This window comes from Oncorhynchus gorbuscha, linkage group LG05 (genome assembly GCF_021184085.1).
Source record: "Oncorhynchus gorbuscha isolate QuinsamMale2020 ecotype Even-year linkage group LG05, OgorEven_v1.0, whole genome shotgun sequence".
Classification (NCBI taxonomy): Eukaryota; Metazoa; Chordata; class Actinopteri; order Salmoniformes; family Salmonidae; genus Oncorhynchus; species Oncorhynchus gorbuscha.
The window spans coordinates 93,031,418-93,175,596 of record NC_060177.1 but is presented as its reverse complement, the minus strand read 5'-3'; the positions used below and the strand labels follow the sequence as shown (position 1 = coordinate 93,175,596).

Sequence of the window (144,179 nt, the reverse complement as noted above, 5' to 3'; positions counted from 1 at the left end):
AGATGTGCCTCGGAGGGAAATGTTTGAAATCCACTCAAACATACTCTGATAGATTATAGGACAAACGTGCCAACTGCCAACCATCTCTGCTCTGTCACCTAATACAGTATATAGAGGAGGCAAGGATGGACCAGCCAGCCAGCCAGTCAGCCAGTCAGTCATCCAGTCATCCAGTCGTCCAGTCAGCCAGTCATCCAGTCAGCCAGTCAGCCAGTCAGGCCAGTCAGCCAGTCAGTCATCCAGTCATCCAGTCATCTAGCCAATCAGTCAGCCAGTCAGCCAGCCAGTAAGCCATCCAGTCATCCAGTCATCCAGTCAGCCAGTCAGCCAGTCATCTAGCCAGCCAGTCAATCAGTCAGCCAGTCAGCCAGTCAGCCAGTCAATCAGCCAGTCATCCGGTCAACCAGTCAGCCAGTCAGCCAGTCAATCAGCCAGTCATCCGGTCAACCAGTCATTCATGCTGCTCTGTCACTTAACCCAGTACATACAGGAAATGAAGGCAGCAGGTAGCCTAGCGGTTAAGAGTGTTGGGTCAGTCACATAAATATTGCCGGTTCGAATCCCTGAACCGGCAAAGTGGAAAAATCTGCCGTTCTGCCCTTGAGCTAACCCCAAACAACAACTGTTCCCCGTGTGCTGATGATGTCAATTAAGGCAGACCCCTCTCTGATTGAGGGATTGGGTTAAATGCAGTCAGTTGTGCAACTGACTAGGTATCCCCTTTCCCCTAAAATGGACCAATAAACCAGCCGGTCACCAGGCAGGCATCTGCAATAGGACTCTAGTGACCCCTATTGGTTCGGGTGAGAACTGCACCCTCCACCCACCACCAACAGCCCACCCACATCTCTCGCAAAGGTGAGCAATTTGCTAATGAACAAACATGCAGACAAATTGCTATTCTCCTCTCTACGTGCCACACTTTATTTTCTTTAATTATACAGTTTATTAGTTTTCTCGGTTCAGTAGTTGTGAAAGCTTTCTGCCTGTCCATCCAGACGCAATGTGAAATGTCAAGAACATCCAAAATCTAATCAAGGAACTCAATTCCATTAAATAACAAGCAGAGGAGTATTTTGGTTCCTTTAATAAGGAAGTGTGTGTGTGTGTGTGTGTGTGTGTGTGTGTGTGTGTGTGTGTGTGTGTGTGTGTGTGTGTGTGTGTGTGTGTGTGTGTGTGTGTGTGTGTGTGTGTGTGTGTGTGTGTGTGTGTGTGTGTGTGTGTGTGTGTGTGTGTGTGTGTGTGTGTGTACTATGTGGGGGTCGTTGCTGTGTATGTTGTGTTTTTAATGGTATGAGGACGCACTCACTTTGTTGTAGCTAATTATGGATTAGTAACTTACTACCTCGGCCCGGTAGGACGCAGAGCTAATTGCATGCTACAGAATTATTGGAAATGTGACAAAAAACTATCTACAGGACTACAACATGCACACAAATGGAGAATGTTGGTGATTGTTTGTTTTTGTAATTATTATTATTGCTCCCTTTTTATTTATGCAGGTAAATCAATTACGAAAACCAATTCTTATTTACAATGACGACCTGTCTGTCACCTTGGATTAATCTAGATGGCATTATTTGTTTCAAACGGCTAAGTGGGAGATTTTGATATGCATTGTTATGTGGAAGTGGTAGATTGGGCTCATAGGTCTATTGGCTCATAATTTGATAGACTAGATTATTATGATCAATAACCTAACTAGATTACTCACTCACTTCCAATGCCGGTTTAGCTGACAGAGTCACTTTGTTAAATAACCCACACAGCTCACAGCGAACACAAAGGATATTGCAAATTGTTTTCAACGTGTGAACAGATCTGAACAGACCCTCCTCTATACAGACATTACAGATGATGGTGGTGATGGGGGTGGTGGTGGTGATAGTGGTGGTGGGGGTGGGGATGATAGTGATGGTGGTGATGGTGGTGGTGGTGATGGTGTAGGTGGTGGTGATGGTGGTGATAGTGGTGGTGGGGGTGGGGATGATAGTGATGGTGGTGATGGTGGTGGTGGTGATGGTGTAGGTGGTGGTGATGGTGGTGATGGGGCTGATGGTGATGATGGTGGTGGTGATGATGATTATGGTGGTGGGGATAATGATGGTGGTGGGGATGATGATGATGGTGGTGGTGATGGTGGTGGTGATGATGATGGTGGTGGTGGGGATGATGATGATGGTGATGGTGGGGATGATGGGGATGATGGTGATGATGGTGGTGGTGGGGATGATGGTGATGGTGATGGTGGGGATGATGGTGATGGTGGGGATGATGGTGGTGGTGGGGATGATGGTGGTGGTGGGGATGATGGTGATGGTGGTGGTGATGGGGATGATGATGATGGTGGTGGGGATGATGGTGATGATGATGGGGATGATGATGGTGGTGGGGATGATGGTGGTGGTGGGGATGATGATGATGATGGTGGTGGGGATGATGGTGATGGTGGTGGTGGGGATGATGGTGGTGATGGTGGTGGGGATGATGATGATGGTGGTGGGGATGATGATGATGGTGGTGGTGGTGGTGGTGGTGGTGGTGGTGGTGGTGGTGGTGGTGGTGGGGATGATGATGATGATGGTGGTGGGGATGATGTTGGGGATGATGATGATGATGATGGTGGTGGTGATGATGATGGTGGTGGGGATGATGATGATGATGGTGATGGTGATGATGATGATGGTGGTGGGGATGATGATGATGGTGTTGGTGATGATGATGATGGTGTTGGTGGTGATGGTGATGGTGGTGGTGATGATGATGATGGTGGTGGGGATGATGATGGTGGTGGTAATGATGATGGTGGTGAGGATGATGATGATGGTGTTGGTGATGATGATGATGGTCGTGGTGATGATGGTGATGGTGGTGGTGGGGATGATGATGATGATTGTGGTGGTGATGGTGGTGATGGTGGTGGTGATGATGATGATGATGTGATGGTGATGATGGTGATGGTGGTGGTGATGATGATGATGATGATGGTGATGGTGATGTTGGTGATGGTCATGGTGAGGATGATGGTGGTGGTGATGGTGGTGATGATGATGGTCATGGTGATGATGGTGACGGTGGTGGTGGGGATGATGATGATGATGGTGGTGGTGATGGTGGTGATGGTGGTGGTGATGATGATGATGATGGTGATGGTGGTGGTAGGGATGATGATGATGGTGATGGTGGTGATGATGATGGTTGTGGTGATGGTGGTGATGGTGGTGATGGTGGTGGTGGTGATGGTGATGATGATGATGGTCGTGGTGATGATGGTGATGATGATGGTCATGGTGATGGTGGTGATGGTGGTGGTGGTGATGGTGATGATGATGATGGTCGTGGTGATGGTGGTGATGGTGGTGATGATGGTGATGGTGGTGGTGGTGATGGTGGTGATGATGATGGTCGTGGTGATGATGGTGATGGTGGTGGTGGGGATGATGGTGATGATGGTGGCGGTGATGGTGGTGATGGTGGTGGTGGTGATGGTGATGATGATGATGGTCGTGGTGATGGTGGTGATGATGGTGATGGTGGTGGTGGGGATGATGATGATGATGATGATGATGATGATGATGATGATGATGATGATGATGATGATGATGATGATGATGATGATGATGATGATGATGACTTGTTGATAACATCCTTCCTCTGTCTTTGTTGTTGTTGTTTACCCATCCGTAAACAAAAATTAGAAGGTCAATGTATCGGCAGTCCATAGATCAATGTATACTGTGCTGTGTGACAAAACTCAGCCAGCCAGCCAGCCAGCCAGCCAGCCAACTGTATTAGATTGGACTTGATGTCCCATTAAATGATCGATGTAGGCTTTACAGAGTGAGGTGTGTGTGTGTGTGTGTGTGTGTGTGTGTGTGTGTGTGTGTGTGTGTGTGTGTGTGTGTGTGTGTGTGTGTGTGTGTGTGTGTGTGTGTGTGTGTGTGTGTGTGTGTGTGTGTGTGTGTGTGTGTGTGTGTGTGTGTGTGTGTGTGTGTGTGTGTGTGTGTGTGTGTGTGTGTGTGTGTGTGTGTGTGTGTGTGTGTGAGAGAGAGTGATCGATGCAGGCTACAGCCCAGCACACTACAGACCGGAGGGTTAAACGCTCCAGCACTTCAAAGGTCAGGATCTGTTAGTTTATTGGCAGAGTGATTAACCAATCAATAACCTAATAGGGAGGCACTGACAGGCACACACACAAGGGCTGGGTTGAAAACCATTTTTAAATAATGTTTACCATTATTTATTCACGGACCGGTTTGGATTTCCACTTAACCTTCTATAACGGTATTTTAATGTTTGATTTGTTACATATAATAATTCATTAATGAAAAGTTTGGAAATCAGGGCAAAACATGATGGCAAGCATCTGTAAGAAAAAACTGCTAACAGCAGTGAACTGCTAGCTAAGTGTCTAGCAGTGAGGTACAGTTCGCAAAATTATTCATTTTTCTAAGTGACTCGTTCATTTGAGTTGTTCGTTTGACCTGCTGGTCGCAATGAGTCCTACAAACAGATTGCTGCAGGGTCCTCCAGCTCCGGAGACATGCTCTACTACCCCTTTCAAAGACACATTGTTTTTTTCTTCCTTTTCTTCTTTTTCTTTTTCTTTTACACTCTGAATGGCACACAGACACAATCCATGTCTCAATTGTCTCAAAGGCTTAAAAATCCTTATTTTTAATAACCTGTCTCCTCCCCTTCATCTAAGCGTATTGAAGTGGATTTAACAAGTGACATCGATAAGGGATCCTAGCTTTTCACCTGGATTTACCTGGTCTATGTTGTGGATAGAGCAGGTGTTCTTAATTTTTTGTCAACTCAGTGTATATGCATGCAGGAAAATATACCATGCTGCAGGCGGCATAGAGAATAAAAATACATGTTTAAAACCTCTTTAAGGAAGTCTCAAAGTTATGCTCTTCATGATAAGTTGTAGACCATACTATTTATCAAGAGAGTTTTCATCTATATTTTTGATAGCTGTCAATTTACCACCACAAACCGATGCTGGCATTAAGGCTGAACTCAATGAGTTGTATAGGGCCATAAGCAAACAGGAAAATGCTCATTCAGAGGTGGCGCCCCTAGTGGCCGGTGATTTTAATGCAGGAAAACTGAAATCCGTTTTTACCTCATTTCTACCAATATGTCACGGGTGCAAGAAGAGGTGAAGAAACGCTAGATTACCTTTACTCCACATTCAGAAACGCATACAAAAGCTCTCCATTGGATAAATCTGAACTTAATAACTGTATCCTCCTAATTCCTGAGCCGCCACTTTCAAGGAGTGGGACACTAACCCGGGCGCTTACAATAAATCCTGCTACTACCTTCGACGAGCCATCAAACAGGCAAAGCGTCAATACAGGACTAAGATTGAATCCTACTACACCGGATCTGACGCTCGTCAGATGTGGCAGGGCTTGAAAACTATCACGGATTAAAGAGGGAAACCCAGCCGTGAGATGCCCAGTATCTAATATAATAATAATAATAATAATATATATGCCATTTAGCAGACGCTTTTATCCAAAGCGACTTACAGTCATGTGTGCATACATTCTACGTATGGGTGGTCCCGGGGATCGAACCCACTACTCTGGCGTTACAAGCGCCATGCTCTACCAACTGAGCTACAGAAGGACCAGTATCTAAATGACTATCGCCCCATAGAATTCACATCTGTAGCCATGAAGTGCTTTGAAAGGCTGGTCACATCAATACCATTATCCCCAACAAATCCACAGATGACGCAAGCTCTATTCCACTGCTCTTTCCCACCTGGACAAGAGGAACACCTACTGTATGTGAGAATGGTGTTCATTGACTACAGCTCAGCGTTCAACACCATAGTGTGGTGCCAGAACAACAACTTCTCCTTCAATGTCAGGAAGACAAAGGAGCTGATCATGGACCAAATCGACAGTGTCCACATCTCTAAGGATCTATCATGGTCCATACACACCAACACAGTCATAAAGAGGGCACGACAACTCCTCTTCCCCCTCCGGAGGCTGACAAGATTTGGAATTGAGCCCTCAGATCCTCAAAAGGTTTTGTAGCTGCACCATTGAAAGCATCTTGATTGGCTGCAACATCGCTTGGCATGGCAAGTGCTTGGCCTCCGACTGCAAGACGCTACAGAGGGAAATGCGTACAGCCTAGTACATCACTGGTGCCAAGCTCCCTGCCATCCAGGACCTCTATTCCAGGTGGTGTAAGATTTGTCAAAGACTCCAGCCTACTCATAGATTGTTCTCTCTGCTACCGTACGGCAGGTGGTACCAATGCACCATGCCTGGAACCAACAGGACCCTGAACAGCTTCTACCCCCAAACCATAGACTGTTCTCTCTGCTACCACACAGCAAGCATTACCGATGCACCAAGTCTGGAACCAACAGGACCCTGAACAGCTTCTACCCCAAACCATAGACTGTTCTCTCTGCTACCACACAGCAAGCATTACCGATGCACCAAGTCTGGAACCAACAGGACCCTGAACAGCTTCTAACCCCAAAACCATAGACTGTTCTCTCTGCTACCACACAGCAAGCAGTACCGATGCACCAAGTCTGGAACCAACAGGACCCTGAACAGCTTCTAACCCCAAGCCATAGACTGTTCTCTCTGCTACCACACAGCAAGCATTACCGATGCACCAAGTCTGGAACCAACAGGACCCTGAACAGCTTCTACCCCCAAACCATAGACTGTTCTCTCTGCTACCACACAGCAAGCATTACCGATGCACCAAGTCTGGAACCAACAGGACCCTGAACAGCTTCTAACCCCAAGCCATAGACTGTTCTCTCTGCTACCACACAGCAAGCATTACCGATGCACCAAGTCTGGAACCAACAGGACCCTGAACAGCTTCTAAAACCCCAAGCCATAGACTGTTCTCTCTGCTACCACAGAGCAAGCATTACCGATGCACCAAGTCTGGAACCAACAGGACCCTGAACAGCTTCTAAAACCCCAAGCCATAGACTGTTCTCTCTGCTACCACAGAGCAAGCATTACCGATGCACCAAGTCTGGAACCAACAGGACCCTGAACAGCTTCTAACCCCAAGCCATAGACTGTTCTCTCTGCTACCACACAGCAAGCATTACCGATGCACCAAGTCTGGAACCAACAGGACCCTGAACAGCTTCTAAAACCCCAAGCCATAGACTGTTCTCTCTGCTACCACACAGCAAGCATTACCGATGCACCAAGTCTGGAACCAACAGGACCCTGAACAGCTTCTAAAACCCCAAGCCATAGACTGTTCTCTCTGCTACCACACAGCAAGCATTACCGATGCACCAAGTCTGGAACCAACAGGACCCTGAACAGCTTCTACCCCCAAACCATAGACTGTTCTCTCTGCTACCACACAGCAAGCATTACCGATGCACCAAGTCTGGAACCAACAGGACCCTGAACAGCTTCTAACCCCAAGCCATAGACTGTTCTCTCTGCTACCACACAGCAAGCATTACCGATGCACCAAGTCTGGAACCAACAGGACCCTGAACAGCTTCTAAAACCCCAAGCCATAGACTGTTCTCTCTGCTACCACACAGCAAGCATTACCGATGCACCAAGTCTGGAACCAACAGGACCCTGAACAGCTTCTAAAACCCCAAGCCATAGACTGTTCTCTCTGCTACCACACAGCAAGCATTACCGATGCACCAAGTCTGGAACCAACAGGACCCTGAACAGCTTCTAAAACCCCAAGCCATAGACTGTTCTCTCTGCTACCACACAGCAAGCATTACCGATGCACCATGCCTGGAACCAACAGGACCCTGAACAGCTTCTACCCCCAAACCATAGACTGTTCTCTCTGCTACCACACAGCAAGCATTACCGATGCACCAAGTCTGGAACCAACAGGACCCTGAACAGCTTCTAAAACCCCAAGCCATAGACTGTTCTCTCTGCTACCACACAGCAAGCATTACCGATGCACCAAGTCTGGAACCAACAGGACCCTGAACAGCTTCTAACCCCAAACCATAGACTGTTCTCTCTGCTACCACACAGCAAGCATTACAGATGCACCAAGTCTGGAACCAACAGGACCCTGAACAGCTTCTAAAACCCCAAGCCATAGACTGTTCTCTCTGCTACCACACAGCAAGCATTACCGATGCACCATGCCTGGAACCAACAGGACCCTGAACAGCTTCTACCCCCAAACCATAGACTGTTCTCTCTGCTACCACACAGCAAGCATTACCGATGCACCAAGTCTGGAACCAACAGGACCCTGAACAGCTTCTAAAACCCCAAGCCATAGACTGTTCTCTCTGCTACCACACAGCAAGCATTACCGATGCACCATGCCTGGAACCAACAGGACCCTGAACAGCTTCTAACCCCAAGCCATAGACTGTTCTCTCTGCTACCACACAGCAAGCATTACCGATGCACCAAGTCTGGAACCAACAGGACCCTGAACAGCTTCTAAAACCCCAAGCCATAGACTGTTCTCTCTGCTACCACACAGCAAGCATTACCGATGCACCAAGTCTGGAACCAACAGGACCCTGAACAGCTTCTAAAACCCCAAGCCATAGACTGTTCTCTCTGCTACCACACAGCAAGCATTACCGATGCACCAAGTCTGGAACCAACAGGACCCTGAACAGCTTCTAAAACCCCAAGCCATAGACTGTTCTCTCTGCTACCACACAGCAAGCATTACCGATGCACCAAGTCTGGAACCAACAGGACCCTGAACAGCTTCTAAAACCCCAAGCCATAGACTGTTCTCTCTGCTACCACACAGCAAGCATTACCGATGCACCAAGTCTGGAACCAACAGGACCCTGAACAGCTTCTAAAACCCCAAGCCATAGACTGTTCTCTCTGCTACCACACAGCAAGCATTACCGATGCACCAAGTCTGGAACCAACAGGACCCTGAACAGCTTCTAACCCCAAGCCATAGACTGTTCTCTCTGCTACCACACAGCAAGCATTACCGATGCACCAAGTCTGGAACCAACAGGACCCTGAACAGCTTCTAAAACCCCAAGCCATAGACTGTTCTCTCTGCTACCACACAGCAAGCATTACCGATGCACCAAGTCTGGAACCAACAGGACCCTGAACAGCTTCTAAAACCCCAAGCCATAGACTGTTCTCTCTGCTAACACACAGCAAGCATTACCGATGCACCAAGTCTGGAACCAACAGGACCCTGAACAGCTTCTAAAACCCCAAGCCATAGACTGTTCTCTCTGCTACCACACAGCAAGCATTACCGATGCACCAAGTCTGGAACCAACAGGACCCTGAACAGCTTCTACCCCCAAACCATAGACTGTTCTCTCTGCTACCACACAGCAAGCAGTACCGATGCACCAAGTCTGGAACCAACAGGACCCTGAACAACTTCTACCCCCAAACCATCATTTTTATATTGTCTATTATCTATCCTTTACCCCTACCTACAGTATACTGCTGTTACTGTCTATTATCTATCCTTTACCCCTAGTTATATGTACGGATCTACCTCAATTACCTTACTGTCTATTATCTATCCTTTACCCCTAGTTATATGTATGTATCTACCTCAATTACCTTACTGTCTATTATCTATCCTTTACCCCTAGTTATATGTACGTATCTACCTCAATTACCTTACTGTCTATTATCTATCCTTTACCCCTAGTTATATGTACGTATCTACCTCAATTACCTCGTACCCCTACACATCAACTCAGTACTGGTACTCTGTGTATATAGCCAAGTTATTACCTCGTACCCCTGTACATTGACTCAGTACTGGTACTCTGTGTATATAGCCAAGTTATTACCTCGTACCCCTGTACATTGACTCAGTACTGGTACTCTGTGTATATAGCCAAGGTATTACCTCGTACCCCTGTACATTGACTCAGTACTGGTACTCTGTGTATATAGCCAAGGTATTACCTCGTACCCCTGTACATTGACTCAGTACTGGTACTCTGTGTATATAGCCAAGGTATTACCTCGTACCCCTGTACATTGACTCAGTACTGGTACTCTGTGTATATAGCCAGGACCCTAAACCCCAAGTTATTACCTCGTACCCCTGTACATTGACTCAGTACTGGTACTCTGTGTATATAGCCAAGTTATTACCTCGTACCCCTGTACATTGACTCAGTACTGGTACTCTGTGTATATAGCCAAGTTATTACCTCGTACCCCTGTACATTGACTCAGTACTGGTACTCTGTGTATATAGCCAAGTTATTACCTCGTACCCCTGTACATTGACTCAGTACTGGTACTCTGTGTATATAGCCAAGTTATTACCTCGTACCCCTGTACATTGACTCAGTACTGGTACTCTGTGTATATAGCCAAGTTATTACCTCGTACCCCTGTACATTGACTCAGTACTGGTACTCTGTGTATATAGCCAAGTTATTACCTCGTACCCCTGTACATTGACTCAGTACTGGTACTCTGTGTATATAGCCAAGTTATTACCTCGTACCCCTGTACATTGACTCAGTACTGGTACTCTGTGTATATAGCCAAGTTATTACCTCGTACCCCTGTACATTGACTCAGTACTGGTACTCTGTGTATATAGCCAAGTTATTACCTCGTACCCCTGTACATTGACTCAGTACTGGTACTCTGTGTATATAGCCAAGTTATTACCTCGTACCCCTGTACATTGACTCAGTACTGGTACTCTGTGTATATAGCCAAGTTATTACCTCGTACCCCTGTACATTGACTCAGTACTGGTACTCTGTGTATATAGCAAGTTATTACCTCGTACCCCTGTACATTGACTCAGTACTGGTACTCTGTGTATATAGCCAAGTTATTACCTCGTACCCCTGTACATTGACTCGGTACTGGTACTCTGTGTATATAGCCAAGTTATTACCTCGTACCCCTGTACATTGACTCAGTACTGGTACTCTGTGTATATAGCCAAGTTATTACCTCGTACCCCTGTACATTGACTCAGTACTGGTACTCTGTGTATATAGCCAAGTTATTACCTCGTACCCCTGTACATTGACTCAGTACTGGTACTCTGTGTATATAGCCAAGTTATTACCTCGTACCCCTGTACATTGACTCAGTACTGGTACTCTGTGTATATAGCCAAGTTATTACCTCGTACCCCTGTACATTGACTCAGTACTGGTACTCTGTGTATATAGCCAAGTTATTACCTCGTACCCCTGTACATTGACTCAGTACTGGTACTCTGTGTATATAGCCAAGTTATTACCTCGTACCCCTGTACATTGACTCAGTACTGGTACTCTGTGTATATAGCCAAGTTATTACCTCGTACCCCTGTACATTGACTCAGTACTGGTACTCTGTGTATATAGCCAAGTTATTACCTCGTACCCCTGTACATTGACTCAGTACTGGTACTCTGTGTATATAGCCAAGTTATTACCTCGTACCCCTGTACATTGACTCAGTACTGGTACTCTGTGTATATAGCCAAGTTATTACCTCGTACCCCTGTACATTGACTCAGTACTGGTACTCTGTGTATATAGCCAAGTTATTACCTCGTACCCCTGTACATTGACTCAGTACTGGTACTCTGTGTATATAGCCAAGTTATTACCTCGTACCCCTGTACATTGACTCAGTACTGGTACTCTGTGTATATATCCAAGTTATTACCTCGTACCCCTGTACATTGACTCAGTACTGGTACTCTGTGTATATAGCCAAGTTATTACCTCGTACCCCTGTACATTGACTCAGTACTGGTACTCTGTGTATATATCAAGTTATTACCTCGTACCCCTGTACATTGACTCAGTACTGGTACTCTGTGTATATATCCAAGTAATTACCTGGTACATTGACTCAGTACTGGTACTCTGTGTATATAGCCAAGTTATTACCTCGTACCCCTGTACATTGACTCAGTACTGGTACTCTGTGTATATAGCCAAGTTATTACCTCGTACCCCTGTACATTGACTCAGTACTGGTACTCTGTGTATATATCAAGTTATTACCTCGTACCCCTGTACATTGACTCAGTACTGGTACTCTGTGTATATATCCAAGTTATTACCTCGTACCCCTGTACATTGACTCAGTACTGGTACTCTGTGTATATAGCCAAGTTATTACCTCGTACCCCTGTACATTGACTCAGTACTGGTACTCTGTGTATATAGCCAAGTTATTACCTCGTACCCCTGTACATTGACTCAGTACTGGTACTCTGTGTATATAGCCAAGTTATTACCTCGTACCCCTGTACATTGACTCAGTACTGGTACTCTGTGTATATATCCAGGTTATTACCTCGTACCCCTGTACATTGACTCAGTACTGGTACTCTGTGTATATATCCAGGTTATTACCTCGTACCCCTGTACATTGACTCAGTACTGGTACTCTGTGTATATATCCAGGTTATTACCTCGTACCCCTGTACATTGACTCAGTACTGGTACTCTGTGTATATAGCCAAGTTATTACCTCGTACCCCTGTACATTGACTCAGTACTGGTACTCTGTGTATATAGCCAAGTTATTACCTCGTACCCTGTACATTGACTCAGTACTGGTACTCTGTGTATATAGCCAAGTTATTACCTCGTACCCCTGTACATTGACTCAGTACTGGTACTCTGTGTATATAGCCAGGTTATTACCTCGTACCCCTGTACATTGACTCAGTACTGGTACTCTGTGTATATAGCCAAGTTATTACCTCGTACCCTGTACATTGACTCAGTACTGGTACTCTGTGTATATAGCCAAGTTATTACCTCGTACCCCTGTACATTGACTCAGTACTGGTACTCTGTGTATATAGCCAAGTTATTACCTCGTACCCCTGTACATTGACTCAGTACTGGTACTCTGTGTATATAGCCAAGTTATTACCTCGTACCCCTGTACATTGACTCAGTACTGGTACTCTGTGTATATAGCCAAGTTATTACCTCGTACCCCTGTACATTGACTCAGTACTGGTACTCTGTGTATATAGCCAAGTTATTACCTCGTACCCCTGTACATTGACTCAGTACTGGTACTCTGTGTATATATCCAGGTTATTACCTCGTACCCCTGTACATTGACTCAGTACTGGTACTCTGTGTATATAGCCAAGTTATTACCTCGTACCCCTGTACATTGACTCAGTACTGGTACTCTGTGTATATAGCCAAGTTATTACCTCGTACCCCTGTACATTGACTCAGTACTGGTACTCTGTGTATATATCCAGGTTATTACCTCGTACCCCTGTACATTGACTCAGTACTGGTACTCTGTGTATATATCCAGGTTATTACCTCGTACCCTGTACATTGACTCAGTACTGGTACTCTGTGTATATATCCAGGTTATTACCTCGTACCCCTGTACATTGACTCAGTACTGGTACTCTGTGTATATAGCCAAGTTATTACCTCGTACCCCTGTACATTGACTCAGTACTGGTACTCTGTGTATATAGCCAAGTTATTACCTCGTACCCCTGTACATTGACTCAGTACTGGTACTCTGTGTATATAGCCAAGTTATTACCTCGTACCCCTGTACATTGACTCAGTACTGGTACTCTGTGTATATAGCCAGGTTATTACCTCGTACCCCTGTACATTGACTCAGTACTGGTACTCTGTGTATATAGCCAAGTTATTACCTCGTACCCCTGTACATTGACTCAGTACTGGTACTCTGTGTATATAGCCAAGTTATTACCTCGTACCCCTGTACATTGACTCAGTACTGGTACTCTGTGTATATAGCCAAGTTATTACCTCGTACCCCTGTACATTGACTCAGTACTGGTACTCTGTGTATATAGCCAAGTTATTACCTCGTACCCCTGTACATTGACTCAGTACTGGTACTCTGTGTATATAGCCAAGTTATTACCTCGTACCCCTGTACATTGACTCAGTACTGGTACTCTGTGTATATAGCCAAGTTATTACCTCGTACCCCTGTACATTGACTCAGTACTGGTACTCTGTGTATATATCCAGGTTATTACCTCGTACCCCTGTACATTGACTCAGTACTGGTACTCTGTGTATATATCCAAGTTATTACCTCGTACCCCTGTACATTGACTCAGTACTGGTACTCTGTGTATATATCCAAGTTATTACCTCGTACCCCTGTACATTGACTCAGTACTGGTACTCTGTGTATATAGCCAGGTTATTACCTCGTACCCCTGTACATTGACTCAGTACTGGTACTCTGTGTATATAGCCAAGTTATTACCTCGTACCCCTGTACATTGACTCAGTACTGGTACTCTGTGTATATAGCCAAGTTATTACCTCGTACCCCTGTACATTGACTCAGTACTGGTACTCTGTGTATATAGCCAAGTTATTACCTCGTACCCCTGTACATTGACTCAGTACTGGTACTCTGTGTATATAGCCAAGTTATTACCTCGTACCCCTGTACATTGACTCAGTACTGGTACTCTGTGTATATATCCAGGTTATTACCTCGTACCCCTGTACATTGACTCAGTACTGGTACTCTGTGTATATAGCCAAGTTATTACCTCGTACCCCTGTACATTGACTCAGTACTGGTACTCTGTGTATATAGCCAAGTTATTACCTCGTACCCCTGTACATTGACTCAGTACTGGTACTCTGTGTATATATCCAGGTTATTACCTCGACCCCTGTACATTGACTCAGTACTGGTACTCTGTGTATATATCCAGGTTATTACCTCGTACCCCTGTACATTGACTCAGTACTGGTACTCTGTGTATATATCCAGGTTATTACCTCGTACCCCTGTACATTGACTCAGTACTGGTACTCTGTGTATATAGCCAAGTTATTACCTCGTACCCCTGTACATTGACTCAGTACTGGTACTCTGTGTATATAGCCAAGTTATTACCTCGTACCCCTGTACATTGACTCAGTACTGGTACTCTGTGTATATAGCCAAGTTATTACCTCGTACCCCTGTACATTGACTCAGTACTGGTACTCTGTGTATATAGCCAGGTTATTACCTCGTACCCCTGTACATTGACTCAGTACTGGTACTCTGTGTATATAGCCAAGTTATTACCTCGTACCCCTGTACATTGACTCAGTACTGGTACTCTGTGTATATAGCCAAGTTATTACCTCGTACCCCTGTACATTGACTCAGTACTGGTACTCTGTGTATATAGCCAAGTTATTACCTCGTACCCCTGTACATTGACTCAGTACTGGTACTCTGTGTATATATCCAGGTTATTACCTCGTACCCCTGTACATTGACTCAGTACTGGTACTCTGTGTATATATCCAGGTTATCGTTAATCATTGTGTATTTATCATTACTTTAATATTATTTCTCTATTTTCGTTCTTACTGCGTTGTTGGGAAGATCCCAGTCAGCATTTCACTGTTAGTCTACACCTGTTGTTTACCAAGCATTTCACTGTTAGTCTACACCTGTTGTTTACCAAGCATTTCACTGTTAGTCTACACCTGTTGTTTACCAAGCATTTCACTGTTAGTCTACACCTGTTGTTTACCAAGCATTTCACTGTTAGTCTACACCTGTTGTTTACCAAGCATTTCACTGTTAGTCTACACCTGTTGTTTACCAAACATTTCCATGTTAGTCTACACCTGTTGTTTACCAAGCATTTCACTGTTAGTCTACACCTGTTGTTTACCAAACATTTCCATGTTAGTCTACACCTGTTGTTTACCAAGCATTTCACTGTTAGTCTACACCTGTTGTTTACCAAACATTTCCATGTTAGTCTACACCTGTTGTTTACCAAGCATTTCACTGTTAGTCTACACCTGTTGTTTACCAAGCATTTCACTGTTAGTCTACACCTGTTGTTTACCAAACATTTCCATGTTAGTCTACACCTGTTGTTTACCAAGCATTTCACTGTTAGTCTACACCTGTTGTTTACCAAACATTTCCATGTTAGTCTACACCTGTTGTTTACCAAGCATTTCACTGTTAGTCTACACCTGTTGTTTACCAAGCATTTCACTGTTAGTCTACACCTGTTGTTTACCAAACATTTCCATGTTAGTCTACACCTGTTGTTTACCAAGCATTTCACTGTTAGTCTACACCTGTTGTTTACCAAGCATTTCCCTGTTAGTCTACACCTGTTGTTTACCAAGCATTTCACTGTTAGTCTACACCTGTTGTTTACCAAGCATTTCCCTGTTAGTCTACACCTGTTGTTTACCAAGCATTTCCCTGTTAGTCAACACCTGTTGTTTACCAAGCATTTCCCTGTTAGTCTACACCTGTTGTTTACCAAGCATTTCCCTGTTAGTCTACACCTGTTGTTTACCAAGCATTTCACTGTTAGTCTACACCTGTTGTTTACCAAGCATTTCCCTGTTAGTCTACACCTGTTGTTTACCAAGCATTTCCCTGTTAGTCTACACCTGTTGTTTACCAAGCATTTCCCTGTTAGTCAACACCTGTTGTTTACCAAGCATTTCCCTGTTAGTCTACACCTGTTGTTTACCAAGCATTTCCCTGTTAGTCAACACCTGTTGTTCATGAAGCATGTGATGAATAATATTGGATTTGAATCTTTGGAGGTCTACAGTTCTCAAACGGTATTGTGCTTATCACCATCACAGCAGTCAAGCAATGCCTTCTGCCAAGAGTTGTTCACAATCTAGTCCGGTTGGGCCACAGCTAGACCTCGTTTCAAATGTATCAAGAAATATTTTCCTACTTTGACTGTTCCTGATTAAATGTTGACTCCCCGTACCTGTTTCACATCTCTGGCGTCGGTCCTTACAAATCTGTCACCTAGTGGAAAGATCTGTCACCTAGTGGACAGATCTGTCACCTAGTGGAAAGATCTGTCACCAAGTGGAAAGATCTGTCACCTAGTGGAAAGATCTGTCACCTAGTGGAAAGATCTGTCACCTAGTGGAAAGATCTGTCACCTAGTGTGTAAATAACAACAAATGAGTGCAATAAATGAAGAGGTTGATAAAAAAAATCTGGAATTAAACAAAGAACTATGCAAATGGCAAGCATTGGTTGAGTAGCAGGTACACCTTCTACTAGACCCTCAGGTAGACCCTCAGGTAGACCCTCAGGTAGACCCTCAGGTACACTCCCAGGTAGACCCCCAGGTAGACCCCCAGGTAGACCCTCAGGTAGACCCTCAGGTACACCCCCAGGTAGACCCCCAGGTAGACCCTCAGGTACACCCCCAGGTAGACCCTCAGGTACACCCCCAGGTAGACCCTCAGGTAGACCCTCAGGTACACCCCCAGGTAGACCCCCAGGTAGACCCCCAGGTAGAACCTCAGGTAGACCCTCAGGTACACCCCCAGGTAGACCCCCAGGTAGACCCTCAGGTAGACACTCAGGGTCTACTCAGGTAGACCCCCAGGTAGACCCTCTGGTAGACACTCTGGTAGACCCTCAGGTAGACACTAAGGGTCTACTCAGGTAGACCCTCTGTTAGACCCTCAGGTAGACCCTCAGGTACACCCCCAGGTAGACCCCCAGGTAGACCCCCAGATAGACCCTCAGGTAGACACTCAGGGTCTACTCAGGTAGACCCCCAGGTAGACCATCAGGTAGACCCTCAGGTAGACACTCAGGGTCTACTCAGGTAGACCCTCTGTTAGACCCTCAGGTAGACACTCTGTTAGACCCTCAGGTAGACCCTCAGGTAGACACTCTGTTAGACCCTCAGGTAGACCCTCAGGTAGACCCTCAGGTAGGCCCTCTGGTAGACCCTCAGATAGGCCCTCTGGTAGACCCTCTGGTACATCCTCAGGTAGACCCTCAGGTAGACACTCTGTTAGACCCTCAGGTACACCCTCTGTGAGGACCCTCAGGTAGACACTCAGGTAACCCTCAGGTAGACACTCAGGTACACCCTCAGGTAGACACTCAGGTAGGCCCTCTGTGAGGACCCTCTGTTAGACCCTCTGGTAGACACTCTGGTACATCCTCAGGTAGACCCTCAGGTAGACACTCTGTTAGACCCTCAGGTACACACTCTGTGAAGACCCTCAGGTAGACACTCAGGTTACCCTCAGGTAGACACTCAGGTACACCCTCAGGTAGACACTCAGGTACACCCTCACTCTGTGAAGACCCTCAGGTAGACACTCAGGTTACCCTCAGGTAGACACTCAGGTACACCCTCAGGTACACCCTCAGGTGGGGTCCTCTGTAGCTCAGTTGGTAGAGCATGGCGCTTGTAACGCCAGGGTAGTGGGTTCAATCCCCGGGACCACCCATACGTAGAATGTATGCACACATGACTGTAAGTCGCTTTGGATAAAAGCGTCTGCTAAATGGCATATATTATTATATATTATTATTATTATTCATATATTACCCTCAGGTACACCCTCAGGTAGACCCTGTGGTAGACACTCAGGTAGACACTCAGGTAGACCCTCTGTGAGGACCCTCTGTTAGACCCTCAGGTACACCCTCTGTGAGGACCCTCTGTGAGGACCCTCTGTTAGACCCTCAGGTACACCCTCTGTGAGGACCCTCAGGTAGACCCTCAGGTACACCCTCTGTGAGGACCCTCAGGTAGACCCCCTGGTAGACCCTCAGGTAGACCCTCTGTGAGGACCCTCAGGTAGACCCTCAGGTAGACCCTCTGTGAGGACCCTCAGGTAGACCCTCAGGTAGACCCTCTGGTAGACCCTCAGGTAGACCCTCTGTGAGGACCCTCTGTTAGACCCTCTGTTAGACCCTCAGGTACACCCTCTGTGAGGACCCTCTGTTAGACCCTCAGGTACACCCTCTGTGAGGACCCTCTGTTAGACCCTCAGGTAGACCCTCTGTGAGGACTCTCAGGTAGACCCTCAGGTAGACCCTCTGGTAGACCCTCAGGTAGACCCTCTGTGAGGACCCTCAGATAGACCCTCAGGTAAACCCTCATTACACACTCTGTTAGGACCCTCAGGTAGACCTTCTGGTAGACCTTCTGGTAGACCTTCTGGTAGACCCCTAAACTTCTATCCCCTTCCTGACAAAAGGTCCTCCTTCCTCCTCTCTCCTCTCTCCTCACTGACCCTAAACTCCTATCCCACTCCCAACACCATGTCTTCCTCCGTCCTCCCTCTTTCCTCCTCCCTCCTTCCTCCTCCCCTCTTCTCCCTCCTCCCTCCTCACTTGTTCCTCCCTCCGCCCTCCTTCCTCCTCCCTCCTCCCTAGCCCTAAACTATTTTCCCTCTCCTGACACCATGTCTTCCTCTCTCCTTCCTCCTCCCCTCTTCTCCCTCCTCCCTCCGCCCTCCTCTCTCCTTCCTCCTCCCCATTACATTATAAACAAACACAATGTGTCCTGTGTGTCCTAAAAAAAACGTTTTTCTGTAAAAGCCTCAGTGTATACATGCCAGCTGGGGCTTGAGTCAATACACTACAGTACACTACAAAAATATTGTCTGTCCCGTCCAGCCCCGTCTCAACACTGCTGGGCAGCAACTGGACTGGAAGCACAAGAGGAACAGAGCCCAAACAGCATAACAATGTAATGTGGCTGGCGGTCCGATCGTTACTCTCCTATCAGTGCCCCCAGACCATTTTTGTGTCCCAAATAACACCCTATTCCCTATGTAGTGCACTACTTTTTTTTGACCAGGGCCCTAACCCTTATATAGTGGCCTATGGGTGCTGGTCAAACGTAGTGCACTACATAGAGAATATGGTGCTAGTTTGGGACGCAAACCTACATGAAGGGAGTTGTGGAGCAGAAGTAGCTTTCTCAATGGACATCAGGCCTGGTCGGGCTAATAGGAGGTGACACGGAACATAATGCACCAACCACATCCCTCACTGCAACGCCTAATGGCTCATAAAGTCAGGCCCCGGAGCAGGAACTGTCCAAACTCAGCAGTGCACCAATGGCTAATGTTTTTCATCCATTTGAGGAGGAGGGCACCCCTCTCTCCCTCCCGCCCAAGCACTCGAGCTCGCAGGCATAAGAAAGCCACACACAGTCACCCCCCCCCCCTACCCTTCTCCCCCTCCTGCTCACTCTCCACCCTACGGTGAAAGGCTGTCACCCATGCTAAAAAAACGTTTTCTTTTTAATTAATCACGCCAATACAATGCCAGGCAGTCAGCCAGTCGCAAGAGGCAGTGCGGCTTAAGTCCAAATCAATGGCACAAGCCAGAGGCTCGGGCCGTCGATATTTTCCAAAGTGCAAAAAAGCCCTGCGAGTCCTGGGTTCCCTGTGACTGACCCAATACACACACAGACACTGTCCCAATAAAGGGACGCCCTGGGGTGTGAGTCAGCCCGGTCTGGTCTGGTCTGACCGCCCTCTCACTATACTCTAGCTGCCTACCCAGAAGGCCTCACTTCTCTTTTGTTCCTGCTCGTCGAGTAAAGACTAGAGGGCATTCAGCAGGACGGATCCAGCAGGCACCCAGCACATCACATAGCTAACAAAGGAGAAAGAGTGACTGTGTGAGTGACCCCCTGTAAGGTTACTGTAGCTGAGTCCGGTCTGGTCTGACATGACATTCAGTCAGCAAGCATGAAGCCTAGTGCACCTCATACGAACACAACAGAATAGAACAGAACAGAACACAACACAACACAACACAACACAACACAACAGAATAGAACAGAACAGAACAGAACAGAATAGAACAGAACAGAATAGAACAGAATAGAACAGAGCAGAACAGAATAGAACAGAATAGAACAGAGCAGAACAGAATATAACAGAATAGAACAGAACAGAACAGAACAGAATAGAACAGAACAGAACAGAATAGAACAGAACACAACACAACACAACACAACACAACAGAATAGAACAGAACAGAACAGAACAGAACAGAATAGAACAGAATAGAACAGAATAGAACAGAATAGAACAGAATAGAACAGAATAGAACAGAACAGAATAGAATAGAACAGAACAGAATAGAATAGAACAGAATAGAACAGAATAGAACAGAATAGAACAGAATAGAACAGAATAGAACAGAACAGAATAGAACAGAATAGAACAGAACAGAATAGAACAGAATAGAACAGAACAGAATAGAACAGAATATAATAGAACAGAACAGAATAGAATAGAACAGAATAGAACAGAACAGAACAGAATAGAACAGAATAGAACAGAATAGAACAGAATAGAACAGAATAGAATAGAACAGAACAGAACAGAACAGAACAGAATAGAATAGAACAGAATAGAACAGAACAGAACAGAATAGAACAGAATAGAACAGAATAGAACAGAACAGAATAGAATAGAACAGAATAGAACAGAACAGAATAGAACAGAATAGAATAGAACAGAACAGAATAGAATAGAACAGAATAGAACAGAACAGAACAGAATAGAACAGAATAGAACAGAATAGAACAGAATAGAACAGAATAGAATAGAACAGAACAGAACAGAACAGAATAGAATAGAACAGAATAGAACAGAACAGAACAGAATAGAACAGAATAGAACAGAATAGAACAGAATAGAACAGAATAGAACAGAATAGAATAGAACAGAATAGAACAGAACAGAACAGAATAGAACAGAATAGAACAGAATAGAACAGAATAGAACAGAATAGAACAGAATAGAATAGAACAGAACAGAACAGAACAGAATAGAATAGAACAGAACAGAACAGAATAGAACAGAATAGAACAGAATAGAACAGAATAGAATAGAATAGAATAGAATAGAACAGAACAGAATAGAATAGAACAGAATAGAATAGAACAGAATAGAACAGAACAGAACAGAATAGAACAGAATATAACAGAACAGAAAAGAACTGAACAGAACAGAAAAGAACTGAATAGAACAGAATAGAACAGAACAGAACAGAATAGAATAGAACAGAATAGAATAGAACAGAATAGAACAGAACAGAACAGAACGGAACAGAACAGAATAGAACAGAACAGAATAGAACAGAATAGAACAGAAAAGAACTGAATAGAACAGAATAGAATAGAACAGAACAGAATAGAACAGAATAGAACAGAAAAGAACTGAATAGAACAGAATAGAACAGAACAGAACAGAATAGAATAGAACAGAATAGAATAGAACAGAATAGAACAGAACAGAACAGAACAGAACAGAACAGAATAGAACAGAACAGAATAGAACAGAATAGAACAGAAAAGAACTGAATAGAACAGAATAGAATAGAACAGAACAGAATAGAACAGAATAGAACAGAAAAGAACTGAATAGAACAGAATAGAACAGAACAGAACAGAATAGAATAGAACAGAATAGAATAGAATAGAACAGAATAGAACAGAATAGAACAGAATAGAACAGAATAGCACAAAACAGACCAGAATAGAATAGAACAGAATAGAATAAAACAGAATAGAACAGAATAGAACAGAACAGAACAGAATAGAATAGAACAGAATAGAATAGAACAGAATAGAACAGAACAGAACAGAACGGAACAGAACAGAATAGAACAGAACAGAATAGAACCGAATAGAACAGAAAAGAACTGAATAGAACAGAATAGAATAGAACAGAACAGAATAGAACAGAATAGAACAGAAAAGAACTGAATAGAACAGAATAGAACAGAACAGAACAGAACAGAATAGAATAGAACAGAATAGAATAGAATAGAACAGAATAGAACAGAATAGAACAGAATAGAACAGAATAGCACAAAACAGACCAGAATAGAATAGAACAGAATAGAATAAAACAGAATAGAACAGAATATAACAGACCGGAGCAGAATAGAACAGAATAGAATATAACATAATAGAATAGAATAGAACATAATAGAATAGAACAGAATAGAATAGAACAGAACAGAATAGAATAGAACAGAATAGAATAGAATAGAACAGAATAGAATAGAACAGAATAGCACAAAACAGACCAGAATAGAATAGAACATAATAGAATAGAATAGAACAGAACAGAATAGAACAGAATAGAACATAATAGAATAGAATAGAACAGAATAGAACAGAATAAAATATAATAGAACATAATAGAACATAATAGAATAGAATAGAACAGAATAAAATATAATAGAACATAATAGAATAGAATAGAATAGAATAGAACATAATAGAATAGAATAGAACAGAATAGAACATAATAGAATATAATAGAACATAATAGAATAGAATAGAACAGAATAGAACAGAATAAAATATAATAGAACATAATAGAATATAATAGAAGTAGCTTATTAGTTTGTCCTTGGTTAAAATAAAGGACAAGGCAGACGGACAGGCAGATGGACAGGCGGGCAGACAGACAGGCAGGCAGACAGGCAGGCGGACAGGCAGGCAGACAGGCAGGCGGACAGGCAGGTGGACAGGCAGGCGGACAGGCAGGCGGACAGGCAGGCAGACAGGCAGACAGAGACCCTTGACACAGCTCTTCAAATCAAATTGCTCACATACACATATTTAGCAGATGTTATTGCAGGTGTAGCGAAATGCTTGTGTTCCTAGTTCTAACAGTGCAGTGGTATCTAACAATACACAACAATGCACACATCTAAATGTAAACGAATGGAATTAAGAAATATATAAATATTAGGATGAGCAATGTTGGAGTCCGGAGTGCATATGTCTCCACCATTCAAAGGTGTTGGGGTCACTTAGAAATGTCCGTGTTTTTGAAAGAAAAGCACATTTTTTTGTCCATTAAAATAACATCAAATTGATCAGAAATACAGTGTAGACATTGTTAATGTTGTAAATGACTATTGTAGCTGGAAACGGCAGATTTTTTATGGAATATCTACATAGGTGTACAGAGGCCCATTATCAGCAACCATCACTCCTGTGTTCCAGTGGCACGTTGTGTTAGCTAATCCAAGTTTATCATTTTAAAAGGCTAATTGATCATTAGAAAATACTTGTGCGATCATGTACTGTATTCTGAAACTCGTCAGTCTATTCTTGTTCTGAGAAATGAAGGCTATTCCATGCGATAAATTTCCAAGATACTGAAGATCTCATTCAACGCTGTGTACTACTCCCTTCACAGAACAGCACAAACTGTCTGTAACCAGAATGGAAAGAGGAGTGGGAGGCCCCGGTGCACAACTGATCAAGAGGACAAGTAAATTTGAGTGTCTAGTTTGAGAAACAGACGCCTCACAAGTTCTCAACTGTCAGCTTCATTAAATAATACCCGCAAAACACCAGTCTCAACGTCACCAGTGAAGAGGAAACTCCGGTATGCTGGCCTTCTAGGAAGAGTTGCAAAGAACTCTCCTCCCTTTCTGCATCATATGACTCGCACTGTCCCCTTTCCTCCTGGCTGGCTCGGCCCTCCTGCTCAATGTCTAACTGACTCATTGCGAGCTTACTGAAGAGGGCTGTGGGCAGCTGAGAGAAAGGTCCTCCTGAAGTTGAGTTATCATTCTTTCAATATCCTCCTCTTTACCTTCTCTTCCTCTGTATCTGCTGTTAAAGCTGCTTTCTATTACTCTAAATATCAGGCTTCTGCCTCTAAACCTAGGAAACTGCGGGCTACTTTGTCAACCACTTTGAAAATAACGTTGACAACATCCACTCTTCATTCACTCAACCTATTGAGTCCACTGGTCCTACTCACACATAACTACCCTAGGCATTGACCTCTTTCTCCCCCCTCTCTCTCCAGATCAAATCCTGTGACTACTGAGGTCTGGCTGCCCGACAACTTTCCCACTCGACGCCATCCCCTCCTCCCTTCTCCAGACCATCTCTGGAGACCTTCTCCCATTCCTCACTTCCCTCAACTCATCCCTGACCACTGGCTGCATCCCTTCTAACTCAAAAAATTTCCAGAGTCACTTCCATCAAGAAACTCGACTCATCTGATCTTTAGAAAATTAACGTGTGTCCCTTTCTTTTCTTTCCAGAACACTTGAGCTCTCGTTATATGTATGTGTGTTATTTCTATGCTTCCAAATCTTCGTTATCTCTCTCAGAACAATCTTCTTGACCCTAAACATTCAGGCTTCAAGACGGGTCACTCAACAGAGACTGCTCTTAGCAACTACCGAAGCTAACTCTCTCTCTCTCCTCTTTTCTCATCCTCCAAGATCTATCTGCTGTCTTTGACAGAATCCTCCTCTCCACCATTTCAGAGCTGGGCCCTCAGGCTCTGTACCCTCTTTGATTGTATCCTATCTGGCAGGACACTCCTACTAGATGATGTGGAGAGGATTTGTGTCTGCACCACATACTCTCACTTCTGGTATCTCCAAGTGGCTTGGTTTTAGGCCCTGTCCTCTTCTCTCTATACACCAAGTCACTGGGCTCCATCATATCCTCACATGGTCTCTCCTATTGTTGTTATACAGATGACATTCAATTACTTTTCTCCTTCCCGTCTTCTGACACCCAGGTGGCGACACAAATTTCTGGATGCATGGCAGATACATCAGCTTTGATGTTGGCCCACCCACAACCTCAACAAGACAGAGCTGCTTTTCCTCCTGGGTGAGGCCTGCCCACTCAAAGTCCTTTCCATCGCGGTTGAGAAGTCCAGTGTGGCCCTGCAGAGTGCAAAGAACCTTGGCGTGACCCTGGACAACACCCTGTTCTCTGAAAACATCAACTCTCTCCTGCAGGTTCCTGCTCTACAACATCTGTAGAGTACGACCCTACCTCACACAGGAAGCGGCGCAGGTCCTAATCCAGGCACTTGTCATTGCCTGTCTGGATTACTGCAACTCACTGTTGGCTGGGCTCCCTGCTTCTGCCATCAGACCCCTGCAACTTATCCAGAACACCGTACCTGGTGCTCAACCTTCCCAAGCTCTCCCATGTCACCCTGCTCCTCCCATGTCACCCTGCTCCTCAATTTCACCCGGGCTCCTCCCATATCACCCGGCCCCTCCCATGTCACCCTGCTCCTCCCATGTCACCCTTCTCCTCCCATGTCACCCTGCTCCTCCCATGTCACCCTGCTCCTCCCATGTCACCCTGCTCCTCCCATGTCACCTGGCTCCTACCATGTCACCCTGCTCCTCCTATGTCACCCTGCTCCTCCCATGTCACCCGGCTCCTCCCATGTCACCCGGCTCCTCCCATGTCACCCGGCCCCTCCCATGTCACCCTTCTCCTCCCATGTCACCCTGCTCCTCCCATGTCACCCTGCTCCTCCCATGTCACCCGGCTCCTCCCATGTCACCCGACTCCTCCCATGTCACCCTGCTCCTCCCCAAACCCTACACCCCAACCCCTACACCCCAACCCCTACACCCCAACCCCTACACTCCAACCCCTACACTCCAGACCCTACACTCCACTACAAAACCATGATACTTGTCTACGGAGCAGCAAGAGGAACTGCCCCTCCCTACCTTCAGGCTCAAACACTACACCGCAACCCGAGCACTCTGTTCTGCCACCTCTGGTCTCTTGGCCCTGAGAGGTGCTGATGGAGTGCAGCTGCCGCTCAGCCCAGTCCAAGCTCTTCTCTGTCCTGGCACCTCAATGGTGAAATCAGCTTCTCCCTGAAGCAAGGAGAGCAGAGTCCCTGCCCATCCTCCTGGAAGCACCTGAAACCCTACCTCTTCAAAGTATTTCTTAAATAATCCCCCTGCTCACCTCGAGCGTCTGGTAATTGACTAAACTGTAAATAAATGTATGAAATAGTATTTTAGTGATTTCAAACTCTGTTTATAAGGGAAGGGTTCAACCAAAACAGAGCCTATAGGCCTGCAGGTAGCCTACTGTACAACACCAGGCACCGGCTACGATCACTATGAACTGATCACCAACCTGGGAGGTGACGGGAAACAAAAAGTGAGCGTGAGACTGGGGTGACCTGGGGAGTTCTGCGGTATTACAAAACCACAACCTCATAATAAAGCATAGCATGACATCATCACGTTTGTGTAACGGTGTAGAGTAGAAGCACACATGGGGGAACAGGTTTTAGGAACCGAAGGGTCCTGGGAAAATGTTGACCTTTGTTTGTGCAAAGCTGTCATCAAGGCAAAGGCTGGCTACTTTGAGGAGTATCAAATATATTAAATATAAATATATTAAAACTACATGATTCCATACATGCTATTTCATAGTTTTTATGTCTTCACTATTATTCACCAATGTAGAAAATATAGTTTTAAAATAAAATAAAGTTTAAAAAAACATTGAATGAGAAGGTGTGTCCAACCTTTTGACTGGTACTGTACTGTACATACACCCAATGGGAACAGGCCCCAGTTCTCTGATCCATTTTGCTGGTCCCTGTGAAGTCCGAGACAATCAAGATAGCACCCTGTCCGTGTCCAAACACACACACACACAAGCTATTTTTTCCTCTCTCTCTCTCTGTGTGTGTGTGTGTGTGTGTGTGTGTGTGTGTGTGTGTGTGTGTGTGTGTGTGTGTGTGTGTGTGTGTGTGTGTGTGTGTGTGTGTGTGTGTGTGTGTGTGTGTGTGTGTGTGTGTGTGTGTGTGTGTGTGTGTGTGTGTGTGTGTGTGTGTGTGTGTGATCAGCACCCTCATCTCGTCTGTGAGAACCAAACCTAGACCAATACTGCCATCATATGGTAGCTTTAAGTACTTCGTATGGACACCCCCCTGCCAGGCCAATTTGAGTCATCTCTTCTTTGTAAAGGACAGGAAAACAGTCAGTAAACAGAACTGATCCAGGACATTGGACAATAACACAAGAGACATCTTCTTTTAAAATGGTGTCATAGCTTCTATAATAACTATATAAATATATTTTAAACATATGGTATATTATTTGTATAATACACCTGACCTTTACTTGTTTGGCTTGGGAGTGGCCCTATTTCCCTGTACTCTGTGTACACCTTTGACCAATCCAAAGGCCTGAATAGTTATAGTTATTGTTGATGACTGATTGGTCGGATGGTCAGTTCTAGAACATGAGCTTGTTCTAGAACAATTTGCCAGTCACGGTCTAGCCAACACTCCGTACCCGGCCTAGGCTAATCATTCTATATCAAAATAGATTATTTTTTTTTAAATGTATTTAAATTACATTTTATAACTGCAGTAATAACGTTTTTGTTATTTTCTTTTCAACGGTTGACGCACAGTTTCCTTGAAACAAAGCTGCCATCTCTATTGACGCCATATTGCTTGTGTTACCTCTATCAGCAAAGGCTGGAGTCATGTATTACTGGATCTTAGTTATGGTGGTAATACCACAATGGAATGCTTAAAGCCAGTTGGCTAATAAGCAGGAGTTCAAAGCAGTTCATTGTAGATATGCCAGCTAAGCCTGATGTGATTTGTGTGCAAGGAAACATGTCTCAAACTGACTATGGAGTTTATCACACAGGGATATGTAGTGGTTCTTAGTGAGAGATGCAGGGGGAGGTGGGGATGTGCCACCTTCATAAACCAAGGACTATCCTACAGGATGCTAGGCAGAGGTATTGAACAGGAATATGTGGTGGTGGAGGTGTGTTTGAGAGGAGGGGTAATAGTGGTAGTGAATTACTATAATCCCTGTCAGATATTGGACCTGGAAGTGCTGGGGTTGGTGGAAGGACCAGGATATAAGTAAGGTAATGTGGGGATTTGAAGGCCCATAACACACTCTAATGACAGTAGCAAGTATTCATTACCCCATAGTATGCATAGTAGGCCAGAGGGATGAGGAGGTGTCAGTGGATGGAGTAGGCAGGTGGGTGTTTGGAAAGGGAAAGTGTTTCAGGAGCTGAGTGAGCAGGTGATGTCTCGGGTGGATATGAGAGGGGATGTGGACAGTATGAATAACTGGGTGAGAACAGCATTAGTGGGGGCAGCTACTGAAGCGATGCCTAAGAGTTCAGGGAGGAGAAGGAGAAGGAGAAGGAGGAGGAGGAGGAGGAGGCAAGAAGTCCCATGGTGGACGCAGGAGTGTGGGACAGCGGCAAAGAGTAGGAACAGGGCATTTAGAGTACTGAAAAGGATGCAGAACTTCCCAAATCTGATTCAGTTTAAGTAGGCCCAGGCCCTGGTGAGGAGAACTATCCCTCAGTCTGATTCAGTTTTAGCAGGCCCAGGCCCTGGTGAGGAGAACTATCCCTCAGTCTGATTAAGTTTTAGCAGGCCCAGGCCCTGGTGAGGAGAACTATCCCTCAGTCTGATTCAGTTTTAGCAGGCCCAGGCCCTGGTGAGGAGAACTATCCCTCAGTCTGATTCAGTTTTAGCAGGCCCAGGCCCTGGTGAGGAGAACTATCCCTCAGTCTGATTCAGTTTTAGCAGGCCCAGGCCCTGGTGAGAAGAACTATCCCTCAGTCTGATTCAGTTTTAGCAGGCCCAGGCCCTGGTGAGAAGAACTATCCCTCAGTCTGATTCAGTTTTAGCAGGACCAGGCCTTGGTGAGAAGAACTATCCCTCAGTCTGATTCAGTTTTAGCAGGCCCAGGCCATGGTGAGAAGAACTATCCCTCAGTCTGATTCAGTTTTAGCAGGCCCATGCCCTGGTGAGGAGAACTATCCCTCAGTCTGATTCAGTATAAACAGGCCCAGGTCCTGGTCTCAGGATGGTAAGTTGGTGGTTGAAGATATTCCTCTAGTGGTGTGGGGGCTGTGCTTTGGCAAAGTGGGTGGGGTTATATCCTGCCTGTTTGGCCCTGTCCGGTGGCATCATCGGACGGGGCCACAGTGTCTCCTGACACTTCCTGTCTCAGCCTCCAGTATTTATGCTGCAGTAGTTTATGTGTCGGGGGGCTAGGGTCAGTTATATCTGGAGTATTTATCCTGTCTTATCCGGTGTCCTGTGTGAATTTAAGTATGCTCCCTCTAATTCTCTCTTCCTCTCTTTCTTTCTTTCTTTCTTTCTTTCTCTCTCTCGGAGGACCTGAGCCCTTGGACCATGCCTCAGGACTACCTGGCATGATGACTCCTTGCTGTCCCCAGTCCACCTGGCCGTGCTGCTGCTCGAGTTTCAACTGTTCTACCTGCGGCTATGGAACCCTGACCTGTTCAGCGGACGTGCTACCTGTCCCAGACCTGCTGTTTTCATCTCTCTAGAGACAGCAGGAGCGGTAGAGATACTCTCAATGATTGGCTATGAAAAGCCAACTGACATTTACTCCTGAGGTGCTGACTTGTTGCACCCTCGACAACTACTGTGATTATTATTATTTGACCATGCTGGTCATCTATAAACGTTTGAACATCTTGGCCATGTTCTGTTATAATCTCCACCCGGCACAGCCAGAAGAGGACTGGCCACCCCACATAGCCTGGTTCCTCTCTAGGTTTCTTCCTAGGTTTTGGCCTTTCTAGGGAGTTTTTCCTAGCCACCGTGCTTCTACACCTGCATTGTTTGCTGTTTGGGGTTTTAGGCTGGGTTTCTGTACAGCACTTTGAGATATCAGCTGATGTACGAAGGGCTATATAAATACATGTGATTTGATTTGAACTATCTGTCAGTCTGATTCAGTATAAACAGGCCCTGGTGAGCAGAACTATCAGTCAGTCTGATTCAGTATAAACAGGCCCTGGTGAGGAGAACTATCAGTCAGTCTGATTCAGTATAAACAGGCCCTGGTGAGGAGAACTATCAGTCAGTCTGATTCAGTATAAACAGGCCCTGGTGAGGAGAACTATCTCTCAGTCTGATTCAGTATAAACAGACCCAGGTCCTGATGAGGATAACTATCAGTCAGTCTGATTCAGTATAAACAGGCCCTGATGAGGACAACTATCAGTCAGTCTGATTCAGTATAAACAGACCCTGGTGAGGAGAACTATCAGTCAGTCTGATTCAGTATAAACAGACCCTGGTGAGGAGAACTATCAGTCAGTCTGATTCAGTATAAACAGACCCAGGCCCTGGTGAGGAGAACTATCGGTCAGTCTGATTCAGTATAAACAGGCCCTGATGAGGAGAACTATCAGTCAGTCTGATTCAGTATAAACAGGCCCTGGTGAGCAGAACTATCGGTCAGTCTGATTCAGTATAAACAGGCCCTGATGAGGAGAACTATCAGTCAGTCTGATTCAGTATAAACAGGCCCTGGTGAGGAGAACTATCAGTCAGTCTGATTCAGTATAAACAGGCCCTGATGAGGAGAACTATCAGTCAGGCAAAGAGGTCATGTTGGCGTCGGTTCTGTGACATACAAGAATGGCTCCTGCTATTTGTAACTTATTTTGTAGATGTCTGTTGTAACAGTCAGTAAGACATGGGAGACAGTACTGTAGATGTCTGTTGCAACAGTCAGTAAGCCAAGGAAAACAGCAGATGTCTGTTGTCTGTTGTAACAGTCAGTAAGACAGGGGAGACAGTACTGTAGATGTCTGTTGCAACAGTCAGTAAGCCAAGGAAAACAGCAGATGTCTGTTGTCTGTTGTAACAGTCAGTAAGACAGGGGAGACAGTACTGTAGATGTCTGTTGTAACAGTCAGTAAGCCAGGGGAGACATTAGATGCTCCTGTGTGAGTGATCGTGGACAGTGAGATCGGAGATCTGCTCCAACTGTCTCACATGCTGACCACACCGCTCACTTGCTCATGCTTTGCACAATACATGTTATTCAATCGTTGCATCCACACCGGTCGCGCGCGCCATCGAGCATCTGCGTTGCCGAGCAATAGAAGTCAGTTCTATTTGTGACGCTGAACGCGGTGCAAGTCCTGCCTCTCTCGTCGCCTCGTTGGTTTATAGAAGCAGGTACCCAACGTGCCATCTCCTCATTGGTTATACCCACGTGGGTGATTGAAAGATGAACTGAGGCCGGTCGGTTGGTCGGTCGGTTGGTCGGTCTGTCGGTCGTCGTGGTAACACTATGAACGTTAGATGCTAATCACCATATAAAGTCCAGAGAAGAAAAATCCTGGAAGGAGGAGAGACGACTAGAAACAATTCGTTGACCGTTTTATCTGTGGATTAATTGTCGGAGTAGAGGACCGTGTGCATTCCAGGTAAAATAACAACTCAACATTTATATCCCGTGACAAATTAGCTAACAACTGAAAGCTAAATTACCAGCCAGACGCCTCAGGAAAACAGGCCATGAGACGAACCAGCCAGGCACCTCAGGACAACAGGCCATGAGACGGACCAGCCAGGCACCTCAGGACAACAGGCCATGAGACGAACCAGCCAGGCACCTCAGGACAACAGGCCATGAGACGGACCAGCCAGGCACCTCAGGACAACAGGCCATGAGACGGACCAACCAGGCACCTCAGGACAACAGGCCATGAGACGAACCAGCCAGGCACCTCAGGACAACAGGCCATGAGACGAACAAGCCAGGCACCTCAGGACAACAGGCCATGAGACGAACCAGCCAGACGCCTCAGGTCAACAGGCCATGAGACGAACCAGCCAGGCACCTCAGGACAACAGGCCATGAGACGGACCAGCCAGGAACCTCAGGACAACAGGCCATGAGACGAACCAGCCAGGCACCTCAGGACAACAGGCCATGAGACGAACCAGCCAGGCACCTCAGGACAACAGGCCATGAGACGGACCAGCCAGGCACCTCAGGACAACAGGCCATGAGACGAACCAGCCAGGCACCTCAGGACAACAGGCCATGAGACGAACAAGCCAGGCACCTCAGGACAACAGGCCATGAGACGAACAAGCCAGGCACCTCAGGTCAACAGGCCATGAGACGAACCAGCCAGGCACCTCAGGACAACAGGCCATGAGACGAACCAGCCAGGCACCTCAGGACAACAGGCCATGAGACGGACCAGCCAGGCACCTCAGGACAACAGGCCATGAGACGAACAAGCCAGGCACCTCAGGACAACAGGCCATGAGATGGACAGACGAACAAAGACAGATGACACAGGGAACAGCTCGTCCTTGTCCATATCACACAAAATAAAATGACATTTATCACAATGAGATGTGGATGTGCCCATTTTGAAGGACGATTTGCTTCACCAGACAGAGATTAAGCCAATAGTCCTGGACTAAACTGCTGACAGCCAGTTGGGAGAATGTTTTGAAAGAGTTTGATATGTGCTCTCTGGGATTGTACAGCAGCAGTTAAGCACTGAATTGTAGTAAATGCAATGGGATTTATTTTATTAACCCATGAAATGCTGTAACACTCTTTTTTTATTTTTTTATTTTACCTTTATTTAACCAGGCAAGTCAGTTAAGAACAAATTCTTATTTTCAATGAGGGCCTAGGAACAGTGGGTTAACTGTCTGTTCAAGATTTGTACCTTGTCAGCTCGGGGGTTTGAACTTGCAACCTTCCGGTCACTAGTCCAACGCTCTAACCACTAGGCTACCTGCTGGTTACTAGTCCCAACGCTCTAACCACTAGGCTACCTGCTGGTTACTAGTCCAACGCTCTAACCACTAGGCTACCTGCTGGTTACTAGTCCAACGCTCTAACCACTAGGCTACCTGCTGGTTACTAGTCCAACGCTCTAACCACTAGGCTACCTGCTGGTCACTAGTCCAACGCTCTAACCACTAGGCTACCTGCTGGTTACTAGTCCAACGCTCTAACCACTAGGCTACCTGCTGGTCACTAGTCCAACGCTCTAACCACTAGGCTACCTGCTGGTTACTAGTCCAACGCTCTAACCACTAGGCTGCCTGCTGGTTACTAGTCCAACGCTCTAACCACTAGGCTACCTGCTGGTTACTAGTCCAACGCTCTAACCACTAGGCTACCTGCTGGTTACTAGTCCAACGCTCTAACCACTAGGCTACCTGCTGGTTACTAGTCCAACGCTCTAACCACTAGGCTACCTGCTGGTTACTAGTCCAACGCTCTAACCACTAGGCTACCTGCTGGTTACTAGTCCAACGCGCTAACCACTAGGCTACCTGCTGGTTACTAGTCCAACGCTCTAACCACTAGGCTACCTGCTGGTTACTAGTCCAACGCTCTAACCACTAGGCTACCTGCTGGTCACTAGTCCAACGCTCTAACCACTAGGCTGCCTGCTGGTTACTAGTCCAACGCTCTAACCACTAGGCTACCTGCTGGTTACTAGTCCAACGCTCTAACCACTAGGCTACCTGCTGGTTACTAGTCCAACGCTCTAACCACTAGGCTACCTGCTGGTTACTAGTCCAACGCTCTAACCACTAGGCTACCTGCTGGTTACTAGTCCAACGCTCTAACCACTAGGCTACCTGCTGGTTACTAGTCCAACGCTCTAACCACTAGGCTACCTGCTGGTTACTAGTCCAACGCTCTAACCACTAGGCTACCTGCTGGTTACTAGTCCAACGCTCTAACCACTAGGCTACCTGCTGGTTACTAGTCCAACGCTCTAACCACTAGGCTACCTGATGGTTACTAGTCCAACGCTCTAACCACTAGGCTACCTGCTGGTTACTAGTCCAACAATCTAACCACTAGGCTACCTGCTGGTCACTAGTCCAACGCTCTAACCACTAGGCTACCTGCTGGTCACTAGTCCAACACTCTAACCACTAGGCTACCTGCTGGTCACTAGTCCAACACTCTAACCACTAGGCTACCTGCTGGTCACTAGTCCAACACTCTAACCACTAGGCTACCTGCTGGTTACTAGTCCAACGCTCTGACGACGAGGCTACCTGCTGGTTACTAGTCCAACGTTCTAACCACTAGGCTACCTGCTGGTCACTAGTCCAACGCTCTAACCACTAGGCTACCTGCTGGTTACTAGTCCAACGCTCTAACCACTAGGCTACCTGCTGGTTACTAGTCCAACGCTCTAACCACTAGGCTACCTGCTGGTTACTAGTCCAACGCTCTAACCACTAGGCTACCCTGCCGCCTCTACACTCTAACCACTAGGCTACCATGCCGCCTCTACACTCTAACCACTAGGCTACCCTGCCACCTCTACACTCTAACCACTAGGCTACCCTGCCGCCTCTACACTCTAACCACTAGGCTACCCTGCCGCCTCTACACTCTAACCACTAGGCTACCTGCCGCCTCTCCACTCTAACCACTAGGCTACCTGCCGCCTCTACACTCTAACCACTAGGCTACCCTGCCACCTCTACACTCTAACCACTAGGCTACCCTGCCACCTCTACACTCTAACCACTAGGCTACCTGCCACCTCTACCCTCTAACCACTAGGCTACCCTGCCTCCCTACACTCTAACCACTAGGCTACCTGCCACCTCTACACTCTAACCACTAGGCTACCCTGCCACCTCTACACTCTAACCACTAGGCTACCTGCCTCCCCTACACTCTAACCACTAGGCTACCTGCCGCCTCTACACTCTAACCACTAGGCTACCCTGCCTCCTCTACACTCTAACCACTAGGCTACCCTGCCACCTCTACACTCTAACCACTAGGCTACCCTGCCGCCTCTACACTCTAACCACTAGGCTACCCTGCCTCCTCTACACTCTAACCACTAGGCTACCCTGCCGCCTCTACACTCTAACCACTAGGCTACCCTGCCACCTCTACACTCTAACCACTAGGCTACCCTGCCGCCTCTACACTCTAACCACTAGGCTACCCTGCCTCCTCTACACTCTAACCACTAGGCTACCCTGCCACCTCTACACTCTAACCACTAGGCTACCCTGCCGCCTCTACACTCTAACCACTAGGCTACCCTGCCTCCTCTACACTCTAACCACTAGGCTACCCTGCCACCTCTACACTCTAACCACTAGGCTACCCTGCCTCCTCTACACTCTAACCACTAGGCTACCCTGCCACCTCTACACTCTAACCACTAGGCTACCCTGCCGCCTCTACACTCTAACCACTAGGCTACCCTGCCACCTCTACACTCTAACCACTAGGCTACCCTGCCACCTCTACACTCTAACCACTAGGCTACCCTGCCGCCTCTACACTCTAACCACTAGGCTACCCTGCCTCCTCTACACTCTAACCACTAGGCTACCCTGCCGCCTCTACACTCTAACCACTAGGCTACCCTGCCTCCTCTACACTCTAACCACTAGGCTACCCTGCCGCCTCTACACTCTAACCACTAGGCTACCCTGCCACCTCTACACTCTAACCACTAGGCTACCCTGCCACCTCTACACTCTAACCACTAGGCTACCTGCCTCCTCTACACTCTAACCACTAGGCTACCCTGCCGCCTCTACACTCTAACCACTAGGCTACCCTGCCGCTCTTAGTTGGGAACAATAAACCGTTTCTGAACAGAAGAAGTCATGATTTATTCCACAGGGAAATTTTATCGTAAGATTTGTTTAATTTATTTTTATTTGTTTATTTCTTGAAATTAAAACATGACAGAGATCTCCTTATGAGATACTTAATTTCTATACAATAATTTCCTGCTGGCTGTTTGGGTTACATTTGTGTAGCGGCTCAAATTATAACACAAATCAACTCACAGTTGAAAATATACCTTTTAGTATAATTACAAAAAAATATTCTCAAAAAATATCATCATCAGAAATTCATGCAATACACAAGCACAATTTACATACAACTAGTCTGTAGGACTGACTTAAAAGGACTTTTAGTGCTTGATGGTGATGATGCTGTTTTAACACCAGATGTCAGCATCGCTGTTGGCAACATCATCGCTGTTGGCAACATCATCGCTGTTGGCAACATGTAACAAAACAATACCACACCATATGTTGCTACTGGATAGTCAAACCATCCCCATTACACAAACTCAATGTGTGCAGAAGGCTTCCTTTTTTGTTATGCTTCCTCAACGTGTATCTTAAGTAGTTTAGTGAACCCGGCTAATAAATTAAAAGATTTATTGTGAAAATAGGTTTCTGTTGTCAAAAGCACATTAGCCAAAAGTAGCTGATTTTGTGTTTTGAAAAGGATACGTGGATGTAATTTAACTCAAACCCTGGTCTTGTAGTCTACTTTATCTCAACAGATTTTAACATAATTTGATTCTGTTATTTTTGGTAAATTAATGCAATTCTGATTTCTTCACCAGCTTGAAAACATCCCACTGGGCACACATGTCAAGTTCACAAGTTACGATTTATTTGGTTGAGTTTTGTGAATGTGAATTCAACATCAAATTAACAAAACATTTCACCATGACATTGGATTTAGGTTCAAAGTTGGGTGAAAAAAAGACAACATCCCTACTGTCCAATCAGGTTTCCAACCTTCCAATCAGGTTTCCACGTTAATTCAACAGTCATCACTTTTTTTGGTTGAGATGACATGGTAACAATGATGACTTGCCCAGTGAGTTATGTTATTGAATACTTAAATGCAGGCCTACCTGAATCGAAAATATTTACTGCTTACTGTATAGGCAAAGTAAATATGATTTGCTGAAAAATGCCTTTCGATGAGTCAATGTCAATTATTCAAATAATGTAAATACCATAGATGTATTCAAATGATGAAATTAATACATTTTAAACCGTGTGCATAATGATTAAACATATTATTGTCCCTGAGTGAACTAGTCACGTTTTTCTAATGATTTATTTTATATTTTTATTAGTTTAAATGTAGGGGGTTTTATCTGTAAATTCGTGTTTTGCCTGACGGTCCTAATATTCGGGATCCATGTCAACGCTTGACGCGTGTTTGGAGACGAGGGATAATATGCTATATTTCAAGAGGGGGGGGTTGCTTTATTGCGTTATTTATCGGTGGTTTTCGGGGAAAAAAAGCGTAGTTATTCGGTAGTTTTCGGGAAAAATCGTTGTTTTGTCGGTGGTTTTCGGGAAAAAGCGTTGTTTTTGTCGGTGGTTTTCGGAAAAAGACTTACTGGCTACAACATAGAGTCGTTACATAATTAGCGTCGTTACAAACATCCCTCGGTGCACTTGTCTTGACAAGCCAGTTGTATAACCAACAGGCTGCAGAAGAGGTGTTCCGTGTTCCATGGACGATAGCTGATGTTCTAGTCTACATAGATATTATTTAAATGTAATACTCTCCGTCACACTGAAGACTATTCAGAAACAGGGTTGGTTATATTTATCAGCTTGACCTGACAGAGAAACTCAAAACAACTGCCTCATCCAATATTATCATCCCTTCCTGTATGTGCTCTGAAATGTATTATTGGTAGGCAGCATGGACAGGTCATTCCAATAGACTAGTTGAAAGATTAACACGTTTATCTGCAGTTGTCGGGAAAAACAATATCCATGGTAACCGAATCATCTGAAGTTGGATGACTTGCCGGCCCGTAGACTTGATTCATAGGTTACATATAGGTCATATTAATATTAGCGTGGCAATTCTTTAACATTATAATTACAGTAGGTGTTATTACTATTATAATTAAACCTGTTGGTGTTAGTAGTGCTAGTTTCAGTAGGCCTAGTATAAATAGTTTATGGTTGCCGTAATATATACTTTTATTTTGCCATCAAAGTAGGGATGAAATTGAATGTATTTAATTAATTGAGGTCACACTGAAATAAACCAGGTCATATACATTAACAGCTGGTAGATGCTGGTCCTGCTAGTCTTCTTATTATTGCCAAGTCGTGTTGCTCCTCTATTGGTTAAAAAATATATATATTATTGACTTAGAACACGACAAAAAGCATTAATCTGCCATCAAGTGTACTTTTATGACACTATTTTTGGTCAGACAGAGAAAATTGCGACTATAGATGTCACCTGATGAGGATTTAAGTATTTTTTTTTTTTTGGGGGGGGGGACATCCCTCTCTCCCTCTCCCCTCTCCCCCACGGACCAGAAGACCGCCTACCACAGATAGACGACCCGAGACCCCTTATAGATTTAAAAAGAGACGCTGCATTCTCAGACTGACATTCATTCAGCACTCACTGCCACCTTTTAAACAGATTTACTCTGTTCGCTTAGCTGCTAGTGTCAATTCCCGATACCTTGTTCACTTCACTTCGTCTCCAGCAGCACCATGCTCAGGATGCTACAGAAACTCCGTCTCCAGCCAGGGATCATTATATTATTGATATGGCTCTGTCATTTCATGGAAGATCAAAAAGTACAAGGTACATTATTATTATATTTTCCAAATCTTTTCGATTCCCCCCCCCCCTCCGACCCCCCTCAAAAAAAACTTTTACTGCAAAGTGTATCCTATTCTGTCTGCGTCTTGATGTGAATTGTAACCGTGTCAGAATTTCCAGTGTTGCGAACGTTTCAAAGAGAGTTCTACATTCTTTCCATTTGGTTTGAAATGGCTCACTATCAGATTGACTGTACTAAACAGGTGCCATTATGGGTCGTTTAAACGAGATGTTATTGAAAGTTTTTTTTTCTCTAGCCCACACGATCAAGGCACATGGAATGGCATTTTTAGATGGATTTCTTTCCCACTTGCTCTCCAAGTCTGTAATACTTGGACATTTTTGTTAGTTTCACGGGTTGCCATATCACCAGTCCGCTACGGTCAATATGATGGGACGCATCAGTGTGGTGTGGCTGTATACACAGTTAACTCCAAACTGAGATAGAGTTGGAGACGGTGCATGGCAGAGAAAAATGCTTGAAATTTGTGAGCACATATTATTGGACCCATAGAATGTTGTTTATGTGCGTTTGCAACCAACCCATTTCCGATCTATTTGTCATGTGGAGATCGTTACTACCTTCATTAGTGTTACATTGATCATGATTTGAATACAGTTTGCTGATAATAATGTTCATAAATTACATAATGACAAAATGTCCCTTAATTTTCTGCCGCTGAAATTAACATCAACAATATAAACCGTTTTAAATGCACCCTTTAAAAAAAAGTTACAAATTAGTCGTATTGGTTGGTGTCCATATGTGTCTTTGGGCAACGTGTTGTTTTGGTAGCTATTCGTAAAATGCTACTATGACAGGTCCCGGTGTGATCTGCGTCCACGAATGCGAATTGCTCAAATATATTTGGACCAGATTTTACACAACCATGCGTATAGTTCGAGCATCAAAATTCAAGAATGTCAAGAATGGGCTACAGTTGTTCTGGACTGTTATAATCGGACACAGAATGGATAGGCAATATAACTAGATTGCTCCGCTGTCTGCATTTTGAACATGAATAACTCAGTACTTTGTAAACAGCTTTATCATACCGGCTCTCAGTATTGAACGTTGGTGACGGGATAACCAAGTGTTAAAATATTTTCATTACGATGGAGAAAAAAAAAACCTGACCCAGACACGTGTTGTGTCTGGGTCAGTAACTCAGCGCCTTGGCTTCAGACTTTAATACGACTGGGACGTTTTCATGTTTATTTCCAGCTGGCAACTGCTGGTTACAGCAAGGGAAGAACGGGAGGTGTCAGGTGCTCTACGTGCCGGGGATGAGCCGAGAGGAGTGTTGTCGAAGCGGGAGGCTGGGCACGTCATGGACCGAGGAGGATGTACCCAACAGCACCTTGTTCCGGTGGATGATCTTTAACGGCGGAGCCCCTAACTGCATACCCTGCAAAGGTTCACGTTTTATTAGTCGTATGTATGGGATACACGTTATACAGTATACACAGTCTAACAAAATGTATGTATGGGATACACGTTATACAGTATAAACAGTCTAACAAAATGTATGTATGGGATACACATGTTATACAGTATACACAGTCTAACAAAATGTATGTATGGGATACACATGTTATACAGTATACACAGTCTAACAAAATGTATGTATGGGATACACATGTTATACAGTATACACAGTCTAACAAAATGTATGTATGGGATACACGTTATACAGTATACACAGTCTAACAAAATGTATGTATGGGATACACGTTATACAGTATACACAGTCTAACAAAATGTATGTATGGGATACACGTTATACAGTATACACAGTCTAACAAAATGTATGTATGGGATACATGTTATACAGTATACACAGTCTAACAAAATGTATGTATGGGATACATGTTATACAGTATACACAGTCTAACAAAATGTATGTATGGGATACATGTTATACAGTATACACAGTCTAACAAAATGTATGTATGGGATACACGTTATACAGTATACACAGTCTAACAAAATGTATGTATGGGATACACGTTATACAGTATACACAGTCTAACAAAATGTATGTATGGGATACACGTTATACAGTATACACAGTCTAACAAAATGTATGTATGGGATACATGTTATACAGTATACACAGTCTAACAAAATGTATGTATGGGATACATGTTATACAGTATACACAGTCTAACAAAATGTATGTATGGGATACACGTTATACAGTATACACAGTCTAACAAAATGTATGTATGGGATACACGTTATACAGTATACACAGTCTAACAAAATGTATGTATGGGATACATGTTATACAGTATACACAGTCTAACAAAATGTATGTATGGGATACATGTTATACAGTATACACAGTCTAACAAAATGTATGTATGGGATACATGTTATACAGTATACACAGTCTAACAAAATGTATGTATGGGATACACGTTATACAGTATACACAGTCTAACAAAATGTATGTATGGGATACACGTTATACAGTATACACAGTCTAACAAAATGTATGTATGGGATACACGTTATACAGTATACACAGTCTAACAAAATGTATGTATGGGATACACGTTATACAGTATACACAGTCTAACAAAATGTATGTATGGGATACATGTTATACAGTATACACAGTCTAACAAAATGTATGTATGGGATACACGTTATACAGTATACACAGTCTAACAAAATGTATGTATGGGATACATGTTATACAGTATACACAGTCTAACAAAATGTATGTATGGGATACATGTTATACAGTATACACAGTCTAACAAAATGTATGTATGGGATACATGTTATACAGTATACACAGTCTAACAAAATGTATGTATGGGATACACGTTATACAGTATACACAGTCTAACAAAATGTATGTATGGGATACATGTTATACAGTATACACAGTCTAACAAAATGTATGTATGGGATACATGTTATACAGTATACACAGTCTAACAAAATGTATGTATGGGATACATGTTATACAGTATACACAGTCTAACAAAATGTATGTATGGGATACATGTTATACAGTATACACAGTCTAACAAAATGTATGTATGGGATACATGTTATACAGTATACACAGTCTAACAAAATGTATGTATGGGATACATGTTATACAGTATACACAGTCTAACAAAATGTATGTATGGGATACATGTTATACAGTATACACAGTCTAACAAAATGTATGTATGGGATACATGTTATACAGTATACACAGTCTAACAAAATGCTTTCTTTCAGGTTCCTTTTCCACAATGCAACAACAATAAGAACTAATACAATTTAAGAATAGGGAACATGAAGTACATGTCTCTCTTTCTGTACAGCACTTTGAGATATCAGCTGATGTACGAAGGGCTATATAAATAAATTTGATTTGATTTGATTTGATGTCTCGTAAATTATAATACACATTTTAGCATTAGTATAATACATGCAGGCACAATTTATAGTCCAATATTTACAGGTGTTTTTGGGAAGGGGGATTGGCGGAAATGGTTTAAACGGAGGTGTATTTAGAAATCATAGAGTCTGGTAGCAACAGTTGTGACTTGTGTATAAAACAATGTTACAACTTCATGTATATTTAAGTGGAAACTCAATTAGACTAAATTTGTCGACACGTTTAAAGTTTATTGACCTCGTTGCGTCTAAACATGGTCTATTCTCCATAGTTGTGTTTCATATCATTTAATAAACTTGTTAAATTGATATCTCTTCTAACTCCAGAAACGTGTGACAACGTGGACTGTGGACCCGGAAAGAGCTGCAAGATGAACCGGAGGAGTAAGCCGCGCTGCGTCTGCGCTCCAGACTGCTCCGACGTCACCTGGAAAGGACCTGTCTGCGGATCGGATGGAAAGACATACAAAGACGAGTGCGCGTTGCTCAAGTCCAAATGTAAAGTCCGTCTGGACCTGGATGTGCAGTACCAGGGCAAATGCAAGAGTAAGTCCACCGGGCAGGCAGACCCAATGCATTAAAAAAACAAAAAAAACATCAGCTACTTATTCATATCCAATTCTTTGGAAACTTTTCCCATTATAATTATTCTTTTGACCAATCACATCAGATCTAATTGGTCAAAAGACCAATTAGTGAAACAAAGATCAGAATTGGGCAGCCTGTCTAAAGGCAGCCAATGGGGATGCCTGTCTAAAGGCAACCAATGGGATTCAGTCTGATTGCATTTTATTTGATCACAGTGACTAATGGTCGATTCACAGGTGTTTAATTAAGGGACATCTGGTTGGCTTGTTACTCTACTGATATAAATCACCGTATTAATTTGACTCCCTTTCGTTCTGACAGAGACCTGCCGTGACGTCTTGTGCCCAGGAAGCTCCACGTGCGTTGTGGACCAGACAAATAGCGCGTACTGTGTGACCTGTAATCGGATCTGCCCTGAACAGACGTCACCGCAGCAGTTCCTGTGTGGCAACGACGGCATGATCTATGCCAGCGCCTGCCATCTGAGGAGGGCGACATGTCTCCTGGGAACATCCATAGGAGTAGCATACCAGGGGAAATGCATCAGTAAGTAGTGTCTTCTGGGACATCCATAGGAGTAGCATACCAAGGGGAAATGCATAAGTAAGTAGTGTCTTCTGGAAACATCGATAGGAGTAGCATACCAGGGGAAATGCATCAGTAAGTAGTGTTTTCTGGGACATCCATAGGAGTAGCATACCAGGGGAAATGCATCAGTAAGTAGTGTCTTCTGGGACATCCATAGGAGTAGCATACCAGGGGAAATGCATCAGTAAGTAGTGTCTTCTGGGACATCCATAGGAGTAGCATACCAGGGGAAATGCATCAGTCAGTAGTGTCTTCTGGGACATCCATAGGAGTAGCATACCAAGGGAAATGCATCAGTCAGTAGGCCTAAGCTTTTGAAGCAACAGTATATAATTGGGTATATAATTATATAATTGTAACAATATGGTTTACACATGTCCATGTACCAACACTTACTTCTTATCATTTAAAAAACCCGTTGATGACTAAACTCAAGAAAAGTTGAGCTATTTGTATTTAAGCAATATGATTGGCTGTTCATCCACTACGGAACAACGAATCACAGCACACGCGAGCTGTCCAGAGCTGAGAGAAGCGTCCACCTATCTACTCACTGAGCTTATTCATTTTAGGGAAAGAGATTTACAAAAGTAAACCAATCAGTGAACAGACTAGCAATACGCTGGCTACTGTTGCTAGTCTGCTAATTGAAAGCTACAAAATACTCTTTATCATTAGTCTTGACTAACTTACTGTAGCCAGGTCCATATCGCTTTTGGAACGCAATTGTCTTAAAGGGGCAGGGTCCTATTTTACAACATTAAAATGAGTTACATTGTTAAATTATATGAATTATATGAAACTGCTTTTTTAATACACATCATAATAACCAAATGTAGCTTATAGCTGAATACATTTACATTTACATTTAAGTCATTTAGCAGACGCTCTTATCCAGAGCGACTTACAAATTGGATACAAGCCTCCTCCTGCACCCTCTCTCTCTATCTCCCAACCTGTTGTACCACCACTCCCCAGGGCCTCAAGCCTCCTCCTGCACCCTCTCTCTCTATCTCCCAACCTGTTATACCACCTCTCCTCAGGGTTCCAAGCCTCCTCCTGCACCCTCTCTCTCAATCTCCCAGCCTGTTGTACCACCACTCCCCAGGGCCTCAAGCCTCCTCCTGCACCCTCTCTCTCAATCTCCCAGCCTGTTGTACCACCACTCCCCAGGGCCTCAAGCCTCCTCCTGCACCCTCTCTCTCAATCTCCCAGCCTGTTGTACCACCACTGCCCAGGGCCTCAAGTCTCCTCCTGCATCCTCTCTCGCTATCTCCCAACCTGTTGTACCACCACTCCCCAGGGCTTCAAGCCTCCTCCTGCATCCTCTCTCGCTATCTCCCAACCTGTTGTACCACCACTGCCCAGGGCTTCAAGCCTCCTCCTGCATCCTCTCTCGCTATCTCCCAACCTGTTGTACCACCACTGCCCAGGGATTCAAGCCTCCTCCTGCATCCTCTCTCGCTATCTCCCAACCTGTTGTACCACCACTGCCCAGGGATTCAAGTCTCCTCCTGCATCCTCTCTCGCTATCTCCCAACCTGTTGTACCACCACTGCCCAGGGCTTCAAGCCTCCTCCTGCATCCTCTCTCGCTATCTCCCAACCTGTTGTACCACCACTGCCCAGGGCTTCAAGCCTCCTCCTGCATCCTCTCTCGCTATCTCCCAACCTGTTGTACCACCACTGCCCAGGGCTTCAAGCCTCCTCCTGCATCCTCTCTCGCTATCTCCCAACCTGTTGTACCACCACTGCCCAGGGCTTCAAGCCTCCTCCTGCATCCTCTCTCGCTATCTCCCAAACTTTAACATTTCTGTCGCATCTCGCGCCTTACACTTGTCCATCACACATGTCAACAACTAGCTTGCCCGCTCTGGAGCTAAATGTAAAATAAATATATATATATATATCACAGGTTAAAAAAAGGAACGATTTAATCCTGTACTTTTATTTTGTTCGAACCAGAATTGTATTATGCTGGTCGGAACAGTGGAACAGAATGGGAAGAAAACAGTGGTTCTGTTCCGAAGGAAATTAATTTAGGGTTTACCATAGAAATGTAATCTATAGAAGGGATTTAGAGCCCCTAACCCTGGCAATCTGACTGGTAAACTCATGGGTATTCGTTCTAAACATTCTAGTTCTATGGCCTGTACCTCGTAGGCTGATTCTCTTTGCCAACATTTGAGTTGTTTTTAGTCCACTCTGCCAACATTCCACATAAATGGAGGTTCTCCAAGCAGAGCCATTGAAGCTGTGGATGTTCAATGTACCTGGGACTACTTTGTACTTGTAACTGTTTAGAATATGATGGACGTCTGATTGTTTCCTGAAGTTGGCAACATTACCTACAACACAGCTGAGGACGTTTTTCCTCCCCACTACAATGATACTTGACCACACACGAACTAACATAGGACATGACTCAATACGACCCACTACGGTTACATGGTTATATGACTCAATACGACCCACTACGGTTACATGGTTATATGACCCACTACGGTTACATGGTTATATGACTCAATACGACCCACTACGGTTACATGGTTATATGACCCACTATGGCTACATGGTTATATGACTCAATACGGCCCACTATGGTTACATGGTGAAATGATTCACCACGACCCACTATGGTTACATGGTGATATGACTCAATACGACCCACTACGGTTACATGGTGATATGACTCAATACGACCCACTACGGTTACATGGTTATATGACCCACTATGGTTACATGGTGATATGACTCAATACGACCCACTACGGTTACATGGTTATATGACCCACTACGGTTACATGGTTATATGACTCAATACGACCCACTATGGTTACATGGTTATATGACCCACTACGGTTACATGGTTATATGACTCAATACGACCCACTATGGTTACATGGTGAAATGATTCACCACGACCCACTACGGTTACATTGTGATATGACTCACTGTGACCCACTATGGTTACATTGTGATATGACTCACCACGACCCACTACGGTTACATGGTTATATGACCCACTACGGTTACATGGTGATATGACTCAATACGACCCACTACGGTTACATGGTTATATGACCCACTACGGTTACATGGTTATATGACCCACTATGGTTACATGGTGAAATGATTCACCACGACCCACTACGGTTACATTGTGATATAACTAACTACGACCCACTACGGTTACATTGTGATATGACTCACCACGATCCACTACGGTTACATGGTTATATGACCCACTACGGTTACATGGTTATATGACTCAATACGACCCACTACGGTTACATGGTTATATGACCCACTACGGTTACATGGTTATATGACTCAATACGACCCACTATGGTTACATGGTGAAATGATTCACCACGACCCACTACGGTTACATGGTGATATGACTCAATACGACCCACTACGGTTACATGGTGATATGACTCAATACGACCCATGGTTATATGACCCACTACGGTTACATGGTTATATGACTCAATACGACCCACTATGGTTACATGGTGAAATGATTCATCACGACCCACTACGGTTACATTGTGATATGACTCACTGCGACCCACTACGGTTACATTGTGATATGACTCACCACGACCCACTACGGTTACATGGTTATATGACCCACTACGGTTACATGGTTATATGACTCAATACGACCCACTACGGTTACATGGTTATATGACCCACTACGGTTACATGGTTATATGACTCAATACGACCCACTACCGTTACATTGTGATATGACTCAATACGACCCACTACGGTTACATGGTTATATGACCCACTATGGTTACATGGTGAAATGATTCACCACAACCCACTACGGTTACATTGTGATATGACTCACTATGACCCACTACGGTTACATTGTGATATGACTCACCACGACCCACTACGGTTACATGGTGATGTGCCAAGCAGCACCATAGATGACCTAACATAGGACATGGCTCACTATGACCCACTACAGTTTCATGGTTATATGACCCACTACGGTTACATGGTTATATGACTCAATACGACCCACTATGGTTACATGGTGAAATGATTCACCACGACCCACTACGTTTACATGGTGATATGTCAAGCAGCACCAACGAGGCGTCGGTCTGATAAGTTCTGTCTTTCTTCTCCTCTCCTCTCTCTGGCTCCAGAGGCCAAGTCGTGCGAGGACATCCACTGCAGTGTGGGGAAGAAGTGTCTGTGGGATGCCAGGATGAGCCGAGGCCGTTGCGCCCTCTGTGAGGAGGCGTGTCCAGAGAGCCGGATTGACGAGGCGGTGTGTGCCAGCGACAATACCACCTACCCCTCGGAGTGTGTTATGAAGCAGACTGCCTGCTCTCTGGGAACGCTCCTGGAGGTTAAGCATTCAGGATCTTGCAACTGTAAGTAATCACCACAGCAAAAGACAATTCCATGATCTTTCCCAACAATAATACCTCCCTCGTCTCGTCTTGAGTCCCCGCCCCTGCAAACTCCTACACCGCCCCCCACCCACCCGGCACAGCTCAGCACAGCTTAACGCATCTGAAAGGACTTGAGAATGGGAGAACTTGCATGATGTTGTCTGTGTTGCTGGCTTCTCTAACAAAAACAACAAAAACGTCTGCAAAAACAAACGTAAAAGTTAAAAAATATATATATCTACAGTGGGGAGAACAAGTATTTGATACACTGCCGATTTTGCAGGTTTTCCTACTTACAAAGCATGTAGAGGTCCATAATTTTTTATCATAGGGTACATTATGGTACACATAGGTACACAAAAATCCAGAAAATCACATTGTATGATTTTTAAGTAATTAATTTGTATTTTATTGCATGACATAAGTATTTGATACATCAGAAAAGCAATAACTTAATATTTGGTACAGAAACCTTTGTTTGCAATTACAGAGATCATACGTTTCCTGTAGTTCTTGACCAGGTTTGCACACACTGCAGCAGGGATTTTGGCCCACTCCTCCAAACAGACCTTCTCCAGATCCTTCAGGTTTCGGGGCTGTCGCTGGGCAATACGAACTTTCAGCTCCCTCCAAAGATTTTCTATTGGGTTCAGGTCTGGAGACTGGCTAGGCCACTCCAGGACCTTGAGATGCTTCTTACGGAGCCACTCCTTTAGTTGCCCTGGCTGTGTGTTTCGGTCATTGTCATGCTGGAAGACACAGCCACGACCCATCTTCAATGCTCTCACTGAGGGAAGAAGGTTGTTGGCCAAGATCTCGCGATACATGGCCCCATCCATCCTCCCCTCAATACGGTCTTGGCCATTGTGGAGAGGTTAAGAGTCTGTTTGATTGAGTGTGTGGACAGGTGTCTTTTATACAGGTAACAAGTTCAAACAGGTGCAGTTAATACAGGTAATGAGTGGAGAACAGGAGGGCTTCTTAAAGAAAAACTAACAGGTCTGTGAGAGGTGGAATTCTTACTGGTTGGTAGGTGATCAAATACTTATGTCATGCAATAAAATGCAAATTAATTACTTAAAAATCATACAATGTGATTTTCCAGATTTTTGTTTTAGATTCCGTCTCTCACAGTTGAAGTGTACCTATGATAAAAATTACAGACCTCTACATGCTTTGTAAGTAGGAAAACTTGCAAAATCGGCAGTGTATCAAATACTTGTTCTCCCCACTGTATATATCAACAGGTTAAGGACAGTTCAAAAGAGAAGTACTCTTTTTTTGGGGGGGGGAGAAGTCGAGATGCTAACTCCATGAAAATAACAAGAGACTAACTTTTACAATTAGAACAGTGAAATGTTCAGTATTCAACATCTAGTTTGTGGTCATAATCTCACTTCCGTGCAGTTTTTTTTTTTTTTTTTGTCATAGTTTTAATTGTATTTTTCATCTAGACAGACAGATAATGATAATATCTTTACGGATTCGACGTTCCATGGTCACATTGCTAATTTTATGTTAATAATGCATTATGTTTTTTATTTTGGGGTGTAATCAATGAATTCAAAATAGACTAGATCTGTAATGGATGTGGTCCTTCTGTAGCTCAGTTGGTAGAGCATGGCGCTTGTAACGCCAGGGTAGTGGGTTCGATCCCCGGGACCACCCATACGTAGAATGTATGCACACATGACTGTAAGTCGCTTTGGATAAAAGCGTCTGCTAAATGGCATATATTATATTATTAATGGTACACACCGATCTGCTATAACATGTCATATAGAGTCAGAATGAAAACACACACACCACTCTGCTATAACATGTCATATAGAGTCAGAATGACAACACACACCGATCTGCTATAACATGTAATATAGAGTCAGAATGACAACACACACCGATCTGCTATAACATGAATGAAAACACACACCAGTTGCATACATTCATATAAGTGCATAAGGTGATTGTAAAATTGGTGCCGATTTATCTAAAATGATTTAAATTGAACCTCAACACATAGACTACCTATTTCTACCAAGATTCTACCTGCTCACTAAACTGGGGCTATACATGCCTTCAAATGGTCCCAAAATAGCCTCAAAGAAATGATAGAAGTTAAATTCTAAGTCGCTATATGTCAAAGAATGTCTGATGAAATAATTTTATTTTCATCCTGATGAATAAATCTGGATATCTTCCACTACACTACATGATTATATATGATGTTCGACTGACTACATTTCTTCCACTAAACTACATGATTATATGATGTTCGACTGACTACATTTCCTCCACTAAACTACATGATTATATGATGTTCGACTGACTACTTTAATGTAAATGTGCCTTATTAAGGTACATGTAGATTACAACTTCTTTTAAAGGACCTTTGACATCATCACCTCATGAAAGAAGCATTTACCCTATAAGCAGAAGTAGCAGCTTGCAGAAAAACGTTATCTTATTTCTCCTCAGTCACTTTCTACTTTTCTAAAATTAACATGTGTTCTATCCATCTATCTGTACTTACTGCTGTGTGTGCTGAATGTAATGAATGTTGTCTATCAGAATATATGTATATATAAAAACAAATCCCTTTTTGGATTTGATGAGGTACTGCTCGTTTTGTATTGTTGTCCCTCATGCCTTTTTACATTTCCAAAAATCAAAGCTGTGTGGTTGGCCTGGCTCATGTCCTGCTCGATAGGTCATAGGTCAAACTGCTGTGCCCCCAGAGAAACACTCCACCCAATGGCAGCCACTGTACTGTGTCTGAGACAAAAGGAGACTGTTTTTTTTAAATAAAGAAGAGAAAGGCATTGAATACCTCACCCCCCCCCACACACACACACGCCAAGTCCCGTCTCGTCCCTGAAACATGCCAACACCACCACACTTTCCTGTGGCTTTGTGCAGGGAGTGGTGGGGGGGTGGGGGGCGGGGCTTTTGAGAACCTTCACTGAATATTGTTCTGCTGCGTTGCTGTCGTGCTCTTTATTCATACACCGGCTATCATATATTCTCCCATCTAGCCATAACAGAAGACCGTGAAGAAGAGGAGGAGGAGCAAGAAGATCAGGACTACATGGTTCACATCCATCTGTCCCCCTTATTGGTTGGATAAGCTGTCTATCATATCCACATGCTCTCCTTATTGGTTGGATAAGCTGTCTATCATATCCACATGCTCTCCTTATTGGTTGGATAAGCTGTCTATCATATCCACATGCTCTCCTTATTGGTTGGATAGGCTGTCTATCTACCTGCCTGGTCTCCACGAAGGGAACAGTCCTAGGGCCAGGTCTCATGTTGTCCATACTGTACAATACATATGTATATGCTTATTTATACATATTGTTCAGTTCTGCTAGGTGTTTTATTTATACTGTGTTTTGTGTTATATTTTTTTAAATAATTTATACATTTACAATGTTCAGGATTACTGTGTACCATGTTATTGTTACCACTAGTTTCTATTGGTGTTGTTGTTGTCCTGTTTGTTTTTCTCTCCCTTCCTTCCTTCCTTCCTTCCTTCATTTTTTTTTTCGATATATAACGAAGAAAACGATATTTCTCCAAAGAGAAGCAGTGTTATTTATTGGGTGAAGTATCCGTCTCTCATGACTCCCTGTGGTGTACTAACCTACCTATGTTCAAAGTGTTAGATATCTCTATCACAGATGTTTATCATTCACACATCAATGCATCAATGCTTTAGCCTACTGTGTGTTTATTTATGGGGGGGGGAATCTGATCTGTCAATCATTTATGTACAGAAATGTTTTTGCTTTTTTGTTTTTTTGTTTAACCCATTATTATAACTCGCTAGAGGGACAGTTGTTAGGGGTCAAATCTATTTTAATTCCAATGCGTTTTCAGGAAGTAAACCCAAATTTAAAAAAAATGTTCCTCATTGAAGAGAATTGGAATTTCAGTGTACTTCCTGAATTGAATGGAATTGAAATGGAATTGAATTCCCACTTGGTTATGAATGAAGCCTTAGTTACTCCCTCCCCTACAATGTCTTTCCCCAATGGAGATGTCTGTCTAACCAAAACATCACCCACAGTAGCAGTATTTTTTTTATTTTACATGTTAATAACAGATATGTTTTTTTTTGTGTGTGTGTGGGGGGGGGCGCAACACTTGATTTTTGTCACAAGATGTGCCATGAACATTTGTGTGCTGCCAATGTTGTGCTCCATGTAGCTCTTGCAGAGCTCACCTGACTGAAATGCTATATACACACACTGTATTAAACCTCATCACTTTGCTTTTCTCATATTGCCCCTTGTTCTTCTCAGAATGCATTTTCATTGTTAACAAGAGAAATACTAAATTCTGTTATAAGTATATAGTTATTTTTTATTTTTTATGTAGATGTCATATGTACATACAGAAAGTATGATGGTATTTGTACAGATATGAAGAGTAAAACAATAAAAAATGTTTTTTTTTCCTTTACATGTTTGTTGTTTCTGACTCGTAAAGAGACTGAACTCTCACTGTCTTTGATATACATACGTATTAGATATTGTGACACTGTGATATGCAGTATACATTGATCTATATCTTGGGCCATTAAGAAATTACATTAACTACAAGCACTATGAAATGTGTCCCCATAGAAGTATTGAGTAACAACAGCTGATTCCAGAGTATTGTCTGTTGTTTATTGGTACAGTAATGCTATTTAAGGCAGAATGATCTCAAGTAGGAGAGCTGATCTGAGATCAGTCTATAATGTTAAATCATAGCTAATACGATCGTATGGACTGATCCTAGATCAGCACTCCTACCTAATCTGATACATGTGCCTAGATCAAACAGACGCTTTGTTGTTTATATTATACTAAGAGGTCTGTAAGAGGTTGGTCCTAGCCAGATGAATCATGGGGTTTGTCCTAGCCAGATGAATCATGGGGTTGGTCCTAGCCAGATGAATCATGGGGTTGGTCCTAGCCAGATGAATCATGGGGTTTGTCCTAGCCAGATGAATCATGGGGTTGGTCCTAGCCAGATGAATCATGGGGTTGGTCCTAGCCAGCTAAATCATGGGGTTGATCCTAGCCATCTGAATCATGGGGTTGATCCTAGCCAGCTGAATCATGGGGTTGATCCTAGCCAGCTGAATCATGGGGTTGATCCTAGCCAGATGAATCATGGGGTTGATCCTAGCCAGCTGAATCATGGGGTTGGTCCTAGCCAGCTGAATCATCGGGTTGATCCTAGCCAGCTGAATCATGGGGTTGATCCTAGCCAGCTGAATCATGGGGTTGATCCTAGCCAGATGAATCATGGGGTTGGTCCTAGCCAGCTGAATCATGGGGTTGATCCTAGCCAGATGAATCATGGGGTTGATCCTAGCCAGCTGAATCATGGGGTTGGTCCTAGCCAGCTGAATCATGGGGTTGATCCTAGCCATCCCAACCGTGAAGCACGGCGGTGGCAGCATGATGTTGTGGGGGTGCTTTGCTGCAGGAGGGACTGGTGCACTTCACAAAATAGATGGCTTCATGAGGAAGAAAAATTATTCGGATATATTGAAGCAACATTGTTCAGGAAGTCAAGACATCGTTCAGGAAGTTAAAGATTGGCCGCAAATAGGTCTTCCAAATGGACAATAACCACAAGCATACTTCCGAAGTTGTGGCAAAATGGCTTAAGGACAACAAAGTCAAGGTATGGTAATAGCTATCATAAAGCCCTGACCTCAATCCTATAGAAAATGTGTGGGCAGAACAGAAAAAGCGTGTGCGAGCAAGGAGGCCTACAAACCTGACTCAGTTACACCAGCTCTGTCAGGAGGAATGGGACAAAATTAACTCAACTTATTGTGGGAGGCTTGTGGAAGGCTATCCCAAACGTTTGACTCAAGTCACACAATTTAAAGACAATGCTACCAAATATTGAGATTATGTAAACTTCTGACCCACTGGGAATGTGACAAAGAAATAAAAGCTGAAATAAATAATTATCTCTACTATTATTCTGACATTTCACATTCTTAATATAAAGTGGTGATACTAACTGACCTAAGACAGGGAAGTTTTACCAGAATTAAATGTCAGGAATTGTGAAAAACTGAGTTTAAATGAATTTGGCTAAGGTGTATGTAATCTTCTGACTTCATCTGTGTGTGTATATATATATATAACTAACTATTGATTATATACTATATATTTTACATTTACATTTACATTTAAGTCATTTAGCAGACGCTCTTATCCAGAGCGACTTACAAATTGGTGCATTCACCTTATGACATCCAGTGGAACAGTCACTTTACAATAGTGCATCTAAATCTTAAAGGGGGGTGAGAGGGAATACTTATCCTATCCTAGGTATGTGCAGTCCTTCTTACCGAATTCTGATGTGTATTTTGAAGATGTTAGAATAACTGTCCACATGTACTTTTCCTCAGCCAACAAGATGAGTAACAAACAGCTAAATCACTAGCCTATGTCAATCTACTATCCTCCATAGTACAAAAGTTGACCTATTCTATTGGTCAGCTTGTCAAGGGAGAAATAACCTATTTCAAACAGACTCTGGGACAGTTGTGGGAACGATAAATCCCAAATTCATACAACCAGTTGGCCTAGGCTACATAATATATATTTTTTAAAGCAATGAGTGATGCAACAGATCAGAACATTTAGCTTAAAATGTTGATAAACTATTATTTTTTCACATTATAAGCGCAGTAATGCACACAAGGCAGTAAGCTACCCGTGAATGTTCCTTCCATAATACAATTAGCAGGAAAACACCAAAACATCCATTAGAAATGCTGAAAGAGAGATCTAATAGGCTCATTTGAAGCAAGGTAAGACTCATAATATGTATTAAAACATTCACGTTTAAAACAATGAAATAAATGTTTTCAAAATGCATACTGCCTCCAACTCATTGCAAAGTGGTGTGTGATGCACTGATGAAGCCTGCCTTCCGTTGCCATTTGAGATGCTACAGCAGCAGCTCTCCAACTGTCTGACAGATGTTCAGCTCAAAGGCTCTGTATGCTGTACGCGTGTGATAACTAACGTATACACTGTACACGAGGCAATGTCATTCCAAGAAAATTGCAAATGAACCTATGGACTGATAAGCATGACCAGTCAAATGTATTTCCATCAATGAATAGGCTAAAAAAACATTTTTTCCTCAATGGGATTTTTTCATCTTCTCCCAGGCAATTTTATTGATTGGATTTTACATTTACATTTACATTTAAGTCATTTAGCAGACACTCTTATCCAGAGCGACTTACAAATTGGGTAGGTTAGCAGTAAAACCTTGAAATCAGCCCTTGCTTTGACAGGAAGCCCGTGTAGGGAGGCTAGCACTGGAGTAATATGATCACATTTTTTTGGTTCTAGTCAGGATTCTAGCAGCCGTATTTAGCACTATTTTCAATATTTATAGATTTTTATCGGCCAAAAGCCAGCTATTACTGGCTAATGATAACCCTGCAACCAACACAGAGACATGACTGAAAGATTATTCAAAATCTTTACCTTTACACAGTCAGCACATGGACATACAAATATACATACTAACACACACAACACCATAAAGCACCACGAAGACAAGCAGTATAATGTAGAATATGAATGCATGTAGAGAATGAAGCCCCGGCCACCACCAAGCCCCTGACCTTTGCCCCCACGGCCGGCCAGCCAGTCCCGGGGGTCGTACCGGGGCTGTGCAGCTCTTCATATAGTATATAATCAATAGTTTGGGGTCACTTAGAAATGTCCTTGTTTTTGAAAGAAAAGCAATTTTTTTGCCCATTAACATAACATCAAATTGATCAGAAATACAGTTTAGACATTGTTAATGTTGTAAATGACTATTGTTGCTGGAAACAGCAGTTTTTTTTATGGAACATCTACATAGGCGTACAGAGGCCCATTATCATCAACCATCACTCCTGTGTTTCAATGGCACGTTGTGTTAGCTAATCCAAGTTTATAATTTTAAAGGGCTAATTAATCATTTGAAAACCCTTTTGAAATTATGTTAGCACAGCTCAAAACTGTTGTACTGATTAAAGAAGCAATAAAACTACACTTTTTTTGACAATTTAAGTATCTGGAGCACCAGCATTTGTGGGTTCGAATACAGGCTCAAAATGGCCAGAAACATAGAACTTTCTTCTGAAACTCGTCAGTCTATTCTTGTTCTGAGAAATGAAGGCTATTCCATGTGAGAAATTGCCCAGAAACTGAAGATCTCGTACAACGCTGTGTACTACTCACTTCACAGAACCCCGCAAACTTGCTCTAACCAGAATAGAAAGAGGAGTGGGAGGCCCCGGTGCACAACTGAGCAAGAGGACAAGTACATTAGAGTGTCTAGTTTGAGAAACAGACGCCTCACAAGTTCTCAACTGTCACTGTGTACTACTTACTTACCGTAACTTCAGAAATCCCCAGAATGCCTCAGGCTTGCCTTCACTACTTATGTTATTTTATTTATTTCTGCTCTGATGTGGAGCAGTCATATTGATTGCCTTACACTTCAAGGCCAAGAAGTCTACACAATCTACTACCATCGTTTTCTCTGTAATCGAGCATTTCTGCTCGCATATCACATTAGCATTCGGCTGAGGTTCCACTGGTCTCCTCGGAGCGGCCATTAGCTGTTGTATCTGGAGCATTTTGAGCACTAGCTTTGTTATTCACTTCCTGAACAGCCTCAACATAGGATACATTGTTTGTAAAAAAATTTTTTTACAAAAATTATAACTCTGCGCTCCCATGACTTTCTGTTGTACTTCACATCCTGCATATGCTACACTATGTTCTCCGTCACAGTTACAACATTTACCATTAGCACACATTTCTCGTTGATCCCCACCACACTTTGCACATCTCATTTTACCTTTGGACACATTAGCAACATGCCTCATCCGTTGGCACCTAAAGCACCGAAGTGGAGGCGGCACATACTCTCTAACAGGATAACTGAGTGATCCTACGCCAATTCGTGCAGATTCCCTTCAAATTGTAACAGTACAGTTGTAGTCTTTCTGCTCTTCCTCCGTTCATGAAGAAGCATTAACTTCTTCCATTGTAGTTTCCACTGGAGGCGGCACACATCTTCTCCGTTTAGACATATCCCTGGGAATGTGACATTTCACACGACCCCCCCACCCCACCCCCCATTGGGTGTGCAATGTCAAAAACTTTCTTATGCTGGATTTTACTACTTGCAATGATCAGGACCTTCCCATAACCCATCGACATGGCAACCTTAATCTCTTCTCTAATTTAAAAAAAATTATGTATGCTAAAAGGGTTGAACTACTTTCTTGCTGGCTCTGAGAACAACAGATTTCTACCTTGTCAACTCGGGGTTTTTAAACTTGCAACCTTCCGATTACTAGTCCATCGCTCTAACCACTAGGCTACCTGCTGGTTACTAGTCCAACACTCTAACCACTAGGCTACTTGCTGGTTACTAGTCCAATGCTCTAACCACTGGGCTACCTGCTGGTTACTAGTCCAACACTCTAACCACTAGGCTACCTGCTGGTTACTAGTCCAACGCTCTAACAACTAGACTACCTGCTGGTTACTAGTCCAACGCTCTAACCACTAGGCTACCTGCTGGTTACTAGTCCAACACTCTAACCACTAGGCTACCTGCTGGTTACTAGTCCAACACTCTAACCACTAGGCTACCTGCTGGTTACTAGTCCAACACTCTAACCACTAGGCTACCTGCTGGTTACTAGTCCAATGCTCTAACCACTAGGCTACCTGCTGGTTACTAGTCCAATGCTCTAACCACTAGGCTACCTGCTGGTTACTAGTCCAATGCTCTAACCACTAGGCTACCTGCTGGTTACTAGTCCAACACTCTAACCACTAGACTACCTGCTGGTTACTAGTCCAACACTCTAACCACTAGGCTACCTGCTGGTTACTAGTCCAACGCTCTAACCACTAGGCTACCTGCTGGTTACTAGTCCAACACTAACCATTAGGCTACCTGCTGGTTACTAGTCCAACACTCTAACCACTAGGCTACCTGCTGGTTACTAGTCCAATGCTCTAACCACTAGGCTACCTGCTGGTTACTAGTCCAATGCTCTAACCACTAGGCTACCTGCTGGTTACTAGTCCAATGCTCTAACCACTAGGCTACCTGCTGGTTACTAGTCCAACACTCTAACCACTAGGCTACCTGCTGGTTACTAGTCCAATGCTCTAACCACTAGGCTACCTGCTGGTTACTAGTCCAATGCTCTAACCACTAGGCTACCTGCTGGTTACTAGTCCAATGCTCTAACCACTGGGCTACCCTGCCGCTAAGGGTTGAACTACTTTCTGAGAGCACTGCCACTGCCTTTATAACCTTCTACTCTGACCGGTGTGTCTAGGGTGGTCCTTTTAAAAGTATACTCTCAGTACTACTCGTTGTTTCCCCAGCAGTATTCATCCCTCATTGTGATTTCTCTTAATCCCGATCCTCCTATTCTCAACAGGTGTAAATAGCTGATCATCACTGGTTTCATCATCGTTATCTATTGTCCTCACGCTGCCCTCTGAATTGTCCGTCATGCAGACCCCCCGTCACAGTTTGTTGCCCACTTTTCGACCACCACCGGCGATGAATTGGCTTCCTAGTCGTCGCCGTCTTCTTCTTCTTTAGGATTTGTTTTGGCGGATCGAGTCCAACTTTTAGGCGTATACACCGCCACCTACTCTACTGGTGTGTGAGGCCATTCACGGCCTACCTACATTCTCCCCTATGCAACCCTGTCTACTGCAGACCATCGGTCTGAGAGGACAGAAAACTACCACTCAACACCACCTTGTCCCCTATGTAACCCTGTCTACTGCAGACCATGGGTCTGAGAGGACAGAAAACTACCACTCAACACCACCTTGTCCCCTATGTAACCCTGTCTACTGCAGACCATCGGTCTGAGAGGACAGAAAACTACCACTCAACACCACCTTGTCCCCTATGTAACCCTGTCTACTGCAGACCATCGGTCTGAGAGGACAGAAAACTACCACTCAACACCACCTTGTCCCCTATGTAACCCTGTCTACTGCAGACCATCGGTCTGAGAGGACAGAAAACTACCACTCAACACCACCTTGTCCCCTATGTAACCCTGTCTACTGCAGACCATCGGTCTGAGAGGACAGAAAACTACCACTCAACACCACCTTGTCCCCTATGTAACCCTGTCTACTGCAGACCATCGGTCTAAGAGGACAGAAAACTACCACTCAACACCACCTTGTCCCCTATGTAACCCTGTCTACTGCAGACCATCGGTCTGAGAGGACAGAAAACTACCACTCAACACCACCTTGTCCCCTATGTAACCCTGTCTACTGCAGACCATCGGTCTGAGAGGACAGAAAACTACCACTCAACACCACCTTGTCCCCTATGTAACCCTGTCTACTGCAGACCATCGGTCTAAGAGGACAGAAAACTACCACTCAACACCACCTTGTCCTCTATGTAACCCTGTCTACTGCAGACCATGGGTCTGAGAGGACAGAAAACTACCACTCAACACCACCTTGTCCCTATGTAACCCTGTCTACTGCAGACCATCGGTCTGAGAGGACAGAAAACTACCACTCAACACCACCTTGTCCCCTATGTAACCCTGTCTACTGCAGACCATCGGTCTGAGAGGACAGAAAACTACCACTCAACACCACCTTGTCCCCTATGTAACCCTGTCTACTGCAGACCATGGGTCTGAGAGGACAGAAAACTACCACTCAACACCACCTTGTCCCCTATGTAACCCTGTCTACTGCAGACCATCGGTCTGAGAGGACAGAAAACTACCACTCAACACCACCTTGTCCCCTATGTAACCCTGTCTACTGCAGACCATCGGTCTGAGAGGACAGAAAACTACCACTCAACACCACCTTGTCCCCTATGTAACCCTGTCTACTGCAGACCATCGGTCTGAGAGGACAGAAAACTACCACTCAACACCACCTTGTCCCCTATGTAACCCTGTCTACTGCAGACCATCGGTCTGAGAGGACAGAAAACTACCACTCAACACCACCTTGTCCCCTATGTAACCCTGTCTACTGCAGACCATCGGTCTAAGAGGACAGAAAACTACCACTCAACACCACCTTGTCCCCTATGTAACCCTGTCTACTGCAGACCATCGGTCTGAGAGGACAGAAAACTACCACTCAACACCACCTTGTCCCCTATGTAACCCTGTCTACTGCAGACCATCGGTCTGAGAGGACAGAAAACTACCACTCAACACCACCTTGTCCCCTATGTAACCCTGTCTACTGCAGACCATCGGTCTGAGAGGACAGAAAACTACCACTCAACACCACCTTGTCCCCTATGTAACCCTGTCTACTGCAGACCATCGGTCTGAGAGGACAGAAAACTACCACTCAACACCACCTTGTCCCCTATGTAACCCTGTCTACTTCAGACCATCGGTCTGAGAGGACAGAAAACTACCACTCAACACCACCTTGTCCCCTATGTAACCCTGTCTACTGCAGACCATCGGTCTAAGAGGACAGAAAACTACCACTCAACACCACCTTGTCCCCTATGTAACCCTGTCTACTGCAGACCATCGGTCTGAAAGGACAGAAAACTACCACTCAACACCACCTTGTCCCCTATGTAACCCTGTCTACTGCAGACCATCGGTCTGAGAGGACAGAAAACTACCACTCAACACCACCTTGTCCCCTATGTAACCCTGTCTACTGCAGACCATCGGTCTGAGAGGACAGAAAACTACCACTCAACACCACCTTGTCCCCTATGTAACCCTGTCTACTGCAGACCATCGGTCTGAGAGGACAGAAAACTACCACTCAACACCACCTTGTCCCCTATGTAACCCTGTCTACTGCAGACCATGGGTCTGAGAGGACAGAAAACTACCACTCAACACCACCTTGTCCTCTATGTAACCCTGTCTACTGCAGACCATGGGTCTGAGAGGACAGAAAACTACCACTCAACACCACCTTGTCCCCTATGTAACCCTGTCTACTGCAGACCATCGGTCTGAGAGGACAGAAAACTACCACTCAACACCACCTTGTCCCCTATGTAACCCTGTCTACTGCAGACCATCGGTCTGAGAGGACAGAAAACTACCACTCAACACCACCTTGTCCCCTATGTAACCCTGTCTACTGCAGACCATCGGTCTGAGAGGACAGAAAACTACCACTCAACACCACCTTGTCCCCTATGTAACCCTGTCTACTGCAGACCATCGGTCTGAGAGGACAGAAAACTACCACTCAACACCACCTTGTCCCCTATGTAACCCTGTCTACTGCAGACCATCGGTCTGAGAGGACAGAAAACTACCACTCAACACCACCTTGTCCTCTATGTAACCCTGTCTACTGCAGACCATGGGTCTGAGAGGACAGAAAACTACCACTCAACACCACCTTGTCCCCTATGTAACCCTGTCTACTGCAGACCATGGGTCTGAGAGGACAGAAAACTACCACTCAACACCACCTTGTCCCCTATGTAACCCTGTCTACTGCAGACCATCGGTCTGAGAGGACAGAAAACTACCACTCAACACCACCTTGTCCCCTATGTAACCCTGTCTACTGCAGACCATCGGTCTGTTCTGCAGTAAATCCCCTCAATCACAAGTACTCTGCCACTTCCATCTCAACCTCTATTTTCTTTTTAATTCCAATCCATTTCTTCAGTATAATTGACAACCATGGCTATAAACGCTAAAAAGCTCACCTTACTGAAGAACATATTCTCCCTATCACTCTCTCTGGGCTCTGCCTACTCACAGAAATCCTCTAACCACTAGGCTACCCTGGGGCGGCAGGGTAGCCTAGTGGTTAGAGCGTTGGACTAGTAACCGGAAGGTTGCAAGTTCAAACCCCTGAGCTGACAAGGTACAAATCTGTCGTTCTGTCCCTGAACAGGCAGTTAACCCACTGTTCCTAGGCCGTCATTGAAAATAAGAATCTGTTCTTAACTGACTTGCCTAGTTAAATAAAGGTAAAATAAAATAAACATGATCTCTCACCCTGTATCCATCTTCCTCTATCACTCTCTCTGGTCTCTGCCTCCTCACAGGAATCCTCAAGAGGATCCCTCACCCTGTATCCATCTTCCTCTATCAATCTCTTTGCTTCAGCATGCAAAAACTTCTGTACGTTCTTCTTCTTTTTGGAGTTTTATGGTGAACTACACTTAAAAGGTGTGTGGGGGAGGGGGGGGTAAAACATTTACAAAAGAAAGGTAAACTCCCATACAAGGGAATGTAAAATTACCATGAATCTGTATTTCTGATCAATTTGATGTTAAAAAAAGTTGATTTTCTTTATAAAAACAAGGACATTTCTAAACTTTTGAACGGGTTTGGGGTCACTTAGAAATGTCCTTGTCTTTGAAAGAAAAGCCCATTTTTTGGGGGTCCTTCAAAATACCATCAAATTGATCAGATATACAAACACCGGATGCTGAACCAGAATTCAAATGATGATCAGGATAATAAATAGTATTGTGGTGTTCCTTACCGGACGTGGCGTGTATACAAGAAACATGGTTTAAACCTCAGATGGATTATATTATACCTGGGTTTATCTCTGTGTGAAGTGATAGAAGGGAGTGTTCGGGGTGATTGTTGTGCTATATTTATCAAAGAAGGTGTAGCACATAGAGAGATTTATGATTTCAAAGAACATGAATGTGTGGCAGTGGAGATTTGTAGAGAAGGGGGGGGGGATATCACATTGTTTGATTACTATAGTCCTTGTAAGCCCATCTCTGTATCTGAATTAGACATCGTTGCAACATCCATGTCACGCCCTGACCTTAAAGAGCCTTTTTATGTCTCTTTATTTTGGTTTGGTCAGGGTGTGATTTGGGTGGGCATTCTATGTTCTTTATTTCTATGTTTTGTGTTTCTATGTAGCTGTCTATCGTTGTCTCTGATTGGGAATCATACTTAGGCAGCATGTTTTGCTACCTTATGTTGTGGGATGTTTTTATTTTTTTATTTTTTTAGCTCTGAGTAACCTTCAGAACGTGAAGTTGTTTTGTTTGGATTAAATAAAGAATCATGAACACGTACCACGCTGCACCTTGTTCCACTTCTTCCGACGAGCGTCACAATCCAGTTCAGGGGATAAGGAGATACAGTGGAGACCGAGAGACTGAAAAACAGCTTCTATCTCAAGGCCATCAGACTGTTAAACAGCCACCACTAACATTGAGTGACTGCTGCCAACATACTGACTCAAATCCCCAGCCACTTTAATAATGGAAACATTTATTACATCCAATTTATTTACATTTACATTTACATTTAAGTCATTTAGCAGACGCTCTTATCCAGAGCGATCACGAGCCACTTTTAACAATGCCACTTTATATAATGTTTACATACCCTACATTACTCATCTCATATGTAGATACTGTACTCGATACCATCTACTGCATCTTGTTTACATACCCTACATTACTCATCTCATATGTATATACTGTACTCTATACCATCTACTGCATCTTGTTTACATACCCTACATTACTCATCTCATATGTATATACTGTACTCTATACCATCTACTGCATCTTGTTTACATACCCTACATTACTCATCTCATATGTATATACTGTACTCTATACCATCTACTGCATCTTGTTTACATACCCTACATTACATCTCATATGTATATACTGTACTCTATACCATCTACTGCATCTTGTTTACATACCCTACATTACATCTCATATGTAGATACTGTACTCTATACCATCTACTGCATCTTGTTTACATACCCTACATTACATCTCATATGTAGATACTGTACTCTATACCATCTACTGCATCTTGTTTACATACCCTACATTACTCATCTCATATGTAGATACTGTACTCTATACCATCTACTGCATCTTGTTTACATACCCTACATTACATCTCATATGTAGATACTGTACTCTATACCATCTACTGCATCTTGTTTACATACCCTACATTACTCATCTCATATGTAGATACTGTACTCTATACCATCTACTGCATCTTGTTTACATACCCTACATTACTCATCTCATATGTAGATACTGTACTCTATACCATCTACTGCATCTTGTTTACATACCCTACATTACTCATCTCATATGTAGATACTGTACTCTATACCATCTACTGCATCTTGTTTACATACCCTACATTACATCTCATATGTAGATACTGTACTCTATACCATCTACTGCATCTTGTTTACATACCCTACATTACTCATCTCATATGTAGATACTGTACTCTATACCATCTACTGCATCTTGTTTACATACCCTACATTACTCATCTCATATGTAGATACTGTACTCTATACCATCTACTGCATCTTGTTTACATACCCTACATTACTCATCTCATATGTAGATACTGTACTCTATACCATCTACTGCATCTTGTTTACATACCCTACATTACTCATCTCATATGTAGATACTGTACTCTATACCATCTACTGCATCTTGTTTACATACCCTACAGTACTCATCTCATATGTAGATACTGTACTCTATACCATCTACTGCATCTTGTTTACATACCCTACATTACTCATCTCATATGTAGATACTGTACTCTATACCATCTACTGCATCTTGTTTACATACCCTACATTACTCATCTCATATGTAGATACTGTACTCTATACCATCTACTGCATCTTGTTTACATACCCTACATTACTCATCTCATATGTAGATACTGTACTCTATACCATCTACTGCATCTTGTTTACATACCCTACAGTACTCATCTCATATGTAGATACTGTACTCTATACCATCTACTGCATCTTGTTTACATACCCTACATTACATCTCATATGTAGATACTGTACTCTATACCATCTACTGCATCTTGTTACCCTACATTACTCATCTCATATGTAGATACTGTACTCTATACCATCTACTGCATCTTGTTTACATACCCTACATTACTCATCTCATATGTATATACTGTACTCTATACCATCTACTGCATCTTGTTTACATACCCTACATTACATCTCATATGTAGATACTGTACTCTATACCATCTACTGCATCTTGTTTACATACCCTACATTACATCTTATATGTAGATACTGTACTCTATACCATCTACTGCATCTTGTTACCCTACAGTACTCATCTCATATGTAGATACTGTACTCTATACCATCTACTGCATCTTGTTTATATACCCTACATTACATCTTATATGTAGATACTGTACTCTATACCATCTACTGCATCTTGTTACCCTACAGTACTCATCTCATATGTAGATACTGTACTCTATACCATCTACTGCATCTTGTTTACATACCCTACATTACATCTCATATGTAGATACTGTACTCTATACCATCTACTGCATCTTGTTACCCTACAGTACTCATCTCATATGTAGATACTGTACTCTATACCATCTACTGCATCTTGTTTACATACCCTACATTACATCTCATATGTAGATACTGTACTCTATACCATCTACTGCATCTTGTTTACATACCCTACATTACATCTCATATGTAGATACTGTACTCTATACCATCTACTGCATCTTGTTTACATACCCTACATTACTCATCTCATATGTATATACTGTACTCTATACCATCTACTGCATCTTGTTTACATACCCTACATTACTCATCTCATATGTAGATACTGTACTCTATACCATCTACTGCATCTTGTTTACATACCCTACATTACTCATCTCATATGTAGATACTGTACTCTATACCATCTACTGCATCTTGTTTACATACCCTACATTACTCATCTCATATGTAGATACTGTACTCTATACCATCTACTGCATCTTGTTTACATACCCTACATTACTCATCTCATATGTAGATACTGTACTCTATACCATCTACTGCATCTTGTTTACATACCCTACATTACTCATCTCATATGTAGATACTGTACTCTATACCATCTACTGCATCTTGTTTACATACCCTACATTACTCATCTCATATGTAGATACTGTACTCTATACCATCTACTGCATCTTGTTTACATACCCTACATTACATCTCATATGTAGATACTGTACTCGATACCATCTACTGCATCTTGACTACGCCTTTCTGCCATCGCTCATTCGTAAATCTTTATGTACATATTCTTTATCCCTTTACACTTGTGTGTGTATACGGTAGTTGTGAAATTGTTAGGTGAGATTACTTGTTGGTTATTACTGCATGGTCGGAACGAGAAGCACAAGCATTTCGCTACACTCGCGTTAATCTCTGCTAACCCATGTGTATGTGACAAATAAAATTGTTTGATTTGATTTGCCATATGAATGCACATAACAGCCTGTGGGGCAGCAATACCACAGATACCAATGTGGCTGAAGACTTTATGGAGCGGAGGGGACTAGTTTGTATAAATGACGGTTAGGGGACACGGGTAAATGTGACTAGAAGTATATCGTCATGTTTAGATCTTACATTACTGTCCTCCTCCATTGCTGGAATATGTGAGTGGGATGTGAAAATATAATCCACGATAGGTAGTGATCATTTCCCATTCATGTACCAACATACAGTACAGCTGCTAATTCTAGTTCATTTTTTAATTTTGACTATTTCCTACATTGTAGAATAATAGCGAAGACATCAAAACTATGAAAGAACACACATGGAATCATGTAGTAACCAAAAAATTGTTAAACAAATCAGAATATATTTTAGATTCTTCAAATTAGCCACCTTTTGCCTTGATGACAGCTGTGCATAATCTTGGCATTCTCTCAACCAGCTTCACCTGTAATGCTGAGGTGACCAGAGCTTCACCTGTAATGCTGAGGTGACCAGAGCTTCACCTGTAATGCTGAGGTGACCAGAGCTTCACCTGTAATGCTGAGGTGACCAGAGCTTCACCTGTAATGCTGAGGTGACCAGAGCTTCACCTGTAATGCTGAGGTGACCAGAGCTTCACCTGTAATGCTGAGGTGACCAGAGCTTCACCTGTAATGCTGAGGTGACCAGAGCTTCACCTGTAATGCTGAGGTGACCAGAGCTTCACCTGTAATGCTGAGGTGACCAGAGCTTCACCTGTAATGCTGAGGTGACCAGAGCTTCACCTGTAATGCTGAGGTGACCAGAGCTTCACCTGTAATGCTGAGGTGACCAGAGCTTTGGCAATGAAGGAAGTGATGTCAAAAGTATATTTTGATATTGAAAAAGCATGTGCAAAATTGCCATACAATGTGACAAGAAGGTCTACTGATTGGATTGTGGATTTTATGTTTGACCAAACCTTCCAGGTAAGGGTGGGATTGGAGTTATCAAGAGAATACGAAGTGGAAAATGGAACTCCACAGGGTAGTGCTATTAGTCCTATCTTATTCACGTTGATGAGTGACGATATCTTCGGGGATATCGGACAGGGTATAGAGGGCGGAGTTATATGCCGATGAAGGTGCCATTTGGAAAAGGGGAAGGAATATTCCTTATGTCATCGAAGGAAATGCAAGGTGCAGTTGTAGCAGTAGAGGAATGGTCCTTATCACGGCGTTTCAAGTTATCTTTAGTTAAATATTGCCATATGTTGTTCACTAACAAAAAGTTTAAGGAATATGTCAGTGTTCAATTAAATGGAGAACGACTGGAAAGGGTAACAGAATTGTGAGTATTTTGGGGCCTATGGTTTGATGAAAAGCTGGAGACATATTACATTTATTGAGACTGAATGTAAGAAAGTATTGCATCTTATGAGGACAATAGTTGGTCATGATTGGGGGGGGGGGGCAGATAGGCAATCTTTACTGAATATTTTATCTTACTTTGATGAGATAGATCCGTAGATTATAGGTGCTTTTTAATTAAATTGGTTCTGCAGCTTTTACATTGCTGTTGCGCCTTTGATAGGATGGAAGCAAGGTCAGTCAGGATGTGTGATGACGCATTTAAAACTACACCGGTAGAGGCTTTATAAGTGTATACTGGGGAAATGCCACTATCCCTTAGACGAGTTAAGCCCTGGCATACTGGCCCTGGCATACTGGCCCTGGCATACTGGCCTTGGCATACTGGCCCTGGCATACTGGCCTTGGCATACTGGCCCTGGCATACTGGCCTTGGCATACTGGCCCTGGCATACTGGCCTTGGCATACTGGCCCTGGCATACTGGCCCTGGCATACTGGCCCTGGCATACTGGCCTTGGCATACTGGCCCTGGCATACTGGCCCTGGCATACTGGCCCTGGCATACTGGCCCTGGCATCCTGGCCCTGGCATACTGGCCCTGGCATACTGGCCTTGGCATACTGGCCTTGGCATCCTGGCCCTGGCATACTGGCCCTGGCATACTGGCCCTGGCATACTGGCCCTGGCATACTGGCCTTGGCATACTGGCCCTGGCATACTGGCCCTGGCATACTGGCCCTGGCATACTGTGAAACAGTGAAGGGTTGTACGATAGATCATCCTACACTGACACTACTGGAAGACTGTTGGGAATATAAACAATATCAAAAGAAGTGTTTTGGGCGAGAGTTTGGATGAATATAATTGATGAATATGGACTCAGAGATGTTGTTATAGGACCATCTGTGGTAATAGGAAATGTGCCACTGTAGTTTTATACAAGACCCTCATGTTGGTCTTAGCCTGATAGAAGAAAACAAACAGTTGTGTGAAGAAGATAATGTAGAAACAATAGTGGATCAAGATATTAGTAATCAGTTGTATTCTTGTCTTGCAGTGTACACAGATGGTTCAAATGATCCCATGAATGGGAAGACAGGAGCAAGGTGTGTTTATTCCTGAGTTTGACGTTAATCTATGCATAAGAGTGACTAATGATTTATCTGCATATTCAACAGAATTGCTTGTGATAATTGTCGTATTGCAATGGATAGAGGAAGGAGCAACCAAGAAGAGTAGGAATATGTTCAGACTCTGCATCAGGTTTTTTTTGTGTAGTTTTAAGATCTGGAAAATCAGAACGTGAGGATTTATGGGTAGAAATAATGATGATGTTCTTGGTGCTACAAAGACAAATTGAAATTCAGTTCTGTTGGATACCAGCTCCTACAGGAGAGCGTCTGCTAAATGACTTAAATGTAAATGTAAATGTTAATGGATATTATATATTATATAGTAGATATTGTATATTATATAGTTGATATTATATAGTAGATATTATATATTATATAGTAGATATTATATATTATATAGTAGATATTATATATTATATAGTGGGTATTATATATTATATAGTAGATATTATATATTATATAGTAGATATTATATATTATATAGTTTATATTATATAGTAGATATTATATATTATATAGTAGATATTATATATTAAATAGTAGATATTATATATTATATAGTGGATATTATATATTATATAGCAGATATTATATATTATGTAGTAGATATTATATATTATATAGTAGATATTATATATTATATAGCAGATATTATATATTATATAATAGATATTATATATTATATAGTAGATATTATATATTATATAGTAGATATTATATATTATATAGTAGATATTATATATTATGTAGTAGATATTATATATTAAATAGTAGATATTATATATTATATAGTGGATATTATATATTATATAGCGGATATTATATATTATGTAGTAGATATTATATATTATATAGTAGATATTATATATTATATAGCAGATATTATATATTATATAGTAGATATTATATATTATATAGTATATATTATATATTATATAGTAGATATTATATATTATATAGCGGATATTATATATTATATAGCAGATATTATATATTATGTAGTAGATATTATATATTATATAGCAGATATTATATATTATATAGTAGATATTATATATTATATAGTATATATTATATATTATATAGTAGATATTATATATTATATAGTATATATTATATATTATATAGTAGATATAATAGCAAAAAAGAGCAAGGCAAAATTCTATTATGGTTATACACGTAGATGGGGAAATCAAAACATTGATTCAGAAAAATGGGGTTAGATTGCTGGCAGAGACGATGGGAGGAAAGTAGTAAGGGCAGCAGGTAGTCTCATGGTTAGAGCATTGGGCCAGTAACCAAAAGGTTGCTAGATCAAATCATTCTGCCCCTGAACTAGGCACTTTTAGTGGCACAGTTCCTAGGCCGTTAAATGTAAATAAGATTTTGTTCTTAACTGACTGACTGGCCTGGTTAAATAAAATGTAAAAAAAAAATATATATATATATAGTGGTATAGAAATCTCTCGACCGGCCCCACTCTCCAGAACAATAGGTGGCGCTGTATGCACCGGTCTGTTGGTTGCGATTCTTAGAAGAAGAAGAAGCCCAGCTGCAGCTTTTTTTGTTTAGTTTTGAACCTTCCCGTACTCCGTACATATTAGCCGTTGACAGAATCATGGCGTTCTCAATGTCACTTCTAGGTCTGGGACGGTGTTCCCTGCTAAATACAGCCACTAAAGTAATCCTGAATCCTGTCAGGTAATGATGTTTTTATTTTGCTACATTGCTATAGTCATATTTCTGTCGCACAACGAGTTTCTAACCTCCTATTCGTCATAACATGCCATTGTTAGCTAGTTTATGTCTGTGTCATTGGTTTACTTTAGCTAGCTATTTAGCTTAGCACAAACAACAACACAAAAGTTACGTTTCACGATGTGTTCTTGGGATATTTCTAGGTGATAATGAGTATGGATGGTTGTATTGGTTTTTGTGAAAGGCAGTGTAAGTAAGTCATAGCTAGTTTAAGGAGTTAATCGCTAGTGTTAACGTTAGCTAGCTGCGTGTGTCCTTTTAAATGTGTTAACTAGCTAGTTAGCAGCAAAGACAGTACAGTATGAAGAGGGGCAGAAATTGCTTCAACTATAAAAAAATATATAAAAAAATCCGCGATCATGCTTGTATGCGATGTCATGTCGTCGGCTGGCTAAATTCATACGCAGAATAAGGTCTCACACAGAGCTGTGCAGTCCGTCAAAAATCAATGTCACTCGTTACATACCAATGCCGCGTTCAGAAACAACTGAACTCGGAAACCTTCAACTTATTACTTCAATGGGTTCAATTGGAAACTCAAAATAAAAACGAGTTCCGACTGGGAAAAAATTGCTTTGAATGGTTATCCAAGTCGGGAACCTCTTTATATATAGAGCTCCTACTTTATTTATTTTTTAACCGGAAGTAATTACTTTACCTCTTTATTTTTCCGACTTCCCAGTTGTGTTGAAAGCACCAAAATTAGTTTGACGAAAATGAAAACCTGTCAGTTTGTAACTTTTCACAAGAGCTGCGTTCGAATACCCATAATAACATACTGTATGCTACATACTTTCTACTATTAGTTCATTTTAGTATAGAGTAAATGAGCGGTATTCTTTCAGTTGACTGTCCACTGGATGTGGATGCTGTTGCTATGCAACCGCCTGTTAAGCATAGCAAATTAATATCTAGATATTTTGTCTTTGTGTGGTTTTGTCAATTAAATCCGGAGTGCCAGAGTGCGTTCTGGGTGTTTGTAAATTGTCAAGATGGTCCATTGGTAAATTCAGAGAGCGTTTCGCTATCGCCGTTCTGACCTCACAACGACAGTCAAGCACCCAAGTTAACTTACTAGCTACTTCAAATGAGAGAACATTTCACTTTGACCATTTTACTCTGACCACCTCTATGTCCACCTCTTGAACATCAGACTCTGAGGCCTCATCTTCACTGTCACTTTCCAACCTTGTTGAGGACGGCTCGTTGTCAGGCTCAAAAAGCCTCAAATTTATGAGACACGGTAGCAATGACACCATAGGCCTTGTTGATCTCTGCACGAGACAGGATGCTCTTGCCAGCAGACTTGGGGTCCAACATGTACGCTGTGTATGGGCTTCAGGCAAAAGTCTTCATGCTTTTTGATGTATTTCTGAACTGCAGTTTCCTCTGCTTGGAGCAACAGTGAAGTGGGCAGGGCAGTACGGATTTATTATCTTACATCTGCAAGCAGAGTCTGAACATCAGACAGGATGGCATTGTCTCCCTCAATCCGTCCACTGGCTACTACTATAGGTTTCAGGCTGCTTACCACTCTCTCCCAAAATACATCATCCTGGAGGATCATCTTGATGTTTCTGTCCATATCGGCAGACTGAGAAATGGCCATGTCTTGGAGACTCCTTCCCCTCCAGGAGACTGTCAAACATGATGACAACACCACTCCAACAGGTGTTGCTGGGCAGATTTAATGTGGTGATCTTATTCTTCTCACTTTGCTTGGTGAGGTAGATTGTTGCTATAACTTGATGACCCTTCACATACCTAACCATTTCCTTGGCTCTCTTGTAGAGTTGGGGAAATGTTTTCAGTGCCATGATGTCCTTGAGGAGCAGATTCAATGCATGAGCAGTACAGCCAATGGGTGTGATGTGAGGGTAGGACTCCTCCCACTTTAAAACCAAGCAGCCTTCATGTTCACAGCATTGTCTGTCACCAGTGCAAATACCTTCTATGGTCCAAGGTCATTGATGACTGCCTTCAGCTCATTTGCAATGTAGAGACCGGTGTGTCTGTTGTCCTTTGTCTGTGCTCTTGTAGAATACTGGTTAAGGGGCGGAGATGTAGTTAATTATTCCTTGCCCACGAACATTCAACCACCCATCAGAGAGGATTGCAATACAGTCTGCTTTCTCCGTGATTTGCTTGACCTTCACTTGAACTCTGTTGAACTCTGCATCCAGCAAATGAGTAGATAAAGCATGTCTGGTTGGAGGGGTGTATTGCAAGAACATTCATAAATCTCTTCCAATACACATTGCCTGTGAGCATCAGAGGTGAGCCACTTGCATACACAGCTCGAGCAAGACATTCATCAGCATTTCTCTAACTATGTTCCTCCATTGAGTCAAAAAAAACTTGATTCCATGAGGACCATGAGCTGTTGCTATCGATAAGATGTCTGATTCATCATTTTCACCTTGAATAGATGTAGAATTTTGTCAGAGGTTGCTTGTTGTAAGCAAGTCTGTTAGGACATCTACTTTGTGCATGACACATACCTTTTCCAACAATTGTTTACAAATGGTTTATTTCACTTATAACTCACTATTCCAATTCCAGTGGGTCAGAAGTTTACATACACTAAGTTGACTGTGCCTTTTAAACAGCTTGAGAAATTGCAGAAAATTTTCATGGCTTTAGAAGCTTCTGATAGGCTTATTGACATCATTTGAGTCAATTGGAGGGGTACCTGTGGATGTATTTCAAGGCCTACCTTCAAACGCAGTGCCGCTTAGCTTGATATCATGGGGAAATCAGCCAAGACCTCAGAAATTTGTCATTTCAGGTTATGGGGCGGCAGCGTAGCCTAGTGGTTAGAGCGTTGGACTAGTAACCGGAAGGTTGCAAGTTCAAACCCCTGAGCTGACAAGGTACAAATCTGTCAATTCTGCCCCTGAACAGGCAGTTAACCCACTGTTCCTAGGCCGTCATTGAAAATAATAAGTTGTTCTTAACTGACTTGCCTAGTTAAATAAAGGTTAAAAAAACAACAACTACTGAAGACATTGGCGGTAACTCAGCCCCCGTAATAGGGTTAGAGGCAGAGAATCCCGGTGTAGACGAGTGAACCCGGCCAGGCAGAGAGCAAGGGCAGTTTGTTGCTCCAGAGCCTTTCCGTTCACCATCACACCCCTCGACCAGACTACACTCAATCATAGGACCTACTGAAGAGATGAGTCTTCAGTAAAGACTTAAAGATCAAGACCAAGTCTGCATCTCTCACATGGGTAGGCAGACCATTCCATAAAAATGGAGCTCTATAGGAGAAAGCTTAGAAATCAGCCCTTGCCTTAACAGGAAGCCAGTGTAGAGAGGCTAGAGCTGGAGTAATATGATCACATTTTTTGGGGGGGGGGTTCTAGTCCAAGATTCTAGCAGCCGTGTTTAGCACTAACTGAAGTTTATTTAGTGCTTTATCCGGGTAGTCGGAGAGTAGAACATTGCAGTAGTCTAACCTAGAAGTGGCCAAAAACATGGATTAATTTTTCAGCATTTGTTTTAGGACAAAGGTTCAGATTTTGTTTGCAATGTTATGTAGATGGGAAAACAAAGTTTTTGGTTAACCAAGTTACTGACTGACTAGGATAATTCTTCTTTGTGTTTTTGGTGGTGATTCAAAGGGAGTTAAATCACTAGAAAAGCAGCAATGCAGACAGACCAGGGAGATTTGAGCATGAGATGGAGTGAGTACAGTAAATCCTGTCTTAACCATTGGCCCTGGATAATATGCTGACATCACACAAGCAGATTGCCATAGTGAAGGAGGTTTACCCAGTGGAGGAGGAGGTTTACCCAGTGGAGGAGGAGGAGGTTTACCCAGTGGAGGAGGAGGAGGTTTACCCAGTGGAGGAGGAGGAGGTTTACCCAGTGGAGGAGGAGGAGGTTTACCCAGTGGAGGAGGAGGAGGTTTTACCCAGTGGAGGAGGAGGAGGAGGTTTACCCAGTGGAGGAGGAGGAGGAGGTTTACCCAGTGGAGGAGGAGGAGGAGGTTTACCCAGTGGAGGAGGAGGAGGAGGAGGTTTACCCAGTGGAGGAGGAGGAGGAGGTTTACCCAGTGGAGGAGGAGGAGGAGGTTTACCCAGTGGAGGAGGAGGAGGAGGTTTACCCAGTGGAGGAGGAGGAGGAGGTTTACCCAGTGGAGGAGGAGGAGGAGGTTTACCCAGTGGAGGAGGAGGAGGAGGAGGTTTACCCAGTGGAGGAGGAGGAGGAGGAGGTTTACCCAGTGGAGGAGGAGGTTTACCCAGTGGAGGAGGAGGTTTACCCAGTGGAGGAGGAGGTTTACCCAGTGGAGGAGGAGGTTTACCCAGTGGAGGAGGAGGTTTACCCAGTGGAGGAGGAGGTTTACCCAGTGGAGGAGGAGGTTTACCCAGTGGAGGAGGAGGTTTACCCAGTGGAGGAGGAGGTTTACCCAGTGGAGGAGGAGGTTTACCCAGTGGAGGAGGAGGTTTACCCAGTGGAGGAGGAGGTTTACCCAGTGGAGGAGGAGGTTTACCCAGTGGAGGAGGAGGTTTACCCAGTGGAGGAGGAGGTTTACCCAGTGGAGGAGGAGGTTTACCCAGTGGAGGAGGAGGTTTACCCAGTGGAGGAGGAGGTTTACCCAGTGGAGGAGGAGGTTTACCCAGTGGAGGAGGAGGTTTACCCAGTGGAGGAGGAGGTTGTTTACCCAGTGGAGGAGGAGGTTGTTTACCCAGTGGAGGAGGAGGTTGTTTACCCAGTGGAGGAGGAGGTTGTTTACCCAGTGGAGGAGGAGGTTGTTTACCCAGTGGAGGAGGAGGAGGAGGAGGTTGTTTACCCAGTGGAGGCGGAGGTTTACCCAGTGCGTCAACTATACTATTATGAGTGCAGGTTACTTCTCTGTGCTCTGGAGAGATCACAGGTAGTGAGTCAGAAGGCTTTAGAAGTCATTGGACCAGTCACTCTCTGTAGCACCTGGAGAGGGATGGATAGAGGTAGGGAGTGTGCTTGAAAGAGAGCTCTCACCTACCACTGGCTCAGGGCCTCCTGCCTAACCCTCTAATTGGTCTCCACTGGCTCAGGGCCTCCTGCCTAACCCTCTAATTGGTCTCCACTGGCTCAGGGCCTCCTGCCTAACCCTCTAATTGGTCTCCACTGGCCCAGGGCCTCATGGCTAACCCTCTAATTGGTCTCCACTGGCTCAGGGCCTCCTGGCTAACCCTCTAATTGGTCTCCACTGGCTCAGGGCCTCCTGCCTAACCCTCTAATTGGTCTCCACTGGCTCAGGGCCTCCTGCCTAACCCTCTAATTGGTCTCCACTGGCTCAGGGCCTCCTGTCTAACCCTCTAATTGGTCTCCACTGGCCCAGGGCCTCCTGTCTAACCCTCTAATTGGTCTCCACTGGCCCAGGGCCTCCTGTCTAACCCTCTAATTGGTCTCCTCTGGCCCAGGGTCTCCTGTCTAACCCTCTAATTGGTCTCTCTGACAGGAATTTACTCCAGGAGTAGAATGTTGTTTGGGGTCTAGGGCTTCTCCACTTCTTATGAGTGTATTATTAACTCTTGAAATTTGTATCATTTTTATTAATTTAATTAGGCAGGTCAGATGATGTCAAATTCTTATTTACAATGACCGCCAAACCCAGACGACACTGGGCCGCCCTAAAGGACTCTCAATCACGTCCGGTTGTGATACAGCTTGGATAATGCAATGGGAAGGAAACAATCATGAGGTAGTGGCACGGAGTGGTCCATGTTCCTGCTGATAGCACGGAGTGCTTCATGTTCCTTCTGATAGCGAGCCTTCGACCTGGATGCGTGATTCATGCCTGTAAATGACGTCAGAGCTGTTGTCACTAGTTACCACAGCCACAAAGTTTTACCTCCCGGCCTATTTCTAAACTTTCTCTACTTTTAAAATCTGATTTAAAAAAAAAACGTAAGCTTAACCTTTTACTGAACCTTTTAAATTAAGACCAAAAACATATATTTCTTTCATAATTTTTTTTCTCGATTTGGCCAATTTGACTTTGTGGCTGTGGTAACAACAGCGCTGATAACTTATATATATTTTTTAAATATATATTTTTAAAAATATCCATAACATTTTTTGATAAAGGTTATGACATAATGAAATGGTATCCATCCACATTTTTATAGCTAAAAAATAAAGTGACTAATCAGATTCGCACATGTGGACGTCTAATTATTGTATGGGGGGGGTGTAAAGTGAATTATGGCCGTTAACTATTTTTTATTTATTTTGTATTTTTATTTCACCTTTATATAACCAGGTAGGCTAGTTGAGAACAAGTTCTCATTTGCAACTGCGACCTGGCCAAGATAAAGCCATAGCAGTGTGAACAGACAACACAGAGTTACACATGGAGTAAACAATTAACAAGTCAATAATACAGTAGAAAAAAAAGAGTCTATATACATTGTGTGCAAAAGGCATGAGGAAGTAGGCGAATAATTACAATTTTGCAGATTGGACACTGGAGTGATAAATGATCAGATGGTCATGTACAGGTAGAGATATTGGTGTGCAAAAGAGCATAAAATAAAATAAATAAAAACAGTATGGGGATGAGGTAGGTAAAAATGGGTGGGCTAGCTAAAGCTTTTGCTTAGTTAAGTTAACTTGATTGTGTTATAGTCTCACTCGTCTCTGCCATCTCCTTGGAGCGCAGTGCTGTGACATCTGGATCTCTGTGCTGTCCTATTCTGTCCCAGGTTGTGTAGGTCGTCAACCATCAGGTCCGGCCATTTGACTTTCCTCTTGAGACTGGTCAGTTAGAGAGGGGAGGGGTGTGACTCCAGAGATGTGATCTCCATCTGCCTACTGTCATAATGAGTTTATCTAGTTATTAATGTGCATGTAAACATACTCAAATGTTTCCCGTTTCACCCTACATATGAAAAGGGTGATTCACGTCTAGCCTTGCCATGGAAACGTACCTGTAAAACATTTATGGTAGGCCTATTCTCTATTCTTTTCTAAATTCAAAGAACCCTTAGTGTGATTATCCATGTCTGATTGGTCATCTGTAGCCTATAGCCTGTACATCTGATTGGTCGTCTGTAGCCTATAGCCTGTACATCTGATTGGTCGTCTGTAGCCTATAGCCTGTACATCTGATTGGTCGTCCGTAGCCTATAGCCTGTACATCTGATTGGTCGTCTGTAGCCTATAGCCTGTACATCTGATTGGTCGTCCGTAGCCTATAGCCTGTACGTCTGATTGGTCGTCCGTAGCCTATAGCCTGTACGTTGTCCCCGGATTTTGGGAGCGTTCCCTGCCAATTCAGCTGGGTCTTATTCACTAGGAAGCAAACGGGCTGAAATGGCAAGGGTCCTACCTGACTTTGTCCAATAAACTATTTTTTCTTTTCGTAAACAAAACATTTTTGCTACAGTGTGCACCAATGAATATGACCCGTTCAAAAGTCTTATTTAACCAGGCTATCAACGGGCTGGTCTTCCATGGACTAACACAGACGGGCAATCTACCTCCCTGGCCTGCTCCCGTCCCTGGCTGGCCACTGGGCTGTTTTTGTGACAAGCTAATAGCCAGTAGGCCACGTTGTTCACTTCTCACAGAACCGCCCCAGTTCTTGCCCCACTGACTCAGTCGCCATGGTTTGACCAGGACATTGTTGGCTGGCTAGGCTTCCTGGTTGTTTCATGACAAGCCAGCATGTTCACTACTCCACACAGAGCCATCCCAGTCCTTCCTTAGGCACTCGGTGGCGGTGAGCCGGGGACAGTTGGACGGTGAGCCGACAAAGTGTGGTCTGTCGTCAACTCATCAGCAGACCTGGGTTCAAAGGTTATTTGACATTGTTCAGATACTTTTGCTGGGCTTGATTGATGGTGCGATGGAACCAATTGAATAATTTGAACAGCCCAAACTCCTCCCATTTTGGCATTCCAGGTAAGCTTGGGGCAAATGCTTTGTTTTTGAAATATGTCAAATATGGGTTGAACCCAGCAGGTCCGTCTGGTTAACAGGCAAGCAGGAGCCAGAAACTCACCAGACAGAACTAATGGGGAAGGAAAAGAACCCCCCCCTGTCTGTCTCCTTTCACCGTTTCCTTCCCTCCTTTCTTCTCCTCCGCTGAGTCCTCCAAGACAGTTAATTGTCATGGAAGTTCCTCACTTGTTTGCGTAATGTTGTGCCTGGTATGTGTGTGTGTGTGTGTGTGTGTGTGTGTGTGTGTGTGTGTGTGTGTGTGTGTGTGTGTGTGTGTGTGTGTGTGTGTGTGTGTGTGTGTGTGTGTATGTTTGATTCTTTTCCTTGAACAGTCTTCTAACTTCCTGCGTTGCCATTGCAGGTCGGTGAGCCTGTCGGGATGTAGGCTGGCAGAGAAAGCAGGACAAGAGACGCAACTGATCACCGTGGACGAGAAGCTGGTGAGTAATAGGCTACACACACACACACACACACACACACACACACACACACACACACACACACACACACACACACACACACACACACACACACACACACACACACACTTCCTGCTCAACGTGTCTGTCACATGACAGTATCTCTCGTGTGACGGCGTCCAACTCTGCTCTCACGGTGTCCCCCACCTCCATGTGTCACGCCATCCTCGTCTCACGACATCAGTTGTGTGTTTAGCCTTGTTCCACACATGAATGGAACAGATAAGTTGTTTTATAAATATAATTGTAAATGTCATCAAACAGATTAGAAATATCATTCCCCCCCCCCCCCCCAGAAGGTTGTCTCCCCCAACACATTAGATCATACAGAGCTCTCAAGTCAAAGGCTAATTTCATGTTTCTAGAAATCCAAGGTCTTCACAGTCGTCCTTCTCATCCGTTGTATAACATAAACATTGATAAGCCTCAGGCTTTGAACATACTGTATCAAGGCTGGCTGTGTTTTTTATAAGAACATTTTTATTTAACACTGCAGGTGAAGTAATGGGGAGATAAGATGGGAAGCTGGTGTAAGTGGATGGATGTTGTGGTCGTTGTGTTCTTCCCAGACCCTGAGCTGGCCACCCTGGCACAGACAGAGAAAGCCTTTGACCGGCTCAAGGCCCGGCTACATCCAAATGATACCTTGTTCCCAATGGGCCGCCTGGTCAAATGTAGTGGCATTCTATAAGGACTTGGATCCCATTTAGAGAAGCAGCCTCTCCGTCTGTCTGTCTCTCTCTCCTCAGTCCTCACAGCAGGAGACATGGTGAAGAGAAAGGGGGACCAAAGAATGAACGGGGGACTCATTCAGCCACTTGCATTCATTCTCACGCAGATGACGGTGCTTCAGCATTGTGGGCCACAGAGATTTTTCATTGTGGTGGAGAGAGAAGCTTAAAGGGGCAATCCGCAAATAAAAATGTCCCCCCCCCAACAGTTTCAAATTTTAAAAAGCGGGAGGGATGAGGCTGGAGAAATGTAACCGCTCTCAAATTCATAGACTGATATAGATGCAAGGACTGACCATCCATGATATCAACATTATAGTTTCAACCATGTTTTGAGGCTATAGAATGTTTGTTTACATTTCATTTGTTTACAAAACATTGGAATAAAACAAGTTATATTTTGGATAGTGACGTCATGCGACAGTTGAACTAAGATCATGATGCATTTGTTTAAGTTATATTCTTTTAAGAATCATTTTGTAGATTTCATTCATTTTATATGTCAATAAATTGTTGTAGAAACTGCAGATTGATCATTTTAATGCTCAGTCAGACTGACCAGAGAAAGGACAGGAGGATATAATGGGACTGGCCAATCAGACATGAAAATGTCATTTAGCAGACGCTCTTATGCAGAGTGACTTGCAGCTAGTTCATTCGTCTTAAGATAGCTAGGTGGGACAACCACATCACAGGCATAGTAAAGACACTTCCTCAATAAAGTAGCTTATCAGCAAAGTCATAGCTAGAAAGGTGGGGGGCAAGTGTTTGTTCAGGAAAGATGGTTTTTAAATATCTTTTGAGTGGGGGTGTCAAGGTAAAGAAGGGTGTTATTTAAGAAACACTTTGAAGTGGTAGGGTTTAAGATGTTTTCAGGAAGATGGGCAGGGACTCTGCTCTCCGAGCTTCAGGGAGAAGCTGGTTCCACCATTGGAGTGCCAGGACAGAGAAGCGCTTTAACTGGGCTGAGCGGGAGCTACCTTCCCGTAGGGGTGGGATGGCCAAGAGACCTAAGGTGGCAGAACGGAGTGCTCGGTTTGGGTTGTTGTCCAGGGTCACGCCAAGGTCCTTTGCACTGTCGGAGGGCGACACTGGAGTTGTAAACCGTGACGGCGAGGTCTTTGAGTGGGCAGGCCTTTTCCCGGGAGGAAGAGCAGCTCCATCTTGTCCAGGTTGAGCTTGAGGTGGTTTACCGACATCCAAGTTAAGGTATCTGCCAGGAACGAAGAGATGCATGTCGCCACCTGGGTGTCAGATTGAAGTAAGGTGAAACGTAGTTGAGGTCCATCCACATAGCAGTGATAGGAGAGACCATGTGAGGATATGACAGAGCTGAGTGACTTGGTCTATAGAGAGAAGAGGTCCATCCTCATAGCAGTGATAGGAGAGACCATGTGAGGATATGACAGAGCTGAGTGACTTGGTCTATAGAGAGAAGAGGACAGGGCCTAGAACTGAACCCTGGGGGACACCAGTAGTGAGAGTACGTGGTGCAGACACAGATCCTCTCCACATCACCTGGTAGGAGCGGCCTGCCAGGTAGGATGCAATCCAGGAGTGTGCAGAGCCTGAGATGCCCAGCCCTGTGAGGGTGGAGAGGAGGATCTGATAGAGCCTGAGACACCCAGTCCTGAGAGGGTGGAGAGGAGGATCTGATAGAGACTGAGACACCCAGCCCTGAGAGGAGGATCTGATAGAGCCTGAGACACCCAGCCCTGAGAGGGTGGAGAGGAGGATCTGATGGAGCCTGATACTCCCAGCCCTGAGAGGAGGATCTGATAGAGCCTGAGACACCCAGCCCTGAGAGGGTGGAGAGGAGGATCTGATAGAGCCTGAGACACCCAGCCCTGAGAGGGTGGAGAGGAGGATCTGATGGTTCACGGTGTCTGAAGGCAGATGGATCTAGGAGGATGAGAAGAGAGGAGAGAGAGTCAGCTTTGGCAGAGCAGAGAGACTTTATGTGACACAGAGAAGAGCAGTCTCCGTTCAGTGACCCGTTTTTGGAACCTAACTGGTTAGTTTCAAGATCGTTCTGAAAGAGAGACGGCATGCTCAAGTGTTTTGAAAAGAAAAGTCTCCAGTGATGTTCTGGAGGAGGGGACTGGGTAGAGTGGGCAGGTTGTCAGGCAGCCAGACCTCACTAGTCACAGGATTTCATCTGGAGAGAGAGGTTTTATTTAGATTTATTCAACCTTTATTTAACGAGGCAAGTCCTTTAACAACAAGTCCTTATTTACAATGACGGCCTGCCGGGGAACAGTGGGTTAACTGCCTGGTTCAGGGGAACAGTGGGTTAACTGCCTGGTTCAGGGGAACAGTGGGTTTAACTGCCTTGTTCAGGGGAACAGTGGGTTAACGGTCTTGTTCAGGGGCAGAACGACATATTTTTACCGTGTCAGCTCGGGGATTCGATCTAGCAACCTTTCGGTTACAGTAAAGACGTTGTCAAGCGTATTGTCTTGTGAGTTGGAGGGGATTAGGAAACGGTGAGGTTAAGAGGCAAGGACGCGACAGCGAGAGCTGGAAAGAAGTGAATCGAAGGCAGACGTCGGGAGGTTGAAGTTGCCAAGTACGAAGAGCAGTGAGCCATCGTCAGGAAATGAGCTTATCAAGGTGTCAAGCTCATTGAGGAACTCTCCGACGTGGGTGATAGATGACAACACTGTTAAGCTTGAGTGGACAAGGGACAGCATGGAATTCAAATGAGGAGATGGACATGTGAGAGAGGGTGAAAAGACAATCTCCAGTTAGGAGAAATGATTAGCCCTGTGTCACCACCCCCGACGATGACCAGATGCTCTCGGACTATGAGGGAAAACGTCGTCGGATGAAGAAAGAGCAGCTGGAGTAAATGTTCTCTGGGGTGATCCATGTCTCCCATCATGGCCAAAAAGTCTAGGGACTGAAGGTCAGCATTGGCTGAGATGAACTCTACGGTGTTGAACGCAGACCAGCACTTCCCGAGCGCTGCCAGAGACCAGGAATTGCACATGGGTTGTTCTCTCAGGGTACACTAAATTTATAAGGGTTGCAGCCAAAGGGGTGTGGAGTGTCTGTAAAGCCTACAGGGAGAGGCGCAAATAGGTTACCAAACACACACCTAGTTGCCAATGAGGCAAAAGATCAAAATGACAATCTGTAAATAACTAGGTAAGATACTGAAGTCCGAGTGGAACCTTCCTCTCTTTTCTTCCTGCAACAACTCGGCAGAACCGTCTTTGTTTTGGCGACAGTCTTTAGTTTTTCCAACGAGACCTCCACTGACACAACTGCCGCTGAGAGAACACTGTTTGCCAGTTGCCTAGCAGAGGTGAAGTACACACCTCCCAGACAGACGGGCGGCTATACGCTATACTGGGACTGGTTAGACAGACAGACAGACAGGAGACTGACTAGTCAGATAGACAGGAGGCCTTACTGGGACTAGTCAGACAGACAGGAGACTATACTGGGACTGGACAGACAGGAGACTATACTACTAGTTAAATGAACGGTTAGAATAATCATTACATTTCCATTATATTAACTCTATAGTTGGAATGGGATAGCACTTCGAATACGTTGTTTAACATGACAACGAATTAATAAACCAGGGAAGAATTATTTACACGGTAGGAAACAAAAGTTTGTCAGTGTTTCCAGGTGACCCTAACTAGATGTTACATTACATTCTAGAACGCCAGAGCAGAGCATCATCTCACCAACGTTTCCAGGTGACCCTAACTAGATGTTACATTACATTCTAGAACGCCAGAGCAGAGCATCATCTCACCAACGTTTCCAGGTGACCCTAACTAGATGTTACATTATATTCTAGAACGCCAGAGCAGAGCATCATCTCACCAACGTTTCCAGGTGACCCTAACTAGATGTTACATTATATTCTAGAACGCCAGAGCAGAGCATCATCTCACCAACGTTTCCAGGTGACCCTAACTAGATGTTACATTATATTCTAGAACGCCAGAGCAGAGCATCATCTCACCAACGTTTCCAGGTGACCCTAACTAGATGTTACATTACATTCTAGAACGCCAGAGCAGAGCATCATCTCACCAACGTTTCCAGGTGACCCTAACTAGATGTTACATTATATTCTAGAACGCCAGAGCAGAGCATCATCTCACCAACGTTTCCAGGTGACCCTAACTAGATGTTACATTACATTCTAGAACGCCAGAGCAGAGCATCATCTCACCAACGTTTCCAGGTGACCCTAACTAGATGTTACATTACATTCTAGAACGCCAGAGCAGAGCATCATCTCACCAACGTTTCCAGGTGACCCTAACTAGATGTTACATTACATTCTAGAACGCCAGAGCAGAGCATCATCTCACCAACGTTGTTGACCCAACTAGATGTTACATTACATGAGTGGTAGCAGAAATCTCACTCATGACACCTTGGTGGAGCATCATCTCACCAACGTTTCCAGGTGACCCTAACTAGATGTTACATTACATTCTAGAATGCCAGAGCAGAGCACAGAAAGAACTCATCTCACCAACGTTTCCAGGTGACCCTAACTAGATGTTACATTATATTCTAGAACGCCAGAGCAGAGCATCATCTCACCAAGGTTTCAGGTGACCCTAACTAGATGTTACATTATATTCTAGAACGCCAGAGCAGAGCATCATCTCACCAACGTTTCCAGGTGACCCTAACTAGATGTTACATTATATTCTAGAACGCTCAGAGCAGAGCATCATCTCACCAACGTTTCCAGGTGACCCGCCCTAGATGTTACATTATATTCTAGAACGCCAGAGCAGAGCATCATCTCACCAACGTTTCCAGGTGACCCTAACTAGATGTTACATTACATTCTAGAACGCCAGAGCAGAGCATCATCTCACCAACGTTTCCAGGTGACCCTAACTAGATGTTACATTATATTCTAGAACGCCAGAGCAGAGCATCATCTCACCAACGTTTCCAGGTGACCCTAACTAGATGTTACATTATATTCTAGAACGCCAGAGCATCATCTCACCAACGTTTCCAGGTGACCCTAACTAGATGTTACATTACATTCTAGAACGCCAGAGCAGAGCATCATCTCACCAACGTTTCCAGGTGACCCTAACTAGATGTTACATTACATTCTAGAACGCCAGAGCAGAGCATCATCTCACCAACGTTTCCAGGTGACCCTAACTAGATGTTACATTACATTCTAGAACGCCAGAGCAGAGCATCATCTCACCAACGTTGTTGCATCCATCTGACCACCCCCCTGAGTGGTAAAGGAAATGCTCATGACACCTTGGTGGAGTCATCGCTCTCTCCTTCAGTGACAGGGCCCGTGGGGCTTGGTGTGAGTAGAGGCATGTAGCAGGAGAGGGACAGAAAGAACTCCAGTAGCAAACTCAACCTATAAGAAGTGATCTATGTTCCCCGGGGTGGCGTATCACATTTTAACAAACCAAACCATTGAAATACCGTTATAGAAGGTCAAGTTCAAAATAACAAAACGCAAACCGGTTCTGTTTTTTATTTATTTTTTATCAAAGGCAGAGGGAGGGAGAATTACCATCCTGCCCCCTTGCCCTTCCCTCCCCTGCCCCGCCCCCTCTCTCCCCCGCCCTTTCCCTCCCTGCCCCGCCCCCCCTGCTCTCCCCCGCCTCCCTTCCCTCCCCGCCCCCTGCTCTCCCCCGCCCTCCCTTCCCTGCCCCGCCCCCTGCTCTCCCCCCTGCTCTGCCTTCCCCTGCCCCGCCCCCTGCTCTTATGGGAGGCCCCGCCCCCTGCTCTCCCCCGCCCTCCCTGCCCCGCCCGCCCCTGACTCTCCCCCGCCCATCCCTTCCCTTCCCCGCCCCCTGCTTTCCCCCCGCCCTCCCTTCCCCTGCCCCCCTGCTCTCCCCCGCCTCCCTTGGTGACATTTTATCATTATTTAATCCGCCCTCCCTTTGCCCCCCCTTCTCCCCCGCCCTCCCTTCCCTCCCCCGCCCCGCCCCCCCCATGCTCTCCCCGCCCTCCCTTCCCTGCCTTTGCCATTTATGGAGAGACATCCCTGCCCCGCCCCCTGCTCTCCCCCGCCCTCCCTGCCCCGCCCGCCCCTGCTCTCCCCCAGCCCTCCCGTTCCTCCCCCGCCCCGCCCCCTGCTCTCCCCAAGGTTAAATTCCCTGTGCCCCCCCTGCTCTCCCCCGCCCTCCCTTCCCCTGCTCTGCCCTCCGCGGACCCACTTTTGTTAGTAATTACTGTTTGATTTAGCATGCTGTGGTACTCCAGGACCCGGCTGACAAGCTGGCCACTGATACACAGCTTGACATGAAATGTCTGCTCTCTCTACAAGCAGGCTGACTGGCCCTGCAGCCCCCTCTACTCAACCAGCTAGTAGCTTACAGACACAGGCCTGGTCAGCTCAGCTAGGCGTAAAGGAGAGGCAGAAGCACTCTGCTTGATCTCTCTCTCTCTTAAATCACTCTCTTTTGGCAATCTCTGTTAGTTCAAACATTAGCACACCTCCTCCCTTCTCCGTTCACATAAAGACAAACCAATAACCTTAAAGCGCTTGTGAAGCTTTGTTCTAGTCTTCTAAAGTAAACTATGGTTTTATGGGAGGAGAGGATTATGGGAGAGGAGTGGAGGATGTAACATTGACTAGGTATTGAGGACATGGTCCTTCAGTTCCAGCTGGTTTGTTTGGCATCAGTTGGCAGCCGTGACTAGTGTCCTGTCTGTTTGGTGACATTTTATCATTATTTAATCCGGTTATCTTTGAAGTGCCTTTGCCACATATTTACGGAGAGACACTGATTTCTTTTCCCCCTTTTTAACATTGTCCAAAAGATGATGATGTATTATCTTCGTAGACAGCAGTGGTTAGTGTTGGGCCAGTAACTGAAACGTTGCTGGTTCGAATAGCTGAGTCGACAAGGTTAAATTGTCGGCTGTGCCCTTGAGCAAGGCACTTAACCCTAATTTGCTCCAGGTGTGCCTTATTACGATTGGTGAGCCTGTAAAACATCACCTTTCATACTACTACGACATTTAGAAAACAAAACTTTATTCTTTCAGTGAAATACGGAACCGTTCTGCAACAGACATAAATCTTCCTAGAAAATCTTCCTATTGATGAAAATCACAAGTGAAATATATTGGAACACAGCTTAGCCTTTTGTTAATCACCCTGTCATCTCAGATTTTCAAAATATGCTTTACAGCCAACGCTAAACAAGCATTTGTGTAAGTTTATCATAGCCTAGCATAGCATTATGCCTTGCTAGCAACAGGCAAACTTGTCACAGAAATCAGAAAAACAATCAAATTAAATCGTTTACCTTCGATGAACTTCGGATGTTTTCACTCACGAGACTCCCAGGTAGATAGCCAAAGTTCAATTTTTCACAAAATATTATTTTTGTAGGCGAAACAGCTCCGTTTGTTCTTCACGTTTGGCTGAGAAATCGGCTGTAAATTGTGGTCACCACAACGCCGAAAAATCTTCCAAATTAGCTCCATAATATCGACAGAAACATGGCAAACGTTGTTTATAATCAATCCTCAAGGTGTTTTTCTAATATCTATTCGATAATATCCCGTCGGGACAATTTGTTTTTCACTCGGACCGATTGGAGTAATGGCTACCTCCTGTATTTTACATGAGAATCTCTCTCGGAGCCACTATGTGACCACTTACGCAATGTGGCTGCCTACGGCTATTCTTCAATAGAAATGCGTAAAACTACGTCACAATGCTGTAGACACCTTGGGGAATACGTAGAAAGCGTAAGCTCGTTGATGGTACATTCACAGCTGAATAGGGAGTCATTGGAACGCGGCGCTTTCAAAACCTGGGGCATTTCCGGATTGGATTTTTTTAAGGTTTCACCTGCAACATCAGTTCTGTTATACTCACAGACAATATCTTTACAGTTTTGGAAACGGTAGTGTTTTCTATCCAAAGCTGTCAATTATATGCATATTATAGCATCTTTTCCTGACAAAATATCCCGTTTAAAACAGGAAAGAAAATACTGCCCCCTAACACCAACAGGTTAATGAAGTGGATGAGTCTGAGCTCTGAAGCCTCTCTGCAGTTATGAATACTCTGACACAACGGTCTTCGCTATCTCTTTCTGTCTGTGTCTCTCTGTCTGTGTCTCTCTCTGCCTGTGTGTCTCTCTCTGCCTGTGTGTCTCTCTGCCTGTGTGTCTCTCTCTGCCTGTGTGTCTCTCTCTGCCTGTGTGTCTCTCTCTGCCTGTGTGTGTCTCTCTCTGCCTGTGTGTGTCTTCTCTCTGCCTGTGTGTGTCTCTCTCTCTGCCTGTGTGTGTCTCTCTCTCTGCCTGTGTGTCTCTCTCTGCCTGTGTGTGTCTCTCTCTCTCTGCCTGTGTGTCTCTCTCTCTGCCTGTGTGTCTCTCTCTCTGCCTGTGTGTCTCTCTCTCTGCCTGTGTGTCTCTCTCTCTGCCTGTGTGTCTCTCTCTCTGCCTGTGTGTCTCTCTCTCTGCCTGTGTGTGTGTGTCTCTCTCTCTCTGCCTGTGTGTGTGTGTCTCTCTCTCTCTGCCTGTGTGTGTGTGTCTCTCTCTCTGTGTGCCTGTGTCTCTCTCTGCCTGTGTGTCTGTCTCTCTGCCTGTGTGTGTGTGTCTCTCTCTGCTGTGTGTGTGTGTGTCTGCCTGTGTGTGTGTGTCTCTCTCTCTGCCTGTGTGTGTGTGTCTCTCTCTCTGCCTGTGTGTGTGTGTCTCTCTCTCTGCCTGTGTGTGTGTGTGTCTCTCTCTCTGCCTGTGTGTGTGTGTGTCTCTCTCTCTGCCTGTGTGTGTGTGTGTCTCTCTGCCTGTGTGTGTGTGTCTCTCTCTGCCTGTGTGTGTGTGTGTCTGCCTGTGTGTGTGTGTCTCTCTCTGCCTGCGTGTGTGTGTGTGTCTCTCTCTCTGCCTGTGTGTGTGTGTCTCTCTCTCTGCCTGTGTGTGTGTGTGTGTCTCTCTCTGCCTGTGTGTGTGTGTGTCTCTCTCTCTGCCTGTGTGTGTGTGTCTCTCTCTCTCTGCCTGTGTGTGTGTGTCTCTCTCTCTCTGCCTGTGTGTGTGTGTCTCTCTCTGCCTGCCTGTGTGTGTGTGTCTCTCTCTCTCTGCCTGTGTGTGTGTGTGTGTGTCTCTCTCTCTGCCTGTGTGTGTGTGTGTGTGTCGCTCTCTCTGCCTGTGTGTGTGTGTGTGTGTCGCTCTCTCTGCCTGTGTGTGTGTGTGTGTGTCTCTCTCTCTCTGCCTGTGTGTGTGTGTCTCTCTCTCTCTGCCTGTGTGTGTGTGTGTGCCTGTGTGTGTGTGTGTGTGACTACCTCCTGTCTCTTTTTAGAGTGATGAGTTAAGATCAGGGTTTGAATTCTCTAAGCCGGCCAGGGCCTGCCTAGCCTGCCTCGCTCTGGGGTAGGATGACATGCACTGGAGCATATTGCATTGATTCTCCCCTCTCTCGCTCTCGCTCGCTCTGTAGACATATCAAGTGTCTGTTTTGTCTGGTTGCCTCCTTGTAGTGTGTGTGGGAATCTACCGGCTGGTGTGTAGAGTAGCCTAGCAGGTCAGAGGAGAGGCCTCTTTGATGGGGCCCTGGGACAAGAGGTTTATGTATGCTCCACTAAATAAGGATTTCATTTAGTTAACACACTTTCTACACAGAGAGAGTAGTGTTGTCTGAGCTGTGAAGGGTTGGAGTCTCTGACAGCCTGTGTGTGTGGAGTGGTCTGTCTCTCCCCAACCCCTTGTCTGCGTGTGCGCTAGTCACCCCTGTGTCTGTGTGGCCTGTGTGTGTGTCACCCTCTCTGCCTGTGTGTGTGTCTCTCTCTGCCTGTGTGTGTGTGTGTGTCGCTCTCTCTCTGTGTGTGTGTGTGTGTGTGTCTAGTCACTGCCTGTGTGTGTCTGTGTGTCTCGGTCTCTGCCTGTGTGTGTGTGTCACTCCTTGCCTGTGTGTGTGTGTGTGTCTCTCTCTCTGCCTGTGTGTGTGGCTACACCCTTGTCTGACAATGTGGACATAGAACCCGTGACTACCAGAGGAACACTGTCCTGTCTGCAGGGTCATTTTTGCGGATGAGTTAAGATCACCCCTTGTCTGCGGTAGCGCGGTCAGGGCCTGTCTGCGGTAGCCTGTCACTCGCTCTGCGGTAGGATGACATGCACTGGAGCATATTGCATTGATTCTCCCCTCTCTCGCTCTCGCTCGCTCTCTAGACATATCAAGTGTCTGTTTTGTCTGGTTGCCTCCTTGTCGTGTGTGTGGGAATCTACCGGCTGGTGTGTAGAGTAGCCTAGCAGGTCAGAGGAGAGGCCTCTTTGTCACCCCTTGGACTGAGGTTTATGCGCTAGTCCACTAAATCTGGATTTCATTTAGTCACCCTTGTCTGTGAGTAGCGCTAGTCACCCCTTGTCTGAGCTGTCAAGGGTTGCGGTAGCGCTATGTCAGACCGTGGCTCTGCTGCGCAGTCACCCCTGTGGAAAACAGCGCTAGTCCCCTGCGGTAGCGCTACCCCTTGTCTGCGGTAGCGCTAGTCACCCCTTGTCTGCGGTAGCGCTAGTCACCCCTTGTCTGCGGTAGCGCTAGTCACCCCTTGTCTGCGGTAGCGCTAGTCACCCCTTGTCTGCGGTAGCGCTAGTCACCCCTTGTCTGCGGTAGCGCTAGTCACCCCTTGTCTGCGGTAGCGCTAGTCACCCCTTGTCTGCGGTAGCGCTAGTCACCCCTTGTCTGCGGTAGCGCTAGTCACCCCTTGTCTGCGGTAGCGCAAGTCACCCCTTGTCTGCGGTAGCGCAAGTCACCCCTTGTCTGCGGTAGCGCAAGTCACCCCTTGTCTGCGGTAGCGCTAGTCACCCCTTGTCTGCGGTAGCGCTAGTCACCCCTTGTCTGCGGTAGCGCTAGTCACCCCTTGTCTGCGGTAGCGCTAGTCACCCCTTGTCTGTGGTAGCGCTAGTCACCCCTTGTCTGTGGTAGCGCTAGTCACCCCTTGTCTGTGGTAGCGCTAGTCACCCCTTGTCTGTGGTAGCGCTAGTCACCCCTTGTCTGTGGTATGTAGTCAGGCTTGTCTGTGGTAGCGCTAGTCACCCCTTGTCTGTGGTAGCCCTAGTCACCCCTTGTCTGTGGTAGAGCTAGTCACGTAGCCAGGCTGTCTGTGGTAGCGCTAGTCACGTAGCCAGGCTTGTCTGTGGTAGCGCTAGTCACGTAGCCAGGCTGTCTGTGGTAGTAGTCACGTAGCCAGGCTGTCTGTGGTAGTAGTCACGTAGCCAGGCTGTCTGTGGTCTCCTGTCTTTGCAGGTTTTCTTTTGGTTCTGTGATTTTGGACCTTTAAAAAAAAAAAAGTGTTTGTAAAAATCGGTCCATTCCACATGACCCAATTTAATTTTCAAATTAAACAAATGTTTTTTTTCTCCTTCAGGATGTAATACTTGACTAGCTAGACGTTGTGGACTTCAGCTTCAGCTGAGTACTAACAATATAACGAAGTGACAATGAGTGTTGTTTTGGCATGTGTCCCCTAAATGGCCAGCGGGTGTTTTCAGTCTACCTTCAGGGGGTTGAAGAAGATCTGTATCTTAGCGACTGTCGTAGTGAGTGACTGTCGTAGTGAGTGACTGTCGTAGTGAGTGACTGTCGTAGTGAGTGACTGTCGTAGTGAGTGACTGTCGTAGTGAGTGACTGTCGTAGTGAGTGACTGTCGTAGTGAGGCACATATAAACAAAGCCTGTCATGATTTCCGGGGGCTGCAGGTAGCTGGGCCAGTAACCGAAAAAGGTTGTTGGTTTCGAAAACCACTGAGCCGACAAGGTTGAGATCTGTCGACTCTCCCAGGCTGTGACCCCACTCTCCCAGGCTGTGACCCCACTCTCCCAGGCTGTGACCCCACTCTCCCAGGCTGTGACCCCACTCTCCCAGGCTGTGACCCCACTCTCCCAGGCTGTGACCCCACTCTCCCAGGCTGTGACCCCACTCTCCCAGGCTGTGACCCCACTCTCCCAGGCTGTGACCCCACTCTCCCAGGCTGTGACCCCACTCTCCCAGGCTGTGACCCCACTCTCCCAGGCTGTGACCCCACTCTCCCAGGCTGTGACCCCACTCTCCCAGGCTGTGACCCCACTCTCCCAGGCTGTGACCCCACTCTCCCAGGCTGTGACCCCACTCTCCCAGGCTGTGACCCCACTCTCCCAGGCTGTGACCCCACTCTCCCAGGCTGTGACCCCACTCTCCCAGGCTGTGACCCCACTCTCCCAGGCTGTGACCCCACTCTCCCAGGCTGTGACCCCACTCTCCCAGGCTGTGACCCCACTCTCCCAGGCTGTGACCCCACTCTCCCAGGCTGTGACCCCACTCTCCCAGGCTGTGACCCCACTCTCCCAGGGTGTGACCCCACTCTCCCAGGGTGTGACCCCACTCTCCCAGGGTGTGACCCCACTCTCCCAGGGTGTGACCCCACTCTCCCAGGGTGTGACCCCACTCTCCCAGGGTGTGACCCCACTCTCCCAGGGTGTGACCCCACTCTCCCAGGGTGTGACCCCACTCTCCCAGGGTCTTCAGACTGGGGGGGGGGGGCTGGTTTGGACCTGACCCCACTCTCGCAGGGTGTGACCCCACTCTCGCAGGGTGTGACCCCACTCTCCCAGGCTGTGACCCCACTCTCCCAGGCTGTGACCCCACTCTCCCAGGCTGTGACCCCACTCTCCCAGGCTGTGACCCCACTCTCCCAGGCTGTGACCCCACTCTCCCAGGCTGTGACCCCACTCTCCCAGGCTGTGACCCCACTCTCCCAGGCTGTGACCCCACTCTCCCAGGCTGTGACCCCACTCTCCCAGGCTGTGACCCCACTCTCCCAGACTGTGACCCCACTCTCCCAGGGTGTCTCAGGGGGAGTTGTTTTCTTATTTTTACATATCCCATTTCCAAATCAACACCTAATACCCACTTTTATTTATATAACAGGACAAAGATTATCACCCACCAAATGATGAATTATTGTATATGATGTCCTGGCCAATAGGATGTGGAACGGACACTGTCGGTCTGGTAACCGGAGAACTAAGACAACCCTTAGCACCGGCTGCTCCTCGCCCTCCCGCCCGCTAAAACCACACACGCAAGCGCACAGTCTTTGTTGCTATTAGTGACGGACGCCATCTACATCCAGTCCATAATTAGCACGAGACTCCTCTTGTACACTTCAAAGCTGAACCCTACCCGCCAGGGTGAAAAAGTGAGGCCAGCTGCCCTGGTCCAGACACTGGGGGGGGGGGGGGCTGGTTTGGACCCTCCCTCTGGAGGTTAAGGGGGACATATATTTCTCCTCCAGCCCGAGGCGGTTCACTGTGATCGGCCTTGTTTTGGCTGACCTGCTGACCTCCTTGGAGCTGCTGAGTTGTGGTAGTAGTGATTTGGCATAGGGAGTCTGGTCTGGTCGTACACATGTGGAGCTATGGGGATAGTGTATCATGTCCATGGGCCTCTCAGTCAGTACGTTTGTCACCGGGTCTGCAGCCTGACAAACCAGCCCCCCAGTCAAAACATCCTGCCATCCGCCACCTTGAAGACTGTTATATAGACGACTTCCTGCATGCTATAGTATATATATTTTCTCTTTTAAGTTTAAAGATACTGGTTTCCCCGTCACTGAGGATCAGTCTATATTGGGGTTGGGGGGGGGGGGGTAATTAGGGTTTAAGACTATTGAGCGTTATGCCTGAAAGTGATTCGCTATAATAGTTTTGTTGTTCTTCTCTCCAGTAAGTGAATGTGCATGCTGTGGAGAGGTCTTTAGTTTCTACTTGTTACTTTTCATGTTTTCCTCATCAGTCAGTCATTCAGACCTTGTCCTGAAAGCCTTTCAGATGATATTGTCATTGGAACCTGAGAATGGAAGGTAATATTAGGTTTCCTAGATAATGGACTTGGACCAGGAAGAGGACAACTTTTTATTTTATTTTTTAAAGGTAGTCCTTCATTCAATGACGGGATACAACCCATACACCCTTACTGCAAAAGCATAACATTAGGAGTGTATGCTTGGCCTAGGCCACTGTTTCCCCAACCCTGGTCCTCCAGTACCCCCAACCCTGGTCCTCCAGTACCCCCAACCCTGGTCCTCCAGTACCCCCAACCCTGGTCCTCCAGTACCCCCAACCCTGGTCCTCCAGTACCCCCAACCCTGGTCCTCCAGTACCCCCAACCCTGGTCCTCCAGTACCCCCAACCCTGGTCCTCCAGTAGCCCCAACCCTGGTCCTCCAGTAGCCCCAACCCTGGTCCTCCAGTAGCCCCAACCCTGGTCCTCCAGTAGCCCCAACCCTGGTCCTCCAGTAGCCCCAACCCTGGTCCTCCAGTAGCCCCAACCCTGGTCCTCCAGTAGCCCCAACCCTGGTCCTCCAGTAGCCCCAACCCTGGTCCTCCAGTAGCCCCAACCCTGGTCCTCCAGTAGCCCCAACCCTGGTCCTCCAGTAGCCCCAACCCTGGTCCTCCAGTAGCCCCAACCCTGGTCCTCCAGTAGCCCCAACCCTGGTCCTCCAGTAGCCCCAACCCTGGTCCTCCAGTAGCCCCAACCCTGGTCCTCCAGTAGCCCCAACCCTGGTCCTCCAGTAGCCCCAACCCTGGTCCTCCAGTAGCCCCAACCCTGGTCCTCCAGTAGCCCCAACCCTGGTCCTCCAGTAGCCCCAACCCTGGTCCTCCAGTAGCCCCAACCCTGGTCCTCCAGTAGCCCCAACCCTGGTCCTCCAGTAGCCCCAACCCTGGTCCTCCAGTAGCCCCAACCCTGGTCCTCCAGTAGCCCCAACCCTGGTCCTCCAGTAGCCCCAACCCTGGTCCTCCAGTAGCCCCAACCCTGGTCCTCCAGTAGCCCCAACCCTGGTCCTCCAGTAGCCCCAACCCTGGTCCTCCAGTAGCCCCAACCCTGGTCCTCCAGTAGCCCCAACCCTGGTCCTCCAGTAGCCCCAACCCTGGTCCTCCAGTAGCCCCAACCCGGGTCCTCCAGTAGCCCCAACCCGGGTCCTCCAGTAGCCCCAACCCGGGTCCTCCAGTAGCCCCAACCCTGGTCCTCCAGTAGCCCCAACCCTGGTCCTCCAGTAGCCCCAACCCGGGTCCTCCAGTAGCCCCAACCCTGGTCCTCCAGGAGCCCCAACCCTGGTCCTCCAGGAGCCCCAACCCTGGTCCTCCAGGAGCCCCAACCCTGGTCCTCCAGGAGCCCCAACCCTGGTCCTCCAGGAGCCCCAACCCTGGTCCTCCAGGAGCCCCAACCCTGGTCCTCCAGGAGCCCCAACCCTGGTCCTCCAGGAGCCCCAACCCTGGTCCTCCAGGAGCCCCAACCCTGGTCCTCCAGGAGCCCCAACCCTGGTCCTCCAGGAGCCCCAACCCTGGTCCTCCAGGAGCCCCAACCCTGGTCCTCCAGGAGCCCCAACCCTGGTCCTCCAGGAGCCCCAACCCTGGTCCTCCAGGAGCCCCAACCCTGGTCCTCCAGGAGCCCCAACCCTGGTCCTCCAGGAGCCCCAACCCTGGTCCTCCAGGAGCCCCAACCCTGGTCCTCCAGGAGCCCCAACCCTGGTCCTCCAGGAGCCCCAACCCTGGTCCTCCAGGAGCCCCAACCCTGGTCCTCCAGGAGCCCCAACCCTGGTCCTCCAGGAGCCCCAACCCTGGTCCTCCAGGAGCCCCAACCCTGGTCCTCCAGGAGCCCCAACCCTGGTCCTCCAGGAGCCCCAACCCTGGTCCTCCAGTACAAACAACCCTGCTGTTGGGGCTACTGGAGGACCATGGTTTGGAAATGCTGTTGGGGCTACTGGAGGATCCCTGTTGGGGCTACTGGAGGATCCCTGTTGGGGCTACTGGAGGATCCCTGTTGGGGCTACTGGAGGATCCCTGTTGGGGCTACTGGAGGATCCCTGTTGGGGCTACTGGAGGATCCCTGTAGGGGAATAAGCAGGTAGGGATTTCTGTGGGGCGGGGGTGGGGGGTTAGCAGGATGGAGTAGTGGGGATGAGCATGGTCAATTATTTTACTGTTCCTATATTATTTAAAGATTGTCGGATGTATGGATAGTCAAAAAATAATCTTGACTCTCGACCAATCAGAATGATGCAAATGCACATGGCAGAGGTAAGCAGCAGACATGTTGCTTTTCTCCAGTTAGTTGGCTAACAGCAACAGAAGTCTGATCTTCACCATGATAGAACTGATTGTTACAAAAAGGTTTTCTGGTGAGTGTATTGCATTGATCCGTGTCAGGTATGGTGGAAACTCTGTTAGGTGAGAGCCTGTAGGTTACTTTATAGGTTACTTCGCTACTTGAGTCATCTCTCTGAGCTCTCTCTCGCTCTCTCTCTCCACCTCGCTTTCCACACAGCCCTAGCCCCTCGCCCCCTGTCACTCAATGAGCCATGTAACAATGTTGATGACAACAATGCTGTTATCACTTTGCTTCTTCATATGAATCCAGTAGCGTTCGATAGTGACACGATTAGTTTGTGTTTCTTACATCTGCAAACAGCTAGTTTGTCTTTACTTAGTAAATTGGGCCAATAATCTTGTAAGCCATAATTAGTTATACAGCCTGATAATACCGGTGTACTGTCGTTGCCAAAAGTTTTGAGAATGACACATATTAATTTCCACAAAGTTTGTTGCTTCAGTGTCTCTAGATATATTTCATAAGTGTCAGACTTTTAATTGACAATTACATGAAGTTGACCCTTCTTTTTCAAGACCTCTGCAATCTGCCTTGGTATGCTTTCAATTAACTTCTTGGCCACATCCTGACTGATGGCGGCCCATTCTTGCATAATCAATGCTTGGATTTTGTCAGAATTTGTGGGTTTTTTGTTTGTCCACCCGCCTCTTGAGGATTGACCACAAGCTCTCAATGGGGTTAAGGTCTGGGGAGTTTCCTGGCCATTAACCCAAAATATCGATATTTTGTTCCCCGAGCCACTTAGTTATTACTTTTGCCTTATGGAAAGGTGCTCCATCATGCTGGAAAAGGCCCTGTTCGTCACCAAACTGTTCCTGGATGGTTGGGAGAAGTTGCTCTCGAAGGTTGTGTTGGTACCGTTCTTTATTCGTGGCTGTGTTCTTAGGCAAAATTGTGAGTGAGCCCACTCTCTTGGCTGAGAAGCAACCCCACACATGAATGGTCTCAGGATGCTTTACTGTTGGCATGACACAGGACTGATGGTAGCGCTCACCTTGTCTTCTCCGGACAAGCTTTTTTCCGAATGCCCCAAACAACTGGAAAGGGGATTCATCAGAGAAAATGACTTTACCCCAGTCCTCAGCAGTCCAATCCCTGTACCTTTTGCAGAATATCAGTCTGTCCCTGATGTTTTTCCTGGAGAGAAGTGGCTTCTGCCCTTCTTGACACCAGGCCATCCTCCAAAAGGCTTTGCCTCACTGTGTGAGCAGATGCACTCACACCTGCCTGCTGCCGTTCCTGAGCAAGCTCTGTACTGGTGGTGTCCCGATCCTGCAGCTGAATCAACTTTAGGAGATGGCCCTGGTGCTCGCTGGATTTTCTTGGGCGCCCTGAAGCCTTCACAACAATTGAACCGCTCTCCTTGAAGTTCTTGATGATCCGATAAACAGTTGATGTAGGTGCAATCTTACTGGCAGCAATATCCTTGCCTATGAAGCCCTTTTTGTGCAAAGCAATGATGGCGGCACGTGTTTCCTTGCAGGTAACCATGGTTGACAGAGGAAGGACAATGATTCCAAGCATCACCCTCATGTTGAAGCTTCCAGTCTGTTATTCGAACTCAATCAGCATGACAGAGTGATCTCCAGCCTTGTCCTCATCAATACTCACACCTGTGTTAACGAGAGAATCACTGACATGTCAGCTGGTCCTTTTGTGGCAGGGCTGAATGCAGTGGAAATGTTTTTGGGTGATTCAGTTCATTTGCATGGCAAAGAGGGACTTTGCAATTCATCTGATCACTCTTCATAACATTCTGGAGTATATGCAAATTACCATAATACAAACTGAGGCAGCAGACTTCGTAAAATTTCATTTTTGTCATTCTCAAAAATGTTGGCCACGACTGTAGACCTAAATCAGCATGTTCTCTGTGCAACAGTACCTTCTAAATCAAAGAGGAATACAAGAAGCATGAATATGTTAGCTACATGAAGTAGCTAAGAGAAAACAGACAATGTAGCGAAAGATTATAGGGTCCCCTAGGAAACAAGTATCAACACTTTGGTTCCTGCCCTAAGTGTTTGTTTTAGGATCCAATCACAGTAACTCCTCTCTGGCCATTTAATTTGTCAAACAACATTATTCAATGTGCCCACTATCATATTCTAACTGTAGAATTAGAATAATCATTATATTATTATCATTATAATGCAAAAAAATCACTGAAGCTGGAGTCTTGTCTCCCTCTACCTTTAATCATCTGCTGTTAGTGCAGCTTACCGATCACTGTACCTGTACACAGCCAGTCTGTAAATAGCACACCCAACTACCTCATCCTCATATTATTACTTACCCTCTTGCTCTTTTGCACCCCAGTATCTCTACTTGCACATCATCTGCACATCTGTCACTCGTGTTAATGCTAAATTGTAATTATTTCGCCTCTATGGACTATTTATTGTCTTACCTCCCTACTCTTCTACATTTGCACACACTGTACTTTTTTGTGTTATTGATTATACGTTTGTTTATGTTTATGTGTAACTGTTGTTTTTGTCGCACTGCTTTGCTTTATCTTGGTCAGGGTTGCAGTTGTAAATGAGAACTTGTTCTCAACTGGCCTACCTGGTTAAATAAAGGTGTAAGTGAACAGTATAAACCAATCAGAATGGAGAAAGACCCATTTGAAATTACTTCATGTACATTTGAAGTCTGAAGTTTACACCTTAGCCAAAAACATTTAAATTCGTTTTTTTCACAATTCCTGACATTTAATCCTCGTAAAAATTGCCTGTCTTAGGTCAGTTAAGATCACCACTTTATTTTAAGAATGTGAAATGTCAGAATAATAGTAGAGGGAATGATTTATGATTCACATTCCCAGTGGGTCAGAAGTTTACATACACTCAATCAGTATTTGGTAACATTGCTTTTAAATTGTTTAACTTGGGTGAATTTTGTCCCATTCCTCCTGACAGAGCTGGTGTAACTGAGTCAGGTTTGTATGCCTCCTTGATCGCACACAGTTTTTTGTTTTGATCTGCCCACACATTTTATATAGGAGTGAAGTTGGGGCTTTGTGATGGCCACTCCAATACCTTGACTTTGTTGTCCTTAAACCATTTTGCCACAACTTTGGAATTATGTTGGTCATTTGAACATCTTGGCCATGTTCTGTTATAATCTCTGCCTGGCACAGCCAGAAGAGGACTGGCCACCCCTTATAGCCTGGTACCTCTCTAGGTTTCTTCCTAGGTTCTGGCCTTTCTAAGGAGTTTTTCCTAGCCACCGTGCTTCTATACCTACATTGCTTGTCATTTAGGATTTTTGGCTGGGTTTCTATACAGCACTTTGAGACATCAGCTGATGTAAGAAGGGCTTTATAAATACATTTGATTGGTTGATGGAAGACCCATTTGCGACCAAGCTTTAACTTCCTGACCGATGTCTTGAGATATTGCTTCAATAAATCCACATAATTTTCCTCCCACATGGTGCCATCTATTTTGTGAAGTGCACCAGTCCCTCCTGCAGCAAAGCACCTCCACAACATGATGCTGCCACCGTCGTGCTTCACGGTTGGGATGGTGTTCTTTGGCTTGCAAGCATAACTCTTTTTCCTCCAAACATAACTATGTTCATTATGGCCAAACAGTTCTATTTTTGGTTCATCAGACCAGAGGACATTTCACCAAAAGTACTATCTTTGTCACCATGTGCAGTTGCAAACCGTAGTCTGGCTTTTTTATGGCGGTTTTGGAGCAGTGGCTTCTTCCTTGCTGAGCGTCCTTTTCAAGTTATGTCGATATAGGACTCGTTTTACTGTGGATATAGATACTTTTGTACCTGTTTCTTCCAGCATCTTCACAAGGTCCTTTGCTGTTGTTCTGGGATTGATTTGCACTTTTTGCACCAAATTACTTTCATCTCTAGGAGACAGAACGCGTCTCCTTCCTGAGCCGTATGGAGGCTGCGTGGTCCCATGGTGTTTATACTCGCATACTATTGTTTGTACAGATGAACGTGGTACCTTCAGATGAACTCAAGACTTTTTTTCTGAGGTCCTGGCTGACTTCTTTTGATTTTCCCATGATGTCAAGCAAAGAGGCACCGAGTTTGAAGGTAGGCCTTGAAATACATCCACAAGTACACCTCCAATTGACTCTAATGATGTCAATTAGCCTATCAGAAGGAATTTTCCAAGCTGTTTAAAGGCACAGTCAACTTAGTGTATGTAAACTTCTGACCCACTGGAATTGTGATACAGTGAAATAATCTGTCTGTAAACAATTGTTGGAAAAATGACTTGTGTCATGCACAAAGTAGATGTCCTAACCGACTTGCCAAAACTATAGTTTGTTAATAAGAAATTTGTGGAGTGGTTGAAAAACGAGTTTTTATGACTCTGACCGAAGTGTATGTAAACTTCTGACTTCACCTGTATGTGTTGCCACCCTGAGGTAATGCACTTCGTATAAAGCAAATTTAGAGATGTTATTATTTAAAAACATAAAATAGTCGTCTTCTTTATACCTTGATATGATATTTTGACTGTATCGCCCAGCACTAATTCAAACCCCTTGACTTTTTTTCACATCTTGTTACTTTATTCAGCCTTATACTGTCCTTGGCGGCAGGTAGCCTCGTGGTTAGAGCGTTGGACTAGTAACCGGAAGGTTGCTAGATCGAATCCCTGAGCTGACAAGGTAAAAATCTGTCGTTCTGCCCCTGAACAAGGCAGTTAACCCACTGTTCATAGGCAGTCATTGAAAATAAGAATTTGTTAATGACTGACTTGCCTAGTTAAATAAAGGTAAAAATAATTACTAAAATGGATTGAAATAGTTTCCCCCCCTCTCATCAATCTATCAATGACATCTACATAATGACAATCCCCATAATGACATCACAATACCCCATAATGACATGACAATACCCCATAATGACATCACAATACCCCATAATGACATCACAATACCCCATAATGACATCACAATACCCCATAATGACATCACAATACCCCATAATGACATCACAATACCCCATAATGACATCACAATACCCCATAATGACATCACAATACCCCATAATGACATCACAATGCCCCATAATGACATCACAATACCCCATAATGACATCACAATGCCCCATAATGACATCACAATGCCCCATAATGACATCACAATGCCCCCTAATGACATCACAATGACCCCATAATGACATGACAATACCCCATAATGACATCACAATACCCCATAATGACAGTGACAACAGGTTTTCAGAAGAAGAAAATAACTGAAATATCACATTGGCTGGGCTTCTCAAAGACATTCCTGGAATTACAAGGAAATGTGAGAATCTTCCAACTGCGATTCCTGGAAATCCATTGAATTTTGTGAAAGTTGCAAGTCTCGTATACATGTCTGGGAGACAGATCGTCATGCCCTCATCTCTTGAGGGTGATGTTTTGTCAGATGGACCAGGAGCACTAGTCATTCCGCTCTCATCCTCTTGGGCCACAACAAGACCATAGAACAACCACTGTCAGTGTCCTGGAGTGTAATCATTTTGGCTACAAACCATTTTCTCCAAACTGAGGTTCCTCCCGGTTTCCTTCTGCTTGGTAAAACAAAACAAAAAAGTTTTCCGTAATGAATTCCCCCTACCCCTGGTCCAACCACAGTTGTTCCCCCTACCCCTGGTCCAACCACAGTTGTTCCCCCTACCCCTGGTCCAACCACAGTTGTTCCCCCTGGTCCAACCACAGTTGTTCCCCCTGGTCCAACCACAGTTGTTCCCCCTGGTCCAACCACAGTTGTTCCCCCTGGTCCAACCACAGTTGTTCCCCCTGGTCCAACCACAGTTGTTCCCCCTGGTCCACCCCCCCCCAACCACAGTGGTCCAACCACAGTTGTAATTATTGTCTCCACTCAACTTTTAAATATGGACACCATGTGGACCAGGGCTCTTTCCTTTTCCCACTTTGACCACAGAACAACCGCCCAGTGTCCCTGTCCAACCACAGCCTAAGGTTGTGTCCAAAATGGCACCCTAGTACCCTTTATCCACAAAGAGACCACAGAACAACCGCCCAGTGTCCCTGTCAACCACAGTAGGTTGTGTCACTATAAAAAGAGTGTAGTGTACCATTTAGGAGTCGTCGCCCTGTAATTGATCCGTCTACACTCAACTATATGTACAGTTTTTTTTCAAAGATTTGTGTGTGTGTGTGTGTGTGTGTGTGTGTGTGTGTGTGTGTGTGTGTGTGTGTGTGTGTGTGTGTGTGTGTCCTTAGTTGTACCAGTTGTTCATTGTGTCCACATTAGAATGGTCCAACCTGATCTCACCTGCCTTCCATCTTTGAGGACATGTACTCTGTTGTTAGAGCGGTTACTTGAATATCTTGTCAATATAATTGATCATCTTTGGCCCAGTTGGCCCTGTGCGGCGGGCCAGCAGCAGAGCTATGCCAACTGGCCCGCCCGCACAGGGCCAACTGGCCCGCCCGCACAGGGCCAACTGGCCCGCCCGCACAGGGCCAACTGGCCCGCCCGCACAGGGCCAACTGGCCCGCCCGCACAGGGCCAACTGGCATAGCTCTGCTGCTGGCTTTTGTGTGGAGTTCGTGCCAAAAGACAGCCTTTTATACAAATCAACTGGCAGATGACAGACAATGATGAAAATGTCATTCTTTTGAAGTTGTAATGGCCATCAAAATGTGTGAAATCCATGTATTGAAAGGGGAAAGCCCTCCAGACCTGGGTGCTGGGAGGTTGGTCTGCGTTTGGTAGCCGACTTCCCCATTGCTTGTTTGCTAATTCCCAGAAGAATTGGACCAGGTTCTCTATAGGGCTCTGAATGGGCTTCAGTTGACCCAGGAATATGCATATATTATATAGCCAAAGGTTGGGGTTTCCTTCCCTTTTTTTCTCCTGCACCACCAGGGACCAGGCTAGTGGTGCTCAGGGTCTTTGTGTTTCATTTAGGTCAAGGTTTATTGACTAGGCTAAGTTATCTATTTAAATTAGGATTTATTTGATCAATTTTTGAGCTAAGCAACATGCAACTGCTATTTGCAGATTTTTTTATAAAGTTTGTTCACCTCTGGGGTATTATGTTCCATTTTCAAATGAACATAAATAAAAATAATCTGAAAACTGATTGAAACAGGGAGGTACCATTTCTTGTTGAATAAGAAATGGTTGTTTTCGTAACTTGAGCCATGCTGGGAGTCCATTGGCTGTGTTCCTGATAGGATCATAATTCTAACATAACATTTGTTGCCAAGCATTTCAGAGTTTTGAGGAATCAAAGTCTCAACAAGAGTTCAAGTCTGTTTTTAATATATTTGGTCTTCACGCTGTTCAGGTCTGAAATATATGACGGATGCCAGTTTTTTATTTATTTTTTAAAGTGATTCATTTTTCGCAAGTAGTTAACTTTAAAACATACATTACTGAAATAGTTATTCCCAGTCTGCAGCCAAGACTAAAGTGTTTTGTCGGCTTGCTCACCTAGCCTAATCTCCCAATGGAAAATACAGGAAGGACTCATCCAGTCACACAGTTTAACTCCGTCTCCCAGAGGGAGTATCCTCGTCCGCAGGTCCTCAAAACGTTCTGCTTTGTGACCCACTAATTGAGGTGTCTGACGTCGCGACCAACCATAAGAGTTGAGTGGTGGGGGGGGGAAAACTCTGCCGACCAAAGAATACGATTTTTTATTTTAAATAAATACCCATTACTTCAAAACATCAAACTTTATTAAATGACATGAATAGTCAAAATCATGTTTTTTTTTTTCATTTTTTTTTTCAGGAAATGTGATATTTGGATTAAACCAGATCAAAGTATGAAAAATGACTGTTATTTCGTCATTGATGAAGTTTGGTCATAAAGTTACTGGTCCCCCTCCCCCATGTGAAAAATACAAATTCCAAACAATTCTATGACGTTTGTTTCATTAGTCCATTGTTGGACATAGTCCCAAAATGTTTTCCTTGGCAGAAATCAAGTTTAGAGATGTGTAACTTCCCCCCCCATCTCTCTCTTTTCCCCCATCTCTCTCTTCCCCCCCATCTCTCTCTTTTCCCCCCATCTCTCTCTTTCCCCCCATCTCTCTCTTTTCCCCCATCTCTCTCTTTCCCCCCCCCCCATCTCTCTCTTTTCCCCCCATCTCTCTCTTTTCCCCCCATCTCTCTCTTTTCCCCCATCTCTCTTCTCTCTTTTCCCCCCCATCTCTCTCTTTCCCCCATCTCTCTCTTTCCCCCCATCTCTCTCTTTTCCCCCCCCATCTCTCTCTTTCCCCCCATCTCTCTCTTTTCCCCCATCTCTCTCTTTTCCCCCATCTCTCTTTTTCCCCCCATCTCTCTCTTTTCCCCCCATCTCTCTCTTTTCCCCCCATCTCTCTCTTTTCCCCCCATCTCTCTCTTTTCCCCCCATCTCTCTCTTTTCCCCCCATCTCTCTCTTTTCCCGCCCATCTCTCTCTTTTCCCCCCATCTCTCTCTTTTCCCCCCATCTCTCTCTTTTCCCGCCCATCTCTCTCTTTTCCCCCCATCTTTTTTCCCCCCCATCTCTCTCTTTTCCCGCCCATCTCTCTCTTTTCCCGCCCATCTCTCTCTTTTCCCGCCCATCTCTCTCTTTTCCCGCCCATCTCTCTCTTTTCCCTCCCATCTCTCTCTTTTCCCGCCCATCTCTCTCTTTTCCCGCCCATCTCTCTCTTTTCCCTCTTTCCATCTCTCTCTTTTTCCCCCCCCATCTCTCTCTTTCCCCCCATCCCCCCCATCTCTCTTTTCCCCCATCCCCCCATCTCTCTCTTTTCCCCCATCCCCCCCATCTCTCTCTTTCCCCCACCCCCCATCTCTCTCTTTCACCCCCCCCCATCTCTCTCTTTCACCCCCCCCCCATCTCTCTCTTTCACCCCCCCCCCCATCTCTCTCTTTCACCCCCCATCTCTCTCTTTCCCCCACCCCCTTTCCCCCCCATCTCTCTCTTTCCCCCCACCCCTTTATCCCCCCATCTCTCTCTTTATCCCCCCATCTCTCTCTTTTCCCCCCCATCTCTCTTTATCCCCCCATCTCTCTTTCACCCCCCATCTCTCTCTTTCCCCACCCTCTTTATCCCCCCATCTCTCTCTTTTTCCCCCATCTCTCTTTACCCCCCATCTCTCTCTTTCACCCCCCATCTCTCTCTTTCACCCCCATCTCTCTCTTTTATCACCCCCTCTCTTTATCTCCCATCTCTCTTTCACCCCCCCCCATCTCTCTCTTTTCACCCCCCATCTCTCTCTTTTCCCCCCTCTCTCTTTTCCCCCCCATCTCTCTTTACCCCCCCATCTCTCTTTTACCCCCTTTTACCCCCTCTCTCTTTACCCCCCCATCTCTCTCTTTTACCCCCCTCTCTCTCTTTTATCCCCCCTCTCTCTCTCTTTTCCCCCTCTCTCTCTCTTTTACCCCCCTCTCTCTCTCCCCCTCTCTCTTTTTTCCCCCCTCTCTCTCTTTTACCCCCTCTCTCTCCCCCCCATCTTTTTTACCCCCCTCTCTCTTTTACCCCCTCTCTCTTTTTAACCCCTCTCTCTCTCTCTTTTAAACCCCCCTCTCTCTCTTTTAATCCCCCTCTCTCTCTCTTTAATCCCCCTCTCTCTCTCTTAATCCCCCTCTCTCTCTTTAATCCCCCTCTCTCTCTTTAATCCCCTCTCTCTCTCTTTAATCCCCCTCTCTCTTTAATCTTCTCTTTTATCCCCCCATCTCTCTTTTATTCCCCCTCTCTTTTTTTCCCCCTCTCTCTCTTTTACCCCCCTCTCTCTCTTTACCCCCTCTCTCTCTTTTTACCCCCCTCTCTCTTTTACCCCCCTCTCTCTTTTACCCCCTCTCTCTCTTTTCCCCCTCTCTCTTTTTCCCCCTCTCTCTCTCTTTTTTCCCCCTCTCTTTAACCCCCTCTTTTAAACCCCCTCTCTCTTTAATCCCCCCTCTCTCTTTAATCCCCCCTCTCTCTCTTTAATCCCCCTCTCTCTTTAATCCCCCTCTCTCTCTTTAATCCCCCTCTCTCTCTTTAATCCCCCTCTCTCTCTTTTTAATCCCCCTCTCTCTTTAATCCCCCTCTCTCTTTAATCCCCCTCTCTCTTTAATCCCCCTCTCTCTTTTATCCCCCTCTCTCTTTTATCCCCCTCTCTCTTTTATCCCCCCCCATCTCTCTCTTTATCCCCCCCATCTCTCTCTCTTATCCCCCCCATCTCTCTCTCTTATCCCCTCCATCTCATTACTTAAACACGTTCATGTTTATCGGTAAGGAACTGCACTGACCCATTCAATCTCCACCAATAGCTAGGGTTCAGTAGCTAGGGGGTTCAGTAGCTAGGGGGTTCAGTAGCTAGGGGGTTCAGTAGCTAGGGGGTTCAGTAGCTAGGGGGTTCAGTAGCTAGGGGGTTCAGTAGCTAGGGGGTTCAGTAGCTAGGGGGTTCAGTAGCTAGGTTTCCATCCAATTGGCAACAGATTTTCATGCAAATATTCTAACATCTGCATATATAAACTATATGTGCATTTTCCCACCAGAGACGTGTTTCCATCAAATTGACTTGTTCATAAAAAGCTGCGTTTTATGTAAATCACATAAAAATACCTTTTGCGGTTAAATTCCCATGTACCAAATAAAACATTTCAAGTTAATTGGGTTTCCATTGCATTTTCAACTCTACCGATGGTTTTGTCACAGAAATGTTTGTTATACACACAGTGTAGAAAACATTAAATACACCTTTTCTTTCCATGACACTGACCAGGTGAATCCCAGGTGAAATCTATGATCCTTGTTGATGTCACTTGTTAAATCCACTTCAATCAGTGTTGATGAAGGGGAGGAGACGGGTAGACGAAGGGGAGGAGACGGGTAGACGAAGGGGAGGAGGCGGGTAGACGAAGGGGAGGAGGCGGGTAGACGAAGGGGAGGAGGCGGGTAGACGAAGGGGAGGAGGCGGGTAGACGAAGGGGAGGAGGCGGGTAGACGAAGGGGAGGAGGCGAAGGGGAGGAGGCGGGTAGACGAAGGGGAGGAGGCGGGTAGACGAAGGGGAGGAGGCGGGTAGACGAAGGGGAGGAGGCGGGTAGACGAAGGGGAGGAGGCGGGTAGACGAAGGGGAGGAGGCGGGTAGACGAAGGGGAGGAGGCGGGTAGACGAAGGGGAGGAGGCGGGTAGACGAAGGGGAGGAGGCGGGTAGACGAAGGACTTTTTAAGCCTTTGAAACCTGGATTGTGTGTGAGCCAATCAGAGGGTGAACGGGGCAAGACAGCAGATTGAAGTCCCTTTGAACAGCGTATGGTAGTAGGATATTGGTCCTTCTGTAGCTCAGTTGGTAGAGCATGGCGCTTGTAACGCCAGGGTAGTGGGTTCGATTCCCGGGACCACCCATACGTAGAATGTATGCACACATGACTAAGTCGCTTTGGATAAAAGCGTCTGCTAAATGGCATGTATTAGAGTATTATTATATTAGGATCCAGGCGCACCAGTTTGTGTCAAGAACTGCAACGCTGCTGGGTTTTTCACGCTCAACAGTTTCCTGTGTGTATCAAGAATGGTCCACCACCCAAAGGACATCCAGCCAACTTGACACAACTGTGGGAAGCATTGGAGTCAACATGGGGCCAGTATCCCTGTGGAACGCTTTAGACACCTTGTAGAATCCATGTCCAGGTGAATTGAGTCTGTTCTGAGGGTGAAACTCAATATTAGGAAGGTGTTCTTAATGTTTTGTAGAGTCCATGTCCAGATGAATAGAGGTGGTTCTGAGGGTGAAATTCAATATTAGGAAGGTGTTCTTAATGTTTTGTAGAGTCCATGTCCAGATAAATACAGGTGGTTCTGAGGGTGAAACTCAATATTAGGAAGGTGTTCTTAATGTTTTGTAGAGTCCATGTCCAGATGAATAGAGGTGGTTCTGAGGGTGAAATTCAATATTAGGAAGGTGTTCTTAATGTTTTGTAGAGTCCATGTCCAGATGAATAGAGGTGGTTCTGAGGGTGAAATTCAATATTAGGAAGGTGTTCTTAATGTTTTGTTCTTAATGTTTTGTTCATGTCTGATGAATTGGCACTTGGTTCTGAGGGTGAAATTCAATATAGTAAGGTAGCCTCTTAATGTTTTGAGATTATCCATAGACAGATGAATAGAGGTGGTTCTGATGAAATTATCATAGACAAGTTCTTAGGTTCTTAATGATTTGATTATCTGTTGACAGGCACTTGCGCTCTAGCCAACCGTTTCCACTATAGTATAGCCTACTTAATGATGAGATTATCATAGACAGGACAGGCCTACTTAATGATGAGATTATCATAGACAAGACAGGCCTACTTAATGATGAGATTATCATAGACAGGGTAGGCCTACTTAATGATGAGATTATCATAGACAGGACAGGCCTACTTAATGATGAGATTATCATAGACAAGACAGGCCTACTTAATGATGAGATTATCATAGACAGGACAGGCCTACTTAATGATGAGATTATCATAGACAGGACAGGCCTACTTAATGATGAGATTATCATAGACAGGACAGGCCTACTTAATGATGAGATTATCATAGACAGGACAGGCCTACTTAATGATGAGATTATCATAGACAAGACAGGCCTACTTAATGATGAGATTATCATAGACAGGACAGGCCTACTTAATGATGAGATTATCATAGACAGGACAGGCCTACTTATAGCCTACTTAATGATGAGATTATCATAGACAGGACAGGCCTACTTATAGCCTACTTAATGATGAGATTATCATAGACAGGACAGGCCTACTTATAGCCTACTTAATGATGAGATTATCATAGACAGGACAGGCCTACTTATAGCCTACTTAATGATGAGATTATCATAGACAGGACAGGCCTACTTATAGCCTACTTAATGATGAGATTATCATAGACAGGACAGGCCTACTTATAGCCTAATTAATGATGAGATTATCATAGACAGGACAGGCCTACTTATAGCCTACTTAATGATGAGATTATCATAGACAGGACAGGCCTACTTATAGCCTACTTAATGATGAGATTATCATAGACGGGACAGCAACATTGTTTTGTATTTGTCAAATGGCATTGATCATGTCGACCGAATAAAAACAGTCAATATTTATTGGAAAGGATAATCAAGCTCATTCACATTGCACTTTCACCACCCTGAAGTTCATAACTTATTTCATCTGTAGCCTCATAAACTGCATGGTTTCATGAGTCGTGGAGGGAGGGCCGCAAAACATTTAATGTGACTCCGAAGTTTATTTCCATATAAAAGTTATTATAATCAATATTTATCACTTTCCACCTTCCATTTTTCCTGTATAAATACATTTCTCTTTACAGAAACCTAAAGATCCCACCTTGTCGAGAGTATTTTTGTTTTGTCGACATTTGGAAAGTTGACTGAGAAGTGTTCTGTTTCCTGTTTCCACCAGGCCTCCTCATTACATTTTTTATGTTTTTTTTTATACGTTCTTTACTCCCATAAAAAAAGGTTGGCTGGAAACCTGGTTATGGGTCCACTTGGCAGAATACGTTGGAAGAAACTCCCCAGGCAGGATCCTGACGACAGTTAGCAGCCGAGGGGCTCTTTAAATCACCGTCTGGGAAAGGGGAGAAAACCACACGCATGGGGAAATTAAGCCGCTTAATTAGTTGAATATTGTTATAAAATGTGCATGTCATGGACTCTGTAATATGTAAACAAAATAGGAATTACATCTCTGGATTTAAAAAAAAAATTTTTAAAAACATATTTATTTACATCCACATTCTTTTTCAGTTGTCACAAACTAGTCGGTCATAAAGTCAAGTGTTGGTCAACGTTTTTGAAAACTGTATTAGGTAACATTTTTGAAATGTTATAACCACTAAAATAAGTGATAATCAGTCATCCATATACATTATTTACAATTTAGGCCTAACTTTTAATTATCTCAACCACACAGATCTTGTATATCCAAATAATTCTAGTCCTTTATTAATAAGGCACCAAAAAACAACTTGAAACCAGGAGGGACTACAGCTCGTTCGGTTTTTCTCTTGCGAAACATTTTGCTACGGTTTTCACTAATGAATACAACCCCAATGCGTAGGGGTGTAACAGATCACCAAATCCAATGTTCGCTACGTATTGTGGTTTTTGTGGTCACTGTTAGGTTTCGGTACACCGGGAAAATGACATGCCATTTACCATATTCGTCATTCACAGTGTTCTTGGCCATCGTCTGTTGTGACATCATTCAGTGTTCTTGGCCATCGTCTGTTGTGACATCATTCACAGTGTTCTTGGCCATCGTCTGTTGTGACATCATTCAGTGTTCTTGGCCATCGTCTGTTGTGACATCATTCAGTGTTCTTGGCCATCGTCTGTTGTGACATCATTCAGTGTTCTTGGCCATCGTCTGTTGTGACATCATTCAGTGTTCTTGGCCATCGTCTGTTGTGACATCATTCAGTGTTCTTGGCCATCGTCTGTTGTGACATCATTCACAGTGTTCTTGGCCATCGTCTGTTGTGACATCATTCACAGTGTTCTTGGCCATCGTCTGTTGTGACATCGTCTGTGACATCATTCGCAGTGTTCTTGGCCATCGTCTGTTGTGACATCATTCAGTGTTCTTGGCCATCGTCTGTTGTGACATCATTCAGTGTTCTTGGCCATCGTCTGTTGTGACATCATTCAGTGTTCTTGGCCATCGTCTGTTGTGACATCATTCAGTGTTCTTGGCCATCGTCTGTTGTGACATCATTCAGTGTTCTTGGCCATCGTCTGTTGTGACATCATTCAGTGTTCTTGGCCATCGTCTGTTGTGACATCATTCAGTGTTCTTGGCCATCGTCTGTTGTGACATCATTCACAGTGTTCTTGGCCATCGTCTGTTGTGACATCATTCACAGTGTTCTTGGCCATCGTCTGTTGTGACATCATTCACAGTGTTCTTGGCCATCGTCTGTTGTGACATCATTCAGTGTTCTTGGCCATCGTCTGTTGTGACATCATTCACAGTGTTCTTGGCCATCGTCTGTTGTGACATCATTCACAGTGTTCTTGGCCATCGTCTGTTGTGACATCATTCAGTGTTCTTGGCCATCGTCTGTTGTGACATCATTCAGTGTTCTTGGCCATCGTCTGTTGTGACATCATTCACAGTGTTCTTGGCCATCGTCTGTTGTGACATCATTCAGTGTTCTTGGCCATCGTCTGTTGTGACATCATTCAGTGTTCTTGGCCATCGTCTGTTGTGACATCATTCAGTGTTCTTGGCCATCGTCTGTTGTGACATCATTCAGTGTTCTTGGCCATCGTCTGTTGTGACAGGATCGTTATGTTGGGCCTCTCCTGTTTCCACTCTGCTACGTCTCTGACCATGTGGGAGATGGGAATTTACCAGTTAACAAGTGTAGTTGTGAATGATGCAAACCTTTGTCTTAATTCAAAACCCAAAACCCATCTGGGCTGCATGATGCCACTTATGGACTATTTGTGAAAAGTCGGGGGGGGGGGGGGGGGGGCTTGTGCCCTGTCTCTTGTGCCCTGTCTCTTGTGCCCTGTCTCTTGTGCCCTGTCTCTTGTGCCCTGTCTCTTGTGCCCTGTCTCTTGTGCCCTGTCCTTTGCCTCAAGCTGCACACCCCTCAGACTATTCTGAATGTTATCTAGTCTTTACTAATATGTACAGATAGTTTAGAACCAGCTGAAAGAGTTGGTGAGGGTTTATCTGATGTACCCTCGTTAGATTATCTTACTCTGGCTAACATTAGTTGTTGATCTTGTTGATGTGCATAACTGAGAGAGAGAGGGAGACTACCTTTTTCATGGTGGTTTGATCAATAGGACTGTAAATGTTCCCAAATGTAAGCGGACTCCCGTGGTGTTTTACATATTCACAGAAATCCATTCAGGTGAATGTGTTCTAATGATCTAAAGTCACACTGTTGCAACTTCCTTTCAATGTGAATGATGGCACGCCCTACTTCCTGTTAACACACAGTCCAGTTCATAGTGACTGACAGGCCCTACTTCCTGTAAACACAGTCCAGTTCATAGTGACTGACAGGCCCTACTTCCTGTTAACACACAGTCCAGTTCATAGTGACTGACAGGCCCTACTTCCTGTTAAGACAGTCCAGTTCATAGTGACTGACAGGCCCTACTTCCTGTAAACACACAGTCCAGTTCATAGTGAATGATGACAGGCCCTACTTCCTGTAAACACACAGTCCAGTTCATAGTGACTGACAGGCCCTACTTCCTGTAAACACACAGTCCAGTTCATAGTGACTGACAGGCCCTACTTCCTTTTAACACAGTCCAGTTCATAGTGACTGACGAGCCCTACTTCCTGTTAACACAGTCCAGTTCATAGTGACTGACAGGCCCTACTGCCTGTAAACACACAGTCCAGTTCATAGTGAATGATAACAGGCCCTACTTCCTGTAAACACACAGTCCAGTTCATAGTGAATGATGGCAGGCCCTACTGCCTGTAAACACACAGTCCAGTTCATAGTGAATGACAGGCCCTACTTCCTGTTAACACACAGTCCAGTTCATAGTGAATGATGGCAGGCCCTACTTCCTGTAAACACACAGTCCAGTTCATAGTGACTGACAGGCCCTACTTCCTGTAAACACACAGTCCAGTTCATAGTGACTGACAGGCCCTACTTCCTGTAAACACAGTCCAGTTCATAGTGACTGACAGGCCCTACTTCCTGTAAACACACAGTCCAGTTCATAGTGACTGACAGGCCCTACTTCCTGTAAACACACAGTCCAGTTCATAGTGACTGACAGGCCCTACTTCCTGTAAACACACAGTCCAGTTCATAGTGAATGATGGCAGGCCCTACTGCCTGTAAACACACAGTCCAGTTCATAGTGAATGATGGCAGGCCCTACTGCCTGTAAACACACAGTCCAGTTCATAGTGACTGACAGGCCCTACTTCCTGTAAACACACAGTCCAGTTCATAGTGACTGACAGGCCCTACTTCCTGTAAACACAGTCCAGTTCATAGTGACTGACAGGCCCTACTTCCTGTAAACACACAGTCCAGTTCATAGTGACTGACAGGCCCTACTTCCTGTAAACACAGTCCAGTTCATAGTGAATGATGGCAGGCCCTACTGCCTGTAAACACACAGTCCAGTTCATAGTGAATGATGGCAGGCCCTACTGCCTGTAAACACACAGTCCAGTTCATAGTGACTGACAGGCCCTACTTCCTGTAAACACACAGTCCAGTTCATAGTGACTGACAGGCCCTACTTCCTGTAAACACAGTCCAGTTCATAGTGACTGACAGGCCCTACTGCCTGTAAACACACAGTCCAGTTCATAGTGAATGATAACAGGCCCTACTTCCTGTAAACACACAGTCCAGTTCATAGTGAATGATGGCAGGCCCTACTGCCTGTAAACACACAGTCCAGTTCATAGTGAATGACAGGCCCTACTTCCTGTTAACACACAGTCCAGTTCATAGTGAATGATGGCAGGCCCTACTTCCTGTAAACACACAGTCCAGTTCATAGTGACTGACAGGCCCTACTTCCTGTAAACACACAGTCCAGTTCATAGTGACTGACAGGCCCTACTTCCTGTAAACACACAGTCCAGTTCATAGTGACTGACAGGCCCTACTTCCTGTAAACACACAGTCCAGTTCATAGTGACTGACAGGCCCTACTTCCTGTAAACACAGTCCAGTTCATAGTGACTGACAGGCCCTACTTCCTGTAAACACACAGTCCAGTTCATAGTGACTGACAGGCCCTACTTCCTGTAAACACAGTCCAGTTCATAGTGAATGATGGCAGGCCCTACTGCCTGTAAACACACAGTCCAGTTCATAGTGAATGATGGCAGGCCCTACTGCCTGTAAACACACAGTCCAGTTCATAGTGACTGACAGGCCCTACTTCCTGTAAACACACAGTCCAGTTCATAGTGAATGATGGCAGGTCCTACTGCCTGTAAACACACAGTCCAGTTCATAGTGAATGATGGCAGGCCCTACTGCCTGTAAACACACAGTCCAGTTCATAGTGAATGATGGCAGGCCCTACTGCCTGTAAACACACAGTCCAGTTCATAGTGAATGATGGCAGGCCCTACTGTCTGTAAACACACAGTCCAGTTCATAGTGAATGATGGCAGGCCCTACTGCCTGTAAACACACAGTCCAGTTCATAGTGACTGACAGGCCCTAAAACACACAGTCCAGTTCATAGTGAATGATGGCAGGCCCTACTGCCTGTAAACACACAGTCCAGTTCATAGTGACTGACAGGCCCTACTTCCTGTAAACACACAGTCCAGTTCATAGTGAATGATGGCAGGCCCTACTGCCTGTAAACACACAGTCCAGTTCATAGTGACTGACAGGCCCTACTGCCTGTAAACACACAGTCCAGTTCATAGTGAATGATGGCAGGCCCTACTGCCTGTAAACACACAGTCCAGTTCATAGTGAATGATGGCAGGCCCTACTGCCTGTAAACACACAGTCCAGTTCATAGTGAATGACAGGCCCTACTTCCTGTAAACACACAGTCCAGTTCATAGTGACTGACAGGCCCTACTTCCTGTAAACACACAGTCCAGTTCATAGTGACTGACAGGCCCTACTTCCTGTAAACACACAGTCCAGTTCATAGTGACTGACAGGCCCTACTTCCTGTAAACACAGTCCAGTTCATAGTGACTGACAGGCCCTACTTCCTGTAAACACACAGTCCAGTTCATAGTGACTGACAGGCCCTACTTCCTGTAAACACAGTCCAGTTCATAGTGAATGATGGCAGGCCCTACTGCCTGTAAACACACAGTCCAGTTCATAGTGAATGATGGCAGGCCCTACTGCCTGTAAACACACAGTCCAGTTCATAGTGACTGACAGGCCCTACTTCCTGTAAACACACAGTCCAGTTCATAGTGAATGATGGCAGGCCCTACTGTCTGTAAACACACAGTCCAGTTCATAGTGAATGATGGCAGGCCCTAAAACACACAGTCCAGTTCATAGTGAATGATGGCAGGCCCTACCCTGTAAACACACAGTCCAGTTCATAGTGAATGATGGCATTTCTGTAAACACACAGTCCAGTTCATAGTGAATGATGGCAGGCCCTATTGTAAACACCAGTCCAGTTCAAGTGACTGACAGGCCCTACTGAAACACACAGTCCAGTTCATAGTGAATGATGGCAGGCCCTACTGCCTGTAAACACACAGTCCAGTTCATAGTGACTGACAGGCCCTACTTCCTGTAAACACACAGTCCAGTTCATAGTGAATGATGGCAGGCCCTTTGTAAACACACAGTCCAGTTCATAGTGACTGACAGGCCCTTGCCTTAAACACACAGTCCAGTTCTAGTGAATGATGGCAGGCCCTACTGCCTGTAAACACACAGTCCAGTTCATAGTGAATGATGGCAGGCCCTACTGCCTGTAAACACACAGTCCAGTTCATAGTGACTGACAGGCCCTACTGTCTGTAAACACACAGTCCAATTCAAAGTGTATGATGGAAGGGTATAGCCTATTAAATAGATCACCGTAAACTATGTGTACAGATTGTCTAGGGGCTCGTGTAGGGAAAGGACTTATTAGCATATCGGCCTAATGTGGTGCTGATTGGCTGTACTGGTCTGCAGTGTCTTCATTGTCCAAACACATGGCCCCTTTTCCACCCTGTTGCTATAAACATTTCACATCCTTTACTAAACGTTATTCCCCAAAATTCTATGAATTTCATGAAAATGTGAAAATGAGCATCTCTAAGTGCTCCCTTGTCTAAACGACCTTTTTTTGTTTTGTTGCTGAAATGGACGCAGTAGGGAAGTTTGTTATGTTGCTTAAGGGCTTTTTCATGAGTTGCTGAAATGGACGCAGTAGGGAAGTTTGTTATGTTGCTTAAGGGCTTTTTCATGAGTTGCTGAAATGGACGCAGTAGGGAAGTTTGTTATGTTGCTTAAGGGCTTTTTCATGAGTTGCTGAAACCCACCTAGAATGGACGAAATATCTGCGGCTATAAACCAATGACTGTTAAAAATTGTAAACGTAGCCTACCTATCGATCTCTTGTCATTTCTTTGTCCCGGTCAGAATCAGCTGCCAAAGGGCTGCTTGAATGCAGACCAGGGATGATGTTGTGTTGTTACTTTGCGTTTCCGTCCTTCCGTCCGGTATACTGTGTTGATGCCGGTGTAAATGTTGAGCGTGGCGACATCATGTTTTATCCACAACTCTCTGTCCGTTGCCGTTGGGAAGGTAAAATGTCCCCCAATCCCGGTTTATCCAACCCCACCACTCTCCATCGTATATAACTAGCTAAAAGGACATTTTGAAATGCAACAATTTTTAAGATTTGAATTTTGCTTACAACGTCCGCATAGGCTCCAGTGTTGACAGGAATAGTATGAAATGATTTATCAGCTCAGATTTACTTGAGGCATTTTTTAAAATGCATTTTGATGTATTCATTTGGTTTTTCATGAATATGATTTACCGTTACACCCCCTACTAATGCGTGTGTTTGTGGTTCTCACCCTCCAGGACATCTCCACTCTGACCGGGATTCCCGACGAACACATAAAGACCCGCAAGGTGCACATCTTTGTGCCGGCCCGCACAGCCATGCAGTCAGGAGCCCACGGAACCAAGAAGTGGAAGATTGACTTCGACACCCGGGAACGCTGGGAAAATCCTCTGATGGGATGGGCCTCCACGTAAGACAACACATACATATATTAAATACCTGTTTCCAGTCAGAACCCTAACCCCCAAAACGTCACTGGGTGGTGATATGTGATTTTAACATAAAAAAATAAAATAAATAAAAAATAACAAAATTTGTGAGAAAATCTGCCTGAAATGTTGTTACGTTCAAGCTAGTTTTTAATGATTATGTTGTCACATGGCTTTCTATTTGTTCTCACAGGGGTGACCCCATGTCCAACGTGAACCTTACGTTCACCTCCAAGGATGACGCTGTCGCATTCGCAGAGAAAAACGGTAAACAAGCACACACTGTTAAATCCCAACGATCCCTCTTTTACCGACCTCCGCTCGTCATTGGTTGAGGGTGACGCTGATACACTTAACTCAAGGACACGTGTTTTGTTTATCATAGCAGGATAGAGATTAGTGCGGTTCTGTCTATACACAGCTTTCTGACGACATGTGTTTATGCCTCACACTTAAAAATGTACAAAAAACAAAAAAAATAGTGAATGGGAATTGATCCAAGACGAATACACAAGCTGTTCTTGGCCCCCGTGGCTTCATTTCCTTCATCTGAGCTGTTTATGTTCTCAGGTTGGCGCTACGACATCACAGAGAAGATGGAGAAGAAGCCCAGAGCGAAGTCGTACGGAGCCAACTTCTCCTGGGACAAAAGGACTAGGAGGTCTGCTAAGTAAACTGGACTGTCCTGACCCTGGTCTGAAGACACACACCTGTTGTTGCTTGTACCATAATACTCTACTTGAATAATTAAATAATAAATAATACATGGATATTTATGTGTTCCAAGGGATTTTCTGTCCTGTTTTAGTATTGCAAGTATTACGTTTGTTTGTTTGTACTTTTGTTTGTTGCTTCGTCCCTTTTTTTTATGCTGTAGTTTAAGACAAAAAAAAAAAAAAAGCTAAAATCCTGAAATTGCTTGTAGCCCGGGGAGAGCTATTTGTTAGGAATGAATGAGCTCCAAGTTTAACTTCCTGTTTTTGACTAATTACAGTTGGACTAAATTCTATTGTAGTGGGATTGTGTTGGAGCCGTCACCATTTCAACAACAACAGCCAAATGAATGAATGTTTACACACGAGTCCCATCTTGGATTTTAAACCATCGCCATCACACTCCATTTCAAATAAGACAGTGTCTCCCCGGTTCAGGCAATACCCATTATCTGTTGGGCCGTCCCTCTAACAGACCACTAATACACTATTTAAATCAAGTTGGAAGACAGAAACTGAGGCGATGAGTTGGATTCCTTCAGTAGGGTTTCTCTGGACAACCAGGTAAAACTCATCCCAACACCTCAGTAGGGTTTCTCAGGACAACCAGGGAAAACTCATCCCATTACCTCAGTAGGGTTTCTCAGGACAACCAGGGAAAACTCATCCCATTACCTCAGTAGGGTTTCTCTGGACAACCAGGTAAAACTCATCCCATTACCTCAGTAGGGTTTCTCTGGACAACCAGGTAAAACTCATCCCATTACCTCAGCAAGGTTTCTCTGGACAACCAGGTAAAACTCATCCCATTACCTCAGTAGGGTTTCTCTGGACAACCAGGGAAAACTCATCCCATTACCTCAGTAGGGTTTCTCTGGACAACCAGGTAAAACTCATCCCATTACCTCAGTAGGGTTTCTCTGGACAACCAGGTAAAACTCATCCCATTACCTCAGTAGGGTTTCTCTGGACAACCAGGTAAAACTCATCCCATTACCTCAGTAGGGCTTTTCTGAACAACCAGGGAAAACTCATCCCAACACCTCAGTAGGGTTTCTCTGGACAACCAGGGAAAACTCATCCCATTATCTCAGTAGGGTTTCTCTGGACAACCAGGGAAAACTCATCCCATTACCTCAGTAGGGTTTCTCAGGACAACCAGGGAAAACTCATCCCATTACCTCAGTAGGGTTTCTCTGGACAACCAGGTAAAAATCATCCCATTACCTCAGTAGGGTTTCTCTGGACAACCAGGGAAAACTCATCCCATTACCTCAGTAGGGTTTCTCTGGACAACCAGGGAAAACTCATCCCATCACCTCAGTAGGGTTTCTCTGGACAACCAGGGAAACTCATCCCATCACCTCAGTAGGGTTTCTCTGGACAACCAGTGAAAACTCATCCCATTACCTCAGTAGGGCTTCTCTGAACAACCCATTACCTCAGCAAGGTTTCTCTAGACAACCAGGAAAAACTCATCCTCATCATATAAAGAAGGGAGGTCTTGTTAATTTACCATCAATTTAAACTATGGAAAGCATAGAATGTACCCAAATCGCCTCCCTGTTCCCTATATAGTGCACTTCATCTGGAATAGGGTTCCGTCTGGAGTACAGGTGATGGAGATAGGAAGACTTGTTAATTAGCCATTAAGTTAAACTATGGAAAGTATAGATTAGAGGGACATGGAGAGGTCACAGTATGAAGCCCTATATAGGACGAACAATGAGATACGTGTGTGTGTGTGTGTGTGTGTGTGTGTGTGTGTGTGTGTGTGTGTGTGTGTGTGTATACATATGTGGACACCCCTTCACATTCAGCCACACCCGTTGCTGACGGGTGTATAGAATTGAGCACACCGCCATGCAATCTCCATAGACAAACATTGGCAGTATAATGGCCTGACTGAAGATCAAATCAAATGTATTTATAAAGCCCTTCTTACATTAGCTGATATCTCAAAGTGCTGTACAGAAATCCAGCCTAAAACCCCCAAACAGCAATCAATGCAGGTGTTGATGCACGTTGGCTAGGGAAAAACTCCCTAGAAAGGCCAAAAGCTAGGAAGAAACCTAGAGAGGAACCAGGCTATGAGGGGTGGCCAGTCCACTTCTGAAGAGCTCAGTGACTTTCAATGTGGCACCTTCATAGGATGCCACCTTTCCAATAAGTCAGTTCATCAAATTTCTGCCCTGCTAGAGTTGCCCCCGACCAACTGTAAGTGCTGCTATTGTGAAGTGGAAACGTCTAGGAGCAACAACGACTCAGCCGTGAAGTGGTAGGCCACACAAGCTCAGAACGGGACCGCCGAGTGCTGAACCATGTAGCGCGGTTGTCCACGGTTGTAACGCTCACTAAGGAGTTCCAAACTGCCTCTGGAAGCAACATCGGCACGGTTACTGTTCGCCAGGGGCTTCATGAAATGGGTTTGCATGGCCGAGCAGCCGCACACAAGCCTAAGATCACCATATGCAAGCGTTTCGGCTGGAATGGTGTAACGCTCGACGCCATTGAACTCTTGAGCAGTGGAAACACGTTCTCTGGAGGGATGTATCACGCTTCACCATCTGGCAGTCCGACAAATAAATCTGGGTTTAGCGGATGTCAGGAGAACGCTACTTGTCCCAATGCATAGTGTCAACTGTAAAGTTTGGTGGAGAAGGAATAATGGTCTGGGGCTGTTTTTCATGGGTCCCTTAGTTCCAGTGAAGGGAAATCTTAACACTACAGCAGACAATGACATTCTAGATGATTCTGTGCTTCCAACTTTGTGCCATCAGTTTGGGGAAGGCCCTTTCCTGTTTCAGCATGACAATGCCCCCGTGCACAAAGCCGAGGTCCATACAGAAATGGTTTGTCGATCCGTGTGGACGAACTTGACTGGCATGCACAGAGCCCTGATCTCAACCTCATCGATCACCTTTGGGATGAATTGGAACACTGACTGTGAGCAAGGCCTAATTGCCCAACATCAGTGCCCGACCTCACTAATGCTCTTGTGGCTAGGTATTTATAGTGTGGTTTCCATACGTTTTTCATAAATTCTGAGACCTCTCCAATACCCCCCTTTAACGCTGAATGCTTTGCAGGACCCACCGCCAGTTGCTGTAACCGTGCTGAAAAGGCCAAACAGGAAACACACACACATTGCAGTAGGCCGTACCGTTGGCACAATAGTGTGAAAAGGGTACAATGACAACAACCAGGGTTTCTTTACAGTTGGTCTTTTGTGTTTCAGTAAACAATAGTGTTGCTGTCCAGTGGGCCTCTAGCTGCGTGACTGTGCCTTCCGTCTTCTTCGCACAACAAACCACTTAATTGGTATAACCCAGCACTAATTAACGCATTGCAAATCCTTCAGTCTCTCGCTCTTTATTTAAACCCAATGCTCCCGAAAACATCAAACGACCCACTCCGATATGAGCGTAATGTTCTGAACAGGCAGCATTTGTTGCTTTCGATGTGGCTCACTTTTTTGAGATTTAAGGGTGGTGAGGGGAGGAACTGGTGCAGAGTTGACACAAATGTTGTACTGTCAATACTAAACTGGAACAATAAAGATTGAACGCTTTCCATCAATGACTTCAGCGGAATTAGTTCGGGAATTACAATCGTCACGATGTAGGGAAAGTTGGATCGAGTGTAATCGGCCAAACAACAGTACTTTGATTCAGTTACAGAGACCTATTTCATGTGACTGTCTGGTGATTCCACCATATTTACACTACACCTCAATTCCCATATTTTAGCATTGGCTGCATTCCAAATTGCACCCTTGTCAACAGTAGTGCACTATGTAGGGAATAGGGCTCTGGTCTAAAGTAGTGCGCTATGTAGGGAATAGGGTTCTGGTCTAAAGTAGTGCGCTATGTAGGGAATAGGGTTCTGGTCTAAAGTAGTGCGCTATGTAGGGAATAGGGTTCTGGCCTAAAGTAGTGCACTATGTAGGGAATAGGGCTCTGGCCTAAAGTAGTGCACTATGTAGGGAATAGGGCTCTGGCCTAAAGTAGTGCACTATGTAGGGAATAGGGCTCTGGCCTAAAGTAGTGCACTATGTAGGGAATAGGGCTCTGGTCTAAAGTAGTGCGCTATATAGGGAATAGGGCTCTGGTCTAAAGTAGTGCACTATATAGGGAATAGGGCTCTGGTCTAAAGTAGTGCACTATATAGGGAATAGGACTCTGGTCTAAAGTAGTGCACTATGTAGGGAATAGGGCTCTAGTCAAAAGTAGTGCACTGTGTAGGGAATAGGGCCCTGGTCTAAAGTAGTGCACTAGGTAGGGAATAGGGCTCTGGTCTAAAGTAGTGCACTATGTAGGGAATAGGGCTCTGGTCTAAAGTAGTGCACTATGTAGGGAATAGGGCTCTAGTCAAAAGTAGTGCACTGTGTAGGGAATAGGGCCCTGGTCTAAAGTAGTGCACTAGGTAGGGAATAGGGCTATGGTCTAAAGTAGTGCACTATGTAGGGAATAGGGTTCTGGTCTAAAGTAGTGCACTATGTAGGGAATAGGGCTCTAATCAAAAGTAGTGCGCTATATAGGGAATAGGGCTCTGGCCTAAAGTAGTGCACTATGTAAGGAATAGGGCTCTGGCCTAAAGTAGTGCACTATGTAGGGAATAGGGCTCTGGTCTAAAGTAGTGCACTATGTAGGGAATAGGGCTCTAGTCAAAAGTAGTGCGCTATGTAGGGAATAGGGCTCTGGTCTAAAGTAGTGCACTATGTAGGGAATAGGGCTCTGGCTTAAAGTAGTGCACTATGTAGGGAATAGGGCTCTGGCCTAAAGTAGTGCACTATATGGGGAATAGGTCTCTAAAAAGTAGTTCACTAGGGTGCCATTTGGGACAGCTCCATTGGTCTATACCTTCAGATCCACATACACTACTGTATACCAAGCAGTCCAAATCACCAACACCTGGTAGAAATGAGTGCACTAGTAGAGAATAGGGCTCTGGCCTTGAAGTTAATATATTTCCATGTAGGTTGAATAGGGCTTGGTTCAATGTGGAGCTATATAGGGAATAGGGCTACCAGATCAATGTGTGAGCTATATAGGGAATAGGGATCAATGTGGAGCTAAACAGTAGTACCAGTACCAGATCAATGTGGAGCTAATAGGGCTACTGGATCAAAGTAGTGCATATGTAGGAATAGGGCCAGATCAAAGTAGGAGCTATATGTAGGGAATAGGGATCAATGTGGAGCTATATACAGGGAGTAGTACACTCAATGTGGAGCTAATAGGGCTCTGGATCAAAGTAGTGCACTATATACAGGAATAGGGATCTAGTCTAAAGTAGTGAGTATATAGGTAATAGGGCTCTGGTCTAATTAGTGCACTATCTTTCTTTCTCTCTCGGAGGACCTGAGCCCTAGAACCATGCCCCAGGACTACCTGAATAGGACTCCTGGTCTAAAGTAGTGGCACTATATCCAGTTTCAACTGGCCTGGGCCCTAAAGTCCCAGGACTATGTGGGAATAGGGCTCTAGTCAAAAGTAGTGGCACTGTGCTCCAGTTTCAATGTTCCCTGGTCTAAATTCAGTGCATGCTGGTCAGGGAATAGGGAACATCTTGGTCACGTTCTGTTATAATCTCCAGTGGCACAGCCAGGGAATAGGGCTCTGGTCTAAAGTAGTTTCACTATGTAGGGAATAGGACCTGAGTCCCTAGTACCGTGCCCCAGTGACTAGGGAATAGGGCTCTGGCTGTCCCCAGTGCACTATGTAAGGAATAGGGCTCTGGCCAAAGTAGTGCACTATGTATTAATTGGGCTCTGGTCATTTAAAGTAGTTGAACATCTTGGTCATGTTCTGTTATAGGGCTCTAGTCAAAAGTAGTGCGCTATGTAGGGAATAGGGCTCTGGTCTAAAGTAGTGCACTATGTAGGGAATAGGGCTCTGGCCTAAAGTAGTGCACTATATGGGGAATAGGTCTCTAAAACGTAGTTCACTAGGGTGCCATTTGGGACAGCTCCATTGTGATGTATACCTTCAGATCCACATACACTACTCTATACCAAGCAGTCCACCAATCACCAACACCTTGTAGAAATGAGCTGACAGTAGAGCAGAGCGATGCTTGATGTCTTGAAGTTAATATATTTCCATGAGGTTGAATACACAGCGCATTCGGTTCAATGTGGAGCTATATACAGGGAGTACCAGTACCAGATCAATGTGGAGCTATATACAGGGAGTACCAGATCAATGTGGAGCTATATACAGGGAGTACCAGTACCAGATCAATGTGGAGCTATATACAGGGAGTACCAGATCAATGTGGAGCTATATACAGGAAGTACCAGATCAACGAGGAGCTATATACAGGGAGTACCAGATCAATGTGGAGCTATATACAGGGAGTACCAGATCAATGTGGAGCTATATACAGGGAGTACCAGATCAATGCGGAGCTATATACAGGAAGAGTAGTCCACCTGGCTGCTGCTGCTCCAGTTTCAACTGGCCTGGGCCTCTAGGACCATGTCCCAGGACTACAGATCAATGTGGAGCTATATACAGGGAGTACCAGATCAATGTGGAGCTATATACAGGAGTACCAGATCAATGTGGAGCTATATACAGGGAGTACCAGATCAATGTGGAGCTATATACAGGAAGTACCAGATCAATGTGGAGCTATATACAGGGAGTACCAGATCAATGTGGAGCTATATACAGGAAGTACCAGATCAATGTGGAGGAGCTATATACAGGAGTACCAGATCAATGTGGAGCTATATACAGGGAGTACCAGATCAATGCGGAGCTATATACAGGGAGTACCAGATCAATGCGGAGCTATATACAGGGAGTACCAGATCAATGGGGAGCTATATACAGGGAGTACCAGATCAATGTGGAGCTATATACAGGGAGTACCAGATCAATGTGGAGCTATATACAGGGAGTACCAGATCAATGTGGAGCTATATACAGGAAGTACCAGATCAATGTGGAGCTATATACAGGGAGTACCAGTACCAGATCAATGTGGAGCTATATACAGGGAGTACCAGTACCAGATCAATGTGGAGCTTTATACAGGGTGTACCAGATCAATGTGGAGCTATATACAGGAAGTACTAGATCAATGTGGAGCTATATACAGGGAGTACCAGATCAATGTGGAGCTATATACAGGAAGTACTAGATCAATGTGGAGCTATATACAGGGAGTACCAGATCAATGTGGAGCTATATACAGGGAGTACCAGATCAATGTGGAGCTATATACAGGAAGTACCAGATCAATGTGGAGCTATATACAGGAAGTACCAGTACCAGATCAATGTGGAGCTATATACAGGGAGAACCAGTACCAGATCAATGTGGAGCTATATACAGGAAGTACCAGATCAATGTGGAGCTATATACAGGAAGTACCAGTACAATGTGGAGCTATATACAGGAAGTACCAGTACCAGTACAATGTGGAGCTATATACAGGGAGTACCAGTACAATGTGGAGCTATATACAGGAAGTACCAGATCAATGTGGAGCTATATACAGGAAGTACCAGATCAATGTGGAGCTATATACAGGGAGTACCAGATCAATGTGGAGCTATATACAGGGAGTACCAGATCAATGTGGAGCTATATACAGGGAGTACCAGATCAATGTGGAGCTATATACAGGAAGTACTAGATCAATGTGGAGCTATATACAGGAAGTACCAGATCAATGTGGAGCTATATACAGGGAGTACCAGATCAATGTGGAGCTATATACAGGAAGTACCAGATCAATGTGGAGCTATATACAGGAAGTACTAGATCAATGTGGAGCTATATACAGGAAGTACTAGATTAATGTGGAGCTATATACAGGGAGTACCAGATCAATGTGGAGCTATATACAGGAAGTACCAGATCAATGTGGAGCTATATACAGGGAGTACCAGATCAATGTGGAGGTATATACAGGAAGTACCAGATCAATGTGGAGCTATATACAGGGAGTACCAGATCAATGTGGAGCTATATACAGGAAGTACCAGATCAATGTGGAGCTATATACAGAGAGTACCAGATTAATGTGGAGCTATATACAGGGAGTACCAGTACCAGATCAATGTGGAGTTATATACAGGGAGTACCAGTACCAGATCAATGTGGAGCTATATACAGGGAGTACCAGTACCAGATCAATGTGGAGTTATATACAGGGAGTACCAGTACAATGTGGAGCTATATACAGGAAGTACCAGTACCAGATCAATGTGGAGTTATATACAGGGAGTACCAGTACCAGATCAATGTGGAGCTATATACATGGAGTACCAGTACCAGATCAATGTGGAGCTATATACAGGGAGTACCAGATCAATGTGGAGCTATATACAGGGAGTACCAGATCAATGTGGAGCTATATACAGGAAGTACCAGTACCAGATCAATGTGGAGCTATATACAGGGAGTACCAGTACCAAGTCAATGTGGAGCTATATACAGGGAGTACCAGTACCAGATCAATGTGGAGCTATATACAGGGAGTACCAGTACCAGATCAATGTGGAGGCTATATACAGGGAGTACCAGTACCATGTGGAGGTATGAGGTATTTAAGGTAGACACAGCGCATTCGGAATGTATTCAGACCCCTTGACATGTTCCACATTTTGTTATGTTACAGCCTTATTCTAAAATTGATTTAAATGTCTATTTTTTTCTCCCCCCTCATCAATCTACACACAATATACGCCATAATGAGAAAGTAAAAACAGGTTTTTAGACATTTATGCAAATGCGTAACATGTTTTAAACTGAAATATCACATTTATGTAGTATTCAGACCCTTTACTCAGTACTTTGTTAAAGCACCTTTGGCAGGGATTACAGCCTCGAGTCTTCTTGTGTATGACGCTACAAGCTTGGCACACCTGTATTTGGGGAGTTTCTCCCATTTCTTCTCAGCAGATCCTCTCAAGCTCTGTCAGGTTGGATGGGGAGTGTCGCTGCACAGCTATTTTCAGGTCTCTCCAGAGATGTTCGATAGGGTTCAAGTCCGGGCTCTGGTTGGGCCACTCAAAGACATTCAGAGACTTGTCCTGAAGCCACTCCTGCTTTGTCTTGGCTGTGTACTTAGGGTCGGTGTCCTGTTTGAAGGTGAACCTTCGCCCCCAGTCTGAGGTCCTGAGCGTCCTCATCAAGGATCTCTCTGTGCTTCGCTCTGTTCATCTTTCCCTCGATCCTGACTAGTCTCCCACTCCCTGCCGCTGAAAAAATATCCCTACAGCATGATGCTGCCACCACCATGCTTCACCGTAGGGGTGGTTGCCAGGTTTCCTCTAAACGTGATGCTTGGCATTCAGGCCAAAGAGTTTGATCTTGGATTCATCAGACCAGAGAATCTTGTTTCTCATGGTCTGATGGTCCTTAGGTGTCTTTTGGCAAACTCCAAGCAGGCTGTTGTGCTTTTTACTGAGCAGTGACTTCCGTCTGGCCACTCTACTTTAAAGGCCTGATTGGTGGAGTGCTGCAGAGATGGTTGTTCTTCTGGAAGGTTATTTTATCTCCATAGATTAACTCTAAAGCTCTGTCAGAGTGACCATCGGGTTCTTGGTCACCTCCTTGACCAAGGCCCTTCTCCCCTGATTGCTCAGTTTGCCCGAGCGGCCAGCTCTAGGAAGAGTCTTGGTGATTCAAACTTCTTCCATTGAGGAATGATGGAGGCCACTGTGTTCTCGGGGACTTCAATTCTTCAGAAATGTTTTGGTACCCTTCCCTAGATCTGTGCCTCAACACAGTCCTGCCTCGGAGCTCTACAGACAATTCCTTTGACCTCATGGCTTGTTTTTGTTTTTTTGCTCTGACATGCACTGTCAACTGTGAAACCTTTTTATGATTGGTTTGAGACGGTGTAGAAATTAGTCTTGGAGCTTTTATTCTTAATTTATTAAAACGTTTTGTGTATATTGCAATTGTTAACATTTTCAATACATTTAAAAATACTTAAAGTAATAAGAGCTGACCCGAAGGGGATGGACGGAGTAGTAAGTAATGTTTTTAAACTAAGTTTTTAAACTAAGTTGGGATCGTTAAAGCTGCAAATGTCCATTTTGGGGCGAACTGACCAAATTCACATTGAAATGTGTTATAGATCTGTCAATCTCATTCAAACCAAGTCTAAGAAGCTGTAGCTCTGTTCTATGTACTCTCTATGCTTCCCGTTCTTAAGTTTCGTTTTTACGTCTTTTACTTTCGGTTTTGTACAAACAGCTTCAAACAGTTGAAAAGACATTATTTTGGGTTATGTTATATTTCACAGCGTTTTAGATGGTACAATGATTCTCTACCCTATATTGGCTTTTTTTTGTTGTCACAAACTGAAATTAGGGATATTATTAGAATTTTAGCAACCAGGAAATGACGGAGCGATTTCTGCATTGTGAATCTTCAACAAAAAAACATAAAAATCCATAACCGAAAAGCGTTTTTTTTCCCAAACTTTTAATCACATATAGAGAAATAAACATTCATAAAAAGTGTTATACATCGGTTTAAAGATGAACTTCTTGTTAATCCAGCATCTCTGTTTTGTTGGCACGTTTTGTTCTGTAATCCACTGGCTCAAATCAAATCAAATCAAATCAAATTATTTACATAGCCCTTCGTACATCAGCTGATATCTCAAAGTGCTGTACAGAAACCCAGCCTACAACCCCAAAGGAGGTCACAACAGGCAGACGAATACATCCTAATAGTACCGGTAAAGTTTATCGAAACATGTCAAACGATGTCTATAATTAATCCTCGGGTTCTCTATTGTCTACGTAATCGATAATATTTAAACAGGACAATCTCGTATTCAATAGAAAGGAAAAACAACGAACGGCGCGCAATCGGTCACTCCGAATGAGATGAAATGGTACAAAAAAAATAAAAAATACAAAATGGTCTATTTCTTCCTTATTTTTCAGAAAACAAGCCTGAAACAATGTGTAAAGATTGTTGACATCTAGTGGAAGCCATAGGAACTGCAATATGGGTCCTAACCCATTACATACTGTACAGGCATTCAATAGAAAACTACACACATCAAAAAATATCCCACTTTCTGGATGGATTTTCCTCAGGTTTTCGCCTGCCATATCAGTTCTGTTATACTCAGACATTATTTTAACAGTTTTGGAAATGTTGGTGTTTTCTATCCAAATCTACCAATTATATGCATATCCTGGCTTCTGGGCCTGAGTAACAGGCAGTTTACTTTGGGCACCTCAGTCATCCAAACTTCCGAATACTGCCCCCTATCCCAAAAAAGTTAAAGGAAAATATATACAAATTTGACAGAACAATGCTGTAACGTTAGTAGGAGATATATGCATCTTTCAAACGATTTGCCACGAATATCATCATCCTTAACAGTTGTAAAAATGACAAAGTGAGAGAGGGAAGCGACAGCAGCGTAGTCCTGTATAGCAATACCTTTTGAAAAGGTGGTGAAATGCAAAGTTTGCGAGGTGTGATGTGAGGTACAGTGGCGTCACCATCTGAAGGAGAGTCACGGTGAGACACAAACTGTTGTTGGCAGCAGTGCAGGTCTCAACATCAGACATTAGATAGGATCTTCACACCATTGTTGGCAGCAGTGCAGGTCTCAACAGCAGACATTAGATAGGATCTACACACTGTTGTTGGCAGCAGCAGACATTAGATAGGATCTACACACCATTGTTGGCAGCAGTGCAGGTCTCAACAGCAGACATTAGATAGGATCTTCACACCATTGTTGGCAGCAGTGCAGGTCTCAACAGCAGACATTAGATAGGATCTACACACCATTGTTGGCAGCAGTGCAGGTCTCAACAGCAGACATTAGATAGAATCTACACACTGTTGCTGGCAGCAGCAGACATTAGATAGGATCTACACACCATTGTTGGCAGCAGTGCAGGTAGGCTCACCTTTATTTAACAGAGAGAACATTAGATAGGATCTACACACCATTGTTGGCAGCAGTGCAGGTCTCAACAGCAGACATTAGATAGGATCTTCACACCATTGTTGGCAGCAGTGCAGGTCTCAACAGCAGACATTAGATAGGATCTACACACCATTGTTGGCAGCAGTGCATTTCACCTTTTTATTTCACCTTTAACCAGGTAGGCCAGTTGAGAACACCTTTATTTAACCAGGTAGGCCAGTTGAGAACACCTTTATTTAACCAGGTAGGCCAGTTGAGAACACCTTTATTTAACCAGGTAGGCCAGTTGAGAACACCTTTATTTAACCAGGTAGGCCAGTTGAGAACACCTTTATTTAACCAGGTAGGCCAGTTGAGAACACCTTTATTTAACCAGGTAGGCCAGTTGAGAACACCTTTATTTAACCAGGTAGGCCAGTTGGTAGAACACCTTTATTTAACCAGGTAGGCCAGTTGAGAACACCTTTATTTAACCAGGTAGGCCAGTTGAGAACACCTTTGATTTAACCAGGTAGGCCAGTTGAGAACACCTTTATTTAACCAGGTAGGCCAGTTGAGAACACCTTTATTTAACCAGGTAGGCCAGTTGAGAACACCTTTATTTAACCAGGTAGGCCAGTTGAGAACACCTTTATTTAACCAGGTAGGCCAGTTGAGAACACCTTTATTTAACCAGGTAGGCCAGTTGAGAACACCTTTATTTAACCAGGTAGGCCAGTTGAGAACACCTTTATTTAACCAGGTAGGCCAGTTGAGAACACCTTTATTTAACCAGGTAGGCCAGTTGAGAACACCTTTATTTCACCAGGTAGGCCAGTTGAGAACACCTTTATTTAACCAGGTAGGCCAGTTGAGAACAAGTTCATTTAACCAGGTAGGCCAGTTGAGAACACCTTTATTTAACCAAGATAAAGCAAAGCAGTTCGACACAAACAACAACACAGAGTTACACATGGAATAAACAAACATACAGTCAATAACACAATAGAAAAAAAACTCTATACAGTGTGTGCAAATGAGGTAAGATAAGGGAGGTAAGGCAATAAATAGGCCTTAGTGGTGAAATAATTACCATTTAGCAATTAGCAAAAGACCCTGACCAAGATAAAGCAAAGCAGCGCAGCACAAACATCAACACAGAGTTACACATGGAATAAACAAACATGCTGTCTATAATAGAATAGAAAAAGGTCTATATACGTTGTGTGTGCAAATAAGAAAGGATAAGGGAGGTAAGGCAATAAATAGGCTATAGAGGCGAGATAATTACAATATAGCAATTAAACACTGGAGTGATTGATGTGCAGAAGAGGAATGTGCAAGTAGAGATACTGGGGTGCGAAGGTGAAAAATAAATAACAGTATGAGGTAGTTGAATGGGCTATTTACAGATGGGCTATGTACAGGTGAAGTGATCTGTGAGCTGCTCTGACAGCTGGTGCTTAAAGTTAGTGAGGAAGATATAAGTCTCCAGCTTCAGTGATTTTTGCAGTTCGTTCCAGTCATTGGCAGCAGAGAACTGGAAAGAAAGGCGGCAGAAGGAGGAATTGGCTTTAGGGGATGACCAGTGAAATATACCTGCTGGAGCGCGTGCTACGAGTGGGTGCCGCTATGGTGACCAGTGAGCTGAGATAAGGCGGGGCTTTACCTAGCAAAGACTTACAGATAACCTGTAGCCAGTGGGTTTGGCAACGAGTATGAAGCGTGTGCCAGCCAACGAGAGCATACAGGTCGCAGTGATGGGTAATATGTAGGGCTTTGGTGACAAAACAGATGGCACTGTGATAGACTGCATCCAATTTGCTGAGTAGAGTGTTTATAAATGACATCGCCAAAGTCAAGGATCGGTAGGATGGTGAGTTTTACGAGGGTATGTTTGGCAGCATGAGTGAAGGATTTATTTATTTATTTATTTATTTCACCTTTATTTAACCAGGTAGGCAAGTTGAGAACAAGTTCTCATTTACAATTGCGACCTGGCCAAGATAAAGCAAAGCAGTTCGACAGATACAACGACACAGAGTTACACATGGAGTAAAACAAACATACAGTCAATAATACAGTATAAACAAGTCTATATACAATGTGAGCAAATTTACATTTACATTTACATTTAAGTCATTTAGCAGACGCTCTTATCCAGAGAGGTGAGAAGGGAGGTAAAGGCAAAAAAGGCCATGGTGGCAAAGTAAATACAATATAGCAAGTAAAACACTGGAATGGTAGTTTTGCAATGGAAGAATGTGCAAAGTAGACATAAAAAAATAATGGGGTGCAAAGGAGCAAAATAAATAAATAAATAAAATACAGTTGGGAAAGAGGTAGTTGTTTGGGCTAAATTATAGGTGGGCTATGTACAGGTGCAGTAATCTGTAAGATGCTCTGACAGTTGGTGCTTAAAGCTAGTGAGGGTGATAAGTGTTTCCAGTTTCAGAGATTTTTGCAGTTCGTTCCAGTCACTGGCAGCAGAGAACTGGAAGGAGAGGCGGCCAAAGAAAGAATTGGTTTTGGGGGTGACCAGAGAGATATACCTGCTGGAGCGTGTGCTACAGGTGGGAGATGCTATGGTGACCAGCGAGCTGAGATAAGGGGGACTTTACCTAGCAGGGTCTTGTAGATGACATGGAGCCAGTGGGTTTGGCGACGAGTATGAAGCGAGGGCCAGCCAACGAGAGCGTACAGGTCGCAATGGTGGGTAGTATATGGGGCTTTGGTGACAAAACGGATTGCACTGTGATAGACTGCATCCAATTTGTTGAGTAGGGTATTGGAGGCTATTTTGTAAATGACATCGCCAAAGTCGAGGATTGGTAGGATGGTCAGTTTTACAAGGGTATGTTTGGCAGCATGAGTGAAGGATGCTTTGTTGCGAAATAGGAAGCCAATTCTAGATTTAACTTTGGATTGGAGATGTTTGATATGGGTCTGGAAGGAGAGTTTACAGTCTAACCAGACACCTAAGTATTTGTAGTTGTCCACGTATTCTAAGTCAGAGCCGTCCAGAGTAGTGATGTTGGACAGGCGGGTAGGTGCAGGTAGCGATCGGTTGAAGAGCATGGATTTAGTTTTACTTGTATTTAAGAGCAATTGGAGGCCACGGAAGGAGAGTTGTATGGCATTGAAGCTTGCCTGGAGGGTTGTTAACACAGTGTCCAAAGAAGGGCCGGAAGTATACAGAATGGTGTCGTCTGCGTAGAGGTGGATCAGGGACTCACCAGCAGCAAGAGCGACCTCATTGATGTATACAGAGAAGAGAGTCGGTCCAAGAATTGAACCCTGTGGCACCCCCATAGAGACTGCCAGAGGTCCGGACAGTAGACCCTCCGATTTGACACACTGAACTCTATCAGAGAAGTAGTTGGTGAACCAGGCGAGGCAATCATTTGAGAAACCAAGGCTGTCGAGTCTGCCGATGAGGATGTGGTGGTTGACAGAATCGAAAGCCTTGGCCAGATCAATGAATACGGCTGCACAGTAATGTTTCTTATCGATGGCGGTTATGATATTATTTAGGACCTTGAGTGTGGCGGAGGTGCACCCATGACCAGCTCGGAAACCAGGTTGCATAGCGGAGGGATTCTTTCCAATCTTAAGGGGATCTCAGACTATACGAAAGAGAGGTTTAACAGGCTAGTAATAGGGGTTGCAACAATTACCCGGGCTAGGTCGATTAGAAATGCTCACTAAAGTGTTTTTGGCAGCGTTTGATCGCAGACCCATTACGGACGCAGACAATGAGGCAGTGATCGCTGAGATCCCGTGTTTACTGATTTGGGGTTGTACCTGTTAGGTTCATTGATAATTTGTGTGAGATTGACGGCATCAAACTTAGATTGAAGGATGGCTGGGGTGCTGAGAATGTCCCAGTTTAGGTCATCTAACAGCACAAGCTCTGAAGATAGATTGGGGCAGTCAGTTCACATATGGTGTCCAGGGCACAGCTGGGGGCAGAAGGTGGTCTATAGCAAGCGGTAAATGATAGAAACCCTGGTTTAAACTGTAAAAACAATTTCAGTTAAATCATTAAGATTTTTTTTTTTTAATTTGTCACATCCCTAAACCAAACCAACAGAGCCACGGAACAGACACAGAAAACTATCACGTTGTTTCTTTAAAGCTCTGGTCTCGGCACACAAGGGGCATCGCCGTGACGATGAATTGTCCCCCTAAGAGTTCATCGATAGGTGGGACGGATTGTGAAAGGAGAAAAACGGAGAGGGAGAGAAAGTAACTTTGCTTCTCTCTGCCTGGTTGTCCCATTTGAAGGAGATGTGAGTTGGCAGGGACGGAGAGGCTTGAAGATTAATGGGGAGGGGGGGGGGCTCTGACAGGTCTTCCACTGGCCCTGCCTCTCCTGGGTGGCCCGACTTGGTTTTGGATGTCACTTTTGCTACTTAATCTTGTGTATGTGAAACAGCCACACTGGGAGAGGCCGGCCGGGCTGGTTGTCTGTCTGTCCACCACTGTATAGACATCAACCAGAGAGACGGAGGAGGAGAGAGACGGAGGAGGAGGAGAGGAGATAAACAGAGGAGGAGGAGCAGAGAGATCAGAGAGGTCATGAACTTTTCCTGAACTTTTCTGCAAAATGATAGATTTAGAGTTAGATAAACTAAGACTTTTTCACAAAGACCTATAAAGGATACTAACCTCTACAACAGGCAAGGAATGTAGGATGTTGCAGCAAGACATTGAAATATTTCTTCATTGATTATTATTATTATTGGTATCAGGGAAAGCTGTGTGCTTAGTGTGAAAAGAGAGCATCGCTGTCTTGAAAGACTACAACTTGTCCCGACGCTTCCAGACGAAGCATGCAGTGAAATACAGGAATATGTCTTCTGGGCAGAGGACAAGTGCATTGAAAGAGTTGCTTTCTCAGTTGCAAAAGCAAGCAAGGACTCTTCACCAAACTGCATTCAGTAAACAACGGAATTGCGAGAGCTAGCTATGAACTGTCCCACAAAATTGCTAAACATAGCAAGCCATTCGCAGAGGGCGAATTCGTTAAAGAATGTTTATTTGACTCAGAGACACTTTGCCCTGACAAAAAAAAGAGTTTGAAAATGTTTCCCTGTCAAGACGAACACGGTGTGTTGAGGACATCGTAAAATAAGTAGCATATCTGGACATTATTTGCAGTAGATAAATCTGTCAACACAATCATACACATGATGTATAATCCTGTAATATGATTCTGGCCTGCGATGGCAAAACAACATATTCTAATGTGGGCCTCCATGGAAAATATTTGCCCAGGGCCTGCTCTACAACATAACCTTCACTCTAAATCAAAACTCCAAAGCTACAACCTGGATTTTGGACAAAATTATCCAGAAAGATTATTGCCACCAAAATACCATCCAACCTGAAACGTGAGTGAGTAATGTTCAATCTGAAACTATGTTTAAAGCCAACATGTAAAAGTCAAGATATTTTACTTCATGAAGACTAAATTGTCAATGAGGGCGACAGAGCTACAAAGCTTGCTAGGACAGGACAGACTTCCCAGCTCCACCTTTTAAGTGTGTGAAGTGAGAGGTGTGAAAGCCCTTGAACCCAATAATGGGAACAGAGAATCACAACCTCTACCACCTAAATGCAGAATGTCTCTGAGACCCTCTGCCCCATGGCTTCCTTACGAGGACCCTGAGACTGAGACCCTCTACCCCATGGCTTCCTTACGAGGACCCTGAGACTGAGACCTTCTACCCTTCCCCAACACAGAGCACTACTCTCTCATTGGAATGAGGGATAATTTCACCCAGCTGGAGGTAAGGCAGGTGGAGTAGAAACAGCAGGTCAACCCTCTCCAGTCAGCACAGACACAGACAACAGTCCAGCACAACATTTACATTACATTACATTTACATTTAAGTCATTTAGCAGACGCTCTTATCCAGAGCGACTTACAAATTGGTGCATTCACCTTATGACATCCAGTGGAACAGCCACTTTACAATAGTGCATCTAAATTTTTTAAGGGGGGGGGGTAGAAGGATTACTTTATCCTATCCTAGGTATTCCTTAAAGAGGTGGGGTTTCAGGTGTCTCCGGAAGGTGATGATTGATTCCGCTGTCCTGGCGTCGTGAGGGAGTTTGTTCCACCATTGGGGGGCCAGAGCAGCGAACAGTTTTGACTGGGCTGAGCGGGAACTGTACTTCCTCAGTGGTAGGGAGGCGAGCAGGCCAGAGGTGGATGAACGCAGTGCCCTTGTTTGGGTGTAGGGCCTGATCAGAGCCTGGAGGTACTGAGGTGCCGTTCCCCTCACAGCTCCGTAGGCAAGCACCATGGTCTTGTAGCGAGCTTCAACTGGAAGCCAGTGGAGAGAGCGGAGGAGCTGGGTGATGTGAGAGAACTTGGGAAGGTTGAACACCAGACGGGCTGCGGCGTTCTGGATGAGTTGTAGGGGTTTAATGGCACAGGCAGGGAGCCCAGCCAACAGCGAGTTGCAGTAATCCAGACGGGAGATGACAAGTGCCTGGATTAGGACCTGCGCCGCTTCCTGTGTGAGGCAGGGTCGTACTCTGCGGATGTTGTAGAGCATGAACCTACAGGAACGGGCCACCGCCTTGATGTTAGTTGAGAACGACAGGGTGTTGTCCAGGATCACGCCAAGGTTCTTAGCGCTCTGGGAGGAGGACACAATGGAGTTGTCAACCGTGATGGCGAGATCATGGAACGGGCAGTCCTTCCCGGGAGGAAGAGCAGCTCCGTCTTGCCGAGGTTCAGCTTGAGGTGGTGATCCGTCATCCACACTGATATGTCTGCCAGACATGCAGAGATGCGATTCGCCACCTGGTCATCAGAAGGGGGAAAGGAGAAGATTAATTGTGTGTCGACTGCATAGCAATGATAGGAGAGACCATGTGAGGTTATGACAGAGCCAAGTGACTTGGTGTATAGCGAGAATAGGAGAGGGCCTAGAACAGAGCCCTGGGGGACACCAGTGGTGAGAGCGCGTGGTGAGGAGACAGATTCTCACCACGCCACCTGGTAGGAGCGACCTGTCAGGTAGGACGCAATCCAAGCGTGGGCCGCGCCAGAGATGCCCAACTCGGAGAGGGTGGAGAGGAGGATCTGATGGTTCACAGTATCGAAGGCAGCCGATAGGTCTAGAAGGATGAGAGCAGAGGAGAGAGAGTTAGCTTTAGCAGTGCGGAGCACCTCCGTGATACAGAGAAGAGCAGTCTCAGTTGAATGACTAGTCTTGAAACCTGACTGATTTGGATCAAGAAGGTCATTCAGAGAGAGATAGCGGGAGAGCTGGCCAAGGACGGCACGTTCAAGAGTTTTGGAGAGAAAAGAAAGAAGGGATACTGGTCTGTAGTTGTTGACATCGGAGGGATCGAGTGTAGGATTTTTCAGAAGGGGTGCAACTCTCGCTCTCTTGAAGACGGAAGGGACGTAGCCAGTGGTCAGGGATGAGTTGATGAGCGAGGTGAGGTAAGGGAGAAGGTCTCCGGAAATGGTCTGGAGAAGAGAGGAGGGGATAGGGTCAAGCGGGCAGGTTGTTGGGCGGCCGGCCGTCACAAGACGCGAGATTTCATCTGGAGAGAGAGGGGAGAAAGAGGTCAGAGCACAGGGTAGGGCAGTGTGAGCAGAACCAGCGGTGTCGTTTGACTTAGCAAACGAGGATCGGATGTCGTCGACCTTCTTTTCAAAATGGTTTCAGGGAGGAGGATTCAGGAGGGAGGAGAAGGTGGCAAAGAGCTTCCTAGGGTTAGAGGCAGATGCTTGGAATTTAGAGTGGTAGAAAGTGGCTTTAGCAGCAGAGACAGAGGAGGAAAATGTAGAGAGGAGGGAGTGAAAGGATGCCAGGTCCGCAGGGAGGCGAGTTTTCCTCCATTTCAGCTCGGCTGCCCGGAGCCCTGTTCTGTGAGCTCGCAATGAGTCATCGAGCCACGGAGCGGGAGGGGAGGACCGAGCCGGCCTGGAGGATAGGGGACATAGAGAGTCAAAGGATGCAGAAAGGGAGGAGAGGAGTGTTGAGGAGGCAGAATCAGGAGATAGGTTGGAGAAGGTTTGAGCAGAGGGAAGAGATGATAGGATGGAAGAGGAGAGAGTAGCGGGGGAGAGAGAGCGAAGGTTGGGACGGCGTGATACCATCCGAGTAGGGGCAGTGTGGGAGGTGTTGGATGAGAGCGAGAGGGAAAAGGATACAAGGTAGTGGTCGGATACATGGAGGGGAGTTGCAATGAGGTTAGTGGAAGAACAGCATCTAGTAAAGATGAGGTCGAGCGTATTGCCTGCCTTGTGAGTAGGGGGGGAAGGTGAGAGGGTGAGGTCAAAAGAGGAGAGGAGTGGAAAGAAGGAGGCAGAGAGGAATGAGTCAAAGGTAGACGTGGGGAGGTTAAAGTCGCCCAGAACTGTGAGAGGTGAGCCGTCCTCAGGAAAGGAGCTTATCAAGGCATCAAGCTCATTGATGAACTCTCCGAGGGAACCTGGAGGGCGATAAATGATAAGGATGTTAAGGTAACTGTGACAGCATGGAATTCAAAGGAGGCAATAGACAGATGGGTAAGGGGAGAAAGAGAGAATGACCACTTGGGAGAGATGAGGATCCCGGTGCCACCACCCCGCTGACCAGAAGTTCTCGGGGTGTGCGAGAACACGTGGGCGGACGAAGAGAGAGCAGTAGGAGTAGCAGTGTTGTCTGTGGTGATCCAGACAACAACACCCCCTCAACTAGAACTAGACAACAGTCCAGCACAACACCCCCTCAACTAGAACTAGACAACAGTCCAGCACAACACCCCCTCAACCAGAACTAGACAACAGTCCAGAAACACCCCCTCAACTAGAACTAGACAACAGTCCAGCACAACACCCCCTCAACTAGAACTAGACAACAGTCCAGCACAACACCCCCTCAACTAGAACTAGACAACAGTCCAGCACAACACCCCCTCAACTAGAACTAGACAACAGTCCAGCACAACAACACCCCTCAACTAGAACTAGACAACAGTCCAGCACAACACACTCTCAACTAGATTGAGAGAACTGCAGGGGGAGAGAGACGTGTCTGGACTTTGGTGAGACAACACCAATGGGACAAAGAGGAAGAATGAAAGGAGGAGGCCCCAGTGGCAGGAGAAGATGAGATCACTAGATGGAGGAAAGAGGAGGCCCAGTGGCAGGAGAAGATGAGAGCACTAGATGGAGGAAGGAGGAGGCCCAGTGGCAGGAGAAGATGAGAGCACTAGATGGAGGAAGGAGGAGGCCCCAGTGGCAGGAGAAGATGAGAGCACTAGATGGAGGAAAGAGGATCACTAGATGGAGGAAAGAGGAGGCCCAGTGGCAGGAGAAGATGAGAGCACTAGATGGAGGAAGGAGGAGGCCCAGTGGCAGGAGAAGATGAGAGCACTAGATGGAGGAAGGAGGAGGCCCAGTGGCAGGAGAAGATGAGAGCACTAGATGGAGGAAGGAGGAGGCCCAGTGGCAGGAGAAGATGAGAGCACTAGATGGAGGAAGGAGGAGGCCCCAGTGGCAGGAGAAGATGAGAGCACTAGATGGAGGAAGGAGGAGGCCCAGTGGCAGGAGAAGATGAGAGCACTAGATGGAGGAAGGAGGAGGCCCCAGTGGCAGGAGAAGATGAGAGCACTAGATGGAGGAAGTGGCAGGAGAAGATGAGAGCACCCCAGTGGCAGGAGAAGATGAGAGCACTAGATGGAGGAAAGAGGAGTGGCCCAGTGGCAGGAGAAGATGAGAGCACTAGATGGAGGAAAGAGGAGGCTAGATGGAGGAAGGAGATGGAGGCCCAGTGGCAGGAGAAGATGAGAGCACTAGATGGAGGAAGGAGGAGGCCCCAGTGGCAGGAGAAGATGAGAGCACTAGATGGAGGAAGGAGGAGGCCCCAGTGGCAGGAGAAGATGAGAGCACTAGATGGAAAAGGAGGAGGCCCAGTGGCAGGAGAAGATGAGAGCACTAGATGGAGGAAGGAGGAGGCCCAGTGGCAGGAGAAGATGAGAGCACTAGATGGAGGAAGGAGGAGGCCCCAGTGGCAGGAGAAGATGAGAGCACTAGATGGAGGAAGGAGGAGGCCCCAGTGGCAGGAGAAGATGAGAGCACTAGATGGAGGAAGGAGGAGGCCCAGTGGCAGGAGAAGATGAGAGCACTAGATGGAGGAAGGAGGAGGCCCCAGTGGCAGGAGAAGATGAGAGCACTAGATGGAGGAAGGAGGAGGCCCCAGTGGCAGGAGAAGATGAGAGCACTAGATGGAGGAAGGAGGAGGCCCAGTGGCAGGAGAAGATGAGGAAGGCACTAGTGGAGGAAGGAGGAGGCCCCCAGTGGCAGGAGAAGATGAGAGCACTAGATGGAGGAAGGAGGAGGCCCCAGTGGCAGGAGAAGATGAGAGCACTAGATGGAGGAAGGAGGAGGCCCAGTGGCAGGAGAAGATGAGAGCACTAGATGGAGGAGGGAGGAGGCCCAGTGGCAGGAGAAGATGAGAGCACTAGATGGAGGAAGAAGGAGGCCCCAGTGGCAGGAGAAGATGAGAGCACTAGATGGAGGAAGGAGGAGGCCCAGTGGCAGGAGAAGATGAGAGCACTAGATGGAGGAAGGAGGAGGCCCAGTGGCAGGAGAAGATGAGAGCACTAGATGGAGGAAGGAGGAGGCCCCAGTGGCAGGAGAAGATGAGAGCACTAGATGGAGGAAGGAGGAGGCCCAGTGGCAGGAGAAGATGAGAGCACTAGATGGAGGAAGGAGGAGGCCCAGTGGCAGGAGAAGATGAGAGCACTAGATGGAGGAACCAGGAGGCCCAGTCGCAGGAGAAGATGAGAGCACTAGATGGAGGAAGGAGGAGGCCCAGTGGCAGGAGAAGATGAGAGCACTAGATGGAGGAAGGAGGAGGCCCAGTGGCAGGAGAAGATGAGAGCACTAGATGGAGGAAGGAGGAGGCCCCAGTGGCAGGAGAAGATGAGAGCACTAGATGGAGGAAGGAGGAGGCCCCAGTGGCAGGAGAAGATGAGAGCACTAGATGGAGGAAGGAGGAGCCCCCAGTGGCAGGAGAAGATGAGAGCACTAGATGGAGGAGGCCCAGTGGCAGGAGAAGATGAGAGCACTAGATGGAGGAAGGAGGAGGCCCAGTGGCAGGAGAAGATGAGAGCACTAGATGGAGGAAGGAGGAGGCCCCAGTGGCAGGAGAAGATGAGAGCACTAGATGGAGGAAGGAGGAGGCCCCAGTGGCAGGAGAAGATGAGAGCACTAGATGGAGGAAGGAGGAGGCCCAGTGGCAGGAGAAGATGAGAGCACTAGATGGAGGAGGGAGGAGGCCCAGTGGCAGGAGAAGATGAGAGCACTAGATGGAGGAAGAAGGAGGCCCCAGTGGCAGGAGAAGATGAGAGCACTAGATGGAGGAAGGAGGAGGCCCAGTGGCAGGAAAGATGAGAGCACTAGATGGAGGAAGGAGGAGGCCCAGTGGCAGGAGAAGATGAGAGCACTAGATGGAGGAAGGAGGAGGCCCCAGTGGCAGGAGAAGATGAGAGCACTAGATGGAGGAAGGAGGAGGCCCAGTGGCAGGAGAAGATGAGAGCACTAGATGGAGGAGGGAGGAGGCCCAGTCGCAGGAGAAGATGATAGCACTAGATGGAGGAAGGAGGAGGCCCAGTGGCAGGAGAAGATGAGAGCACTAGATGGAGGAAGGAGGAGGCCCAGTGGCAGGAGAAGATGAGAGCACTAGATGGAGGAAGGAGGAGGCCCAGTGGCAGGAGAAGATGAGAGCACTAGATGGAGGAAGGAGGAGGCCCCAGTGGCAGGAGAAGATGAGAGCACTAGATGGAGGAGGAGGCCCCAGTGGCAGGAGAAGATGAGAGCACTAGATGGAGGAAGGAGGAGGCCCCAGTGGCAGGAGAAGATGAGAGCACTAGATGGAGGAAGGAGGAGGCCCAGTGGCAGGAGAAGATGAGAGCACTAGATGGAGGAAGGAGGAGGCCCCAGTGGCAGGAGAAGATGAGAGCACTAGATGGAGGAAGGAGGAGGCCCCAGTGGCAGGAAAGATGAGAGCACTAGATGGAGGAAGGAGGAGGCCCAGTGGCAGGAGAAGATGAGAGCACTAGATGGAGGAGGGAGGAGGCCCAGTGGCAGGAGAAGATGAGAGCACTAGATGGAGGAAGAAGGAGGCCCCAGTGGCAGGAGAAGATGAGAGCACTAGATGGAGGAAGGAGGAGGCCCAGTGGCAGGAGAAGATGAGAGCACTAGATGGAGGAAGGAGGAGGCCCAGTGGCAGGAGAAGATGAGAGCACTAGATGGAGGAAGGAGGAGGCCCCAGTGGCAGGAGAAGATGAGAGCACTAGATGGAGGAAGGAGGAGGCCCAGTGGCAGGAGAAGATGAGAGCACTAGATGGAGGAAGGAGGAGGCCCAGTGGCAGGAGAAGATGAGAGCACTAGATGGAGGAGGGAGGAGGCCCAGTCGCAGGAGAAGATGAGAGCACTAGATGGAGGAAGGAGGAGGCCCAGTGGCAGGAGAAGATGAGAGCACTAGATGGAGGAAGGAGGAGGCCCAGTGGCAGGAGAAGATGAGAGCACTAGATGGAGGAAGGAGGAGGCCCCAGTGGCAGGAGAAGATGAGAGCACTAGATGGAGGAAGGAGGAGGCCCCAGTGGCAGGAGAAGATGAGAGCACTAGATGGAGGAAGGAGGAGCCCCCAGTGGCAGGAGAAGATGAGAGCACTAGATGGAGGAGGCCCAGTGGCAGGAGAAGATGAGAGCACTAGATGGAGGAAGGAGGAGGCCCAGTGGCAGGAGAAGATGAGAGCACTAGATGGAGGAAGGAGGAGGCCCCATTTGCCTGGCAGGAGAAGATGAGAGCACTAGATGGAGGAAGGAGGAGGCCCCAGTGGCAGGAGAAGATGAGAGCACTAGATGGAGGAAGGAGGAGGCCCAGTGGCAGGAGAAGATGAGAGCACTAGATGGAGGAGGGAGGAGGCCCAGTGGCAGGAGAAGATGAGAGCACTAGATGGAGGAAGAAGGAGGCCCCAGTGGCAGGAGAAGATGAGAGCACTAGATGGAGGAAGGAGGAGGCCCAGTGGCAGGAGAAGATGAGAGCACTAGATGGAGGAAGGAGGAGGCCCAGTGGCAGGAGAAGATGAGAGCACTAGATGGAGGAAGGAGGAGGCCCCAGTGGCAGGAGAAGATGAGAGCACTAGATGGAGGAAGGAGGAGGCCCAGTGGCAGGAGAAGATGAGAGCACTAGATGGAGGAGGGAGGCCCAGTCGCAGGAGAAGATGATAGCACTAGATGGAGGAAGGAGGAGGCCCAGTGGCAGGAGAAGATGAGAGCACTAGATGGAGGAAGGAGGAGGCCCAGTGGCAGGAGAAGATGAGAGCACTAGATGGAGGAAGGAGGAGGCCCAGTGGCAGGAGAAGATGAGAGCACTAGATGGAGGAAGGAGGAGGCCCCAGTGGCAGGAGAAGATGAGAGCACTAGATGGAGGAAGGAGGAGGCCCCAGTGGCAGGAGAAGATGAGAGCACTAGATGGAGGAAGGAGGAGCCCCCAGTGGCAGGAGAAGATGAGAGCACTAGATGGAGGAGGCCCAGTGGCAGGAGAAGATGAGAGCACTAGATGGAGGAAGGAGGAGGCCCAGTGGCAGGAGAAGATGAGAGCACTAGATGGAGGAGGCCCAGTGGCAGGAGAAGATGAGAGCACTAGATGGAGGAAGGAGGAGGCCCAGTGGCAGGAGAAGATGAGAGCACTAGATGGAGGAGGCCCAGTGGCAGGAGAAGATGAGAGCACTAGATGGAGGAAGGAGGAGGCCCCAGTGGCAGGAGAAGATGAGAGCACTAGATGGAGGAAGGAGTAGGCCCAGTGGCAGGAGAAGATGAGAGCACTAGATGGAGGAGGCCCAGTGGCAGGAGAAGATGAGAGCACTAGATGGAGGAGGCCCAGTGGCAGGAGAAGATGAGAGCACTAGATGGAGGAGGCCCAGTGGCAGGAGAAGATGAGAGCACTAGATGGAGGAGGCCCAGTGGCAGGAGAAGATGAGAGCACTAGATGGAGGAAGGAGGAGGCCCAGTGGCAGGAGAAGATGAGAGCACTAGATGGAGGAGGCCCCAGTGGCAGGAGAAGATGAGAGCACTAGATGGAGGAGGCCCAGTGGCAGGAGAAGATGAGAGCACTAGATGGAGGAAGGAGGAGGCCCAGTGGCAGGAGAAGATGAGAGCACTAGATGGAGGAGGCCCAGTGGCAGGAGAAGATGAGAGCACTAGATGGAGGAAGGAGGAGGCCCAGTGGCAGGAGAAGATGAGAGCACTAGATGGAGGAAGGAGGAGGCCCAGTGGCAGGAGAAGATGAGAGCACTAGATGGAGGAAGGAGGAGGCCCCAGTGGCAGGAGAAGATGAGAGCACTAGATGGAGGAAGGAGGAGGCCCAGTGGCAGGAGAAGATGAGAGCACTAGATGGAGGAAGGAGGAGGCCCAGTGGCAGGAGAAGATGAGAGAAAAGCTGATGGAGGAGTTGAGAGAGGTGAGATGCGACACAGAAAAACCCATGAAAGAGCTGGCCACTCCCCCAGGAAAGCCATCAGAACAGCCCATTCTAACCACAGGCCTAACCACAGGCTAAACTCTGGGGCCCAAATACCCAGCACGCCCTAGATCTGCTATCTGAGGAACAACTAGGGTCACCCAGCCACTTTAATATTTCACACAGGCACAAATGACCTGAGTGCACAGCAGGGAAGGGTGTCCACAGCACTCAAGGGATTGATTGAAAAGCTTCTTCCACTTTTCTCAACATATGAGTGGTTACCTCCCCCTTGCTACCACAATTTTTTTTATTCCACCCTGCTACCATACAGCAGAAAAACGCAAGTCCACCTATACATAGCAACAGTCCCCTACTTTTGCAAGAACCCTGGAATACATTGCCCTCAACCGCAGCTCCAGTACTTCAAACCATTTTTGTTTGTTCCTGGAAGACAAAACTACGAGAGAAGGAAGAAAGCAAGGGGAGAAAGAAAGCTGTGGCTACACCTCTGCTCAGATGCTCGTCGGATGTGGCAGGGCTTGAAAACTATTACGGATTACAAAGGGATACCGAGATCCCAGTGACGCAAGCCTAC

The 144,179-nt window shown here is 45.4% G+C and overlaps 2 protein-coding genes across 3 annotated transcripts; both read left to right on the top strand.

Moving 5' to 3' along the window:
- The first annotated feature begins 38,574 nt into the window (after positions 1-38,574).
- On the top strand, positions 38,575-52,324 carry LOC124036668 (follistatin-A-like). 2 transcript variants are annotated; one of them, XM_046351509.1, is made up of 6 exons: positions 38,575-38,837; positions 40,081-40,290; positions 42,592-42,810; positions 43,174-43,398; positions 47,609-47,839; positions 50,893-52,324. In XM_046351509.1, exons 1-6 carry the CDS (start codon positions 38,744-38,746, stop codon positions 50,982-50,984), a joined length of 1,071 nt encoding a protein of 356 aa, XP_046207465.1. In that variant the 5' UTR covers positions 38,575-38,743; the 3' UTR covers positions 50,985-52,324. The 2 variants fall into 2 exon arrangements, with proteins under 2 accessions (XP_046207465.1, XP_046207466.1); XM_046351510.1 differs by having other exon boundaries at positions 38,579-38,837; positions 40,081-40,272.
- A 17,939-nt stretch (positions 52,325-70,263) lies between these two features.
- On the top strand, positions 70,264-117,263 carry ndufs4 (NADH:ubiquinone oxidoreductase subunit S4). Its single transcript, XM_046351511.1, has 5 exons — positions 70,264-70,419; positions 78,770-78,848; positions 116,282-116,454; positions 116,667-116,740; positions 117,044-117,263. Exons 1-5 carry the CDS (start codon positions 70,337-70,339, stop codon positions 117,145-117,147), a joined length of 513 nt encoding a protein of 170 aa, XP_046207467.1. The 5' UTR covers positions 70,264-70,336; the 3' UTR covers positions 117,148-117,263.
- Positions 117,264-144,179: the final 26,916 nt, after the last annotated feature.

Excerpts from the sequence above, each read along its gene's own strand:
- LOC124036668 (XM_046351509.1), top strand. The coding sequence starts at position 38,744 with ATGCTCAGGATGCTACAGAAACTCCGTCTCCAGCCAGGGATCATTATA. Across the intron at positions 42,811-43,173 it reads GTACCAGGGCAAATGCAAGA|AGACCTGCCGTGACGTCTTG; the intron begins GTAAGTCCACCG and ends TCGTTCTGACAG. Across the intron at positions 43,399-47,608 it reads ATACCAGGGGAAATGCATCA|AGGCCAAGTCGTGCGAGGAC; the intron begins GTAAGTAGTGTC and ends CTCTGGCTCCAG.
- ndufs4 (XM_046351511.1), top strand. The coding sequence starts at position 70,337 with ATGGCGTTCTCAATGTCACTTCTAGGTCTGGGACGGTGTTCCCTGCTA. Across the intron at positions 70,420-78,769 it reads GTAATCCTGAATCCTGTCAG|GTCGGTGAGCCTGTCGGGAT; the intron begins GTAATGATGTTT and ends TTGCCATTGCAG. Across the intron at positions 116,741-117,043 it reads CGCATTCGCAGAGAAAAACG|GTTGGCGCTACGACATCACA; the intron begins GTAAACAAGCAC and ends TTATGTTCTCAG.